Source organism: Panthera onca, chromosome C1 (assembly GCF_046562875.1).
Source record: "Panthera onca isolate mPanOnc1 chromosome C1, mPanOnc1 haplotype 2, whole genome shotgun sequence".
NCBI classification, from domain to species: Eukaryota; Metazoa; Chordata; class Mammalia; order Carnivora; family Felidae; genus Panthera; species Panthera onca.
The window spans coordinates 200787868-200909763 of NC_138346.1; the positions used below are offsets into that span (position 1 = coordinate 200787868).

Genomic DNA, 121896 nt, shown 5'->3' on the forward strand with positions numbered 1-121896 from the left:
TGGAGGCAGGTAAGCATCCTGGCGCCAGGGAGGGCTGGGAGATAAACACACCGAGAGTTTCGGAAGCCCGGCGTAGACTTTCAGGAACCCTGGCTCCGGGACGAGAAGGGCTATGACAGTGGACAGCTCCAGGTCACTGTAGCCAGAGTCCCAGGTTCGACTCCTTACGTATCAATTCCTCCATTCCACCCAAGTGTGCTCAGTGCCAGTTATGTGCCAGGCACGGCGCCTTGGATGAAGTCTCTTCCCTTCGGCGAGGCTCCCCGAAATGGAAGGATGGGGGTGGTGCTGAGCACCAGGCACAGTACAGGGAACCCTGCTCCGCATTCCACTTTGTCCCCTCCCGATAGGCAAAAGAAGACAGGCAAAAGAAGAGCGCTCGGAGGACGGCGGCTCCGGGGTCTGGGGCGCCCTGACCTACATGGCTGTCGGAGGAGGTGGGTCCAGAGGGCGGAAAGCTCCGGAAGGTGGGGGCCCCTGCTGCGGGCGCTCCCTCACCGCCTCCCCTTCCTCCAGGGCTCCTGGCCGCGGGGCTGCCCGTTCTGGGCTTCACGAGCGCGGGCATCGCCGCCAACTCTGTGGCCGCCTGGTTGATGAGCTGCTCCGCGGTGGCGAACGGGGGCGGTGTGCCCGCCGGGGGGCTGGTGGCCGTGCTGCAGAGCCTCGGTGAGTGGGCGACCGGGCCCGCGGGCGGGGATGCCAGGGCCAGGTGACTCCATGAGCCGGGTGTCCTTACAATCTCCGTCATGCAGTGGGGAAACCGAGGCAACGAGGGATTACGTAATTTACTCAAATGCTCCCAGTCAGTTGGCACCAAAGCCAGGATTCGAACCTAGTCGGACTCCTCGCTCTTAGCCACCAAAGCGGGGTGCCTCACTGATGCTTTGGCCAGATCACAACAAGCCTCAGTTTCCTCATCTGTTAACAGGGATGACCATCCTCGATGTAACATTTTACGAATCTGCTCAAACTCAGAGAGCCAGAGTGGCAAAGAGAGGTGGCAGAGAGGGGCGCCTGGCCCGGCGCGGTCGGTGAATATGCATCTCTTGATCCGGGGTTGTGAGTTCCAGCCCCACACTGGGTGTAGAGATTACCTAAAAATAAAATAAATCTCAGGGGCACCTGGGTGGCTCAGTCGGTTAAGTGTGGGGCTTCGGTTCAGGTCACCATCTGACCATTAGTTGGTTCCAGCCGCCCCTGTGGGGCTCTGTCCTGACAGCTCAGAGCCTGGAGCCTGCTTCGGATTCTGTGTCTCCCTGTCTTTCTGCTCCTCTCCTGCTCATGCTCAATTTCTCTCTCTCTTTTAAAAATAAATAAACATTAAAAAAAAAAAGAAAAGAAAAGGAAAGAGGAAAGAAAGGTGGAGTGACCCACTCAATTCAATCTCATACCAGCCCTGGTCTTGAATTGTATTTCCTGAACACCATGAAAGGAAAAGCTAGAGTTCAGAATGACCCTTCTAAAAGAATGTGCATTGGGGTGCCTGGCTGGCTCAGTCAAGGGATCATGAGACTCTTGGTCTCGGGTCGTGAGTTTGAGGCCCACGTTGGGTATAGAGATCATCAAAAAATTTTTTTTAATTAAAAAAAATGTGCATTTACTTCTCTCTTTCTCTCCTCCACTCCTTTCTTTTTCATTGCTTCCTTCCATCTCTCTCTCTCTCTCTGTCTCTCTGAGGGCTCAAAATCTTGGAGAAAAGTTGCCCCTGACAGACTCCCCTCTGCCTTCCTGAACCTTCCATCTGCTCTCAATTCTGGATGACAAAAGCTCAGAGAACCAGCCCGGAAGAATAGAGCCCTTCTCAGAGGGGGAGAAGGGAAGCCACACCCCAACAGTGGGAGGTAGGGTGGGGGCAAGGCTAGGAACAGTCAGGTGCTATAAGACTCTCGCACTCATGCACATCACAGGGTTGTGACCACGATGAAATCTCTTACTTGTGAACCCCCAGCCCCCACAGGGAGGTCTCCACAAAGGCGGCTGTTATTAGCATTATTAATAACACTGTGTGTTCACCACAGACGTGAAAAGATGAGCTGTTATCTGTGTATTTTTCTTTCTTTTTTTTTAATTTTTAGTTTTTAAACGTTTTTGTTTATTTTTGGGATACAGCATGAGCAGGGGAGGGGCGGAGAGAGAGGGAGGCAGAGGATCTGAAGCCGGCTCTGCACTGACAGCAGAGAGCCCAATGAGGGCTCGAACTCACGAACCGTGAGATCGTGGCCTGAGCCAGGAGTGGATGCTTAACCGACTGAGCCACCCAGGCACCCCTGTGTATTCTTCTTCTATGGAACACGTCTCTGATTGGAGACGGCAAGTCAAGGGGGAAATAGGATTCACTTTGCAGAACTCCTGTCCCCTCTCGGGGCCTCTGTTTCTTTAACTGGAAATAAAGAGGTTGGGCTTAACTAATGATTTCCAGACCTTTGGATTCCCAGGCCTCGTGCCTGGGCCCCAAGTGACCTGACTATATTTGCTTTATAGGGGCTAGTGGTGGCAGTGCCCTCATGGGCAAGATTGGTGCCTTTCTGGGCTACACTGTCCACAAACACCTTGAAAACAGCCGGGAGAAGGAGAAGGAAGTGGAGGAGGAGTAGGCGGAGGCTCCCAGAAAACCCTCCCTTCCAATTGTAGTCGAGAGCTTTCTGTCACGCTCATCAATGACCTAAGTGGAAAAAGCAGAATAAAATCCTGTCAGAAAACACTCTGTCGTTCTGTGAGTCTCCCAACAAGATCTGGCTCCAATTTGCCTCATCCGCACACCTCCAAACCCCTTTCTCCCCTCAAGCCAACCGCAGCTCCCGGAACACCACCAGGTGGCTTTGTCTCTGGGCCTCAGCACATGCTGTTCTCTCCGCCTAGAATGTCCTTCTGAAGCTCGTAACCCAGCTCAGACATCCCCTCCTCTGGGATTCCTTCCCAGCAGAGCCTCCTGCCACAGCGTGAACACTCGGGCTCAATTTCACAGGGTGCCTGGGGAGGCAGAGCTCAGTCTGTTCTCAGTGGGAGAAGCTTCCAGCTACTTTTCTGACGAGGCAGAGATGGAGAAGCTGGGTCTCCATTCTCTGAAGAAGCGCTAGGTGGAGAATATAGGCCAGACCTTTGCCTTGGGGAAGTGTGTGACAGCAGCTTTTCGAGGGACCTCGGCAAGGTCTCCTTCCCTCCACGATAAAGTGGGATAAAGTGGACAGTTGGCATACAGAGGCTTTACACCCTCCGGGTGGGAAAGGAAGGCCAGACCAGACCTAGGGGGGAGATCTGAAGTTAGGGAGTCCTGTCCAGGGGAACCTGGGTGCCTGGACCCAGGTAGGGGGAGGCCAAAGAGGCCCTCGAAATCAAGTGGCAGTGAGGACAGAAGGGTCCCAGCCCTGGTTCTGGTTTATGCCAGACTGGCCTCCCTGGGAGGTCCGCATCCCTGGGAAGCGGTCACGTGCGAACCACGACATCTTGTCACAAAAGGGCCACGTAGGCTGTCCTCAGGCCTCCCCCACTTATAACCCAGAAATTCGTCTTCAGTTAGCAATGTGTGTGGGTGGGCGGGGAAGAGGTCCCCTCCTGCCTGCTCCTGCCCCCAGATCTAACGCCATCTGGGCAGATGGCAATTGTCTGCCCCCGCTGGCTTGCCCCAGGCCCCGAGAAGCACTGCTCGTGGAAAAGGCACACAGGTAGTAGAGGCACCAGCTGCTCCACACACACTCTCCGTGGTTTGTGTCCCAGAGCGAAAGCTGGGCTGGGTCCCCTGATACTTACCATAGGACCTCTGCAGAGTCCCGCCTCGGCTGGGGCCATCCACAGACGGGTAGACAGCGGACTTCTGCCTACAGAGGAAGGCGGGGTCTCGAGCATCACACTCTACTGAAGCCTGCACCCCAGTTTGTCTAGAAGGTTGATATCCCAGAGACATGAATGCATGTCCCTCAACACTTTCGGGGAGAGTGCTGTCTCTAATTTGTCTCTTCTCCCCAGTGCCTGGGACAGGCCTCGTATAGGTGCTAATAGATGTGGGTAGAATTGAACCTGAGGTCAGTCCTTCCATCTGCCTGTCTGTCCCATCACCCTCACCAGATCTCATGGGGACCTCTTGTTCTTTCCCTTGGGGACCCTTGATAATACTCACTGTCACTCCCATGTAGGCCTGGGGATGAGGGGCCTGACCCCCTTTTAACACTGTGGTCTGAGTAAACACAGGCCCCTAACCTTTTACTCAGCATTTTCCGGCATAGATGAGGCTGGGGTTTTCACATAAGGCAGTGGAGCATAGTAGCTAGGAATGCCCTCTGGAGTCCTACAGACCTAACACGAGTTCCGTCACATCGTGCGACTCAGTTTCTTCCTTTGCAAGATTAGAGCAGAAAGCAGAGAGGAAATAGCCAAATAACAGCCAGGAACTAGGTCATGTGACTTTGGGGTCAGGGTTTACTTTCTGGAACTCACAGACCCTGTTCTTCCTTTCTCCCAAGGTTGGCGCCCTGCCCCCAGGAGCACACACACACACACACACACACACACACACACAATTATTCCCTTGGCATCTTATTGCCGTGAACAGCGTCAAGGCCAGAGAGAGACAGCTCTGCCCCCAGGATTTCAGATTTGAGGCCTCAGCACTTCTCAGGCTGAATGACACTGAAAATTACCCATCTCTAAGGGGACACTCTTCTTACCACAAGATCCCATGGGTCTGTGCAGGATAACTCCTTGCTTTCATTCTGCGGGCATTTCCTGGGCACTCAGTCTATATCAGGCACTGTGCCAGCTGCTGAGAACACTGTGGTGAAAGAGACCCAGTTCCTACCTCCTTGGAGCCCACAGTGCACAAACTAGGAGCCCCCCCAAAGTATCCATGGACTCCTTCTCCCTCCCTGTCACCACCTCCTTGCCCCTGTCTCCTTTCACCCATCCTGGCCCTTGTTAGCCATCATGGACCACGATCATCCCGTCTACAACGTGTGAGGCAGAATGATGGACACAAACCCGAATTCGTTAATGGCAGCAAGTCAGGAGATGCTAATGCACTTTCAGACCCCTCCTTGGCAATGGCCTTCAGAGAGACAAAAAGCTGAGTCCCGGCCCAGCAACAGGGTGGGGGCGCCTCCGGCAGCTTACTTGCCCTCTCTGAGTCTTAGCTTCCTTGCTTTTAAAATAAGGGGGCTCAGATATTATGATCTCTGAGGTCCTTCCTGGTCTAAAACTGCTGAGTCTGAAGCACATGCTTCGGAATCCTCTCGGTCCTGTCTGATCCAGGCCCTCTGAGAGTGGATTTTATTTTTAGAAGCTGCCAAAAGCCACCTTGTGGTGCCAACTTTGGTGACTAAGGTGGGTGATGGTGTCGAGGATGCCATGTTTGGTCACAAATGAGGGTGACTAGAAACCAGCAGGGCAGATCCTCACTCTGGGACCACACCCTGAGGCAAGTCCAAAAATAGATCCCATCTGCGTGGCTGACTTTATGGAAAACAACATTGAGGTCCTCTGTCCTCATCATTTCTCTCTGGGCCTCAGTGTCATAGTCTGTGAAATGGAGGAGGGGAGCAGTGAGACTCTCATCTGGACCTAGAATGTCTTTCCCAAGCGCTCAAGTTGGAGGTGTCTTTCTCTTTAATAAAATCCGTAGGGATTTCTTTTATTCGTTAAGGGCTTTCCTGGCCCGGTCGGTACCCTGGAAAGTCCCCTCACTCCAAGAGCCGACCTCCTACCATCCCATGGTGCTATGTGCGGCTATGGCCACCAGGTGGCAGTGCAGTCCTACCCTGAATCTCCCTCTGCCTGCATCATCCTTGAGCCGCTCCCCAATTACCAACAGCTCTCCCTGGGGCGGACGGCACCATGGATGCTGAAGACCAAAGCGAGTCAGACGTTGTCCCTGCTTTACAGAAGGAGCTCCTGAAGCTCACGGGAATGGTCAGTCCTGAGGATCCCTGCAGGGCCTGCTTCTCCTCTCCCTTGCAGGCCCTTAGTCCTCCAAGGCTGGGATCTCCAAACTCCCGAGCACAGCATTCAGGACCCTCTACAGTCAGGTCTCACCTCCAGGTCTACAGCCTGTGCTTCCAGACCTGGGCCACAGAGATTGAAAGGAAATGAAAAGAACAGTCCACACAAGGAAATGAAAAGAACAGTCTCCTTGACTGGGTAGCAGAGAACGATGCCAGGTACAGGGCATCTCTGGACTCAGCCTTGAAGGGGGCCTGGGCCAGCAAAGGGCCTGGGTCAGCGGTAGCTGGAGGGAGCTGAAGCAGAGGAGGCCTGTGGCTTCCTGTGAAGAACTAAAGAGCCACTTCCTTTAAGCAGATGGCTGTGGGGGAGGGGCAGAAGATAAGGGAGTGTGGGCTTCCTGGCTCAGGCAGAAAAAAATAGGGGCCCCAGAAAGGGTCCATGAAGAGGCTCAGAGCAGCCTTCTATTTCCCTTCCTTCTGAGGTCTCCGTGGAGCAAACAGTGTAGACAGGTAGGGTCACACCCTTATCATGTGCTATGAAGCCACTGAGAAGAGAGTCAAGTTAGGGGCAGGTTCATTTGTATAAGGCCAGTAAAGAAATGGAGGCTTGATTACTCCAAGAAGCAGGCCCAAGCACTCAGCCCCAAGTCCAAGTACCGAGCCCCAGAGCCCAGTCCCAGACCTCCAGATCCAAGGTTTTACATTTATAACTCATTTAATCCTGACTACAATCCTCTGGGGTGTTATTAGAATCCACATTTTATAAATGAAGAAATCAAGGCAGAGAGAGGTTAAATGACTTCCCTAAAATAAACAGCTAGCAAGTGGCAGGGGCAGGATTTGAATCTCGACAGTCTCTCTAGAACAGTACTTGGCACCCAGAGAAGACTATATAAATAATTGTCCAATGAAGGTACTTAATCTTAATCTTCCTTGGTCCCACCCATCTGCCTGCACTCAATCCAGCAACCAGGCAGCCTGTAGATCCTATCTCCTAATTATTTCTTGAGTCTGTTCACGACTCTCCACCCACATGGCCCCCCTCTCATCATCTAGTTCAGGCCTAGAGGACACCTACAAGGTCTTCCTAATGGGTCTCCCAGTGTCCACTCTTGTCTATTATCCACACAGAGCAAGGAAGATCTTAAAGCAAGACAAAGTGACACCCCCCCACCCCCACCCCACCCCTTCCAGCTTTAAGCCCATCACACTTAAAATACAATTCTACTCCCTTACTCTGGTCTTCAAGGTCTGGAATCATCTGTTCCTCCAAAGCTCCAGAGTCTTATCTCACCTCGCTTTCCCTCCCCCAACTCTTTTCCAGCCATGCCGACCTCTTTTTCCTTTCCAGAACCCTCTAAGTGCCTGCCAACCTCAATGCCTTTCCACAAGCTCTTCCCTCTGCCTGGAACAATTTTGTTGCTTCAGGAGTCAGTTCGAACGTAACTTCTCCAGAGACCCGAGCCCCCAATCTAAATTAAACACTCCGTTATCCCAGCAGCCTGTACCTTATGTTCCTAGAATGGATCACGATTGTAATAAAAGCATGATTGGTATAAGCATTTGTTACTGTCAGACTTCTTCACTAGCCTCCGAGCTCCGTGAACACAAGCACAAGGTTCCTCGTTATTTATCACCAGCACCCAGCTCAGCTCCTGGCACCCAGGAGGTGCCCAGTAGCTATGGTTGAGTGGATGGTCCAGATGGATGGACAGACGGACGGATGGGTGGTTGAAGAGCGATTCAGGGAATAAGCACATTTTAAAATTAGGAAACTGTTTACCCTGACTGTATTTCTCAGGGCAGGTATAATGTGTGCGATTCACATGGCGGTTATTTTCACCCTTCGAGAGCCTACAACCACTGCCCTCTCCCAAGACCTTTCCCAGGTAAGGCCACCGGGCGGGGCTTCCTGGGCGGTTGCGTGACGTCATAGGGGAGGCGTGCCCGGAGTACGCCTCTGCTTCCTGATTGGTTGGCGCGGGGCGGCGGCAGCCACACTCTGCGCCGCTGCCGTCGGGAGTAGCTGCGCTGGGAGCGCAGGAAGGCGGAGGAGTGAGCCGAAGCGTCCCCGTAGACGGCCACAAGGCTGCGTCGCAGCAGCGGCGCCAGCTTCAGCGCGCCGGGGTACCCCGGGGCCCGTTCACGTCGCTCCGAGCGTTTGGCGAGGCTCGCGCCATTATGCGGGGAGAGGGGATCTGTGTCTAGACCGCTCCCCGCAGCGGGCGGGGCAGATAGTGTGGCCAAGCCTAGGGGCGCCCACTGGAGCGCAACTATTTCAGGCCTCAGACCTCAGAGAGGAAAGTCCCAGAAACACAGCCCCGCCGTCCTCTCACTCTCCTGGACACGCCCCCCCTCCCCCCCTCCCCCTTAAACGCAGACCCGAAAGTGCTGCACGACGAGGTTTCCAGCCCTAGCTCTGCATGACCTGGCACAAGAGTCGTGCCATCTGCACCTCAGTCTGCTCATCTGCAAAATGAAGCTGTACTTGCAGTCAGTGATGTGGTGTATGCGGTGCCTAGCACCGGACTGGCACATACTAGGTGCTTTGCAGGTACTAGCTTCCTTATCCCTGACCCTGACCTTGCCATAGATTTGCTCTGTGGTCTGGAGCGATTTCATTGAACCTCCGTCTGGGGGGCCTCACTTCCGCATCTTGTGATGAGAGAATGTCCTGCCAGCCCCTGTGGTCTGAGAGCTAAGATTTACTGAGTCATTGAATCAGTGATGAGCTGAGACCAGACCTCACTCACCTCCAGGTGTCACTTTTCTATGTGGTTCCTCTGACAAATGAACTTCCTCATCCTCCTTGAGATGCCTCTGAGGTTGTGCCTAAGAGAGCTGGACTCCCCAGAGCTTCTGCGGGGTCTTAGGGGGTCTGCAGGGACCTTAAAGGGCATCCCAGACAACCTTCCTCAACGTTTCTACTGACTGGGGTTGGGTCACCACCACTACCCCCCTCCAACCACCATGTAAAACCCTTTGGGGACTGCCGATGGCCTTCAGGCAAGTCAGCAAGACCCACAAGGCCATACCTGGGTCTCTAGTCTCAGTCACACCTCCTCCCCCTCTCCCAGCCTGGCTGTAGTCAGACTGATCTCCTCTCAGCTGTCTTTCCTCTTCTCTGGGTGTTTGCACAGATGATTCCCTCTCTGCCCCATCTTCTTTCACCTGGCTCACTCCTCATTCATGTCCCTCATGGGACAGAGTGGATCCTGACCCCTAGGATGGGTCCCCTTTTAGATGAGGACTTGTGACTTCTGACATCATCCAGCTCAGCCAGTGCCCTTCGCTTCCTACCCTCCTGCTATGCTAAACTTTCAGCTCCCTGAAAATTCAGGGCTTTCGCTTGCCTTCAGGCATTGCACCTGCTGTTCTCTCAGACCTAAACATGCTTCTCTTCCCTACTTTACTCATATTTGTCCTTCAGCTCTCAGAAGTCCTTGGCCAGCCCCTACCATACCAAGTACCCACTTTCTTGCCCCTATCTAATGTCCATTGATGAGTGATTCCTTGCCCAGTGCTTGTCCAGTCTCTGCTTACATACCTCAGAGACAGGGAGCTCATGACGATCGAAGCAGCCTACTCCATCCGCCCAATAGAAGGCCTCCAATTCCTGCCCACCCCCAACCAGTGCTCAAGAGATTCCCTGGAACTGAGGCCCAGAGTGAACAAGTACTTTGAGATACTTGGGGAAGAGCCAGGGACGACCCAGCTGTCCTAAGGGCTCTTGCGGGCTCACCTGGCCCTAATAGGGCACATAGGTATCAGCACTGGCCAGGTCCCACATAGTCTGGATCCATTTGTAGGCCTGGGACTTGAGATGCTGTCACAACTCCTGTTCCCTTTCACCTAGGAGCAGTGGATCAGCCTCTGCTGGGGACAGGGACACCAGCACCCTGGTCTGGGTGGGGGAAGGTCAGGAAGGAAGCACTTTCAGGTAGCATTGGACCCCTATTGCTTCATTCAACTGCATGCCAGCCCTGTAAGGGAGAGATGCTATCCTCAGTTTACAGATGCACAAACTGAGGTTTCTGGACAGATGCAATTTACTTAAAGTCACACAGTGAGATAGTGGCAAGGCCAAGATGTATTTCAAAGCCCAACCTCTTTCCTCCGTCCCTTAGTTTGGTGCCTCTCATCTACCTGCTGCACTCTGGGGCCCATTCTGCTCAAAGCATCATGAAGTCCTGAAGGGCCCCATTCTCCTGTTCCCTACAGCTGGGTCCTACCCCCAGTGGGGCATCAGTAGCTGTGCCTGGGCAGCAGCTCGGGGCTGGCTGAATGCCAGGAGTCACCTCCTCCTCTGCCCTTGGTCACTCCCCAAAACTGCAGAGGAACCCAGACCAAAATTAGGCAGTGGCCAAGGAGGTGTCTTATAGATACCAAGCCCCGGAAACTGGGCTGAGCCACTTATTTGCTGTGTGACCTTGGGTGAATTCCTTTCCTTCTCGAAGCCTCAATTTATCATCTGTGAAGAGGACAAATTATCCCTTCCCAGGGCCTCAGTGTGCTAGAATTAAGGAAAGCTGCTCTCTCTCCCAGGCTACCTCACCCTTGAACCCTCTCACCTTGAGAAAGAGAGCCCCCCTCCAGGGTCCCTGTGGTAGCAAAACTCGAGCATAAACTGCACATAGCCTGTCCTTGATGGGGGTCATAGATCCTGGGCTGGGTGGACACCAGCTTGGGAGGACTAGCTTTCCTGGCTTCTGCCCCCTTCAGCCTCCAACCCTGCTGGGGAGCTGGCTCTGTCATCACATCTGCTCCCTCCACTGTCTGTGGCCTTTGCAGAGCCATTCCCCAGGGGACTCTGCCTCTCCTGCCTCCTCCAATCTATCCTCCCCGCCTTCTTCCTCCCACAAATGTTTACCCATGCCTACTCAGTGCATAGATCACTGAATAAGCTCCGTGCCTGTCCTTGTGAAGCTCAGTTTAGTGGGGGAGACGGACAAGGAAATTGAGTTACAATCCACTCACCCATCCCAAATTCTATTGCCCCCCCCCCCCCACTGCTGCCCTCACCTGTACAGTCTGTTCTCCACACAGCAGCCTGAGCCATCCTGTTAAAAGGGAGGTCAGAACATGTCACTATGCTGCTCAGTCCCCTCCCATAGCTCCCCATCTCAAAGGAAAAGCCAGCGTCCTTGCTGTGACCTGCAAGGCCTCTGCACGATCTACCTCATCGCCTCCCACTCTCCCCTCCGAGCTCCCCATTCCGGGGGCACCGGCTGCCTTGTTGTTTTTCAACATGCCAAGCATGCTCCTGGCTCAGGCCTTTGCGTTTGTCCTTGGTCCTGCTGGGACTGTCTCCCCCCAGGTATCCCTGTGGCCTCCATCCCTTTGCGAAGCTGTATTCACCTCCCCGGGGGAGCCCTCCCTGGCTGCCCATCGAAATACTAGTCCCTACATGCCTCGGTCCTTTTATCTGCTTTGTTGTTTTTCTTGGCACGACCACGTGACATGTAAGAATTGTTTTTTTTTTTTTAACGTTTGTTTGTTTGTTTATTTTTGAGAGAGAGAGAGAGAGTGGGAGGGAGACACAGAATCTGAAGCAGGCTCCAGGCTCCAAGCTGTCAGCACAGAACCCGATGCGGGGCTCGAACCCACGAACTGCCAGATCATGACCTGAGCCGAACTCGGGCACTTAACTGACTGAGTCGCCCGGGCACCCCGACACATGAATACTGTTTATTGTCTGTTCCCCTATAGAGTATAAGTCCTATGAGATCTCCTGAGGTTCCCCACCCACAGGGAAAAAAAAAAAAGGGAAAAGAATACCAAGAAACTTTTCAGGGTGTGGGGGAAGAGGACACCACTAACTTAACTACTATAGGTAATATTTAAAGCGTCAGTAATTAAAACAATTTGATTTGGGTGCAGGAGGAGACAAGCAGACCAAGGGACTGAAATAGACTGTCCAGAAATAGACTCGATGGACAGTTATTTAGTATTTGATAGAAGCGGCATCTCAAAGTGGAGAATGGACGCTAGTAAACAGTGTTAGGACAACTAGGTAGCCAACTGGAAAAAAAAATTAGATCTGTATGTCACATTGAGTACCTCACTGAGGATAACTTCCAAAGGGATCAAAGATTTAAATGTTAAAAAAAAAAAAAAATCAAAACAAAACCATAAAAGCACTAGAGAAAGACACCGGAGAATCTATCATCTCATAGTGGGAAAAGTCTAACCGTGACTCAAACCCAAAAAGTCATAAAAAAGGATTGGTTAAAGTCAAATACATAAAAACCAAAAACTTTCACAAGCTAAAACACAAAAAAGCAACTCATGAGACAAATGACAAGCTAGAGGAAAATATTTGCAACTCAGATCATAGACCAAGGATCAGCTCTCTAATTGATAAAGCATTTTTGGAAATTCATTAAAAGGACAGAGGCACCTGGAGGACTCAGTCGGTTAAGCGTGGGACTTCTGCTCGGGTCATGATCTTGCGGCCTGTGAGTTCGAGCCTCACGTCGGGCTCTGTGCTGACAGCTCGGAGTCTGGAGCCTGCTTCAGATTCTGTCTTCTTCTCTCTGCCCCTCCCCCACTCTAGCTCTGTCTTTCTCTGTCTCGCGAAAATGAATAAATGTTAAAAAATAAATAAATAAATAAATAAATAAATAATAAAAAAATAATAAAAGGAGCAACAACCTAATAGAAACAGGCGTAGGATATGAATTGACAGTTCTCAGAAAAGCAAATAGAAATGGCTTCTCAACATGTGAAAAGAAGCTCAAACTCAGAAGGAATGAAAATCAGGGAAACCACAGTGGGATACCATTCCTTATCAGTCTGGCAAAAAATCTCAAAGTTTAGGGCTGCCTGGGTGGCTCACTCGGTTGAGCCTCTGAGTCTTGATTTCAGTTCAGGTCATGATCCCCAGGTCTTGGGATGGAGCCCAGCATTGGGCTTGGTGCTGAGTGCGGAGCCTGCTTAAGATTTTCCCTCTCCCTCCCTCTGCCCCTCTCTCCTGCTCTCTCTCTCTCTCTCTGTTAAAAAAAAAAAATCCCAAAGTTTAATAATCTAGTCTGTGGCTATTTCTGTAAGGAAACCACACTCTTGTATGTGCTGTCACAGAGTGCTCTCACGCACGTGAATATAAATCGGTACAGGCCCCCAAGAGGGCATTTTGGCAAATTCTATCAAAATTCTAAATGCATCCAGATGTCCTGATTCTGGGAATTTATCCTTCAGATGCGCTTGCACAAGTGAGAAATGAAGTTTGTATAACGTTATTCACTGCAGCACTGTTGACAATAGCAAAAGGCTCAAAATAACCCAATTGTCCATTAGTAAGGTGTTGGGTTAGGTAGAGGACAGCCCACCCGTTAAATGGAACACTATGCAACCATGAAAAAGAATGAGGGAGATCTGTGTGTCCTCATAGGGCAAGCTTGCAGGGGACATTAAGTTTAAAAAGCAAGGTATGTGGCACCTGGCTGGCTCACTGGGTAGAGCATGCAACTCTTGATCTCAGGGCTGTGAGTTCAAGCTCCACACTGGGTGTAGAACTTACTAAAAGAAAAAAAATAGGGGCGCCTGGGTGGCTCAGTCAGTTGGGCGTCCGACTTCGGCTCAGGTCATGATCTCGCGGTCCGTGGGTTCAAGCCCCGCGTCGGGCTCTGTGCTGACAGCTCAGAGCCTGGAGCCTGTTTCAGATTCTGTGTCTCCCTCTTTCTCTGACCGTCCCCTGTTCATGCCCTCTCTCTGTCTCAAAAATAAATAAATGTTAAAAAATTTAAAAAAAAAAGAAAAAAATAATAAAAAGTGAAAAATAAAAAGCAAGGTACAGAGAAACATATGTGATATTCCACTGTCTGTAGAAAAAGAGTTTTAATATTTTCTTATGTCTCTATATTTGTGACCTTACTGAGTGGCAGCATAACCAGTGATTAAGAGCACAGACTCAGAAGCCAGACCGCCTTAGTTCAAATACACATTCCCGTGTTGTAGTGGGTTGAATAGCGTCCCGCCGAAATTCACGTCCGCCTGGAACGTGTGAATGTGACCTCATTTGGAAATAGAGCCTTTGCGGATCAAGTTAAGGTCATACTTGATTAGGGTGGGCCCTGCATCCATCATGACAGGTATCCTTATAAGGAGAGAAATATTTGGACCCAGAGACAGACACGCAGTAGAAAATGCCGTGTGAAGACAGAGGCAGAGGTTGGAGAGACGCATCTACAAACCAAGGATTGGAAGAAAGTACCTGAAGCTGGAGGAGAGGCATGGGACAAATGCTCCTGAGAGCCTCTAAAAACAATGAATCCTGCTGGCACCTCAATTTTGGATTTCTAGCCTCCAGAACTATGAAAGAACAAATTTCTGGGGGCTCCTGGGTGGCTCCTTCAGTTGAGTGTCTGACTTTGGCTCAGGTCACGATCTCCTGGTTTGTGGGTTTGAGCCCCATGTTGGGCTCTGTGCTGACAGCTCAGAGCCTGGAACCTGCTTCAGATTCTGCGTCTCCCTGTCTCCCAGTCCCCCCACCCCCCTGCTTGTGCACTCTCTCTCTTTCTCAAAAATACAATAAATTAATAAATAATATGTATATTTTTTTTTTAAAAGAAAAAGTTTCTGTTGTTTGAAGCCATCCAGTTTGTGGTAATTTGTTATGGTTATAGCAGCCCTAGAGAACTAATATGGTTACTTAAAAGCTGTGCAATTTGGGGCAATAATTTAGCCTCTCTGTGCCCTAGTTTCCTCATCTGTAAAGTAGGGCTAACAGTACTTAGGTCATAGGGTTGAGTCATAAAGATTAAATGAGTTAATCTTTTAAAGATAAGAATGAGGTCAGGGGCACCTGGGTGGCTCAGTCGGTTAAGCGTCCGACTTCGGCTCAGGTCATGAGCTCGCGGTCTGTGAGTTCGAGCCCCACGTTGGGCTCTGTGCTGACAGCTCAGAGCCTGGAGCCTGTTTTGGATTCTGTGTCTCCCCATTTCTCTCTGCCCCTCCCCTGCTCGTGCTCTGTCTCTCTTGCTCTCAAAAATAAACAAAACATTAAAAAAATAAAGTTAAGAATAAGGTCTGACACATAGTAGTGCTATATAAATGTTAATTACATATATGCTTGTGTTTGTGTAAAGAAGTCTTAGAAGGACGATCAAGAAACTAATACGTGGTTGGTGGAAGGAAGGGAATAAAGGCATGAAGGGGAACAATACTTTGCATTTTGGGGGCTTTTTAATTTTTTTAGGGAGAGACAGAGAGTAAGGGGAGAGAGAGAGGGTAGAGGGAGAGAGAGGGAGAATCTCAAGCAGGCTCCACGCTCAGTGCAGAGCCCGATGCGGAGCTCAATCCCACGCCCCCAAGATCATGTCCTGAGCCAAAGAAATCAAGAGTCAGGCGCTCAACCGACTGAGCCACCCAGGCGCCTCATAATATATTTTACTCTTTGAACCATATGAATGTATTAGCTGTTTAAAAAATAAATTAAAGAGCGCCTGGCTGGCTCAGTCAGTAGACCATGTGACTCTTGATTGCGAGTGCAAGCCCCATGTTGGGCCTAGACCTTACTTCAAAAAATTAAGTCAAAAATTATTTTAGGGGCATCTGGTCGGCTCAGTCAGTGGGGTGTGCAACTCTTGATCTTGGGGTTGTGAGTTTGAGCCCCAGGCTGGGTGTAGAGATTTCTTAAAAATAAAATCTTTTAGGGGCGCCTGGGTGGCGCAGTCGGTTAAGCGTCCGACCTCAGCCAGGTCACGATCTCGCGGTCCGTGAGTTTGAGCCCCGCGTCGGGCTCTGGGCTGATGGCTCGGAGCCTGGAGCCTGTTTCCGATTCTGTGTCTCCCTCTCTCTCTGCCCCTCCCCCGTTCATGCTCTGTCTCTCTGTCCCAAAAATAAATAAAAAACGTTGAAAAAATTAAAAAAAAAAAAAATCTTTTAAAAGATTATTTTAGGGACACCTGGGTGGCTCAGTCAGTTTAAACATCTGACTTTGGCTCAGGTCATAATCTTGCGGTTCAAGAGCTCAAGCCCCACGTCCGGCTCTGTGCTGACAGCTCAGAGCCTACAGCCCACTTCAGATTCTGTGTCTCCCTCTCTCTGCCCCTCTCCCACTCTCACTCTGTCTCTCTCTCTGTCTCTCAAAAATAAAGCATTAAAAATTATTTTAAAACACAAATCACATTACTCTCCTGCTTGAAAACCCTCCAATGGTTTCCTATCACATTTATAACAAAGTCACATATCATGCTATGGCTGACCAGTGCACACCAGAGTGCAAGGATCTCTCTCCGTTCAGCTCTGGTTCGTGCCCCTCATTCACTCGGACAGGCGGCCTGCTGTTCCCAGAGCCTGCCGGGCACACTCCCACCTCAGGGCCTTTGCACTGGCTGTTCCCTCACTTCATTCAGATCTCTGCTTCAAGTCGCCTCTGCAGAGGCCTTCTCTCACCTAAAAAAATAAAAAAATAAAATCAAAAATAAAATCTGACTCGCAAATGCCACCATGCGCTATCCCCTTCCCTGCTTTACCTTTCTTCAAAGCATATATCAGCCTCGATATTACATATGCGTTGATTGTCTCCTCCCCCTTCTAAGTTCCAAGACGGGAGAGACTGTGTCTGCCTTGTTCACAGCTCAGCCTGTGGAGCCACCCACGGGGACCACTGTGTCATTTTCTAACTCTAGCAAGGAATCCCAGATCTGCTCCCCCTCTCTGTCGGTAAGTCCCTTCTGCAATCTAGCTGAAATCACTCCTGCTACAATAAAGAATGAATTTCCCCTTAGTTCCCTGGGACCTCTGAGAGAGCAGCTGGGCGACGTTTTCCTATACTCTTTGTTGGTTGTCAGAGATTTGGAGATGGGCCCTCATCATGGAATTTCCAGGTCAGGTTCCCAGGCAGAGGCACACTGGCCAGATGCTTGGCAGGAGAGATTGCTCCTTTATTCGGCTCAGAGGATCTCAGCGGGCCCTGCAGAACTGCCAGCTCCCTAGGACTGTGTCCATCAGGTGATGGGGGACCAGGCACAAGGTGTGGTGGACACAGTTGTGGCAGCTAATAAAGATGGATGAGGGGAGAGATGAACACTTGTGACCTTGACCTCCTTGCTCCCGCCTCCCCCTTCTTAATTCATCCATCCGTCTGTTCAGCCTTTCAGAGCAAAAGTCAAGAGCACCAGCTATGTGCCACACACCCAGCTCTTATCTTCTCTAATGTCATTTTCCCTCTCTGTAAAATGGGTGCCCTCTTTCATGGTCATTGTGAAGATCTAAATGAGCTAACGCACAGAAGGCCCTTAGCATCACCCTTGGCTCATCATAAATACTCAATAAATAAACATGTTGTTTTTCAGTGTAACCAGCACTGAGAGATGCCAGCTCTGGGCCAGGCTCTCAAGGGTCCAGGGGAAAAGGCTGATATATAACATACACTTCAAGTAACCGAGTGCAGTGCTTAAGGGCAAGGCGGGGCTGGGAGCTTGTGGTCCATATGCCTTAATGTCTTCTCCCTTCCCCCGGACCTGGAGAACTTATAAATGGGGTGACTTCTGCCGTTTTGCTTTGTCTCTTCCTTCAAACTCGGGGCTGCACCATGTCTCTTCCGTATGTTTCAAATGTTGGCGTTATCTACCCTTTACTCTGCACGGTAATACAAGACAACAGGCACTTCATTCACATGCATTAATCTCAGTTCATCTCGAACACAGATTTTGTTAATACCCCCATTTTACAGATCAGGAGGCTGAGCCTTCAGGAGGTTAAGCAACTTGGTCAAGGTCATTCAGCCAATAGATGGTGAAAGGAGGATTTGTCTAGCGGCCCACATCAGGGTTATGGAGAGAAGGCAGTGTTAGTTCGGGTAGACCCTGAGCCCAAACCCAGCTTTTTTACTCATTCACTAGCTGTATGACCCTGGGCAAGTCTCTCTTGCCTGGGAGCTCTCTGGCCTCGGTTTCCCTATTCCTGTAAAAGGAAGAGCAACTCTAGGGGCACCCGGGTGGCTCAGTCTGTTACTTGACAGACTCTTGATTTCGGCTCAGGTCCTGATCTCACGGTTCGTGAGTTTGAGCCCCTCGTCTGGCCCTGCACTGACAGTGTAGAGCCTGCTTGGGCTTGTCTCTCTCTTTCTCTCTCTCTCTGCCCCTCCCCCGCTCGTTCTCTCTAAATAAATAAATAAATAAATAAATAACAGCTTGGGGCACCTGGGTGACTCAGTTGGTTGAACCGACTGACTTCGTCTCAGGTCGTGATCTCACGGTTGGTGGGTTTGAGCCCCACGTTGGGCTCGCTGCTGTCCGTGTGGAGCCCACTTCGGGTCTTCTGTCTCCCTCTCTCTCTTCCTGTCCCCCACTCACACTCTTACTCTCAAAAATATTTTTTTGCCACTGCATTTATTGCTAACATAAAAAAAAAAATGTTAAAAAGAAAAAAAAATTTGTTCTCAGTTCCCCAACGGCTCTCATCCTTCCCTTTTGCCCACCCAACCCCTGACCCATTTCCTCAGGGCCAGTTCAAAACTCACTGCCGCTTTCACAGGAAACAACCAGTGCCAGGGATGCAGGGAAGAAGGTTAGACGAAGGCGACAGTGCTGTCCAGGTTCCACCCAAAGGTAGGCCGGGTGGAGATTCACAGAATTCAGACGCAAGGGCTGGTGGCCTCACAATGACATAGTCTAGCTAAAGTGGGCTGGAGAGGAGATAGGGTTGCCCATCAGAAGCTTTAGAGGACATCTCATGGGCTTGTGTCAAACCCAGAGAAACCGACACCAGGATGGGGAGACCAGGGAGGCAGTCTCGCAGAAAGGTTCACAATTCTCCCACCGTGGGGAGGTGTGGAAAGTCTAGAGGGCACCGAGTCTCACTCGTTTGGGCAGAAAAACTTACTCTAGTGTCGGGAAGCCACAAAGATGCCCGCGGACACTGAGAGAGGCTGCGTACGAAGGGATGCACAGTTTCACAAAGCACAGTGATCACAGACCAGAGAGGTGGGGATCGTGCTACTGACGCAGAAACTACAAAATCCAAAAGCAGGGAGAGTGGCCCTTCAGGAAGTAACTCTACACGGGTCATCCATACTTGACCCCAGATCAACCTGGTGAGTTTCACAGAGTAACTGGCAACTTTGGGGGTATGAGTTGTCGCATAAAAAGGACTTAAGCAGCCAGAAGGCAATGGTAGGAGACTGCTCCAGAGCTTTCTGGAATCGAGGGCAGTACGGGGGGCTGGGTGGGCAGGTGCACAAGAAATAGCACCAAAGAGGTTTCCTGTTCAGCAGTCCGCTGGTGAGGGGGAAGAGGATCCAGGAGGCAGTGGAGGGGAGCAAAGATGGGGTCCTGAAGGCGTCACTGGAGGCTGGATCAGAAGAAAGACGACACGCTGAGCCCCAGTGATGAAACACAACTCTGGACCCCAAATGGGGAGGTGGCGGATGGGGGTGGGTGTCACCGACTGAGGGTGGTGGGTGCAACAGCCTCCCGGTAGCCATCCCAGGGCCACAGGGAAATATATGGCCGCTAGGTCACAGAGGGCTCCTTCCAGCCCAGATGGGAAGGCACAGTCTCACAGAGGAGGTCCATTGACGCCTGGGTAGTAGAAGGCACAGAGGTCCTCATATCGACAGTGACCCTTTGCGGCAAAGTGTCAGGGCGGTTGGATTTGTCTTCCATAACTTGGGGGCCATCCTTGGGTGGGCAGGTATTTTTGATAAGAGACCAACTTTTGAGCCTTCGAGGATTTCTCTGCTCTTCGTGAAAGCCTCCCCTGGAAGGACCCCCATGGCCTGGTCCAGGAAAAGGAGGTCCAGTGTTGGCCCCCCACCAACCACGACCATATGGGCCACATCTGGGGCCTAGGCCCCCCCGAATTGGGCATCTGCCCCGGGGAGGAAGTGGGAGACTCAGCAGTGGTGGAATCATTGGTCCCCTTGAGCCTGGAGGACCTCTGTGAAGAGAGTCTTCATTCCTTTCTGTCTGGCTCCTTTCGCTCAACATCGTGTTTGTGAGATTCATCCAAGTTGCCTGTAGCAGGAGTTCGTTCATTTTCATTGCAGTGTGGTATCCCATCGCATGCACACGCAACAACTTATTTATCCATTCTACTGATGGTGGACATGTGGGTGGATCCCAGTGTGGGGCTGACTTGGGGCCACCAGGCTTTCCATTGGCCACGGGGGGAGGGCCCAGAAGGCTGGGTGGTCCTATGGGACTCCCATCCTCCTCGTCTCCAGTCTCTTCCCACGGGGGCTGCTGCGGTGGAGGCGGCTGCTGCTGACTCTGCCTCTTTCCTTTCGGCATCGTGGTTGAGGCAATGGCTACAGCGGGATTTGGAGGGCAGTGAGGAAGGGCAAAACTAAATTTTAAAAAATGAAAAAAAACACACATAAAATTTTTTAAAAAAAGGAACAGAAACTCTATGCATGTAGAATGTCTAGAATAGGACCTGGCATATAGTAGGTGCTCAATAAAAAGTGATCCCTCTTCCCTTTCTTCTCTCCTTCCTCTGGCAGGGACTCCAGGCTTGGGCATATGCCAGGCCAGGCTGACCTAGCTGTCTCAGAGACAGTATTTGCATTCTTTCTTCCCATTCTGATAAGGCCTAGAGGACTGTCGGGAGCCCTCCACCCCCATCCCCAAATTCTCCATTCCCAGGGAGCCTCAGTCTGCTGGGGGGGGTGGGGAGGGGGGAGGTAAGAGGATAGTCTTCAGTTTGATGGAGACACAGGGCATTCAGAGAGGCGAGATACCAGCCCCAGGCCTGACGCTGGGTGAGAAACCACAGCATTGTGCTACCTCATTGTACAGGGTGTGCGGCCGGGGGGTGTGGACACAGAAGGTAGAAATGTGGGTGCTCAGGCAGGGAGGGTGTCTGGGGCTCTGTCCCATGTTAAGTGAGCTGGGGCCAGTCGCCCTTTGGAAGGGGGAAGGTGTCATGTGTAGCAGTTGGAGAAGTTGGTGACAGCCCAGTAGGTAGCTGAAGCTGTACATAGTAGGACAAACAGGAATTGGCCCCTGAGGGCCTGAGGCCACCCAGAGTTGGCACACACTCTTCCACCCACCACCTACTGACACCCTCTCGAGCACTGAGCACTCCTGGCCCCCCGAGGGCCTCAGATCTCACAGGCTGCGGGAGAGTAGGCTCCCCCACCCCAACAGGGTTCCCATACTCAGGAAATAAGTATGCCCTCCCCCATCAGTGCAGAAGGGACTGTGGCTAGACTGCAGAGACCCCTGGAACCAGAGGGGTCTGTGTCCATCAATGCCCCCTACCTCAACTCTTGGGAGAGGGCTGCTGAAAACGGGAAGGAAGTCCTGCCCAGAGGCAGAGGAATGGTCAAGTTGGTCTGACCCTTATCTGGAAGCCCCAGAGCTCGGGCAGGATTCTGCACTGGGACTGGCTTCTCTTTGGTGTCATTGACTTGGAGTCAACAGCGGATGTTGGCTCCCAGGGCCACGGTCACCAGCATAGCCCATACGTCAGGACTGCTGGTGGCTGAAATGGAGGTGATGGCCTGCCGTGGGAGGAGGCAGGAGAGAGCACGAGCCTGGACTCCCAGGGACGCCCCTGGAATCCTTGTACTACAGACTCAGGGCTAAGGGGGCTCTCCGGACAACCTCAGGGTCACACCCCGTCCCCACCACCATACTCGCTCACCTCTGAGACAATCTCGTTGCACCATGTGAAAGAGTCCGGCCCCCTCTGAAGTACCCCTGCTCCCTCAAATAATCGAGCTTCTCCCAGGAGACTTTAGCCTCCTCTGTAATATTCCAGCCTTCCTCTGAGATACTCCAAATCTTCTTCACTCCCCATCATCTTCTCACACCTTGTGAAATAACCCAGCCCTCAGTGAAGTCCTGTAACCCCCACTGTACCAGAGCCCATCATCTCTGAAGTACTCCAGACCCTGCTGTGAGGCTCCAGCTCAACTTTAAAAATTTTCAATGTTTATTTTTTATTTTTGAGAGAGAGAGAGAGAGAGAGAGAGGCACAGCGTAGGAGCAGGGGTGGGGCAGAGAGAGAGGGAGACACAGAATCCGAAGCAGGCTCCAGGCTCTGAGCCGTCAGCACAGAATCCAACGCAGGGCTCGAACCCATGAGCCGTGAGATCATGACCTGAGTTGAAGTCGGGACGCTTAACCGACTGAGTCATCCAGGCACCCCGACTCCAGCTCAACTTTAAAATGTGTGCCCCAACCTTCATATCCCAGTCCCCCTGAAACATACCAACACGCCTAATACTCTGCACCTCACTTTAGTACTCTAGTCCTCCCTCCCATTAGAGCTCTCCACCCCTAGTGAAAATCTTGCTGCCCCTTCAGGAACATTCCAGGCCTACTCTGAAACCCAGCACCTCCATAATGCTCTGTCCTGCCCTCAGGGACAGTGGTAGTACTTGAGTCAGCTCCTGCTGGTTCTCACGTCCTCCGGGGCTTCAGACGGCTCCTGGACATCAGTGAAGTCCAACGTCAACCCCTCTGGTGGGAGGAATCTGTGAGATGGCTCCACTGCCTTCCCCGTGGTGCTCCCAGCCAAGTACTGCCCTCCTCTAGAAACACTCCCCCCGCCCCAGGATAAGAGCCCCACTAACCGGAAACATGGTAGTCCTCACAGAAGTTGGGAGCACCTAGGCCCTGGGGTGGCATACCCCTGACCTCCCACGTCAACTTGTCATGAGCCCCCTGGCTGGGTCAGCCACCCAGAGGCAGTCCCACAGTCTCAGACAGCCCCGTACTGTGCCAGTTTTCCCACTGTCCTGCTCTGGGACACCTGTCCTGTGGCTCCATGGATCTGTTGATAAATGGGCAGCTGAGCCAAGGCCAAGCTGTCTCTCTGTCCAAGGAGCATACTTCTGGGCCACCAAAGAGCAGAGTTGAGCCCCTGGATTGGGGGGGGGGGCATACTTGCCCTGCTCTGTGTTTGTCCAAGGGCCACCCACCAGGTCGCCCTTATGTGACGGTGAGTATAGGCAGAGACTGGCAAGTCCCTGACCACAGATGGCTGCATGGGAGGGGATCTCAATGATGGGTTCTGTAAGCAGAAGGTACTAGGTTCCAAACCCAGCTCTTCTGTGTTACTTTTGCCAAATCGCTTTACTTCTCTGAGCTGCAGTGGCTTTACCCTTGCAACAGAGAGAACCATTATCTTGCCCCTTCCCATTTTGCTTCAGGGCTCAAGCGAGATAGTGGTTATAGAATGAATCTTTCTTTTAACAAACATTTGAGCGCCTACTATGTGCCGGGCCTGCTTTAGACATAGAAAGTATTTATTATTTCTCCCTGCATCAATCACCTTATGAGAATGGAGGGACTAGGGTAAGGAGCGGTGGGAAAGATTCTAAAACTGATCAGACCTCCCTCCCTGGCTCCTGATGGCTCTTTGTACATCTGGTAGAGGTGCTTTCAAAGCCATCATTTCTTTTACTCCACCTCCTGGAAGATAGCTATTACTGTTCTGGTTTTATTGATGTAGAAACTAAAGCCTAGAATTGTTAAATCACTTGCCTAAGACAACACAGTTAGTAACTTGTGGGGCCTGAATGACCCACGCTGCCTTTGACAAGGAAGGAGGTCAGAGGATCACCACACACCCCACAGCCACCCCTGGCTCCTGTGCTGTGCAGAGATGAGTCGGGTCCCTTCCTGGGGGTCCTGGCAGAGGGGCTTCAGCCAGAACCCTCCCTGTCCTCCAGGAGTCCCCAGTTATATACAGGCCAAGAGGACCAGACAGACTTCAAGCAAGACATCTGGAGATTGAACAGCCCTCATTGGACTTCTTGTCCCACCCTATCCTTGTACAGATCAGGAAACAGAAGGCCAAAGACAGGCACTTTCTCAAGGTCATACAGTGGGTCAGAGGTCCTGCCTCTTAACTAGGTGAAGACGTTCCTGCCCATAGAAGGCCAAGCGTGTGAAACGCCCCCTACGGTGCAGACAAGAAATGCTCAAGGTTCAGAGAAGGGAGAAAATACCACCTGCCTAGAAGGCTGAGCCTGGGCAAAAAAAAAAAAAAAAAAAAAAAAAAAAAGAGGAGAGAGGCCATCACATGGGGAGCACCATGGATCAAAGGCTTGGTGGTGGGACTGGTTGTGCATCCCCATGGAGGCCCACCCCCGCCTACATGTGGATTTCCTCCACCTGCTCACTCTGGCGCCTCCTGAGACCAACCATGCTGCTGCTGAGCTGTCCTGACCGTTGTCGTTCTTCCTCTGCTCTTGAGCTGAAACTCTGCCTGCCTGCCTGAGCCTCCACCCACCAGTCAGAGTTCTGCTCGCTGTCTGGGGCCCTCAGAATGGGTGTCATCCCTGCCCCCAGAGCCATTGAGCGGGGGGCTCTATTAGAAGTTTCTCCCGTGGGCAGTCTCCTATTTATCTTTCAGAACCCACTCGGACACTCCCTCCTCTGTGAGGTCATCCCCGTCCCTCAAGCGAAAGTGATTCCTTCTTTCATTCCTGTTTGCCACCAGCGTCTATCAAGCACCTACTAGGTGCCGGGCACTTGCAAGGTGCTGGGCAGACTTAGAGACAAAACTCCTGCCCTAGTGGAGCTGAAAATCTAGGAGAGAAAGAGAAAAACATTATCAACCACTACTGGCTTTTAGCAGGTTTTTCTCCAAAAATATCTAACCAAGGTTCACACACTATATTTGGTAGTGATGTCTCTTTGGTCTCTTTCAGTATAGAACAGTCACCCCCCCCCCATCCTGCCCCCCCTTTTTTTTAATGACAGCAACTTTTTAAAGTGACCAGGCCAGTGTTCTCATAGGATGTTTCACACTGTAGATGGGTTTGAAGTTCCCCTCATAACGCTGTTTACCTTAGTCCTCTAAGCTCTGTGTATCTTGTACCTGGAAGTCAGGTCGAGAGCAGGGATTGGCAAACTTTCTATAAAGCCAAGTAAATATTTTTGGCTTTGTAGATCATACAGCATCTCTTGCAACTATCCAACCCTCATTGTAATGTGAAAGCAGCCACGCACAATACGAAAGCCCCTGGAGCATGGCTGTGCTTCAATACAACTTTATTTATGGACACTGAAATTTGGATTTACCCTAATTATCATATGTCAAGCAGTATTATTCTCCCTTCGATTTTTCGAACCACTTAAAAATGCAAAAGTCATTCTCAGCTCAGGGGATGCACGAAAACAGGCAGAGGTCATATATGACCAATAGTTTGCTGACCCCTTGATTGCTTTTAGGTTAAGCTTCTGTAGCAAGAATTATTCACAGTGATGACGCATCCTTAATAGTCATCACCCAAGGAGTCACATGGTGCCAGCTTACTTTAGTTACGAGGTGTCTACCAGACTTCTCCATTAAAAAGGAGAAATCCCTTTTGCAAATAACAGATCGGCTGTGCCGTGCTCCTTCCCAGCGCCGTGTTAACTGTTCCTTAAAACCTTTCACCTGGCATTTTTGGCATCTACAATGCACTGGATTGTGTCCCCCTTCCCCCCAGTTCACACGTTGCAGCCTTAATCCCTGTATTTGACTGTATTTGAAGATAGGGCCCTTCTGGAAGTAATTAAAAGTTAAATGAGGTAATAAGGGTGGGGCTGGAATCCGAGCAGACACCAAAGAGTTCACCTTCTCTCTGTCCTGTGAGAATGTACCTGGAAGGTGGCTGTCTGCAAGCCAGGAAGAGAGCTCTCACCAGAAGCCAATCCCACTAGACCTTGATCTGGGACCTTCAGCCCACCAAACTGTGAGAGATAGGTTGTTGTTTGAGCCACCCTGCATTTGGTGATGACTGCCCAAGCTGACTCACACATCACTGATGATTCTTTTGCCTAAATTGATTATCTAATTGAGGCTGCAAAATGGGTTTTTTTCTAGTTCTCACATCCCTTCTAGTGTATTAGTTGGCACTTTTTTCTGCAAAGAAAAGCTTTCCCTCATCCGCTAGGAATGAACTGCAGATCTTCCTAAGAAAGCAGGATAAATGCTTAATTCTCTAAGGGAAGATATTTGTTTTGTTTTGTTTTTTTCTTTTTAAATGGGAAATTCTAGAACCTATTTGTATGCTGCAAGGATAATTCTGTGCGGAGGGAGAGATAGATGATGCTTGAGAAGGGGTTACAGAAGGTGGGAGGTATGCAAAAGGTGAGGGCATTTAGAGTACAAGTGAGGAGGGAAGAGGGGGGAAGGTGAAAGACAGAAGAAAGGGCGTGAACTGGTCCTCTGGGCAGATCTATAGGGCCAGCTTATTAGGAAATGCACTGGATGGTTGCTGGGGCTGGCTCATGTCCTTTTGAGGCTGGGAGTTGTGACCCTGCCTGCACAGCAGGTGGTTGTCTCCTCTGTGCCCAGAGAAGGTGGGTGGTTGGATTGCTGCAGGCTTGGGGACTTCTGGGCAAGTACACTGGAAGGGAAGGGAGGCAAAGCAGAGCACGGTCTTTGCCAACAAGGATACTGGGACTGACAACGGACACTATCTAGGCTGCTTGAAGGCAGCAGTGAGAACAGGAGGAGAGTGACGGCTAGATGGGAAATGGATGGCAGGTCTCAGCAGGCTTGCTGGACTTTGATTTTTGGTTTTGCTCGGAGTTTTCAGAAATGTTTTAAGGGAAAATGTGAGGGGGGGGTTAGGAGGATAGTGGGGGGTTTCAAACAGGCCCCTCCTATGGTCTCTGGCCTCTCTGCCCCTGTGCCCACCAGTCTCCTGTGCCACATAGAGGTCAAGGACTGGAGCCTGATTCCTATTTGAGACACCAGTACCCAGCCTGGCATAGGGTAGTCATAGGGAAGATCTGAGGTTTGATCGAATGGATGAGTGAATGATAGCAAACACTTTTATGGCCCTTACTATGTGCCAACAGCTCATTGATTTTTCCCAAGACTCCTGTAAAGTGGGGTCTACTAGTATTCCCATTTTACAGATGGTGAAACCAAAGCACGGAAAGGTAAAATAAGTTGTCCAAGGTCATAGAGCTAGGAAGAGGCAGAGTTGGTCCACAAACCAAGTAGTCTGGGCTACAGTCTGTGTCCCTACCACCAGATTATCCTAAATGGATAAATGAGAGTCCTAGACTCTGTCCATCTGTCCCGAGTGATGCCAGGTATCTCTTGAGATCAGAGCCCTGGTCTGGTCAAGAGAGATTCATAGGCAATAAACAATGAACTGAGAAATAAACCATTTCAGATTGTGACGACTGCCATGAAGGAGACAAACTGGGTCAAGGGCAAGAATAAGGGGGACCCTCCCTGAATGGGGTGGTCAGAGACGGCTTCTCTGAGGAGGGTACTTCAGGTAAAAGATGGAAAGGAGCCAGTACTGTGAAAAGCAAGAAGGGTGTCCTAGGAAGAGGGAACAACATGTGAGAAGGCCCTGAAGCAAAAATTCAATGTATTCTGGCAACCGAGAAGGATCCCAGTGTAGCTGAGGAGGAAGATGGCCCAAGTGGGACTGGAGGGGTGGACAGGGACAAGGCACACAAAGCCTAGGGGGCCATGGCAAAGCATTTGAATTTTGTTATTCTTTGTTATTATGGCATTTTATTTTATTCTTATTACTCCAAGCAAACTGGGAGGGAGGACCCAGGAGAATTTTAAGCAAGGAACTTATGTGGTCCAATTGGTATTAAAAAAATTTTTTTTAATGTTTATTTATTTTTGGAGTGAGAGAGAGACAGAGTTTGTGGGGGGCGGGGAGGGCAGAGAGAGAGGGAGACACGGAATCCAAAGCAGGCTCCAGGCTCTGCCAGGCTCTGAGCTGTCAGCACAGAGCCCTATGAGGGGCTTGAACTCACGGACCGTGAGATCATGACATGAACTGAAGATGGACGACCAACTGACTGAGCCACCCAGGTGCCCCTCCAATTTGTATTTTAAAACATAAACAGGGGACCTGGCTGGCTCAGTCAGTAGAGCACGGGACTCTTGATCTCAGGGTTGTGAGTTCGCGCCCCATGTTGGGTGTAGGGATTACTTAAATAAATAGACATTTATATTTAATTTTTTTAATATTTATTTTTGAGACAATGCGAGAGACAGAGTGCAAGCAGCAGAGGGGCAGACAGAGGGAGACACAGAATCTGAAGTGGGCTCCAGGCTCTGAGCGGTAAGCCCAGAGCCTGATGCGGCGCTCAAACTCACGAACCGTGAGATCATCACCTGAGCCGAAGTCGGACGCTTCACCGACTGAGCCACTCAGGCGCCCCTAAATAAATAGACATTTAAAACACATAAAAGTATAAGCAGTTTTGCTCTTCTATTCATTTGCTTATTCAGTCATTGATTCCTGAATTTTTCATTCATTCTTTAATTCCTACCTTCACTTATTTATTTTTCTATCGGGCTTTCATTTGTTCACCTGTTAATTCCTTTGTTCCTTGATGGATTCATGCATTCCTGTGCCCGGACAACATGTTACCCTGTGCCAGAACTACTCTAGGTGCTGGGAGCATTGATAAGAGTCAGACTCTTGCCCTTGAGGAAAACCCAGGAACCAGTGGTCATCAAGTAGCAGGTGCTGCCAATGGGGGTGGCAGTCAGAGAAGGCCTCCTGAGGAGCCAGAACTGGACGGATGACAGAGGGAGCCTGATAGATTGGGAATCCCTTAGGGACAGGGACCAGTCTCATTAATCTCTGCGTTCCCTAAGCCTGGTACCTGACAGGCAGTAACTAATATTTGTTTGTTTGTTTGTTAAGCGAATATGTGGACCAGTAGCCAGTTAGGTAGCGTTTGCTGTTGGCTGTGAAGCTGCCCAGCCAACGTGAGACCACCGTTCCCAAGTCCCTGTGTCTCTGCCTCCTCCCGTTTCTTCCTTCCCATCGCTGCTTTCCCTTTGCTAAGAGAAAAGCGTTCTTACCTACATCCCACAATCACCATGGGACGTACCCGAGCGTGTGTGCACAAGCACACTCTCACACACATACACCCACGTCATTCACACACATCCCCGCTCGTACATAGAAACACATGTGCCTGCAAAACGTGTCCCAGTTGTTGATTCCAACATTGCAGTCATTGATTTCATTGCCTATAATCACTCACCCAAGCGCGCACACACACACACACACACACACACACACACACACACACCTGGGCTCACACACCCTCCCTGCCTTCCCACCATATCCTGAACACACCTACTTCACCAAATGGCCCTCCCACACACATCTCCTCCCCAGAGGAGGAGGGGTTTTCCTGGTCCTTGGTTTAAGGCTGAAGAAGTTAACAGTGGAGGGAGGAAGGATTGAACCTCTCTGCCCGCCCCCCCCTCCGTGTGTGTGTGTGTGTGTGTGTGTGTGTGTGTGTGTGTGTGTAGGGGTCAGGGATCCCTCCTAGTCAGAAAGGCTGGAACTGAGGGTGACTCTCAAGTTTCTCTAAATCTTGGGTGTTTGGGGGAAGCTGACACTCTTCCCTCCCTCGGTGTGGCCTGAGGGCTGATTCCTCTGAAAAGCAGCTTCCCACAAGGGTCCCCACCCTCCCCACCGCCCTACATCCCTGTGCCCCCACGTCTCCGGCTCCTGAGATAGGCAAGTCAAGGCGATTGGATCCGCAGTGGCTCCGGTGACAGCAATCTGAAGTCAGCGGGCTGTGGAGAGCTTGAGTAAAGCCTGCCTGCATTTGGTCCTCAGTTTTCCCAGCTGCAAAAGGGGGTGGGGGGGGGGGGTGGGCTTCAGTGATAGAGAACAGCTGCTTCTTCACCTGAACTCCAATCAGTCTAAAAGAGCAGGTGCTTCTGGGGGGCTGGTGAGGAACCTGCCCCTTTGGAGGGACCCCTCGGGGAGGCTGTGCTAAGGGGTCCGGGTCTGGGGGAGGAGCTGGGGAGCAGGGCGAGGGCTGGGAGAGCCGAACCCCGGTAACCCGGGGGGAGGCGGGAAGTGGGAGCAGGCGGGCCCGGGATTTGAGGGCCCCTCCCCCCCGGGCAGCCGGCTCGGGGCTGGGGCGGGCCTGTGAGTTCTCCCCGCCGCCGCCGCCGCCGCAGGGCTGCAATAAGAGAAGTCCGAGGCGGCTTCCTCCTCCGGGCCCAGAGCGGGCGGCGGTCTGAGGCCGGCAGCTCCCCAGCTCCCCGCCCCCGCCCCCCCACGGCGTCGGCACTCGCGGCTGCTGGGAGCCCGGCTGGCTCTCCCGGGGTCTGTCCGAGGCGGCCTCCCCTGGGACCAGGTAGGCGGCCGTCAGGTGGGGCCGGACGGGCAGCGCGGCGCCCCGCCTCCGACCCGCCCGCGCCCTGGACGGAGGGCTGCGGGAGGCAGGCTGAACTTGAGCAGAGCTGAGCGAGCCGAGGGCCAAAGGGACCTCACCCCCTCCCAGCCCCCGGGAGAAGGACTTGAGGAGGAAAACTGAGGAGACCTGGAGAAAGAGAGTGATAAAATCTGGAGGGGGGGGGGGGGCTGAAGGAATATTGGGGAAAGCAGACCGAAGGGACCCTCTCCCCCCCCCCCCCCCAAATGGTAGGGAAAACGGAGGGAACCTGTAGAGTGAAAGTAATAGAATTTGGAAAGGGGGCTGAGTCAGGGCAGAGGGACTAAGGGGACTCTCCCAACAGGGGCTGGGGGATAAACTGAGGGGACCTTGAAAGTGAGGAACTGGGAAGAAGCTGGAGGGTCTGGAAGAGGGGAACTGGGGGTGGGGGAGGGTGCTGGGAGGACCAGGTGAGAGAGTTTGCTGGAGGAGGTCAAGGAGAACCGTTTCTGGAGAATGCACAATGTGGGGCACAATTCTGGGGGTCCAGGAAGTCCCCCTATCCCAAATCAGCAGAAGTCGAGGGTGAGGCCTGCAGCCCAGAGGGCGGGGAGGCAGCCGAAATCGCAGCCCCCTAAACTTTCCCGCCCCTGGCACTGGTGGGAGGGTCCCGGACGACTAGGGGACTCCTCCGAGGCGCTAGAGGCGTGGGTCCCGGCTTCCTGGGGAAGTCCCCGCCCTCAGCAGGGATGGGCCCCTCTGGGTGCCCCCTGCTCAACCCCCCCCCCCCCCAGTGGCGGTCTCGGTCCGCGTTCCCCTCGGGATCCGGGAATTGCTGGCAGCCCCGACGGAAATCCTGCTTTTGACCGCGATTGCCCGGAGGGGCTGTCTCCGTAGCAACCAGAGGGTGGAGAGGGAGAGACCAGCGCTTGGCTGCTGTTGGGCGCGTTGCCCACGCAGTCCCCTTTGGTACCCCCTCCGCCCCCATTTTGGGTCCTCAGTCAGGGGCAGGCTTCTGGACAGAGGAGTAAGGCAATGATGCTAAGTGTTCAGACATTCTGGGGTGAGGATCTGCAGTCGGGGGGAACTGAGCCAGACTGGGCTCTTGATTGCTGTCTGACTTTGGGCCAGTTACAGGGCTTCACTGGGCCTCGTTTTCCTCATTTGAATTATGGGGGGGCGGGGAATTACCTCTGCCCCCACTCAGCCCCCATCCCCCCATCCATCCCAAATCCCCAGAATCAGGTGCAGAAAGCAGTTTTTGCACAGTGTCCTTAGAGGGGTTATGAATTATTACTGACCTAGGGGGATGCTTTCCTTCACCTTCTCAAAAGCATGGAGGGGGTACAGAAAGCCTGACAGGGTCTCCGGGAGCAGCACACAAGTGACATCTAGTAAATAAATGTTTATGGATCTGTTGAAGCCCCATACTGGGAAAGTCAGCAGGTTTGAGGTTCCGTCCCCCAACCCCTCTGAGGCCACACCCAGTGACCCCTGAGCCTTTAGGCATCCTTCCATCTGTGGGACCGTGGAAAAGCAGGGCTTTCCGTTCTCACTTTACAGACAGGAAGATGGAGCTTCAGCAGTGAAGGACTGACAGGGCCAGCAGTAGGGATTTGAATCCAGGGCCTCTTGTCCCTGACGTGGTGAAGGAAGTAGCCAGAGCTGAGGCCTCGGTTCCCCCCCTCACTCCTGCTAAATCCCCTGCAGCCCTGTGGAGAGGGGAGTGGGTGACTGGGGAATGGGGGAAGATGGTGCGGTGTTCCTGGGCTGCATGGCTGGTTCCTGCTCCCCAGTGGGCCCGAAGCTGTGAGCGAGGTGTCAGGATGTTTGTGAGTATGGTTTGGACTTTGAATGAGCATGAGCCTGTGAGCATATGTGTGGGTGTTAGACTGTTCTCTACAGCCACCTGGGGCTAATGTGGCAAAGGAAGTGGCCAGACCTTGGGAGGCTGGGTAGGGGGGACCCCAGAGCTGGGGAAAGAGAAGCCAGGACCCCTTGTGCACCAAGCAGACCAGCAGGCCAGCAGACCCCCTAGTTTAAGGGTGTGGGCTGGTTTAAGGTGCAACCAGGAAGGAGGCTTCCTGTCTGGAAGACTCCTATTCCCTCAGCAACCCCTGAACCACCCATGGCTCCCATCTCCCCAAAACCTTGAATCCCTAAAGACCCTTATTTTAGAAGCTGGTGGGTGACTTTTCAGCAATAGATGAGAAACTACCATTACCCACACACATGGAGAAAATTCAGCTGACACATTTAGGATCATGTGGACTAAGAGCAGTGTGACAAAGATAGGCCCCCTCCTCCACATCCACCCCCCCCCCCGCCCCCTCCACCTGGCTCTACCAGGTGGTAGAGTCTGACCGAGGTATGTCTTCTTAGACCCCGGGTGTTCAGAGGTAGGGGGTTGTTAAGGCCTCAAGAAAGGATGGTGTGGGATGGTTAGAGGTTCAATGAGAGCCAAAGGCCTCAGTGAAAAAGATGGGGGTTAGTAAGGACCCTGGAGTTCAGTGAGGGGGGGCAGGGCCCTGGCAGGTGAGAGACAGAAGCCTTCAGGAGGGTCAGGTCTTGGTGAGGGGATGGGGTTCAGTGGGGCCAAGACTTGTGTCCTGCCCCTGGCTGGCCCAGAGCCCCGAAGAGTAGCCGGAACTCTTGCAGGATGGTGGTTTCCGGCTGCTGCCCAAAGTCCCAGTTCCCTCTTTCTGAAATCCCACCCCCCATTTGACTGAACCAGCCCAGCCCTCCCACCTCACCCTGGGAACTTCTCTTTCTTCTCCACCCTTGCCTGCTCCACCTCCCTGGGCCCTGGAGGGGCTTCCTCATGGGAAAGGAGCGGAAGTGAAAGTTCACTGAGCACCAGCTGTGCACCTGGTGCTTTCACAGTTGAGCCTCAGAAGCAACCCCACGAGGTAGAGATTTATATTCCTATTTTCTAGGCAAAGAAACTACAGCTCAGAGAGGTGAACCAACTTCCCCAATGTCTCGAGCTAGCTGTCAGGCTGTGTAGAATTCAGCTTAAATCTGTTTCCAGGTCCCACTTGGATACTTGGCAGGGGTTGGGGGTGGGTGTGGAGGGGGGGGAACAGGACATCCTGTGTCTACATCAAAGCCCTGACATGGCTTGGAGAAGTGTGGACCTCAAGAGAGGGTGGGTGGGCCCGGGGCTCCTATGTCCCGGAGTAGGGCTAGGCTGGAGGCAGGCTCCCTGCTGCGTGGCCAGCTGCCATATGGCAGGGGTGGTATGTTCAGTTGGCCAGGGGCTAGAAATATGACGTATACGAGTCAGGGACAGTGTGACCTCCTGCGCAGGCTCTGAAGAATGCAGCCACGGTGTGAACTCAACTCTGGACCTGAATTAATGGTCCTGGCTTTGAATCCCCTGTGTGGCTGTTTGACCTTGAGCGAGTCACTTCCCCCCCCTACACGCTAGAGGGGGATGAACTGATAAATGGTCTCTGGGGGGCCTTCTAGCTTTGCTGCTTGTGGTTTTCAGCCTCACTTGACCACTGCACATTGGTCAAGGGCCACATCTCTTCAAGCCTTCCGAATAACTGCACGGATGCAAATGCTGAGGCTCAGAGGGGCTTATATCATTCATCCAAGGTCCCAGAGCTACTAACATAAAGAACAGGGACGCCTGGCTTGCTCAGTCGATACAGCATGTGACTCTTGATCTGGGGGTTGTGGGTTCAAGCACCATGTTGGGCATAGAGCTTACATTGAAAAAAAAAAAAAAGCAAAAGAACAGAGTCGGGTAAGGCCACACAGAGGGAAGTGTTGAAGGCAGGAACACCTTGGTCTAGGAATAGACCTCAGCTCTGGTACCCACAACCTGATTTTGACACAGATGTGGCTATAGACACTGACTCCTGTCGACCAGCTGTTTAAGGGGCATACTCATAAACCGACCCGAGTTCCTGGGGTGGCCAGAATGCTTGTGGCCCCTCTCTGAGCTGCTGGCTCCCTTTCTGGTGTTAGCAGGCAGCCAGTTCAGCTCTGAGAAGAGAAGAGCCTGGGTTCAGATTCTACGGCTGTGAAAATGACGACCGTCCGAGAGAACCTGGGCTTCGCCTCTCAGGGCTGTAGCGAGGATTTAGAACGTGTAGCACAGGGCCCAGCACCTTGTAGGTGCTCGTTAAGGGACACACATTATTGCTTCTACCAGGGCTACGAAATAGAACGGTGCCTACGGTGGAATTAGAGCCAAACTGATTGGGGTTGCATTTTAGTCTCCCTCTACTTACTGTGTAATCTTGAGGAAGTTACTAAACATCTCTGTGACTCAGTTTGCTTATCTGTAAAATGGGGGTAGTAATAAAACCTACTTCCTCAGGTAACCAAATGAGATCATGCATGGGAATTGCTTGGCACAATGCCAGGCGCTGAGTAAGTGTTTAATCAATTGGACATTTTAAAGCATAATCGTTATTAGCCAGACTTCGAGGAAGTCAAATACCCTTGGCTTTGCACCAGTTAGGATCTGCGGGAGAGTCCTAGGGGCTGTCCGTATGCAGATACCCAAGCACAGAGGACCCAACCTGCTTCCTCTGCCTCTTTCCCTCTGCTTTGGAATCTCTCGTTCTCGGTCTTTCTCTTCATTCCTACCTTTCGCTTTTTCTGTCTCTGGCTCTCTGTTATCTATTTCTCATTTCTATCTCTCTTTGTCTCTTCCTTTTTCTTTCTTTCTGTCAGCCGGCTGCTGGAGCCAGCTAGGATTGGCTCTGGGGAGCTGACTGTGTGAGTCTCTTCCCAGCCCAGTGTTCGGGAAGTCACCTCGGCTACTCGAAATCAGCCATGGTGGGAATATTTATACCATGGAAATCAGCAAATGCTACAAATCAGGACCTTTTTTTTTTTCTTTTCTTTTGAGAGTCAGTGTACCAGCACACTGCACTGTTTCTCTCTGTGCCTGTCTTTCTCCTTGTCTCTCTGTATCTCTCAGTCTCTGCCTTCTCTTTCTTGGTTTCCCCCATTTCTTCCTTTCCTCTGACAAAGCTTCCTGAGTGAGGGCACATCCAGTGTGGCCCCCTCAATGCCTTGGGCCATGCAGATGCCAAACCCTTGCCCCACCCCCTCACCTCACTTCCCTCAAACCCCTTGGCAAACTGGTGCCCAGAGAGCCATGCCTGGCCCTGGGCTTCAGTCCCCATCGGGGAGTTCCAAGTCCTGAGAGCTGTTCCCCATTGCCTGTGCCCTTCACTGTCACGTCTTCCTCAGCCCACACAGCCCTCTGCCTCTTTCTAGAGGCTGACGGTTCCTAAACCACCCCTCCCACCCCATTCCAGTCATGCAGAATTTGGGGCTCCCATTAGGCTGATTTTAAAATGTTGTGGTAGGGGGTACCTGGGTGGCTCAGTCGGTGAAGCATCCAACTTCGGCTCAGGTCATGATCTCAATGTTCGCGAGTTCGAGCCCCATGTTGGGCTCTGTGCTGACAGCTCAGAGCCTGGAGCCTGCTTCAGATTCTGTGTCTCCCTCTCTCTCTGCCCCTACCCTGCTCATGCTCTGTCTCTCTCTCTCTCTGTCTCAAAAATAAATAAACATTAAAAATCTTCTTTAATTTTTCAAAAATGAAATAAAATAAAATAAAAATGTTGCGGTAGGGCGCCTGGCTGCCTCAGTCAGTGGAGCATGTGACTCTTGATTCCGGGGCTGTAAGTTCGAGCCCCCCATTGGGTGTAGAGCCTCCTTAAAAAAAAAAAAAGAATTAAACAAAATAAAAATAAAAATGTTGTGGTAATATTTATCTGGGCATTGTCGGAAGTGGCAACCTTGTATCTATGTGGGGACCCAAGAGGTTGTGCGAATTTGTGTCTCTTACAGAGAGGCGCTCTGTGTGGGTCTGTGACCGGGGAGAGGGGTCTGCAGATCTGTGTCCCTCTGGGGGCTCCGTGCATCTGTGCGTGCTTGCACGGTTGGCTGTAATTATCCGTGTCTGTGACCGGGCAACGGAGAGAGGTGGTTCAGATGCTGGAGCCCAATGTCAGGATTCATCCTGTTGTGTGACCTGGGGCCCAAACTCTCTGTGCGTCGGTTGCCTTACCGATATTAGCAGTACCTCGTGGTGGTGTTATGAGAATAAAACGTGGGGATATACGTAAAGTGTTTAACGCGGTGGCTGGCGCGTAGTGAGGGCTGTAAACTCTGGGTACGCCGTTCTTGTGGAGAGGCTGTGTGTATGGCTGTGTGTGTGTGTGTGCGTGCGTAGATGGGTGAGGGCCGGAGGTGTGTGTACGTGGGGAGGTGGGTATCCTTGAAGAGGTATGTGTGGAGAAGAGCTCAGAGTCTCTGTGAGGTGCTGTGTGTAGGCAAGGTAATGTGCGCGTCCAAGAATGTGTCAGGAGGGCTGTGTGAATCTGGGCATGGGCCCCGTGTGCCACTTGAGACGTGTGTGTGTCTTCCTGTGAGAAGACCTCCATTCTCACCCTGCAACCCTTGTTTTCATCTTGTCCCCATCTGTCCCCTCGGTGCCTGAAATCCTTTCCCTCCCTGGGCCCTGGGTGGCCTCACCCTCTACCTGTATACTCTCCCCGGCCCTGACCAGCCTTCAGTGTCCTGGGGCCTTTCAGACACACTGGTTGCGCCCCAGGGGAGGGGTCCCGAGGTGAAGATCCGCAGCGATGGCTTAGTGAGCACGGGCTATTTTAGGGCTCTTACCACAGCCCGCCTTTGCAGTTCACCAGATGGGTGTCCCTCCCCTACACACACAGGAGAACAGTTACGGTGAAGAGTGAGAGGTGCTGGTAGGTCTAGAGTGGGGGTCGGGGCACTGATGTGACAGAGCCATCGGCTAGGCAGCTGGATCTGGTGGAGCCAGGAAGCCTTCCTGGAAGAGGTGAGTGTGCTCAGTAGGAGGGGCAGGATCCAGAGAGAAGAGGAGGAGGCTATCCGTAAGGGAACTGGACTTAGGGGTCAAGAAAGGCAAGACGAGGGCACCCGTCACAAAGGTCCTCAGCCCCTCTGGGAGAAATCAGGGTTCACTGGGTTGGCCCCACCCTACAACTCACCATTCCTCTCACATCTTAGGAAACCGAGCCCTCTCCCCAGCAGTTCCTCTCTAAGTGTTGCAATGGCAGAGTTTCTGGCGGGGCGTGGGGAGCCCTTGCTCAATGATCTGCCTGCCCTGTTGCTCAGAGGACATAGCTACCGGGAAAGCCTTGGCTTCTTTAGGGGCTCCCCAAGGAATCCTGGTGGCCCTGGCTTCTGACCTGGGCCTTTTTTGACGTGGGGGTAGGAACCAGCTCTGGAGGTAGGTGTCCCCCTTCAGTCTGCCACCAGACGTAACCCTGGGGCTGCTGGGGGTTTACGGAGCCCGGGGTGGGCGCGGGGGCATCGTGCAGAGGAAGGGCCAGGGACTGGGGGCCTATGAGTGAGAGAGCACCGCTCGGTAGAAATCCAATGAGAGGGGCCAGTCTAACGCAAAAATATGAGCATCTGACTCCGAGTCTGTCAACCCGAGAGGCAGCCTGTGTGCCTTTGCGCGTGTGCGCGCGCGTGTGTGCGCGCGTGTGTGTGTCCACGCGCGAGAGCTTGGGCTCGTGTGAGAGTTGGTTCGTGTGAGTGTGTTGGTGTCGGCGGGCACGCCCATGCAAGTGTGTGTGGTGGGTGTTGGTGTGTGACTCTGTGCCGGGGCGTGTTACTGTCCGTGTTGGTGAGCCGGTGTGTCAGGTGGATGTGAGTGTGAGAGAGTTGGTGTGGGTGATGTGTCCTGCGTGAGGGTGGATGTGTCAGCTTGCCAGGGGCGGCAGGAAGGAAAATGAAGGCAGAAGTCATGCCGGGACAGAGCCCAGGACTGGCTTCCCGAAGAGGGCAAATCTGGCAGCTGGCTCACAGGAACCTTGGCCCAGCCTCCGTCTTCCACGTCCTTCTCTCTCGCCCTCAGGTCTCTGGCCCCTCCCGAGGACCATGCCGCAGCCCCACTGACCCAGGAGTAGGGGCCTGAGGGGTGAGTGGGGAGAGCGGGGACTGAGGGCTTTCAGGGTCAGGAAAAGGGGTGGGGTGGCCTTCCCGAGCCCCACAACCCATCACAGCCCCCTCCTCCTACGTGGGCCCTGTTGCTAGGTAACAGATGGGGGAACCATAAAGAGGCAGCCTGAGAGGCCAGAGGCTGGACCCACAACAGGAAATGGCCTTGATCCCCCTCCGCAGGGAATCTCCAGGTGCAGACACACAGAGCCCTCACACACGCTCACGTGCCAATACGCCTCGATACATAGACATGCACATACGCAGAGGGAGACACACATATACACCCAGAGACATCCAGACGTACTTACACACACACACGGACACCCACACACACAGACAGGCATATATGCTCCCGCACAGGGCTCTACACCTGGTCATGACGCACAGACATGGAGGCACCTACTCACACAGACCACCTGCATGCACGGAGAGATACACACACACGCACACGCACACACTTGCACAGAAGCACGTACATACGTGTGCAACTGATGAGACATGAACACCCCCGGAGCCATCACGTGCGCAGACACGCACCCACACTCATACCCGCACAGACACACAAACACTCACAAGAGGCTGCACAAACACATATAGACACACACCCACAAATGTGTGTAGTCACAAATACTTAGAGACGCACAAAAGACGCACATGCACCAGCACTCTGAAGAGTGTCACAAAACCACAACACGTTGATGGAACAGGAGGCAAAAATATATGAATCAACCCAGCAGCGTCCCAAAGCAGCGCATTGAGGGTGTACATTCTCTCTCCGAACAAAGCAGCGGGGAGATAGACCCAAAGGTAGCCCTGCCCCGCCTTCACCCCTCACTAGGGGGGGACCCGGAGAGGGGAAACCGCATGCCTGCGTGAGTGTGCGTGTGCACGGGTGCACGCGTGTGTGCATAGGGCAGCACGTCCGGCAGGGGCCCCAGAGTGAGGCATGCCCCATTCTGTAGCAGGGCACCTGGAATGGGCTGTGTGTTCTGCAAGAAGTTGGAGCCGGGGACCAAGGAGGATGTTGGCCTGCAAGGGGACTTCAGGGGCAGTGGGGCTGTGGACCACTATGGCCCTGACCCTACTCAGGCCCGGCCTGTGTCCTCCTTTGTCCATATCCCCAACTACAACAACTTCCCCACTCAGTCCACCAGCACCCCCTTCCTCGATGGGGGCGTCATCAGGGGCATCTCAGGTGAGTCCGGTGGGTGGGAGGCAGGCACTGCCTGGATCCTGGGAAAACCTGGGGGAAAGGGAGACGTCTTTAGGAGCCTCCAGTGTGACGTGGGAAACACGGCCCGGCTTTCAGAGCACAGTCTGAGAGGGAGAGTGTACAGGCCTACCTTCAGAAACCCAGTTTCAAGGGTAGACATAGCTCTGTTCCCATCTGAGAGAGGGACCCTGATGACGGACCCAAGTGGGAAGTCTTGGCGGGGAAGAGGAGTGGGTGACTTGGGAACTCCCCAGGGCGAGTGGGATGGGCTTGAGGGCTTGTGTCCTGAATCCACGTGGAGCCAAGCTGTGAGGCCCAAATCAGAAATCCACTGGACTCCAAAGGCCTTTGGGAACCAGTCACTGCAGCAGTGGGGAGGCATAGAGCCTGTGTGAGGAGCAGGATTCTGGGGGTGCAGTCACCTTGGAGTCCCCTGTCCCATGCCCTACCCTGCTGAGTAGCCCTGACTCTGCAGGGGCTGGGGTGACCCTGTTCACCGCTCTGTATGACTATGAGGCCCGGACAGAGGATGACCTCACCTTCACCAAGGGTGAGAAGTTCCACATCCTGAATAACACGTAAGTAACCAGGTCCCCCAGCTCAGGACATGGCCTGGGGTGGGAACACGACCCAGATAAGAATCCTACCTGGTCCCTCAGAAAGCTCCAGCCTAGTTGGGGACACAGATACGTGACAATAACAACTCTGAGTAATTGCTGCCATGTAGGGGGAGCATGGGAACATAGGGGCACAGAAAGAACACTATATGCGGTCTCCAGGATAGTAGTGATCAGGGCAGTCTTCCTGGAGGAGGTGATTGCTAAGGTGAGACTAGAAAAAACGAATAGATGTTGAGGGAAGAGGTGAGAAAAGAGGAAGAGAGAGTGAGAGAGAATGAGAATCAGTGATGACTTCTGGAAACCACCCGGTGGTTCAGTCTAGGTGGATTATAAAGTACGAGGTGTAGAATGGAGAGAGCAGAAGCTAGAGAAGTGGGTGGAAACAGATTCTGCAGTGCTTTTTAAGCCATGTTGAAGAATCTGGATTTTATCCAGAAGGAAATATGCAGTCATTGGGGGTGGCTGAGGATTTTTCAGTGGGTAAGTGACCGAATTAGCTGTCCACTGCCTACCCAAACCCCAGCCCAGCTGAGGAGCCAGAGGAGAATGCCAGGAGTCCTACGTGTCCCCAGACATGTTGCTTCTGTAGGAAGAAGTCTCTGGGGCAGCTGCAGTGGCTGAGGGCAGAGCAGACAAAAACCCTGGGGTGTGTGTGTGTCCACAGTGAGGGGCTGGCAGGGCTAGTCTCCACCTGACCTTTTGCACGGCCCTGCCTGGCCCCAGGGCTCTCCAGGGGGCCGGGTTGCCACTGACAGCCTGTGTCCTGTGCCTGCAGTGAGGGTGACTGGTGGGAAGCTCGGTCTCTCAGCTCTGGACAAACTGGCTACATTCCCAGCAACTACGTGGCCCCTGTGGACTCTATCCAGGCTGAAGAGTGAGTAGGGTGTGGGGGGGGGGGGTGGCTATCCCTATGGACAGGACAGGACCCTGGAGTCCAAGGCCACCTCTGAGTCACAGCCCCACTCTGAGCCTATCTTCTTATTTACAATTCTGTGAGGTCATTTTGTGAATAAGAGAACAGTGATGATAATGACAGTAAACAATATTTGTGTAGCACGTACCATGTTCCGGGCCCTCGTCAAAGTGCTTTCTGTCTATTAACAGAGTTAGGAACTAATCTTATCCTGTTTTATGAATGAGGCAACTGAGGCACAGAGAAATCAAATATCCTGCCCAAGTTCACATGGCTAGTAAGTAGGTGGAGTTGGTATTTGAACCCAGATAGTCTGACTGCATTTGCTAAGCATTCTCCATATTGACTTTCCGTGATAACAACAGGACATGCGTTTTAAAAAATTGTAAAACGCTGAACAATTGCAAGGGGACACTACTTAGAATTAATTCTGTTAAGGAGGCAGGGGAGTATCATTCATGGTGTACCATTATAACCCGAGATGTGCTGACAGGTGCTTTACCGACGTTGAGGCATTTAATTCTCACAAGTACACATTTGATATTATTATTGTCCCCATTTTACAGATGAGAAAACTGAGGCTCGTAAAAACTTTTTATCTATGTGCACCTATATATACATATATGGGAAAAGAAAAGATTGGAGAGACCAGGACTTGGTGACTAATTTGACATTGGGTGATGGGGAGTGGGAAGAATCAAGGATGGCCCAAAGTCTTCTTGAGAAACCGAGTGGGTGAGGGTGCCATTTGCTAAAGTGGGGAACATGGGAGCGGGTATAGGTACCTGGGTTCTGGGGGTGGGGGACTCGTTGGGGTGAGATTCGTAGAGAGGAACAGCCAGGTGGAGGACCCTGCCAGGAATTGGATTAGGCTGTGCTTTGTAGGAGAGGGCCCCCGCCCAGGCTAAGCCAGGCTGCTGAATTAGCCCAGAGGAAGGGGTATCTCTTCCTAGTTGGCATTAAGGCTCTTCGTTTGCTGCGGCCCTTGCAGAGGCACAGCTGGGCCGGGGTGGAAATCTGGGGCTCTTCAGGATGGAGGTGACAATTAAAGCTGCATAGGAGGGTGAAGGAAGAGACGGAGAGTGGGAAAGAGGTTGGCCCTGGGACCCAACTTTGGAGAAAGCTGCCTTAAAGGAGAAGTTGCTGTTGGAAAACCAGGCCAAGCCAAGTCAGAACAGCCAAGAGGGTGGAGGAAAGATTGCAGGAAACAAGAAAGGGAGTGTCAGAGGCTGCCACTGGGTTTGGCAATGGGGGTGACCTTGGTGAGGGATCTCTCTGTGTGAAGAGGGGGGCGAAGGCCAGACAGCAGGGCCTGGTAGGGAGTAGGAGGTGAGGAAGCAGAGACCCAAGTGTGAAGTGCTTTATCAAGTGAAGGGGAGGTGAGAGATATAACAGAATGTTGATGGCAAGTTAGGGCTTAGAACAGTTTTGGGGGGAAGGAAGAAACATGGGCATATGTAGAGGTTGGTGGGATGGAGAGGCTTCATGTGGGGGCTGGCTGGTAGGGGAGAGATGTCTCTGAGCAGAGGGGAGTAGATGGGGCCCAGAGCTCGGGGAGCAGTGAGGCCTTCATCTGGGCGAAGTGGTAGGAGTCATGGAGGACAGAACGGGTGATGATGCAGAAGGTAGGAGGTTTGGGGGGTTCATGCTTGTGTCCACACCCTCAAAGCAGTGTCACGAAGCTCTGAGCTCACTCACTACAGTGTCATGGTTAAGAGCAGGGCTGTGGTTAAGAGTGCAGGCTCTTGAGCAGACAGCTTGGGTTCCTATTCTGGCAACACAGCTGAAGAGCGTGTGGCCTTGGGTGAGTTGCTTAACCACTAGGTATCTCAATTTCCTCATCTGTCTAATGGGGGGTGTGTGTGTAACAAAAGTACCTACCTCATAATGTTATAAGAATTAAACGGGGGGGGGCCTGGGTGGCTCAGTCAGTTAAGCGTCCAGCTCTTGGTTTCGGCTCAGGTCATGATCTCACAGTTCGTGGGTTCAAGTCCCACGTCAGGCCCTGTGCTGACAGCTGAGAGCCTGGAGCCTGCTTCGGATTCAGTGTCTCCCTCTCTCTCTGCCCCTCCCCTGCTCGCACTCTGTCTCTCTCACTCTCTCTCAAAAATAAACATTTTTTAAAAACTGCAATTTGGGGTGCATCTGGGTGGCTCAGTCGGTTAAGCTTCCAGCTCTTGACTTCATGATCTCAAGGTTCATGGGCTCAAGTCCTATGTCAGGTTCTGCACTGACAGCGCAGAACCTGCTTGGGATTCTGTCTCCTCTCTCTGCCCCTCCCCCACTTGTGTGCTCTGTTTATTTTTTTCTCTCTCAAAATAAATAAAGTTTAAAATTTTCTTTTAAATTATTTATTTTTGACACAGAGAGACGGGGAGAGAGAGAGGAGGGGGAAGGGGGGCGCGGACAGAAGATCCAAAGCAGGCTCTAAACTGACAGGAGCAAGCCCAATGTAGGGCTTGAACTCATGAACTGTGAGATCATGACTTGAGCTGAAGTCAGACACTCAACTGACTGAGCCACCCAGGTGCCCCCGCCAATTTTTTTTTTTTTTTTTTTAAGCTATCATTTGGTCCCAGGAAGAATATCCAAGAGAGAGCAGGAATGCTTGGGCCTGAGGTTGAAGTTGAGACTTAGAAGAACATCCAAATTTAAAATTTTTTATTTTTTTTTTACATTTTTATTTATTTTTGATAGGCAGAGAGAGACAGAGCACAAGTGGGGGAGGGGCAGAGAGAGAGAGGGAGACAGAATCCGAAGCAGGCTCCAGGCTCCAAGCTGTCAGCACAGAGCCCGACGCGGGGCTCGAACTCACAAACCATGAGATCATGACCTGAGCCGAAGTCGACGCTTAACCAACTGAGCCACCCAGGTGCCCCAAGAGTATCCAAATTTAAGAACGTGGAGGAAAAGCGGCAGTCAGAGCCAGACAGGAACAGTCAGAAAGAGGGGAAGAAAAGCAGGAGTGGCTGTCGTGTGGAAGTCACAGGAGGAAAGGGTTTGGGGGTAGGGAGGAGTGTGGGAAGGATCTGAGAGATTGCCGGGGTAGTGAGAAAAGAACTAGGCTGGGCAGGTAGACTTCATCAGCCAGTCCTATGGGCAGGTCACTTCCTCTCTCTGAGCCTCAAGTTCCTCATCTGCAAAATGAGCCCCTAGAGGATCAGTAGTGAGATGCATTACGGGACTGGTGGCACCCTGATGAGGTCACGGACGACGGGGGTCCTCGCGATTTTAATTGAAGAGAAACCCAGAGAATGAGGAGAAGCCTAACCTTTATTGGGCACTCCTGTGAGCCAAGAATTCTACCTTCCTGTCTCCATGCTCCTCATGACCAGGCTGCAAAGCAGGTGTATGAGCCCCGTTTCATGGGTGAGGAGCTGGAATCTTGGCTCCTGAGGTGGCTTTTCCCCACAGGAGGCCGAGTTGGGGGTTGAACTGGGTGGATCTGCCTCTTTCTGGCCCTTCCCAACAGGTGGTACTTTGGAAAGATCGGGAGGAAGGATGCGGAGAGGCAGCTGCTCTCCCCGGGGAACGCCCGGGGGGCCTTCCTCGTTCGTGAGAGTGAGACTACCAAAGGTAGGGTCCTGGGAAGGGGCAACTGGGAAGCCGGGCTATTATGGTGGGGCTAGGAGAAGTGGCGAGGGGTTTGGGTCAAGGCCCAGGGCCCAGACTGGGACAGGGATGGGAGGGCAGAGATAAGACTGGGACCGGGTTCAAGGGATTTGGCCATCCACATTCCCAGTCCTCAGGCATTTGAGCCTCTCGGGCTCCCAGATCAGGAGTGGGGAGGAGAGCAGGCTTGAAGGTGACCCTTTCCCACAGGTGCCTACTCCCTGTCCATCCGAGATTGGGACGAGGCCAGAGGCGACCATGTGAAGCATTACAAAATCCGCAAGCTGGACACGGGTGGCTATTACATCACCACACGGGCCCAGTTCAACTCCGTGCAGGAGCTGGTGCAGCACTACGTTGGTGAGGCTGGCCCTCAGGGCTGGTGTGTGCTTCGGATCCCTGAACCAACCCGCTGAGAATTAGGCCCAGGGAAGGAAAGGGGCTCCCAAAGCAGTAGTGCCTGGGGCAGAACTGGAACCCCAGTTTCTGGGTTTCCAGCCCAGGATCCTGCTCTGTAGGATTCCAGAGGAAACAGGGGTGAGGCTGTCCACGTCCAAAGGGTGCCCCCTAATGTCCGAGCTGGGTAGGAGGCTGAACAGGCCTGACTTGCAGGATGGGCTGATGGGTTGAGAGGAAGCTGGGAATCAATGCTCAGGTTTCTGCTTTGGTTGATTAGGCCAAAGATGAGGTCCATGGAAGGGGGAAGGCCTCAGGTCCACATCTTTGTCTGGAATCCCTGACTCCATTTCTACCTGTTGGAATCCCACCTTAACCTTGGAGGCCCAGCTGGAGGCCACCTCCTATGGGAAGGACACCCCCACCCCCACCCCGTCCCTGCAGGGATCATCTCTCCCTCTTGGTGCCACCTCCTTCCTTGGACAGGAACATGTTCACCTACTCAGTGGGTCAGGTTGTCTTCTGCCCCAGCCTGTGACCTCACCTGTGGCCTAGTTCCTTTCCACTGATCTCAGAGGGGGTTGGGGGGAGCCTGGGATGGGATGAGGAATGTGTGGGGCATCCTGGCCTGCCTGTGACCTTCAACACCCCCCACCCCACTCCTCAGAGGTGAACGATGGGCTATGCCACCTGCTCACAGCGGCCTGCACCACCATGAAGCCGCAGACAATGGGCCTGGCCAAGGACGCCTGGGAGATCAGCCGCAGCTCCATCACGCTCCAGCGCCGGCTAGGCACCGGCTGCTTCGGAGACGTGTGGCTGGGTACGCAGGTCCCGAGGTCCCGGGGGCTGGGCGAGGGCTTGGGATGTCGGCGAGCCGGTGCTGACGAACCGCGGCCACCTGGCAGGCATGTGGAATGGCAGCACGAAGGTGGCGGTGAAGACGCTGAAACCGGGAACCATGTCCCCGAAGGCCTTCCTGGAGGAGGCGCAGATCATGAAGCTGCTGCGGCACGACAAGCTGGTGCAGCTGTATGCCGTGGTGTCGGAGGAGCCCATCTACATCGTGACAGAGTTCATGTGCCACGGTGAGGGGCAGGGTCAGGAGGCGGAGTCTGGGAGGGCGGGATTTGGGAGGAAGTTCAGATGGGGATCTCTAGGGGAGGGTTCTGAGTGGCGATCTGTGACGCGACGGGACAGGGGACTCGGTGGAGTCAGAGAGCGAGGCCGGGATGGGTGAAACCGCCGTGAGTGCTGGTAGTGGGGCGGGGCCAAGGTAGACTGGCCGGGGCTGAGGCTAGGTCTGGCGGGGTGGAGCCTCCGCCGCGGCAGGGCGGGAGGGGCGGGGAGTGTCAGCTGGTGGGTGGGGCTTGGGCGAGTAAAGACCGAATCTGTGAAGAGGCGGGATCTGGGGCGGAGTCTGAGTGGGACGTGTCTAGGGGTTCGGAGGAGGACGAGAAATGAGCTGTAGGCAGAGTCCGGGTGTCTGTGGGACCTGGGCCTGGGTGAGACCTATGAGGGATTGAGGCACCTGGCAGGATCCTGGGTGGGGACGGATCTAAGTGAGAGGGCTGGGAACGGGGCGGGGCCAAGCGCCGTGAGAAGGGCTCTGGACAGGGGCGGGGCCAAGCGAGAGAAGGCTGGCCTGGAACCCGCGGTAGTCTTGCAGCTGGTTTTCTGAGTTCCTTTCCTCAGGTAGCTTGCTGGAGTTCCTCAAGGACCAGGAGGGCCAGGATTTGACACTGCCCCAGTTGGTGGACATGGCAGCCCAGGTAAAAGGCAGCAGCCTTTATCTCAGACTCCACCTCTATTAATTCTCCACAAATCCTTGTGCCCTCGAGCACCTACCCTATCCCTGGAAGTACAGCCCCATCCGCGGGATCATCTGTGCGACCTGACGCAGAGCACTGCCCATCTCTGAGCCTCAGTGTCCTCATCTGGAAAGTGGGTTTTTCAAATGATCTCTCACACAAGCCACCCACAAATGTTCCCTTCTATCCATACCTTGGCCCCCCTAGGTAGCTGAGGGCATGGCCTACATGGAGCGCATGAACTATATCCACCGCGACCTGAGGGCAGCCAACATCCTTGTTGGGGAACGGCTGGTGTGCAAGATCGCTGACTTCGGGCTGGCCCGTCTCATTGAGGATAATGAGTACAACCCCCGGCAAGGTGGCCTGTCTCTCCTTACCTTCCAAGAACTCCCTATTATACCGAGGGGCTGCCGCAAGGCCCCCATACACAGGGATTCCCCCCGCTCCCAGACTATCCCGGGCACTCCCATCCCGATGTAGTGTAAGAGGCAACTCTTGAGTTCAAATCCCAGCTCCTTTACTTACCAGACGAGTGGCCTTGGGCAAGTCACCTAACCTCTGTGAGCTGTTTTTTCTCATCTATAAAATGAAAACGTCCAGACAACAGGAAGCCAGCAGATATACACCAGGCACTGCCGTAATTCTCAAGTGAAAGGCAACAGAGTGGAACGATAGGAACTCTGTAACTAGAATGCCCAGGAACGAATCCTGGCCACTTGTAAGCTATGCGATCTGGGCAGGTTACTTAACTACTCAGTGCCTCCTTTTCCAAATCTGTACAATGTGGATAATAATAGTATCTACGTCACAGGTTTTTTGGTGAGGGTTCAGTGAGTTAATGCATGTAAATCACTTTAAAACAGTGCCTGGCAGGGGGGCCTGGCTGGTTCAGATGGAAGAACATGCGACTGTTAATTTCGGGGTCATGAGTTTGAGCCCCATGTTGGATGTAGAGGTTACTTAAATAAATAAAAACTTTAAAACAAAACAAAACAAAACAAACAAAACAGCGCGGGCATGTAGTAAAGGCCATACAAATGTTGGCTGTTAGTATTAAGAGAATTATTACAATGTTTGTGAAGTACCCAATACTATACTAGATACATAGTAAGTGCTGGCTGCATACCAGGTCCTTTCTGTAATGCTCAGAGACCTCTCTATTTAGGGCCCCCAATCCTAAGCACAACATTCTCTCTCGCTCTCTCTCTTTTTAAAGTTTATTTAAACAATCTCTTCAACCAACGTGGGGCTCAAACTCATGACCCCGAGATCAAAAGTCACCTGTTCTCCCAACTGAGCCAGCCAGGCACCCCTGCACGCCATTCTCTTAATTCAGCTGTTCCCAGGGACCCCCTCAATGACTTTCCCTTCTCTCCCAATCTCTCCAGGGGCCAAGTTCCCTATCAAGTGGACAGCCCCAGAGGCTGCTCTCTTTGGCAGATTCACCATCAAGTCAGATGTGTGGTCCTTTGGGATCCTGCTCACTGAACTCATCAGCAAGGGCCGAGTTCCCTACCCAGGTTTGCTGGGGTGGGGAGGTGGAAGGGTGGGGGGTCATGGGAAGGGCTTCCTCCCGGTTGCCTCTTCCGGAGGGGCTAGATCCCTCGACTGACAGAGCCCCACCCTGCAGGCATGAATAACCGGGAAGTGTTGGAACAGGTGGAGCATGGGTACCACATGCCATGCCCTCCGGGCTGCCCAGCATCCCTGTACGAGGCCATGGAGCAGACCTGGCGTCTGGACCCAGAGGAGAGGCCTACCTTCGAGTACCTGCAGTCCTTCCTTGAGGACTACTTCACCTCCACAGAACCCCAGTACCAGCCTGGGGATCAGACATAACCTGTTTGAGCATCAGTCACCTTTCTAGGGTACCCACCAATCCCTTCCAACCCCCAGGGCTCCGGTCCCAAAGCCCCAGGCTTAGAACCCTACAGGGTCCTAGCAGGTCAGAGCAACCTGCTTGCTCTGACACCATCGAGGCCAATCCACTCATTTTAAAGGTGGGGTAAATCGAGGCTTGGAGATCATCCCTCACTCTGGCCCCAAGCACTGTTTCTTCCCTTCCTACTTAGACCCCTACCTCTCAACTCTCTTCCCACCTCTCCTCTAACAGAAATGCTTAGACTTAGTCTAGTTATTTATAAAACTGTATATCCTTTCCCTCATTTTCCTCCTATCCCTGTTTTTTTACCCTGTCATCCCGCCCTGAATTCACCTCCAACTCAATTCTCTTGTGTCTGTATTTTGCAAAGACAGGGAAAGTCTTTCCTGCTGGGTGGACACCGTAGTCCGGGACCGGGGTCCAAGCCCAGGGTGAGGGAGAGGCTCGCTGAGGGCTCACCACCTCTCTGAATCATGTGTGTGTTTATTGATTTTGTAAATAAGAAAAGTGATAATATGAATCCTTGAGCCATGAAAATCCCTTCTGTTAGGGCAAATGGTGGCCAGAGGAAGGTGAGTGTGACTGCTTTGGCTGCTGGGAGGAGGGGAAGGTGAGAGAGTGCCCTAACGCTAGGCACGACCCCAGGAAAACCAACATGAACAAGACCTGTCTCTGTTCCGGCGGAGATCACAGCCAGACTTGGGAGAAATCAGTACTAATAATAACTCACTTATTAAGTGTCTGCTGCATGCCAGATGTGTTTACATCCATCTTTTCATTTAATCCGGTTCTGAGTCTGATGCTATGATTAGCCCCCATTTACAGATGAGGAAACTGAGGCTCAGGGGTTACATGATGTACCAAGTTCACACAGGTGCACGTGACAGGGCTGGGACTTGAACTCGGGTCTCATACCAAGGCCCATGATCTTTCTAGACTCTGGGCTTTGGAAAGTGATCTTATCTGCCCCAGGTAGGTATTTGGAGGATCCTCCTCCCTCTAGATATCGGTAGAAAGATTCCCTGGAAATGCCCCCAGGTTGAGTGTCCTAAGAAAAGGGGACAAGGTGGCCAATGCAGATTGAGAATTCCTCGTGCTCAGCCCTGTGCTAGGGACTGCTGAATGGGATCAGTAAGATGGAGAGAGGCCAAGTGGTTGCTGAGAGGTGGTCACAGGGGCAGGACACTTAGCTCTGCACACTCAAACTCGGGCCATGGCTTCCTGAGAGCCAGTCTCTGGCTGACTAAACTCACAAGGGCCTGACACACAAGCTGGAGGCCCAGTGATTCTGCCTGTCCTGGAGTAAGCAGATAAGAGCACAGCTTTGGAACTTCAGTGCCTGGTGTGAATCTTGCCTCCACCACTCACTAGCTTTGTGACTTGGGCCAAGTTACTAATCTCTCCGAGCCTCAATCTCCTCACCTGTGAAATGGCAATAAAATGCCCAACTCACGTTAGTTCTCTTTGTCGCTACCATTTACGAATTATTTATTCTACACCAGGCGTCCTGCTAAGTGCGTGCTGTCATCTGATCCTCACGGCACCCCATGAGGAGGAGGCTATTGATCTTCTTCATTTTACTGATAAGGAAACTGAGGCACGGTGGAGTAAATAGTTTTAAGTAGTTGAGTGGGGGCTTGAACCAGATCCTCTGACCCCAAAATTAGTGTTCTTAGCCTCAATAGTCTTCTCCTAGGACCAGATTACTCTTGTCTATCCAATGGGGCTATGCCTGGTACCTGGATACCCATTTAGTTTCAGTGAAGGCCCAGCAGGGTAGTGAACCTCCTGGAGTTTACCAGGCCCTCACTGCTCCTCAGCAGAGACCAGAGCTACCTGAGCCTGGAATCCCTGTATCTGCTGGTTCCCTGTGCCTCCCTCTGCTTCAGCCGAATGAATTCTCCTTTGCACCCCCTTTTCTGTGCATCCTTCTGTTCCCTTCAGATAGAGCACAATGCAATTGATTAGGCCTCTGTTTTCTCAATTTCAATCACATCCTCGCCCTGCCTCCCTGAGATTACAGGCGGGTCACCTTGATTGCGGGTTTCCACCGTTCACAAAACTCTTCAGTCGTTTACAAAACCATCTCTCGCCTCATTCACTCCCCCACCTGGCTCCTCTCCTCCGTGATGCTGTGTGGATTTTACTGGCTTAAGACTCAGAGGGCAATTTTATTTCCAAGTTCATGGTGGGGGAGGAGGACACCTAATTGACTAATGCCGGGTGTTTCACATGCATCATCTAATTTGATCCTCACCACGAGGTCGAGTGTGTTTATTCCCATTTTACAAAAGAGGAAATGAAGACTCCGAGTGGCTACAGCACTCGCCCAAGGTCATACAGCTGGATGGTAGAGTCAGGATTTGAGCCTTTTGACTTAAAATCTCATGCATCCTACTGTGTCATTCCCTTATTTCATGGGGCAGCATGGAAACATATAATACTAACCCACAGTCAACTTCAGGGAGGGCATGGTGCAGCTAGGAGTCTGGAGTAACCCCACATATGCTGAGGATTATGTTCATAACAGAACTAAGTCATTTATTAATTTTGCAGACATTTACTGATGTCTCCTGTAGGCTGGTCTTGTCCAGGAGGCAGAACAGTAAATAATTACAACACTTAGGGGCAAGGTCAGTCTGGAGGCCAAGGGAGACTTCTTTGAGGATGTGAACGAGAAATCTGCTTGATGAAGCAGCCAGAGGGTGAGATCATCTCCCATGGAGGGAACAGCATATGCAAAGGTTCAGAGGTATGGTAGAGCAAGGCCAAGTCAGGCAAGTGCAAGTAATTATGTATGGGAGGATTGAGGGTGCAGATGAGGCAGGCAGAAGAAGGTTGGAAGAGCAGAGGCAAAAGGTAGGAGGGTCAGAAATCCAGAGATATGGCCCCTGAGTTGTGAAGAGAAGCCAGAGCAGAAATCTGGGGGGGTGGCCAGGACTTACTGGGGGTGAGTGTATCCTCGATCCTATTGTTCCAGGACTGAGCTGAGTGGACTATCTACTCCAGTAGTTCTCTCCCACGCCCTATTTTACACACACACACACACACACACACACACACACACACACCCCACAGCGCCAGGTTTGTCCTGCAGTGATGTCCATACTCCCTCTCGTGTCCACTCTGGGTACTACACCTAGAGCTCCAGGAAACTTTCCCCTGGGATGGGGAGACTAGGTGGTCCCTTCAGGACCTTCCCACCACAGGATGGGAAATCAATCACAGTTCTTGCTCTCAGAGAGCTCACAGTTTAATGATAGATGAATGGGACACACCCAGGCTGAAAATGGCAATAAAGAATGTATGGGAGAATAGTTAGGACTCAGTTGGACAGGGAGAAGTCTGGAAGGCTTCTCAGTGGAGGTGTTGCTTCGCCAGACACTTGAAAAAAGGAGCGAAAGTTTGCTTGGCAAAGAAGAAAGAGAAGGGCATTCTAGACTCGACAGAATTAAGTGAGCTCAGAGGCAGGAAATGGGACCGTGCAGGGAGTTACAATTAGGGAGGTGTGACTAGAGTGTAAATTTTCAGGGGCATTAGTAGCTAAAGATGAAGATAGCCAGGTAGGCAGTGGTCATGTCTGCCAGGTGCTCAGGCTAGGATTCTAAGCCTTGGGCAATGGAACACCACAGGATTTTGAGCGGGGCAGTAACAAAGATTCGCTGTTCAGAATGAACCCTTTGGCGACCAATGCAGAGGAAGGAATGGGGGGGGGGGGTGCGGCAGGGGAAGAGTCAGAAGAGGGATATCCCTTCGGACACAAAGAACTACACCAGGTCACACTAATAGGAGACGACATAGCTTTGAGCAGGTTTGTGAACTGTACGTATCAATACATGTGATGTCACTTACAGACATGTCAGTGGGATCCCAGGCTGAGCACCCACGAACAATTCCATAGTGATGTACACTCAGACGCATAACTCAGGTACACAAGCCCAAGGGAAACCAAGGACACACATTAACCTCCAGACATAGGCTGACAGTGACACACACACACACACACACACACACACGCACGTGCACGCAGTGTGGCTGTCAAGGACCCTACCCTGCCCCCTTCTGTGTCCCCCTCCTCCCCCCAGCGTCCTTCATCACCTCCAGCAGGAACAAAGCTGACCTTTGCCCTCTGGCCTCTGGCCTCTCCTCCCACACCCCCTGCCCAGAGGGAGGAGCTGTTTGAAGTCTGGACTGCAGCTGGGGTTTCCTGTTGCCTGGAGGAATGTGGGAGGACTTGCAGGGGGTGGGGCTAGCCTAGGAGGAGGGATAATGGGGGCCTGGGGGCCTTAGTTCCCACTGTACCATGATAGGCGGGGCTTCCTGCTTCCATGGTCTCTTGGGCCCCAGCTCTGAGCTGTTCCCATCCTGGGGAGGGGAAGACCAAGGCCATAATGGGCCTCTTGATCCTGGATCTCTGGCTCAGAGACTTAGAACAGTCCCTCAACCTCTCTTGGACTCAGTTTCTCCTTCTGTGGACTGGGCTGAACCACCCTCTAACAAGCCACACCTCCCCTGAGGTGAGCTCCAAGTGTGAGGCTAGGCCCAGAACTTCTGTCATCAGGGAAGGCAGTGCCCATCCCTACCCAAGGCTCATTTCACACTGCCCTTCCCATGAGCCCCAACAACAAAGGGCCCGGCTCCAGACTGCTGTGACCTCTCATTTATTGTCGTTATTATTATCATGACTCAATCCCTCAGCATGCCCTTGTGAGTTTTCAAAGTGAATTCTTGTGCCCAGTAAATCTCCCTGGCTGTGCCGGTAAGACAGGGAAGGAATTACTCTTCCATTTTACACATGTGGTAACTGAGACTCAGAGAGGTTAAGGACACACAAGTAGAAGCAGAAGCAGAACCAGATCTGTCTGGTTCCTACTCCCACATGGCCTCCAAACTGTCTGGCCACACGGTTTTAGCCCTAGACTCTCCCCTCTACTTCCTAGGGTCTAGGTATACCACCTACTGCGTACATTAAAACAGAAGTGGTTGTAGTGAGCTGAGCCCAGAAAGGGATGATGCAGACTCTTCCAGAACCTGGGTCCTCTTCTTCACATCTGCCTTCTTGGGGGGCGGGGGCGGGCGGGGGGAGCTTACAGCTCCCCTGCCCAGCCAGTAGTGACCATGACACTATTTCAGAGGACTGGGTAGCCCTTTTAGACTGCCGCTACTGGAGCAGGCATGGAGATTAGACACTAGGTGGCAGCAGCAGCCCACGGGAAGAATCAGTTTGAGTTTGTCTGAGTAGACCCCCCCACCCCCACCCCCACCCCCACCCCCCACACCGCACGCGATTTAGAGAAGCTCCAAGAGAAACACCAGCCTCCAAATGACTGGAAAACCTGGTAATGCTCGGTTTCCAGTGATGTTCAATACCTTAGGTGCTAAAGTACCCACCCTCTCTGGGGAGGGGACAGCCTGAAGCAGCCTGGGGTGGAAGGTGCAAGCTTGGAGACACAAAGTAACTTCAATTCCTCTCTGCTATGGCCTGCCCAGCTGATCTTCCCCTCTGCACCTCGTCATTAAACCTCTCATGTCTTTCGCGAATTCCTCTTCATCTCAATCTATCTGGGGTTTCTCATCTCCCCTAAACCATCTGGTACTACCCCACCCAACTTCCTCCCAACACTTGATTCAGACAGGGTGGGATCTTCAGCTCTGTGGCAAAGCCTAGTGAGTAAGGATGGTGGGGGGGGGGGGGGCGGCAGGTGTAAAAGAAAGGGAAACCTGAGCCTCTTCCACCCTCCCAATGCTAAAGTCGCTCCCATGGGGGACCAGTTAGAGCAAGATGCAAAAAAGCCTCATCTACTTGTGATAACTTTAGAATCAGGCTTTGGACCTGCAAAGGGCCCCTAACAACTTAAACCACTGCTTTCATTAATATCTGACCTTATAATACTTCCCATTCAATGAATAAATCTTTGAACCCAAGGCTTGCCTGCAAAGAGGAGCTGCTCCCAAATGGGGGCCTCTCCAGCTGGCCATGCCAGCCCCATGATGCCAGATCAATAGGTGCACTGTTTAGAGTCCTAGGTCTGTCTCATTGCCGTTGCCCTCCCTGCCCTCCCCCATCAAAGGGCCAATAGAGAGTGGCCCCCAGAACCCCCTTCTTTTGCCCTCTGGGGGTTTCAGACTGTCCTAAAGAGGTGTAGGGAAGGTGGTGACAGGGAGCTACAGTTGGTGAAATGTCACCACCTGCCTTTGTCACACGCTGGCCATCACACGGCAGGGCCAAAGGAGGAGTCAGAAACAGGTGGGCCAAGGACAAAGGCACTGCTGGAGGAACTTCAGACATGGAGCAAGACAGACAAAGCCAGCAGACACAGGGCAAAGGAATGTCAGACACACAGATGAAATGGGACTAGCGGAGTACCAGTCGGGGCTGATGTTGGTAGATACTGAGGACAGGACAGTGATCCTGCATTATTCATTTTGGTGTCCCCTGTGAGCCCTGCATATCTCAGTTAACATGTGTTGAATTAAAGTACCGAGGGAGGATATACAGATGCTGGGAATGAAGGTCAGACAGAGACCTGGGAGTCACAACTCCCTGTCATGGCCCAGAGATTAAGAAGTGGGCTTTGGGATCAGACAACTCCTGCCTGGTCTGCCTGGGCTCTACCAGTTCCAAAGGAGGGGACCCGAGCCTCACTGCCCTCATCCCTAAAGTGGAAATGGTAACAGCACCCTTTCACCAGGTCCTTTTGGGACTGAAGGGTCCTGCTGTGTCCAGTAAATGGCAGCAGCAGCAGCAGCAGTTTTCCTTCCTGGGCTGTCCAGCTACTTCCCCTCGGTAACCAGGCCCAGGCAGGGCACATTCCCATCTGTGGGGATAGGCCAGGCAGGGGGCCCAGAGCTAGGGGCTGGATAACAGATGTGACCTGAAGAGGAGGTAGGTGAAAGTGCTGAATCCAGCCCCCTGGCCGCAGCAGGAGTTCTGAACTGTTGAATGCGAATCTTGCTTCCTGAAAAAACCAAAATGCTCAGTAGAATTCAGGAAGGGGGGAGGGGTGCCATTTGTTGATTATCCAGGACTTTGGTGCCCTGGCCGCCCTTGGACTTCTAGGAAAACTAGGAGGTGGAGGGGCTAAACCCAGAGCTCAGAGTTTGGGACGGGGGTCCCTGAATGAGGAGGAAGCAGTGGTGGGCTTTGAGGTTTCTGGAGCAGCCCTCCCGTCAAAAACCGTTGTGCTTTACTCAATAGGAAGCCTTTTCAGAGACGAAGAACGTCCCCAGACTCAGAAAGCGAGTCCTCCCCTCTCTCTTTTCCGTCTATCATTTAATTGGGGCGCCCCAGAAAGTCGCAGGCCCTTTGGCTAATCCCTTGATTCCCTATTCGACTCATTCCATTCTCAGACCCCGCCCCTTCGCTCCCACCCGCAACCTTCGCTCGAGCCAGAGCCTCCCGCGGAGAACAAGGAATGTGGGAAACATCCCTAATCCTTGGGGAGAACCAGCACCCTTGGTAAACGAGGACGCACCCCCGCCAGAAGGGCCCGCGCGCTGTCCCCGCGGGCCCAGGGCCGCGCCGTCGGAGCAGCCGGCGCGGCCCCGCCCGCCCCGCTCGCCGAGCGGCCGGGGTGGGGACTACAAGTCCCGGCGTGCCGCGCGCGCGCTCCCCCCTGGGGTTCCGGATGGTGAGCGGCGAAGGTAAGGCGAGCTCGCAGAGGCAGCGGCGGCGGCGGCGGAGACGGAGAGAGGCAGGCAGGCAGGGCGAGGGCGAGAGACGGAGGGAGGGAGCGAGCGAGGCAGACCAGACAGACAGACAGGCGGGCGGGCGGGCGGGCGGGCAGAGCGAGCCACCCGCCAGGCTGCGCTCAGCCCCGCTCGCAGCGGAGAGAGCAGAAGGCAGGAGGAGGGAGGGGAGGAGGAGGAGGAGGGAGGGAGAGAGGGAATCCAGCTACCACCACCCAAAGCCAGCGTCTGCTTTCTGTCCTCATTTCCTTTTCCCACCCAGCTCGGAAAGCAGAGAAAGGCAGAGAGAGCGAGAGATAGAGACAGTCAGAGAGACAGACAGACAGCCAGAGAGCGGGAGGGAGGAGGGCGGAGGAGGAGGAGCAGGAGGAGGACTACGCGGGGCGCGTTCCCTCCCAGGTTTGCAATGGGGGGGTGGGGGCGGGGGTGTCCAGGGCTGTGAGAGTGTGTGCGCGGCGGGGGGAGCGAGGGGGGCACAGAGAGCGAAGGAGTGATCGAGGTGGGGGGGGCGCCGCGGGAGCGGGGGGCCGTGTCCAGCGGAGTTAGCGGCGGAGAATGTGAGCCGAGACGCGAGCCATGCTGTCAGCAACGGCGGGCGGCTCAGGGCTCCTCCACGACTCCTCTCCCCAGCAGCCGGGCTCCCGCGTCGCTGCCGCCGCCGGAAGACAGACGCCCCCCAAAGCCCCTCGCCTGGCTCGGACCCACGGAGCCGGCAGCCCAGCACTCCGGTGAGTGGCGCCTCCTCCCCAGCCCTAGACCCCGCTGGGGACCGGCCGGCCGGGCTCTTTTGTGCAGCGCACCGGGGGGGGGGGGGCCCGCGCCCCCTCCGCGCGCCCCGGTCCGGTCCGCGGGACCCGGTGGCTGCGGTGCCCGCGGTGCGATCGGTCTTTGTTTCCACCGGGGCCCGCGGCTCGGCTGGGCTCGGCTCGAAGCCTGGCAGGCAGCGCCGGGAAGGGGGAGGGGGAGGTGGACGAGAAGGGGGGGTGGGGAGGGGGGGTTCTCGGGTTTCCTGGCCGCCCCGCAGCTCCCCCGGCTCGGGGGCGAGGTGCGCGCCCAGCGCTGCCGCGCGCCCCCTCCTCCTTCCTCCTCCCTCGGTCTTTGGATTTAAAACTGCAATTTGCTCTCCAGCTTGCTGAGAATGTGGGGGGGGGGGGGGGAATGAAGGGGGGACCGTGGGAGCGGAGAACAAGGCTGGATTTTAGGAACGGCGCTGGGAAAGGGGGAGACTGCGGAGGGAGGAGCCCCTCCCCTCCAACCCCCAAATCCCAAGGTTCCGCTGGTGCTCTGGGAGTTGAGGGGCGGGGACCTAATGACCCGGAGGGGGTGTGGGGCGGAGGAGGGATTTGGGGGTGGCCAGGGCCGGAGGGGTTGGGCCGCATGCCCGGTTACCTGGCGAACAAAGTCGGCTCACTTTTGCATAAATAAATAAATAATCGCCTATCAATGCGTTTCCTCTGGGGCTCTGATTGAATCGGGCCCCCTCTTCCCCAGGGGGTGGGGTGCTGAGTGACAGCTGTCAGCCCCCTGGGCCCGAAGCTGGGGGTGAATTGCTGAATCCCTGTGCCTTTTGGCTGAGTGCGCCTTCTCCTGCTGGGTCCTGGTCCCCGGGCAGAGCCAGAGGGGCAGGGGGCTGGCTCTGAGTCTAGGAAATAACCTTGTTTCCTGTTCTACAGGAAAAGGGACAGCAACCCAGAGTTTGGGGGCTGGGGATGAGGACTGATGGGAGCTGGAGGGGTTCCCTAGCAGCCTGACCCCCCCAGCCTCCTGCCAGGCAAAGGGGCCAGCTGAGGGAGGAAGGATGTGGGCCTTGCTGGCCGGAGGCGGGAGCTGGGGCTGTCCCTGAGGCGGGCAGCGGGCACAGAGCGGGAGGAGGGAGAGAGAAAGAGAGAGAGAGAGAAGCGGGGGCGGGAATTCTCTACCGCAGACCCTGGGGGCCAGGGCCAGATGTGGAGGGGTGGGGAGTCCCCCCTCCCTCCTAGCTTGGGGGCCCTGGGGCTGGGCTGGGAGGGGCTGAGCCTGGTGCCCTCGGTTCTGCACCAGTGCCTGACTGGCAGGGCCAGCTGAATTTGGGCCCAGGCGTCACCCTGGGAGGCAGGGCCAGGCTGCACCAGCCTGGTCCCTGAGCACAAGGAGGGACCCTTGGGGGGCCTGTGCCTGTCTGGCTGGGCAGGCGTTTCCCGCCGGACCAGTTGGTGTCAGGCGGGACTTGGCCCCAGCTCCCTGGGCAGAGCTCAGGGTGTGAGGACAAGCTTTGCCTCCGGGTCAGGGTGGCCACATTTTGTCCGCTGCTGCTGCTGCTGCTGCTGGCGGGGCGGGGGCATGTGCCCGGGCCTGGGCAGAGTCCTGCCAGGAGTATTTGGGGTGTTTCTATTGTTGGCTTGTTCCTGTTCCTTGTGGCCCCGTGTGTGTGTGTGTGTGTGTGTGTGTGTGTGTGTGTGTAACTGTGTGAGCTGGGGCTTTTAAGTGAAAGATTACCAGTCTGTCCATCCCCCCCACCCTTGGCTTGGAGGCTGGTTTGTGGTGGTGAGCTGTGGGGGGACCCCCCAGGTGGCATGTGCACGCTGCTTGCCATCTCCTTCCTTTGAGCAGATGTATATTTATTTTTATAGCAATGGAAAATCAAACTGGATAGTAAGTTGAATTCATTTTTTTTCTCCTGCTGTGTCAATAGTTGGAATAACCCCCAGAGACTGGTGAACTTCTTGCCCCAGAGCTCTTACCCTTCAGAGGTTACAGAGATCCGTGAGGGTATGAGCTTAGGGGGACCAGTGGGCCCCAGTCCAAACCAGTGACTCTTGTTTCTCTTGGTCTGGCACTGGGGCGGGTGTGGGGTGGGCAGGTGTCGCCCCCTCCCCAAACATCCCCTCTATTCCCCAGGGTGTTGTCTGGCCTCACAGTCACCTCCTTGGTCAGTGCCTAAGCTGTGCCCAAGCCCTCGGGGACATTCTCCTGGTGGGCTCCCTCCTCCTGCCTGGGCTCCGGGCCCACGTGCTGATATTTATTTTCTGTAGTAAAATCCATTTTTAATGCCGTTACTTTTGAAATAATATAGAGAGAAACAAATGTGATGTGTTTAAGTTGCCCTCTGTGAGTTTTTAATGTGATCTATGGCTGAGGTAGTGATGGAAGGAGCTGTTGGGCTTGGAGAAATTTGGTGTCATAAAGAAAAAGAGCTTGCTGTTTATTACGGTTGCTGGGCTGGGGGGTCTGGAACAGGGTCGGGGGGCAGGGAGCCCCACACCCCCAGGTGCTGTGGATGGACAGTGCTGCTTCTCAGTTTGGCAGTATGTGTGGTCCATGATTATTTTGCATTGCTTCCCAGCCCTTGACTGGGACTTGGATGAGGGGGCTTGGGAGTTGGGGGGCTGTTTCCCCCATTCCACCTGCTTAGATCTTGGCAGGGAGGCTTCTGGACGCCCTGCCGAGCTAAGTGGAGGTGTACTGTTGGGAGGTTGGCCTTGGACCCTACAGGAGATTAAGGGATGGGATCTCCACCTGAGGTTGTGGCTATTCTGCAGGCTGGAGGGGCCAAGTGTCCCTGGCTGGCAACTTGTGGGAAAGGGGGGGGGGGGGGGTTGCTGCTGCTGTGGATTCGCAGAGCCCTAGAGGGACATTGCTGGTTCTCAGATCAGTCTAGAGCATTGACTTTGAGCCACTCCCTCCACTTGCTTCTGTTCCCAGTTGGATAGGGGCTTTCTCCAGGCAAACCTGATCTCCCTCATTTCCCTCCAAACCCCCCGATGTCCCACCCCCAGGCCAACTTTTTTGTTTGTTTGTGGAATACAGAGCTCTGCGTCTCATGCCAGTCACCCTAGACCAGGGGGTGCCATGCCATGCCTTCATACCAGATGACCAGACTCTTCTGGTCTGGTTGAGAGAGGTCAAGCAGACTCACTATTATGGGATGGAGCCCAGCTCTGTCTCTGGGTCCCCTGGGTCTCTTGGGACAGCTCTGGAGAGGGCGAAGCCAGGATGGGGACCGCAGGAGGGAGGAAGGATAACATTGTTGCTAATGCCAGCATATGCCCCCCCCCCACCCCGCCCCAGGGAGAGAGCTGGGGGAGGGGAGTGGGGGGAGAAGAGAGACCCGGACAGCCACATGCCAGGTGGAGAGAGGGAAAGATGGTGGCAGAAGCCAGCGATGAGGGGGTGAGAGAGCAAACAGGCAAGGAGAAGAGCCAGTATCACAGCCCCTGGAGGTGGGGCCCAGGGGACCAAGAAGGCCTAGGCACGTGCTGTTCCCGACCCTACAGCCTGAAATGATGAGGCGTTGTTTTTGGAGGAGAGACAAGCAAATGTCTCTGGGAAGAGGGAGGAGGACAGGTGGAATAGGGAGAGAGGGAAAGACTCTCACAGGAGGAGGGAGAATAGGGAGACAGGGGGATTCCAGGGGTCACTTGACTAATGGTCGTGCCCAGGGCAGCGGCTCTTCTCTGCCTTTTCCAAATGTCTGGGAACAGAGCAGAGCTATTCTTTAGACCTGGGGGCGGGGCCTGAGGCAGGTACAATGCCCCACAGGTTGTGCACACACTCTAGGCCAGGAGGCACGTGGGGTTTTAAAGGCAGGGACCATTAGGGTTCTAGAGACGTCAGGGGCATCATCCAGTTGGACCCCCTCCCCCAACCTTGTTTGACAGGAGAAAACCAAGTCTAGAGAAGGGAGCCATTTGCCCAGGGTCACAAATACTCAGCAGTGCCAGGCCTGGGACCTAGGCTCTTTGCACTCTACCACTCTGTAGTTAGAGAATAGGAACAGCTGCAGGGGGCCTCCTGGGTGCAGTGGGGGACTAGAGCCCGGAGAGAGGAGCAGGCGGGCACCCTTGTGGCCAGAGCCCCCCCAGGGGAGGGGGAGGCGCCGCTGCCGGGAGAGAGAGGGAGGGAGGGGAGAGAGGAGGGGAAACAGTGAGTCAGGCTTCCAAGAGCTGAGGATGAGAGAGCCAGAGCTGGGAGGGAGAGGGCAGGGAGGACTGCTCAGAAGCTCAGAGAGGGAGGGGGCCCAGCCGGGGGCAAGGAGAGCTCTAGAGGGAGGGAGCCAGCCTCTGGCCCTGACCCAGCGGTAGGGCTATGCGGAGGGAGCAGCCAATACGGACTTTGCTTGTGGTAGGTCAGCGTCCCTTTCTTTCCCTAGGATTCCACGCCAAGGTCTCAGGAGGAATAACTGTGTTCTCCCCTCCCTTCCTCAGTTTCCCCATCCCCTGTGAGCCTGTGGGATTTGGACTATTCTTGGAGAGGGAGTAGGGGGCACAGAGCCAACTAGGAGGGTCCTGAGGGATGGATGTCACTTCTAGCTCCTGACCGTGAGCTGGAGGTACTCTGGGAGCCTGTCACTGTCCCTCTTAAGTCCTCTGAGTTACCAAGTGGAGGTGTGGGGGTGCAGGCCAGGAATGCTGGGGTGTACTGTGTGTGTGTGTGAGAGAGAGAGAGAGAGAGAGAGCGAGAGAGAGAGAAAGGATGAGGTGCTGGTCTGGCAATGGTAGGTGAGCTTCCCGGGGCCTCTCAGGATGGCCAGTGCCTAGACAGGATCACAGTGTCCACATGTCTAGAACCAACCTCCACTTGAGGAGGGGGAGATACTGCTATATTCCCCCTATATCCCTATGGGTCAAGGCTCTAGAGAAGCTGGGAGGTGGGAATAACCCCTGTGGGAGCCAGTGAGAATTGCCTGTGCAGCCCTGCATGCCTAGAGCTGAGACCAGAACTAGAACCATCCCCAGGGACTGCCTGGAAGAGAGGAGGGAAGGACCCCCCTCCCACCCAGCTGACAAGAAGCTGTGGCCCTCCTTCTCCCAAGACCTAGCACCCCCCCAACCCCTCCTTCCTGGATCCCAGCATCTCTGCCATTGGCTAGAGGACAAGAAAGGTGGGCCCTGAGGATCCCTCTCCTGCCTGGCCCCGATTTGGTAGAGGGGTTGGTGAAGTGAGGGTAAAGTGAGGCCCTCTGCCTCCCCCCTTACATACACATACATACACTCAGCTGCAGTGAGGCCCCGCTTTCTCTCCCCTTTCTGCTCTGGGGTCCTTGGCCTGGGAGCCCAGAGGAGGGGCTGCTTCTGCAGCTGGCTAGCCCCGAACTCCCAGCTCAGCCCAGCTGCTACTGAAGCTTCCAGAAGCTGCAGCTCTGCATCCCCTCCCCACCCCTGAGCCAGGAGAGGCCTTTGCTGACCTGGGGGAGGGTACCTTGGGAAGCGAGTGGGCACCCTTAGAAGGACTAACACAGACAACCAGACAGATGGGTGGTGGAACAGATGGACAGAGACACCCACGCACAGGCAGACGGAGAGAGACGGACAGATGGACCAGGACAGGGAGAGACGGACAGACAGAGGTGCTGGCAGAGAGAGGAGGAGTCTGAAAAATGGAAGGGCCTGGGGAGAGACAAACAGAGAGACTGAGATGTGGAGACACAGAGATACCAGAAGGGAGATGAGGTGACTGAGATAGGAGGAGGAGAGACATGGGGAGAGAATGAGAGACAGGAAGAGATAAAGAAAGGGGGAAACCCAGACGGAGAGAGAGAGGGGAGAGGCGGAGAGGCTTGAGGCTACAGACCACAAACAGGGATTTGATGAGAATCTGGAAGGTGTTTTCTCCTGCTTCCCTCCCCAAACCCTTGGGCCAGCCAAGTCTCCATTCCTTCCACCCCCGGCTCAGTTTCCAGCTGCTAAAGAGGTCAGAGAGAAAGAGAGAGAACAAGAAAGAGAGAAGCGCGCAGAGACCCCCTCCTCCCTGCTGTTTTTGTGGGGGAAGGAGTTGCTGGAGCAGTTTCCCCAGCTCTGACCCCTATTCCAGGGTGGACACCCCTCTTGTGTCAGAAAACGTCACACTCACCACTCACTGGGTGTGCATCTCCTTGTGTAAATGCACCCCCATACTCATATCTGTACACACACACACACACACACACACACACACACTTTGTGACATATGAATCTCACCCTTGCACTCACCCCACGTCTCAGAAACGTAACTGGGGAATTCATGCCTGTGCTTCCTTACCCATATAGGCAGTGACACACATGCCTCGTCACGGGATGTCAGGATATTGACACGCACACACACGCAGTCACGCTCTCACCCATACACAGTGGCACTCATGCCGGAGCAGAGGGAGGGCTCTTTCTGGAGGTGAAGATCAGTGTTCGCAGGTGTCGGGGTGGGGGGGTGGTATGCCCTCCCCGTCCTTCCCAGCTGGCAGGGTGGGGAGGCTGGCGGCCCTCTCAGCCACTGGGAGTCTTCCTAGGGAGTTGGCTGGTGGGTTGGGTGGTGTCAAAGAGCTGTCTGAAAGTTGGTCAGGGTGAGCGTGTGCACGTACACACACATGGGCACATGTGTATAGGTACAAGATGGCAAGTATCTGCTGTGTGTGTGAGAGAGGAGCGCGTGTGAGGTGGGAGATGTGGGTGCGACGGGGAGATCCAAGGTGCGTGGACTCTGTGGGTGTATGTGTGATAGCTACTTGGCAGGTATGTACATGCGCATGTATGTATATGTGACAGGTGCGAAACCTGGCTTCGCAGAGTGGGAGTGTACCTAGTGGGTGTAGGGACTTGTAGCACTTGTGCGTGAGGGTACAGGGCCCTGGGGGTGAGCTACATGTATGTGAGGGTGCAGTGTTATGCAGATGTGAAGGTGCGGGGGTGTAGGGGGGTGTAGGCAGTGTGCACAGGGGTAGCTGCCTGTGTGAGGCTGTGAGCTTGCAGCCAGGGCTGGAGGGCTGTTTTCCAAGGCCAGGATGCCGCTTGAACAGAGGCCATCAGCATGAACACATGCAAAGGGGCTCCAAGGCTCACAGTTGGGCACTGACCCACACAGACGCACAAGGACAGACATACCCGCCCCTGTCCTCCCTCTTCCTCTCTCCTGGCGTCAGTGGTTTTCAAAGGAGCCTCCATGAGGACTGTTTGCTGTGCAGTTCCCCCCACCCCCCAGCCTGTGCCTCTTCAAACACAGTGATGCCCTCCAGGCAGCTTTGTGGAGGCTCCTGCCTCAACCATCTGAAGGCAGATGGGTGGGTTGAGATCCGCTGCTGCCCCCCAGGGAGCGAGGAGGCGGCTCTGCTCCTCTGGCCTGGGCACAGGCTGAGACAGATGGACAACCCCCCCCCCGTACCCCCACTCTGTTCTCCACACCCCCGCACAGGGTCTGGGGGTGGGCAGGCATCCCCGCCCCCAGAAGAGGGGTTCTCGCAGGCAGTTCTGAGCAGAGGTTAGGACTCTGCCCATCATCTCCCCGGAGGGACACCTGTCCTCCCGCAGCCCCATCACGTGTCTGAGCACAGGGACCCAACTATAGCCCCCAGCACCCGAATATACAGTGCCCCTCCCTTACTCACAGCTCCAACACCCCTGAATACACAACTGCCCCACCTATAACACAGCCCCAACACTTCCACAAACATACCACCTCTCCACATAATCTACTTTTCTGACATCCAGCTGCCCCATATACACACACAGCCCCGTCACGCCCCCAAACACACAACTGCCACACACCTCCCCACAGAGACACATAGATACAGCCCTAGTAGTGAACCCAAACCCAGGTTGTTATGATCCCCAGTGTACTCCCAAACACCCAAGACCCAACACCCACACACTTAGCAAGTCCCTCTTTAAACCGGCACCTGCCCGGATCCCCCCAGAACCCTGCTGCAGCCCTAATACCTTCCACTTCCTCAAACTCTCAGAGCAGCAACACCTCACCGGACACATACACAGACTCCTTGCAGCCCTAATGTTTCCCCCACCTGCAGCCCAGCACCTCCCCAAACACACCAATCCAATCCCTACACCTTTCCAAACACACAACTTCCCCCCACCCACATCACACATACGCACACTGCCCACTCAACACCCACTCACACAAGGACGCTACCTGCAGCCACACCGTTTACCTCAGACACGCAGACATGGCTTGAGTTCTAGTATACTTTTAAACAGATGATGTCCCCCCAGCTTCTCGTACCTTCGCAGGCATGCACATACACGCATACTCCCCATAGACCCAGCACCCCAACAGGCAGTCCTCTGTATATCCCCAGTAAGCCCCAGCCCTTTCCTCAGCCATCCAGGGGCCCAGGGACAGCCCTACACCTCTCCAGGCACACATAGCAGCAGCTTGGTGACAGCCCATTCACCCCCCCAGAGCCCACAAGCGGCTCTTCCCTGCCCTGTCGCATACCCCACCTCAGTTGCTCTGCAGCCCTCACTCCCAGCCCCAAACATGCCCTGCCCCCAGCACTCTCCATCACGGCTCCCCCCCCACCTCTGCTCTGGGGGGCCCCCTCCCCCAGACACCCTCCCAGACAGCTTCAGTCATCCCTGCACACACACCCTTGCTCACTCTTGTGTACTCTCTCTCCTCTGCTGTCCAGCACCCCCCCCGATCCGACTTCCCGGGGCCTCCTCTGCCTGGGGAGGCACCTCTGCCTCCCTCACTGCCCCAGGCCTTTCATTCCTGGACAGTGAGCCTGTACATCTGGTTCAAAGCTGCCCCACCCGAGACCCTGGGCTCTGGACACCTTGGCCTGGGCTTTGGGGGCTTGGAGCCTCTTTGGGGGCTCTTGGCACCTGGTCACCCTGGTCTCACAGCCAAGAACTCTGAGTACACAGCTTTGCCCTGGATCCGGCATATATGTTGTGGGGGGGGGGAGTGGTGCAGGGGGATTTACCCCCAGCCTGCACAATCTCAGGTGCTTGCCAACCCCCCCACCTTGGCTTACCTGAGAGGGACATTGGGCCTGGGGCTTCAGGGAGAGAGATGGGTGAGGTGTTGGCTTGACATACTCCCTGCCCCCCCACCTTCATTGCCCCCCCCCCCCCCCAGATCTGGCTTCGGGGCTTGGTCTCCCTGGGAGTCAGTTCCGACAGTGAAGGTTACTTTACTAGATGCATGATTTTAAACGGAATCTCCACCATCTGTTCCACCCCCTAATTACAGATGCACAGAATCCGCCTCAGAGGGCAGCATGAGGGGAGTGATTTAGAGGCTGAGCTGCTTCTGCCTGCATTAGGGCTGGGGAGATTTGGGGGGGGGGGTGCTCTGGGTATTGCTCACAGCCCCCCCCCCCGCCAACATCCCATGTCTTTCCCAGGGGCCCCTCATGCCTCTTCTCTTGCTGGGGAAAGGCTCATAGAAAGTTTCCCCCGACCCCCAAGACCTGAAAGAGGAAGCAACTGCAATACTGAGGGAGGGGTCCCCAAGACATTGCCTGCGTCCCAGGCCCCAAGTCCTGGGATGCAGGCTCCATTAGAGCCTTAAAAAATTCAGTGGATCGATCTCCTGCCTGCCTCTTTGCCCTGGGGAGCCACAGACTCTGGCCTGGCCCAGCTGTCTGCCCACCCCAGGGGTAGCAGGGGATTGGTGAGGTAGAAGGGGGGTCAGAGCAGAGGTGGGGGCAACTAGGTTCTGGCAGCAGAGGACGTGGGCAGACATGCCAAGACCCATCAGGTGTGTTTGCACGCATGTGCCCATCCGCCTTGGTGCAACTAGAAAGCCTGATTCCCAGCTTGAGCCATGCTCTGCGGGGCTGGACCAGCACTGGGGGTCGGAGGGGATGGGCCAGGGCCTGGGCCTCAGGGTTCTGAGAGACGCTGGACTATATACACTCTGAGGACCGGACCACCTCTGCCCATAGGTGCCAGGGACCTGGCCCCCAGCCTGCTTGGTGGTGGCAGTGGCGGGCACACTGCGGTAGACGCCGGAGCATTCACTGCGGGGAGAAAGGGAGCGAGGTTGGGCTGGAGGAATTTTAAAGATTGCTGCAGGCAGGAGGGTCTCTGGAACCCCGTGGAGCGGGCAGTCATGCAGAAGTAATCCTATCGCTGCCTGCCTGGAGGAGTGGAGGGGAGAGGGGGCAGGGAGGGAAAGGATGGAGCTGCTGCCCCTTTCCCACCTCAGCCTCTGCCCCAGCCAGCTGTGGAGGGCGCCAGGGACCCCAGGGGTCTTCCCTGAGGAGGCACCTGGTCTTCTCCATTCCACTGTGGCATGTGCCCCCTGGAGGGGCAGCGCCCCAGCTGTTGCTCAGCTCCAAGCTCCGGGTATTATAAATAATGCAGCTCAGAGGTGGGGGCCGGCTCAGCCCCCGGTCACCTTGGGTCACCCACTGTGGCGTCTCCAGCTGGCAGTCTTGTGGCAGAGCCCCTCTCCCTTCCAGCCTGCTCCTCCTCTTTTGCTGTGTGAGCTTGGGCCAGAGGCCCAGCCTCTCTGGGCTGGGCCGTGGAAGAACCCAGAAAGCCCTGTCCTTTTGTCCCACCCCCTAGCCCTCACAGGTTAACTAGCAGCTGGCTCAGCCAATCCAGGCTGGAGATGGCTGTCCTGCTCTACAGGGGCCTTACCCATTCTGGCTCCTCCATTTTGCAGATGGAGTAACCGAGTCCAGAGAGGGAAGGATGGCCGAGGCCAGCCAGCTGATGAACCCCTCCTTCCTGCCCCATTCTGCTGTCACTCAGGCTCTTCTCAGCTTCAGCTCAGCTAAGAGCAGGGCCTGGGGGGTGGGGTGGGCGGGGGATGTTTGGGAAAGTGGTTGCGGCTGAGAGGTTGCCATGGCGATGCTGCAGGATGCCGAGCTGAAGTGGGGGTCCTACAGGGTCTCTGGGGCCCCCAGCTCCACACCCCTGTGGTCTTCTCCCCATCTTCTGTCCCCCACCCAGATGCCTGTCAGGCAGCTTCGGTGACAGGCTTGGGTGGGTGACAGGTGGTGCAGGTGATGGGCTGGGTGGGTGACGAGCTGGGTGGGTGACAGGTGGTGCGGGTGCGAGGCAGGCAGGTGACAAGCTGGGTGGTGACGGGCCCTGCTGATGACAGGCAGGGGGTGTGGTTGGCGAGGATGCTGTCTCCTGGCTGGTGGCCTGTTGCAGCCCCCCACCCTCATGCGTGTGCACACACATAGACTCTGGGCGCAGAGCTTGGGGCTAAGATACTAATGAGGCTTATTACGTGTGGAGGGGCAGGTGCCCAGGCTCACTAATGAGAGGCCTTTAACAAATAGGGGAGGCAGCTGGGGGCTGCGAGGAATTTGGCTGGCCCTCCAGAGCTGAGGCCCTCGGGGTCCCAAACTGGCTGGAGGACGAGCCATCCTCCAGCCAGATTGGGACCCCTCCTCCCCTACCCTCTGACTGCTTGGGTTTATGCTAGTATTACCGCAATCGTGATAGTTACCATTGTTCAAGCTTTTGCTACGCTGCACCAAACCCTGAGGTGCATCTTCTCATTTCCACTCAACAGTTCAAGGAGGGAGGCACCGTTACGCACTTTGCAGATGAGGAAACTGAGGCTGCAAGAAGGCAAGGGACTTAACACGGTTTCTGGCGCAGCTGGAATTTTAATTCAGGTCTTCCTGTCCCGACACCATGCCCTTAACCACCCCATCAGTGACACTTCAGTAGAACTCTTGGTCCAGACTCAGACCCTTTTTCAAGGCCTCAGTTTCACTCTTCTGGAAAACGGATGCCTGGTGGAGGGGTGATCACCATAAGCTTCTCAGCTCTGACTTGAACGGCTTTCAGGGACTCCTCCAGGTAGCTGCCCCATACTCACCCCATGTGGCCCAGATTTTGGACTGGAGAGAGGGCAGGGCTAAGTGTTGAGGGAACTGAGCTGAAGAGGGGACACCTGGGATATGTGAGCCACTTCCTGCATTGTGCGGTGTGGAGGCTGAGGCCTGGAGAGCAGCAACCGCCCAAGGTCACACACCCAGTGAGCTGTAGGGCCCCAAGGGATCCCAGGTCTCCTGGCCTGTTGAAAGGGCGGGGCTGGGTGTGGTGCCTTGGCTGGGAGGCTACCTCCTCCTGGGCCCCACCCACCAGCCTTTGCTTCTTCCCTGGAGTCCTTGAGCCCCCAGCAACTGGGAGGGTGTAGGGGGCTGTTGGCTGCCGCTTTAGGGCCATGCCCCCTCCCAATCAATCTGGGTCCCTAGTGTCAGTTGAGCCCCTCCCTTTAGAACCCGTTGGGGTGGAAACTCCCTAGCAACAGCTGATCGATGGGTTAGGGCCCTGACATTGGCCTGGGGCCACAGCATGACCCTGGAGGGACCAGGCTGGGGCTGGGGGCTTGGAGGGGAATTTAAGGGAGAAGAATTAGGCTCATAAATCTTGGAGCAACTCACTTCTCCTCCTCCTCGACCTTAATCTCTTACCAAACCTGCTCTCCAGCTGCGCATCCAAGGCTGGGGGGTTAGGGAATCCACCTTCTCATTCCCCTTACCCTCCAACTGATGCTCAGCCCCTCCTGACATTGTACCCCCTATAGGGAAGAGAGTGGCAGCCACTGCTGTTGGACAAAATTAGGATCTTGTGTCTCCAGACTACTGCATTTGGCCTCTGATTCATAGGGGTAGGTAGGGCAGAGAGCTTCAGTGCCTCAGTTTCCCCAGCCTTGAGTTTGAAATCCTCTCTTGATGCCTGTCCGCTCAATCAGGAAGGAGCATTAAGTCCAAGAGGGATCTCACAGCTGCAGGACACATGGCCCTGTCCTCAGAAGCCCCAGTCTGAGATGAGAAGCACAGCCCTGGCCTTGGGAGCCCTCAAACCCAGAGGTGAGGTCTAGAACCCAGGCTGGGCCTGTGCCAAGGTTCAGGTGGGGAGTGGGTGGTGCTGAACGGCTTTCTGAAGCAAAGGCTGAGGCTAGGGGGAGGCCAGAGGAAGGGTGATGGTTCGCCTAGAGGCCTGGAGAGCCGTCTTTGGTTGGGGGTTGCGGGGGGCGGGGGCCGGGGGGGAGCCTGGAAGTGTCTGGCTTTCCCACAGGCCTGGGCAGCAGTAAGCTGAAGTTCTGGGGCCCTCCTGGCTCCCCAGGGAACCCACTGCTGCCTGGCCCTGGGGACCCAGGCGTCCTGGCGGGTGAGGGCGGGTCTCCAGCAGGCGCCCTGCCAAACCCCGCAGCCTGCTCACCAGGAATCTTGTTGCTGAGAGATGGAAAATCCCGGCCCGGCCTGCAGCTCATCCCTCCCCTCCGGGAGGAGGAGGGGCCCAAAGATTCCTTCCTGCATTCCCCCTCCCATTTGGGGCAGGGCTCTCCTTGGTAGTGGGTGGGGCTGGGGGGCCCAGGACAGGCCTCTAAGGCTCTGGGTCACATGTCCTGGAGCCCAGCCCAGCCCGCAGTGGGCACCAGGGCACTCTGGAGGCAGAATGGGCCTGGTGCGGATGAGGAGGGGTGGGGGTGGGGTACTGAAGCCAGAGGGGGCCTGGATGGGGGCTGAGCCCGGCCCTGGCCCCACTGGCTCCCCCAGGGCGGAGGGTGAAGAGTTGGTTCCCTCCTTGGACAGGAAGACGAATGATCCCATTATGGGAGCGTGATTTTATTCCACGTGTCACGGAGTCTGAGATTAACTTGCTCACCAGTCTGTGACAAACCCCTCACACCCTCACACCCAACACACACACACACATACACGCACAGAGACACACATATCCTTGGTCTTACAACGCACATCACACAGGCACAGATAAACGTTTCCACAATACAACACACAGCACAGTCCCACGGAGGTACAAGGAAACACTCACATCTAGACACACAGCCTCAAAAGCACAACATTCCCTCACTCACACCAAGGCCACATAGACCCACAGCTCCAAACAGGCAGTCCGGGAGGACGCCGGCAGCCCTACTTGGACAGGCACAGATCAAGGACACACAGTGCCCCGTAGACACAGATACACTTAGACACACACAAACCCGGACACAGTCATGCGGACAGGCATAGACCAACAGGCACACACACTGAGACAAAGGCCCAGATACATACAGAGACAAAGACAGGCACAGACACACAGCCGGCAGTGCGCACACAAGCACAGGCGTGCATACCCGGACACAGACAAAGACAAATAAATGCCCAGAGGTTTTGCTGTGGACAGATGTAAGGAGCACGCACATCTGGGCCTCCTCGGCCTCCCTGCCTGGGGACATAGTAATCTGGCGCCTGTGGCTCCAGGGAGAACTCTGAGGAATCTCTCAGAGCCCCCCACCCTGGGCCCAGGGCCAGCCCCCACCTCTGGCACAGGGCCCATGGCCGAGGCTATGGAAGCCACACCCTCAGTAGAGCTGCGACATCTCTTACCTTACCCTGCCTGTTGGACACACACAGGCACACCGTCTCCCCCTGCGCATGCTTACAGCACCCCGCCCCCCCCCCCCCCCGCCATGCCCACACAGAGTTTCTCACTCACCCCCCCCCTTAGATGGCCCCTTCTTGCTCCTTGTCTTTCTCCGTCACCTTCCCCACCCCCCCGCCACCCCAAGCACACATGCACGACCTCGAGCACCTACACCCACAGCCCTGTGACACACACCCTCACCTTTTCTCGCACAGACCCACACGAACCCAGCACACAGGCTCTCTTTCACGGGCACCCTCCCCTTCCCACACAGACCCCCCCCCCCCCCCCCCCCGCCCAGGCCCATATACGTGCGCTCCTTGACATCCCCCACCCTCTCTCTCACAGACTCATTCACAAATGCAGCACACACACCCGCTCCCCGACATGCATCCTCGCCACTTTCTCACATGCGTGCGCGCGCGCGCACACACTTTCAGAGCCTCCCTCACACCATCGCTTTCCTTCCTCTGTCTCTCACAAACATTCCCTCTGCCAAGAGTGTAGCTCTGCCGCAGAGCAGCCCCTGACAGTATTTGTCACTGTTCTCCACCGCGTCCTTGGCCTGCCTGGCCTCAGTCCCTTCCCCTCCACCTCCAGCCCTGTACGCTGTGGCCTGGTACTCTTCTGTCATTTCTCTGTTGAGCCAACACTTATATACGGAGCGTCCGTTCAACAAATGTTGATTGAGCATGGATTATTGGCTAAGCACTAGGGACACTGGGGACACAGGCCCTTCCCTCATAGAGCTCTCAGTTTTGTGACCAGTTTGTTGCTTATCTCACCTGATGAGATTTTAAGGTAACCCCGGGTCCTGTATGTTGAGGGATGTGTAGGAATTCACAAGAGGAAACATATGGGGAAGGTGTTCCACACAGAGGGAACAGCATATGCAAAACCTGGAAATAAATCAAGGTATGGTATGGTGTGGTAGGCAAATGGGGTGATGTTGAGAAGAGACGCTGCATAGAAGGCAGAAGCCAGATGTCACAGAGTTTAGCTGCTGTGATCACAGATTTGGATTTTGTCTAGTGAGCCACAAGGAGTCATGGGAAGTCTTTAGCGACAAAGTAAGGTGGGAAGAGACTGGAGGCAGGGAGGCTAGTCGAGAGGCTTACGTGGTACAGATGGGAGGTGATGGTGGTCTGATCTAGAAGAGGCAAGTGGAATGGAAGAGGAGGCTCATTTAGGAGCAAGGACCTGTGGCATTCCCCATTCTTTCCTGTGTGACCTCAGGAAAGTCACACAACCTCTAAGTTGGGTCCACCATGCGAGAGTGGGACAGTACAGGAGCTGGGCTTGTAGTAAATGCTCAATCAGTGATAGCCATTGTTGTCATTAACAGTAGGGCACGGGGACATCGGATGAAGAGCACTGAGCCCCTCCTGAGTGCTGGGTACTCTGCCAGGGCTGGGGCCCCGAGGTGAGGTAGTCTGCAGCTCTGGGTAGCCCAAGCACCTGGTAACCACGGCTCACGCAGACAAGATAGGGCTGAACGTGGGGATGCAGCCTAAGCACCCTGGAAGATTAAAGGAGGATGAGGCAGCACCCGTCAGGGCTCCGGGAGGCTCACGAAGGAGCTGGCATTGAGCCAGACCCTAAAGAGGCTGGTTGAACTTGGGCAGGCAGAGGTGGAGGGAGGGGCTTCAGATAAAGGGAACCATGTGGACAACAGCCGCATGTTGGCCTTGGGCAGGCCAAGGAGTCTAATCTGGCTGTTGTGTGGGACACAGACTGGGGAGTCTTGGGATGGGATTATGGAGGAGGGGCCAGGTGACCAGCGGCCCGGCAAAGGGGTGGTCAGCATGGGGTTGAGCCGCACTCTGGAAACCTGATTTGTTGGTGGTGACACGGAATGTGGTCATTAGAGACTGTGCTCCAGGTTCTGCTGCTAAGCCATTGGGTGACCTCAAACAAATACCGTGCCCTCCTTGGTGTCAATTTCCCCATCTGTGTGATGAGGTGATTAGTCTTGAGTAGGAGGGAATTCTGGTATCATGTGCTAGGGTTTGGTCTAGCCAACTTTGCAGGGCATCATCTGGCCTAGAATTCTGGGCCTCAGCAGTGCTTTCTTCCTGAGCATTCTGAGCAAAAGAAAGGAACAAAATGAGGGGTTCCCCAGAGACAGATTTGGGGCCTTCTGAGTGAGGGGCCAGGAGCTCAACATGGAAAAGAGGCATCTTTGCCAGGATCAGACTCCAAGTCCCAGAGGTAACCCAGGAGAGAAGGCCAAGGTCCCTCTTCCCTCCTGCTCTGACCCTTGTAGTGGTAGATGTGGGCCATGTGCCCAGGAGGGCACAGTGCCCAAGCCCTGGCCCAAGGGGTGTCAGGACCCTTCCTGCCCACTCAGGGAGGAGCAGGGCTGGAATTACAGAATGTGGCTCCGGGCTTGGAGTCCCCTGGGGGCAAGGAGCCAGGAGGCCCATCTGGGGGGGGAGGGGGGGCAGGTAAATGCCTGTGGGCTCTACCATTGATATTTGGGGTTGCCAGGAGTTGTGGTATAAGGCAGGTTCTGGTGACCCCCCAGCTGCCCTGGATCCTAGCTGCAAAGGGCCCTTTAAGCATCTCACCTGTGAGGTGGGGCTGGTAGAGAATTAATTTCCTGTACTATTTTAATTTTGCTGTATTTAATTTGCTGTTTATTTTAATTAATTAACGGCGGTAATCGTCTATCATAACTTGCTGCTGCTGGCTCCTCTTCTTTTCGGAGGGGTGGAAGGCCAGGCCAGGTGATTGCTGAGTCAGCTATGGGGGAGAGGGAGAGCCCTGGGGGTATGTTCCTTTTTGTCTTTGCCCTTCTCAACCCAGGGGTCTTCTCTACTCTCCCTGGCTCTCCTCCAAAAGCCCCCCCCCCCAACCCCCACACTCCTCACTTGTGATGCCTCCTACTCCTCTCTCCCCAGGTTGGCCTCAGGGCTTCATGTGAAGTAAAGAGAGGCCAAGGCCCCTGCCTATGCCCCAGTAAATATATTTTAATGTCAGAGGGTGGTGGTTTAGAGGGTAGGGAGCTTGGCATGCAACCCAAGCAGTACTTAGAGACTGGTTGAGGAAACTTTCAAAGTGGAGGTCTGCTTTTTGAATGGCAGCCCCCTTCCCCACTCCAGTGCCCAAAGAGCACACACATTTGTGTGGTCAGGCCTGTAGGACCGTAGCGTGTCCACCCACCTGCAAACACATCCACAGCATGTTTTCAGTTATTAGTTAATCTCTAGGATGGACCTCCCTTGTAGGGATGAGGAAATGAAGCCCAGAAAGGCTAAGTGACTTGCCCAAGGTCACACAGCAACTAAGAGAATCAGGGCCCGGATTCTGGCTGTCATCCCTCTGGCTGCGTAGAAAGAGTTAACAGTGGGAGGGAGGGGAAGGGAAGTGGCTTGGGGATTAGGGTAGGGGGGATTAGGTCAGAAGACTGATGGAGCCAGGAAATGGGGTCCTCTGGCTTTGGAGGATGTGGGGAGAGCAGTGGGTTCTTGCCACAGGGGGCTTCCCGAGGTATGAGGTCTCTGCCACCTGTTTCCATTTCCCTGTGTGTCTTCAGTTGTCTGTTTGGAACTGGGGTTTGCTTTGTCACTTGCACTGTACCATACCAGGGGGGCCCTTCCATGGCTAGGTGGAGCCCTACTTTTATTTAGCAAACACTTACATAGCATTTCCCATATTCCAGGTACTCTTCTAGCTTTATAAATGGATATTCATTTCATCATTAAAGCAGCCCTATTATGATCATCCTTGTTTTATATATCAGAAAACAGGCTTCGAGGGGCACCTGGGTGGCTCAGTCGGTTAAGCATCCAACTCTTGATCTCGGCTCAAGTCATGATCTCGTGGTTCCTAAGTTCGAGCCCTGCATCAGGCTCTGTGCTGATGATGCAGAGCCTACTTGGGATTCTGTCTCTCCTTCTCTCTGCCCACCCCCCACTTGTACACATGTGCGCTCGCTTTCTCTCTCTCTCTCTCCCTCTCTCTCTCTCTCTCAAAATAAATAAATATAAGAAAATTTTTTAAAAAAGAAAACAGGCTTTGAAAGGTTAAGTAACTTGCCCGAGGTCCCATAGCTAGTACCTGGTGGACAGCTTTTGCATTTGGAACTCTGGGATCCAGAGTCCTTTTCTGAACTACCATACTCCCCTCCCCTCTTAATGCTGTAGGTGGGAGATGGGAGCCCTGAATTCCCTGGAGATGTGGCATCTTTGGGGAGTCTCTAGTCTAAGTTGAAAGGGAGATCTGGCCCCACCCTCGCCAACCCCAAGTCTGCTAAGGCAGACAGATCCCACAAATCAAGACCTGTTTTGGGGGGGAAGCAGTCAGAGCATCAGGTGGGCCTGGCTGGAAGGCACAGGTCAACAATTAGGAAGCCTTGGGTGGAGCCTGGATTGGGCTGCAGTGCTGGCCATGGCCGGGGGGGGGGGGGGGGGAGGATTGGGGGGACAATTAAGGTGGGCCTCAGACTGTGCCCTCAGAGAGCTTGCTGTCTGGGAAAACCAGGCAGATGTGTCTGAACAGTTACCGATAGTTGTATAAGACAACAGGAGAAAAACATCACAAAGCATGATGCAGACAAAAAGAGTTTGAGCTTTGGACCCATGTAACTAACCTTAGTTACTTGACTCCTTTCTAAGCCTCAGTGTCCTCGCTTGTCAAGGGGAAATAAAAATGGCACTGACTCTATAGGGTCTTATGAGGTTCAAAGGAGATAGAGTGTGAAGGGTGCTCTGGAGCAGGGGCTCAGTGAACATCCATCTATAGATGCTGAGAGCCAATCTCTGGAGAAGGAAAGGGTCCCACCCCTGGGGCTGGTATTGGAGCAGATCAGATGGGAACGGTGAGGATGAGGAGGGTAATGAGAATCTCACTTTTGGAGTCAGGCTGCTTGAGTTTAAATCCCAAACATGACGAGTTGCTTACCCTCTCTGGGCCTTGATTTTCCTATCTGTAAAATGGTATTATAATAGTGTTTCCCACCCCCCACAGGGTATTATGAGGATTAAACTAGTTAGTTCACTTATTCAGGAAGCAATATTGAGTACCTGCTAGGTACCAAATATATTGCTACTCACTGCAGATAATAAGTGGTCAATACATGTTAGCAATCTTATTATCATTATTCATATTGGGGGTGGCTATTCAGGGAGGAGGCAGAGGCTGAGGCTTTTAGAATGGAGTTGAGTGACACAATAAAATGTTGTAGAAGTAACAGCAGGCTGATATTTATTGAGTGCTTACTATGTGCCAGGCACATTAGCTCAGGTACTTGCATTATCTCCATTTTGCAGATAGGAAACAAGTTCAAAGAGGTGTAGTGACATGCCCAGAGAAACACAGCTTGTAAGGGGTAGAGCTGGAGATTGAGAGACTCAAAAGCCAGGCTGTGAAATCACAAAGCTATAAACCTGCTTAAGAGATGTTGTAGGGTGGGGGCAGTGATCCAGCAGAGGAAGGAGGGGGAGACCTTGCCAGGAGAGGGACAGAAGTGGGCAAGGCCTCCAGATTCAGGAAACAATGAGGGAATGGACCAAGTCAGTATATGCTCCCCCAGTGGTTTTCCCCGGCAGTAAACAAGGTATGAGCAAGTGAAGACTGGAAGAGGTCACCTTGAGAAATGGGCACAATTGAAAACGATGGGGAGCCAGCTCATTCCAGGCATAGCCCACAGTATCAGCGAAGGCCCAGAGGTGAGAATGAGAAGAATGGTTTAGGGCTGAGAAGTGGAGGAAATGGCTAAGAGAGGTCAGAATGAGGGTTGGGAGGACTGGTGGCCTCAGGGGCCTAGGGAGAGTGACAGCCCCAGGGAAATAGGGAGGGTGACAGATTCAAGAGGCTTAGCTAATATAGAAATAGAAATAACCCCCCGTCTGGACAGGAAATAGAGCATAGTGATCAAGAGGGCAGGCTCTGGAGGCAAATCCTAGCCAGGCTGCTTCCTACCCTGCGATCAGAGCAAGTTGCTTGAGGCCTCATTTTCAAAGTGAGGAGTAATGCCGGTATCCACCTAAGGTGGGACAATCTGAGAAGGGATTAGCACAGGGCCTGGCACACTGTAAGCACTCCATTCATTCATTCATTCCCCAATTATCAGGTGCACATTTAGTGTCAGGTACTTTTCTAGGACACACAGCAGAGAACAAAGTAGAGAAAAACCCCTGCCCTCAAGGAGCTTACATTTAGAGGGTGAAACAGTTAACACCAAAATAAAGTAAAATACATGCTGTGTTAGATGTTGATGAGTGTCAAGGAGAAAAATGAAACAGGGAAAGGGCTTGGGGAAGGCCAGGCAGGGTTAAGTAAACTTATAAATGGAGATTATTATTAGTATTATTTGTATAGCAGGTTTTAGTAGAAAAAGCACCTTCCAGTTTATAAGGTGTTTTTCCTTCATGAGAATCACTCAAGGTGTAGGTATTGCTGTCCCCCTTTTGTAGATGAGGACACTGAGGCTCAAAGAGAAGAATCTGACCCAGGAGTCACAATTGTGAGGATAGTGCTGGCTCCCTAGGACTCCGGGTGACAAGAGAGCGTTATTCCCAAAAGTCTAGAGGACAGAAGGAGGGGTTAATGGGGGAGGATATGGACAGTGGCCAGTGACCAGGGATGGAGCTGAACTGGAGAGCAGGGGCAGAGGCCTGCTTCCTGGAGCCAGAGATGCAGTCAGCATACCCCAGCATGGCCTGATCAGGGTAAGTTCAGAGAGTGGCTGGACCCAGGGGCAGCCCTGAGGGCAGAGCGGGGGCAGCAGGCTGGGCCTGAGACACTGTGTGATTGAGCAAAGGGGCAGAATCTGTCCAGAACTGAGTGAGTGTGTGGGTGGTATGGAGACTGTGGGGAGGGGGAAAGAGGAGAGGAAGAAGTTAGCTCCACTGACCAGACAAGAGGCCACAACAAGGAAGGAGGTTGGCGGGGGCCAGAGCTGGCTGTGAAGGCTCTTGAATGTCAGGCTAAAGACCTCAGCAGCAGTAGGGAGCCATTACAGGTTTTGGAGCAGGGACATTGTGTCACGAGAATGACACTGAAGAAGACAAATGTGGCACTAGGCAGAGGAGGTTCAGTGGAGGCATTTTGGAGGTGGGGAGCCCACTGGGGGACTGTCATAGCTGAGCCAGAAAGAAATGGCGAGGTCAGGTTGGAGAAACAGCTTGGACTAGTGGAAAGAGGGACCTGGGAGATGAATTCCTGACCGCTAGCTTTGGGTCTGCCTCACATTTTCTTTCTTACTATTATTATTATTATTATTATTATTATTATTATTATTATTTGCCTCACATTTTCTGAGGGGCCCTGGGCTAGTCCTTTCCCATCTATTTCCCCATTTGGATTGAACTAAAGACTCCCCCACCCCCTCTCTTTTTTTCTTTTTCCCTAAACATTTTTTTTTTTAATTTTTTTTTTTCAACGTTTTTTATTTATTTTTTTGGGGACAGAGAGAGACAGAGCATGAACGGGGGAGGGGCAGAGAGAGAGGGAGACACAGAATCGGAAACAGGCTCCAGGCTCCGAGCCATCAGCTCAGAGCCTGACGCGGGGCTCGAACTCACGGACCGCGAGATCGTGACCTGGCTGAAGTCAGACGCTTAACCGACTGCGCCACCCAGGCGCCCCTTTCCCTAAACATTTGAGCAAAGGATCCATTTTGAGAAGATGATGGAACTTCTCTTCAGAAAAATACAAAAAAAGTTTTTTGGTTACAATGTTGGGAGGTTTACAGATCTGCCAAAGTCCATCCATGGAACCAAATTAGGTGATCAATAGTAATAAAAATAGCAGGTAGCATTACATGCTTATTACAGGCCAGGGGCTTGGCAGAGTGGTATACATCATGATCTTGTGAAGTCTGTTCAACAACCCTGTGAGGTAGGTACCATCATTATCATTCTGCTTTACAGATGGGGAAACTGAGGAAGCCTAGAGAGGTGGAGTGATTTGCCCAAAGTCAAACCTGGAATTGGAGCCTGCCATTTGAAGCTCCCTGGTCTAGCTTCGGGGGGGGGGGGGGGGGGGGGGCGGGGCTGGGGGAGGGTACCTGTCCCACATGACTCCCAGGTAAGTGACTTGCTCTGGAGACTGCTGGGAAGAAGTAGGGTATGGGGCTGCTCTGTCTTCTAGGTCAGATTATGCTCTGCCCCCTTGGCGAGAGAGGACTTACTCCTGACTCTTTGACTCAGTCTCCAGTGCTATCTCTGGTATCTACCCTCCCTTCCCATTCCCAAGGCCATTAGGAAGGGCCAGTGGGCTTCGATCCCTCTAGGGGAGCTCAGAAGTGGAGACACCCTTTCCATCCCAGAAAAGAGTATTGGGGCCCATCTCCTGAGATGAGAGTGGAATCTGGACCCAAACAGCATGTGGTCCATGTTAGGCTCTGGTTTAGACCCTGGTCAGCAGTACCATCTGGAAGGAGGTAATCTAGATTAGACTAGGGCATAGCCTTAGGCTGGAATCTAGATTTATGGTGGGTTGGACTTGGTCATCTAGAACAGAGGTTGGCAAAGAGTTCGATAATACAAATTTTAGGCTATAGACCATTGGGTGTTGGTCATGACTACTCAACTCTGCCATTGTACCTTGAAAGCAGTCATAGACAATGCGTAAATGAATGAGCATGGCTGTGTTCCCATCAAACTTGAGTTATAAAAACAGCGAGTTGGATTTGGCTCTTGGCCGTAGTTTGCCAACTCTTGATCTAGAACCTCATTCTTCCTAAGGATGTCTAGATCCTAAATGTTACTAGACAGTGATCTAAGCAAATAAGGTTGTGGCCTCAGGCTATCAGGCCGGTTAACATGGAAAACAGTCCATACCACACTCTTGCTGGGATCCAGATATTGAGAATTGGTGAACAAGACATGTAATAGACAGTGGTTTAAAGCAGACTAAGCCGTAATCTCTGGCTGAGCCTAGATTCACAGAAAGCTGGGGTGGGGTGGTGTGGGGTGGTGAGATTTAGACCAACACGTAAGGTTGTGGTCTGAATATAGGGAAGTGGGTGAGCTAAAGCCACACAGATATTGATCTAGAGCAGGCAAAGTCTTGGCCCTAAGCCAGAGTACCATATGATCTAGAACAACACTGTCCAATAGAAATGTAATGGGAGCCATACACGTAATCTAAATTTTCTAGTAGTCACATTAAACAAAGTTAAAAGCAATAAATGAATTGATGTTAATAATGTATTTCATGTAACCCAATATACCCAAAACATTACCGTTTTAACATATAATCATTATAAAATAGTTTCCTTTTTTTCTTCTTCTTCGTATTTAGGCTTCCAAACCTGATGCATATTCTGTGCTTACGACATATCTTAATTCCAACTAGCCACATTCCCAGTGCTCAAGTTAGTTTCTACCATATTGGGCAGCACAGGTTTAGAAATGGGCTTTTCTTTGGGACCAGGATCCAGAGGAGTCATGAGCCAGAATGATCTGGAGTGAATAGAGTTGGACACGCCAGGGGTTATACTCTTAGTGGACTTGAAGTGGATGTAGACTGGCTCACCCTAGGGGAGCATTTAGGCTCTGGGTTGGGAGTTGGGAGGAGGTCCCTCCTTTGCAGTCCTGACCAAGTGGCCTCCAGCTCTTCCCTCCCTCATCCCAGAGTCACCTCCGAGTCAGGAGTCTGGTCTGGCCTGGCAGGTGGGGGTGGGGCAGGGTAGCAGCTGGACCCTTGAGGGAGCAGGAGCTCCACCCCTCCAAGCCAGCTGCTGCCAGCCTTCCTGGACTGACTGTGTGGAAACAGGGGGCCCAGAGACAGAAATAAACTGCCAGGTTTCCGGGGCGGAGTGGGGGGCCTGCCAGCCTTTGTGCTTCCTTGCTGGAGGGAGGGGGGGCAGGAAGCAACTCCATGCCCTGTCCCAGGCTGTTACCCCTCTGTGCCATCTCCCCTCACCCCCAGGTGCCTTCACTCCCATGGCTCTGAGGCTAGGCTAAGTCTAGAATTTGGTGGGTTAGTGAACCCTGTGGGCCCAGGAGCCTGGGTCAGACCCTTGGGAACAAAGGGTGATCCCCAGGGCCCTAGACAAAGCTTTGTGGCCATGGGGATAGTGCCTGTGTGCTCATTTCTAGGACTCCATCCCAGGGAAACCTGCTAGCTACCCCAGGGCAGAAGCTGAACAGATTCAGAGGGTTGCCGTGGGGTATTAGACTAGGAATTGGAAGATCTGCATTGGATGCTCACCTCTGCCACTAACTGGCCAAAGGCAACTTTGGCAAATCACACGTTGAGCCTGTTTCCTTCCCTCTAAGAAGGGTGTTTGTCCTGCTGATCTCAGGGCACTGTACTTCAATAGTTAACTCAGACTCTGGAGCCAAAGTTTATCTGACTCTGGCCTCTGCCATTGTGTGAACTTTAGCAGGTCACTTAACCTTCCTGAGCCTCAGTTTCTTCATCAGCAAAAAGGGGATATTACCTACTTTATGGGAACCTTATAATGAAGTGAGTTAATACATGCAGGGCAAGTACTCAGTGTTGGCTATTACCATTGGGTAGTTGATAAGTTCAGTTGAGTTGTAAGTGAAAATACATTATTCACATGCAAGGGATTCTTCCCCTGGAAAGAGTTCTCTCGGACCCCCTCATTTTATAAATGGAAAAACTGAGGCCCTCAAAAGGGAAGGTGTTTTGCCCAGAGAGGCACACAGCAAGTAAAACCTTTATTTGGTACCCACCATATAAAGCCAGGTAGCACATCCCCAATTTACAGGTAAGGAAATCGAGGCCGATGATTGGCCACTGGTGCACAGTGGCGCTATCCAGTGAGGCCTGAGTCCGCCGCTGGGGAGGGAGTGCCCAGGCCATCCGTGCTCACCCGAGGAGGGGCGTACAGGTAGCGGGCGCCCTGGAGCCGCCGCCCGAGCCAGGCGCGCTATTAATAATCCCGCCGCTCCGCCCGCCCGAGAGCGCAGGTCCGGACCGCCGCCGGGCGCCTCCCGGGCCTGGGCCGGGGCCTGAGCCCGAGCCGGATCGCGGCGGCCCTCCCCTTCCCCCCGCCACGTGACAACCCCCCCCACCCCGACTCCGCGGGCAGCCGAGGGCCCGGGCTGGCGGAGGGCGGGCCGGGGGCCAGGAAAAAGCCGAAAACACCGAGGTTGGGCCGCTCCCCTCCCGCTCAAAATAGCCCCCGGCCGGGGCTGCCACGCATTCCGCCGGGCCCGGGGCGCGGGAAGGGGCGGCCGGCCCGGCCCCCGCCCGGCCCGACGTGGCTGCCTCGCCGGGTTGGAGAGGGGGGGGCGAGGGCGGGCCGCGCGGCCGGCCGGCATGTGGCTCTCCTTCGGGGAGCCTTGGCAGCCCGGACTGCGCGCTGCGCCGGGATGATGGAGAGCTTCTGGAATTTCCTGCAGCTGGAGAGCGCGGCCGGCCGGGGGAGCGGGCTGAGCGCGCGGCTCGGGAAGGGGCGCCTCGAAGCCCGACCCTAGGGGGCGCCTCCAAGGCGAGGGCCGTGGGGGGACATCTCTTTACCCGCCCCCAGGCCGCTGGAGTGGAGGGCGGCACACCTCCCCTCCCCCCGCCGCTCTTCGCGGGTCTGGCGGGGGTCCAGTCCCGCCCCTCCCGGCCTGGGCGGCGGAGAGGGGCCAGGTGCAGGCAACGCCCCTCCCCCAGCCGCCTGGTTTCCCTCTCGGCCCGTCACCTCCTCCAGGAGTCAGAAGCTCCACGGCCTCATCTGGGAGGGGGGGTGGGTGGCAGGGATCAGGGGGCAGCGCCGGCCTGCCAGGTAGCCGGAGAGGCGGCGGCTGCGGCGGCGGCGGCGGGAAAACTCGGAGGCGGACTGTTCCGGCCCGAGAGCTGCTGGGCCTACGGACCAGAGCCTCCTGCTAGAGCAAGAGGAGCCCCAGGGCTTCTAGGAGGGAGGCGAGGCCGTCTTCTCCCAACACCCCCCCCCGCCACTCCCCTCACCCCCCCGCAACTGCCGAGCGGGTGGGGGGCGGACGTGCCGGAAAAATCCTGGACAGTTTTCTGGACGTTGGCGGCAGCTTTCTTTGGGGGCAGCTCTGCACCTTGCAAGGTCCTGAAGTCCAGAAAAGGGCTCCGGGAGGGAGGGGGTTCCTTTTACAGGAGCCCTGAGATCCAGGGGAGTAGGTAAGTGACCTCTCAGGGCTCACTTTTGGAAGGGGGAGGGAAAGAGGTCTACCTTGCCCTTTGTGGGGGAGGGGAAGGGATGCTTTCCCACACTTTGCTAGTTCCAATACCATTTGGCGCTCTGCAAACTGTTGAACCGTTTGGCAACTCAGGCGCCTCCCTCGCCTGGGGTGGACTACCTCTCCCCTTGCCAAGGGTCCCTGTTCAACTTCCATTTCCTGCCCCAGCCCAGCACACCCTCACCACGTTAAACAAAAGCAGTGGAGGTGGGTACAGTTGGAATCCCTCCTCTGCTACCCACTGGTTGTGTGACCTTGAGCTAGTCCCTTCACTCCTTAGTCCCTTTGCTCATCTGAAAAACTAGATAATAGTAGGTAGGCCATGGCCTTGTGGAGCTTCAAGTTGCACAATGTTTAAAGCAATTACCACAGTGTCTGCACGTAGTAAGGACAGGAAATAAAGGGCACCTGTGTAACATACAGTCTCATTCAGAGCGCTTAAAGTATTTGAATCCCCTTCCCCTCCAACAACCCTGTGAACTTTGGCTTCCCCAGGTAAGTAGTGCCTCTCAAGCTGGGGAGGGTGGAAAGATGTTGGTTTTACTGGGTGTTCATTTATTCGTTGAACACATAGTTAACGTTCTCAGCTAGCTCCAGACTAGGGAAGAGACATTGAATTTGTGCTGGGGACTGGCCACCAAACTTTGTTAAAGCTGAAAGGGCTGTTAGAAGTCCTTCCTGCTAAGCTAGCTCTTAGTACAGATGGAGGAACTGAGGCCCACAGAGGGGGCCAGGTCTCTTTATAATACTCCTTCTAATGTTCTTTGGGAGTGGGAGTGGGGGCTGGCAGGGAGCTCTGGGCCAGGGGAAGCTGGGCAGCCCCTGGCCTGGCTCCCTGGGGTATGGCCTAGGCAGTCTGAGAGTCTGGTGGAATCCTGCTTTCCTTTCCCTCCCATCACGGCGCTGACCTTTCACTCCACCTCTGCTAGAGTGGGTGGGGGTGGAACCCAGATACCCAGATTCAAATTAAGATCCCTGTTGGCTCCCCCTCAGCCCAGGATGTTGGGCCTGGGCCTGTGTCAATTCCCACCCTTCCCTCCCCCCATGACCCCCCCCCCCCCTCCAGCTCTCCCTGTTTCCTGTTGGATTGGCCTTCCTTATGTACTGGAAGGAACTCAAGGCTCCATTTGTTGTCTGTGTGAACTTGAGCAAACTATGTGCCTCTGTGAGCCTCAGTTTGCTTTTCTGCAAAATGGAGTGGACATAAAAGCTACCTAGCAGAACACCTCTTTCAGGAGCATCCCAGAGGCTTTCTGGCAGAGGTTCATTTAAATAATAAAAGCCAGAGATTCCCTAGAATGTACTTTCAAGGCCAGCAATGGGGAACAGAGCCTTCCTTTACCTGTGGTTTGGGGAAGCAGCTTGGGGGGTGGGGGTGCCAGGGGCCCTGGGATGAGAAGTGGGGTGGGGATGAATGTCCACCAGACCATTTTGGCATAGTCCAGATTCGAGCAAATTTATGTGGCCCAGATTCCAGGGCTGCCAGGTGTCCGTGTCTTTGAACCCACTGCTGGGCAGTTCTCATAAGCTCCTCTCTAGGACTGTAGCCGCCCTCTCCCGACTACTCCAGCCCCACCTCCTTCCGCCTCAGGGAAGCCCTCCTGGGCTTCCTGTACCCCCTCAATTTCTCTCCAACCCATAGAGAGCTCTCCGTGAGAGACTGAAGAGAGAGGGACCAACAGCCACAGTTGGGCTCTGTGACTTCGGGCAGGCCACTTCCCCTCTCTGGGCCTTCATTTCCTCCTGCATAGCAGAGGAGGCTGGATTAGTGACTCCCTAAGGCACCTTCCAGCTCTGACAGGCTCCGAGACTGTGTTGACTGATGTATCCTAGGAGATAGGAGCACACAGAACCGAGTCAGATGGGAGATTCCTGTGGAGGTATCCCCACCTCCAGAAGACTGGAGTGCCTCCCTTCCCTACACACATTGCTCAGGGACACTGGCAGAGATTGTGGTGGGCGGAGGGGGCATGGCACCCAAGCGAGTGGTACTGCTGATTCCCAGGGTGTCTCTTGTCAGTAGAGAGGCCTGTGCCTAAGAACAAGAGCTTGTGTCAGTCGGGGCTGTGAGACCTCTTGCTTCTAGGGGAAGGGAATGTGTGTGTCAGTGACCAGTCAGCCTCTAGGGAATGGGGGGGTGCGGTGCACGAGGCAGCTAGCTTGTGGGATGGTGTGTCCGGAAGAGCGATCGAAGGGGCCGTATATTGGGGTGTGTGCAAGACAAGAAAGCTGGCGGTGGCAAAGAAAGAAACGTAGAGGAACCAGAGAGCGAAGCTCTGGGTTCGGGCAGACAGCGCGGGGAGCCTCCAGCCCTACTGGGAAGTGATGGAAGATTCAGCACAGTCTGACACAGTACGGTCTTGCCTGTGCCTAGGTTAGTCGGCTTGTTTACAGGTGTTGAGCTGAACCGCACTGTTCGGGATTGCAGTTGTCATGTTCTATTGTAGGGGTTTCGTCAAGGTTTCCTGAACAGTGAGTGTCTGGCTGTTTTGAGGGGTGTGTGTACGGGACTGTGTTTATTGTAAGGCAGCGAGCAGCGCCTGTCCATTTGGGGTGCTTATCAGATTGTACGAGAGGCATCGGTTCTGGCTGTTAGAAAGCCTTAGGCTACATTAGGGAGATTGCCTGGCTGTAAAGGAAGGTGTTTTCAAGCTGTGAGCGAATCCTGGCCGCGTTTTGGGTGCCTCTTTCCCCTCCATCTCTTCGGGGAGGGAGGTCTCCTGTCTTAATCAGTGCCTCCGCAGGTAGGCAAGCAGGCGGTTGCTAGCCTGCTCACACTTGCAGTAATTTTACCACGGTGCCTAAGTCAGGAACAGGCGTGAATTGACCTTTTAACCCCTTCCCCGCCACAGGATTAGACTCTGTTTCCTGTTCAATCTCCTCCAGAACCAGTTCCATCCCGCCTGGGGGGCCCCCCCAAGGAGCGGATAAGCAACCCCCCATCTCTCCTCTCCTCCCTCCCCTGTGGAGCCTTGGGGGGGGGGGGGGAACCTGAGGGCCAGGCTGGTGCAGGGTCTGGCAGGAGCTGAGGGCCCAGGCGGGAGTGATAAATATTGAAGAGGAGGGATTTCGGTGTGGGCTGGAGCAGCTGCAGTGGTTCGAGTGTCACACTATCTCTCCCCAGGTTTACTGACCCATTTCCATTCACGCGGCTGCCGGTTTCCTAGCAACGGCAACAGTCCCCCCAGAACAGGCGGAGTGTGTGTCTGCCATTAGCGACTGCCGCAACTGTGTCAAGGTTACCCCGCTCCCTGCAAACCCACCCCGGCGGGTTTGTTTTCTGCCAGCGCCTGGCACACACAGTGCCAGCCAGGGAGGGGGAGGGGAGGGGGCTGGGGGCCAGCCCAAGGGCTTGGGTGGGGGTGGGGGGCCCCCCCAAGGAGGAGCTGCAGTTCCCGGTCCAGTGGGAGCCAACTTGGACTGAGGCCGAAGCAGCTGCCCCCCCCCCCTCCTTGGCTGGTGGAATTCCTGAGCCCGAGGGGAGCAGGGGGCGGGGCTGTCCCTCAGCCCTGACCCCCGAGATTCCAGAGCCTGGGGGGAGGGGTGTGGGCCAAGGGGCCTCCGGGAAGCCTGCCTGATCTGACCCCACCTGGCTTGTTCTGCTCCTGCCCTGGCTTCCTCCCACTCCTGCGCAGCAACATGCTCTTCTCTGCTCACAGCTCTTTGTCCCAACCTCTGTGCCTGCTCTCTCCCCCCTCAGACTCCCCAGGGCAGGGTTGTATTTCTCCCATCAGACTAGGGGCTCCTGAGGTTGGGGTTCATGATTTGTTCTTTCCTTCTCCTCAGTACCAGCTCCTGACTGTTTTTCCAAATGTCATGGGAGATGAGATTAAACAGTTGGGGTGGCAAAGGATAATTTTTCTTAACAGGGACTAGCAGGGCAAATGCCCTCATTCCACCTCCTCAGGGAAGTCAATTCTGCTTGCAATCCCCAGGCCCCCCCGGCACCCCCATCCCCCAGGTGCAGAACTCCAAGTTCTGCACCACTTAAATGGGAGTGGCCATAGGAAATAAAGTTACCTCTCTTTTTCACCCTAAAAGCCTGGCTGCAAAGGGTTAAAGCAGCTGCACCCCCCCCCCCACCTTGCCTTGGTATGTGAGCTCCCCCAGGCTGGGGGGATGGGAGGATGGGGGGGGGGGTCTGTCGCCTTATAGCCACTCATGTGGTCAGCTCAGACCTGACCAGTCACATTCCTGCCCAGGAGGACTGGGGCTTGAGGTGGAGGGGCAGGGGCCTGGAGGGGGCTGGGTTGGTAGGAATGGAGAGGGGGTACCAAGAAGCTGGAGCAAGGGGCTGCTGGGAACATGGAAGCATTATGCCACATAAACCCCAGAAAGCCTGAATCAATCTACCCTCCATTCCTCTGGGCCTCGGTCTCCCTGTCTTTCTTCCCAGTTTGCACCTGCCAAAACATTCCCGTGATCCACATAGCTGTGATACAGGTACAGACCTGGTCCCACTTCTAAACAAAGAGAAGAGTGTGGCAGAAGCAGTTTCTGACATGCAGAGAGGCACAGAGACTTGTGGGTAGCCTCCAGTGTGACTTTCCGGTGCTTGGAGGAGGTCGGCTGGGTTTTTGGCTGGGTCAGAGGCTCTGAGATCTAGGGTACAGAGCAGGCTGTGCTAGACAGTAGAAAGAGACCTGGGCGGAGCCCCAGAAAGCCTGGTTCTTTGCCCGGCCCTGTGCTTGACTCCTCATGGCCTCAGTCTCCCCATCTGAGGGGCTTAGGCCTGTGGTCTCTAAAAGTCCTCCTGTCCTATAAGTCAGCGGCTCTGGGTTAGGGATGAGGAGTGGGGGGCAATGGTCTGGAGGGATGTGGGAAGCTGCCAGCTCAAGGGGGAGTTTGCAACGCGATCCCAGAGCGAAAATAGCCCAGGTCATTTTCAGCTGCTTAGGCTGAGGGAGGTATCTGATCCTGGCAGGGCAGGGCAGCTTGGGCAGGGGGCAGGGAGGAGCATTCTGTAAAGCTCTCTGGGAAACCGGACCCCAGGATGGGAGGGTGGGGAAAGGTTGGCAAGCCCAGCCGGGCTTCCTGAGACCCTCTGGGTCCTGGTAGCACCCCCACCGCCAACCCCACCCCCACAATGAAAAGACTAGGAATGCAGAGGGTTAACCGGAGGTGAGGGTTGCACTCCGGGCCCCCTTTGGGTCCTGGCCTGGATGAGGTGAAAGGTCAGCCCCAAGGAGTCCAGGCACAGCTGGGGAAAGAGTAACCCGATCCTTCTCCCTAGCTGGCTCAGGGGATCACAGAGCCGCCTCCCCCAGGAAAGGTGCTTTGACATCCCCAGGAAGGAGTTTGTTTCTACTTGTTCTCAGCAGGGGTTGGGGGCTAAGGGAGGATCTTGGCCCAAGGGGTCTGGGAGAGCTGCAGGCCTGGTGCCCCAGCCAGTATGGCAGTGCTTTGTCATCCCGGGGTCAGGGGAGGTGGAGGTGAGCCTGCTGGAAAGGTTAGAGGTAGCCTGTTCTGGCCCTGCTCTCACTCTCTGCCCCATTTATAATGACTGACGGCCAACCTTGGAGATGCAAAGCTTAGAGGCTCTTCCCCCTCAGCACACGTACACTGTCTGATGAGTGAGAGAAACCGCCTGATACTAGACTGTGACATTGACATGTGTTTGGGGTGGAGAATTACACCTTGACTCAGATTGTTTTGCCGTCCGCGGTTGTGTGTGTGGTGGGGTGTTAGAATGTAAGGTGCTATGATTGGTAGAGACAATACACAGAAGAACATGGGCTCTAAAGTCAAGTTTGACTTGGGTTCAAATCCTTGCTTTTGCCTTACGTGAGCTAGTAAACCTAAACCTCAGTTTCCCCACCCACAAAATGAGACTAATACCACTCCCCACAAAAGGTCATTGTAAGGATGGGCAAAGAATAAGGGCTCAGTAAAAAGTAACCTTAATGGGCTTGATCGTCTGCTAAGGTGACCCTGTTGAAGCTCCTGGTCTGACTCTAGAGCCGGAAAGAGTTGGTGAGCTACAGATGGTCTGAGAGAGAGGGGAATTATGAGAATGTGACTGCATCAGTGTCCCCAGAGCTGTGTGTGTGGCTGTGGGAGTATCCAGGTCACTTGGGGTGGGATGGTGTGAAACGAATGGTGTTGAGCCTGTGGCAAAAGGCGGTCGGGGCAAGGTTCTTAAAGGTGACCTCTTGGGTCGGCGACAGCCCCCCTACTCCCCACCCTGGCAGGCTTTGTGCAGCAATGTGTGGGTGTAGCTGTCCCTGGAGTGTGGCTGTAGGTATGTTTGAGAAGGCGCAGGCATCCCAAGAAAGAACAAGTCGCCTTTTGTACGCATCCAGCCCCAGGCTGGGCTGGGCCCTCTCTGGGGGATCCCCTGTTTCCGCGCCCAGCTCCCCGCCCACGGACAGCGCCCCAGCCCCGCCCGCCACCTGATGAGGGGTGGCCAGGTGGCCTGAGCGCCCCCTCCCGGGGACCGCACTTCTGGCCTTGGGCAGGGGTCTGGGGCTTTCGGGCTGGGGGAGTGCCCGAAACCCTGACCCCGCCTCTCGTGACATCACTCCAGGTGCTACCAATCTCCAGGAGCCCTGCCCACGCCCTCCGCCCCCACTCCAGGCACCAATCTCTTGCTCTCCGGAGGCTCGGTGGGTGGAGAAGGAGGCAGGGCCTGGCGTGTGGGGCTGGGAGACCACAGAGGGCCTCCTCCTTCCTGCTCTGGGAGGGGCTGAACATGCGACCCTGAGACCTTGGAGCTCAGCTCCCTTTGAAGGAGCTCACAAGACCTCTCACAGGGAGCACTCTACCTTGCTCACCTATCCAAATCTTACCAGCTACCACCTTCTGCAGGAAGCCTTCCAGAAACCGGCCTCGCCCTCCCCCGTCTTTTTTCTGATTACCTCCCCCCTTTTAGCGACTCTCTGTAATAACGGGATACCAGTATACCACTAACTAGCTGTAGTCCACTGATCAGTTTACTGTGTACCAAACTGCTCTGTGTTTTTCATGGAGTATCTTACCTGATGGATCTCAGATTGTTTTCTACTTTGTATTATGAGCCTTTCCCACCCACTGGATTGGGAGTTCCTCTGGGCAGGGGCTCCAGACACAGCCTGGCTCTACTGAATGTTCAGGATGGATGATAGATGAAGCAGGCTGCAGGGGGAGAGGACCCTGTCAAAAGTCACGCAGAAAGTAGGTAGAACAACCAAAGCTAGAAATGGGGTTTCCTGGCCCCGCTCAGGTTTTTTGGTTCTGGTGTGTGACTGAGTCAGGAGTTGCACAGAAAGATGCCATAGACCTTCCTTTTTGCTATAGGAGGGCCTTTGTCTACCCTCCAAAGATCAGAAGAGCCCAAAGTCTGATCTCTGCAATCTATACACCTTGTACCAGGATCCCTGACTTCTGGGAGGCTGAGGTGGAGATGCTGGGGGAGCAGGGAGGGGTTTTGCAGGCCAAATGGGCAGTTCAGGGCTGTATTGTGGGCCCAGTAGTTGGGGGGGGGGGTACTGGTTCTGGGGACATAAAGATTTAGCTTGCAGGTGGGAGGTTCCAAGTTGGGAGGAGTGTTGGGAGCCAAAGTATGTGGGGGTTCAGTGCAAGAGAGGCAGAGATTATGCTGGGCCAGCAATCCCAGCACCAAGCTGGCCCAGTGGAATGCTGGGAGGCCCGGGGGATGGGGCCAGGCAGCCAAGGTGTCTCCGGTGGCACAGAAGCAGTTAAGAGCTGCCTCAGCCCGTTCCTTCAGACAATTAGTGACATCTCGCTTGACAACACCACACTGAGCCGATGCAGACCTCAGCCCCCCTCCCAGCCCCCCCACGGCCGCTTCAGCTGTTTATTCTTGGGCTTTAACAATTGGGATTCTGACTTGGAGGAGCGGGCGCCCCGCGCTGCCCTCTGACCCTCCGTCGCCTTGGCAACTGGAGCCCGGTAGGCCTGGGCTCTGCGTTAGGATTACAGATCCTGAATTCACAATCTTGCTGCTCCCCTGCAAGCAAAAACAGCAGCAGCAGCATGCGGGATCTTCAGCTAGACTGGAGGGGATGGAGCCAGAGGGTCCCCAGGGGCTAGCCTGAGGCCCGGGTGGGAACCTGGGATGCCCACAGGCGACCTGTAGAGCTGTGCCCCACTGGCAGCCTCCGTGGGGTGGAGCAGGGCCCAGAGCCCTCCTCAGCCCCAACCTCTCCCATCCTCTGTCTGGAAACTTTCTTCCTTGGTAGAGCCCCGAGGGCAGGGGCAAGGCTTCTTCATCGCCCCCCCCTTCTTTTCCCCTCAGTCAGCCCCCTACCATGCCCAGAACTCCAAGTGCCAGCCGACTGTGCCCCTGCAGTGCCTGCAGCCATGGCAACAGGCCCCCCCCCCCTCACCAGCTCTGCTCCTTCCTTCCCCCCCACCGCCCCCCCATCAGCCAACTGCCCCAGCTGAAACCGGAGCCGATGCATCTGTGAGCCTCATGCCCAGACCCACATTCCATTTCTGTCCTCTGTCCCCCCCAGCTCTGGCGACGACATCTCCCCCCTCCTCATGCCCCCTCCCTCCTCACTCTGTGCTGTCCCCCCTCACACACATACACTCTATCACTTAGGGTCTCCCCCCTTCTTCCCGCCCCATTCTCTGTGTCTCACCCTCTCCGACTGTCTCTCTTGGTCTCTGGGTGTGTCAATCCCTGTCTGTCTCCAGCTCCCTGTGGTGTCCTTAGTTCTCTGTGCCTTGCCCTGTCTGTGGCAGGCTCCTTCTCCATCTCTTCCCCTCTTTGTGGATCTTGCGCTCCCTTTCTCTCTCTCTCTCTCTCTCTCTCTCTCTCTCTCTCTCTCCCTCCCTCCCTCTCTCTCTCTCTCTCTCTCTCTCTCTGTCTTTGTCTCTGCCTCATCCTGCCTGTCTCTCTGTGTCTTTGTCTTTTTCTTCCTCCTCTGTCCCTCTCTTCTGAGTTCTCTTTTGCTGTGTTCCTTCCTCCAGCATCCTGTCCTCCGTCTCTCTCATCCCCTCCCTGCCCCATCTCCTTCTCTTTAAGCATCATTCTGCCCTGTGTCTTTTGCCCCCGTGTTCTTCCTCTTTCTCTTTCTTCCTGAATCTGATTCCTTACTTCGTTTTGCCTTCCCTCTTCTCTTCTTCTGACTCTCTCCTCTAATTACATAGATTTCTTTCTATGAAAGAATAGAGGAAGTTGTCTTCCTCTATTTTCCATTTGGTCATTTCCCTCATGGCCCCTGGGTTGGAACAGGGATGGGCCCCCCCCCCAAGAGTCACCCCAAAGGAGTCCCCTTTCAAATAGGGGCCAGATGCGCTGGTACCTTGTTGGGCATCTATAGTTGAATCTGAGGTGGGGAAGGGAGGTTCTAAGGTCAGAGAGCCTATAGGAGATGGGGTGCCAGATGCCAAGCGTGCCAGCCTTTCCAGGCTTTAAGAGCACAGACTTCATCCATCTAGTCTACCTTCTACCAGGCCACGCCAGGGCAGAGAGTAGTTCCAGGGGCTGAGCTGGCCCAAGAATCCCCCTGGCTGTAAGAACTCAAAGAAGAGCATGTCTGGGCCTCACCAATTCCTGGGATTGGTTTCCTCCCCTGCTATAATGATGGCTGTCTCCGACTGTGCCTCAGTTTCCCCCAGTGGCACAAGGGTACTACCCTAGCTCTATTTCTGACTTCTTTAAAGTACTTTGAGTTCCTGGAACAAAGTTAAAGTTATGCAGAACAGGGAAGGGTTAGAGTAACTTCTGCCCCCTTGCTTACCGACACCACGGGGACTCCAGCACAGAGGAATCTGTCTCAGGGTAGGGGTAGAATAAGGGTCTGGTCATCTTAAGTATGAGTAGAGGACCGTGCCCCACCCCACCACCCCACCCCCAGGACTACCAGCCCCTGCTGTCAAGCCCTCTCTCCCAGTCTGGGCAGTGGCCTCTAGCCCTCTTTCCCACTCACTGTCCCTCTTCAAGGAATGAGCTTGGAATCATGGGAAACCGGCCCTGGGTTGGGGGTGCCAGGCCTCCAGGGCCTAGCCCTTGCCTCTGGGTGTGATGGGACCTGGTCAGGCAGACAGTTCTAGGACCCTGAGGTCTGGGCACTACTCACAAGGGGCCAGGCGGGGGAGTAGGGGTGCCTGGGGGAGGCGGGTTGCACGCAAGGCATGCTGGGCCCCCTCGGTGGGTGGGTGGGGGGGAACAAAGCTGGCATCGAGGCCTCAGCTAAAATTAGCCGCTTCCCTGCGCGGGAGCGAGCATGCCTGCCAGCCGCCCAGATCGCCGCTGCCTCGGCAGGCCATCTGTCGCCACGTTTTGCTCAGTCCCCCAGGGCTCCCCCAGCTCCAGCCATCCCCAGGGGCTAGAGGGACTCTGCTCTGAGACTGTCCCTGGCCAGGGCTCTGGGCTCTGCTGCTGTCATGCTGTGTGACCTCAGGCTAGGCCTGTCCCTCTCTGGGCTCCTGGACAACAAGCAGACTCTGCACACTGACATCCCAGATACCCCAGTCCTTCTAAGCACCAGATCCAGGCGCTGGTCATAGGCTGGTTTGTGGGCTGCCTCCTCCCTTAGATCTGGCCCTCTGGTCCAGTGTTTGAAGATGAGCCGAGTGGGGTTTAGGGTAAAGGTCGGGATGTATAGCAGACTCCTGTCAGTTTCCTTGGTCTTGACGCTAGGGCAGCTCTGTGGCCAACAGCACCCCAACAGCCTCCCCTTCCTCCCACCCAACTCATTATTGACCTCCAAGCAGTCTTAACAGAAACAGCTCCAGGTGGGAAACTAGGGCTGGAGACTGAGTTCAGCTGCTACGAACTTGCTCCATGGCTTGGACAAGTCTCTTACCCTCTCTCTTAGTCTATTTTCCCCCCTCAGTAAGAAGCTCCCATTTTTTGAGCACCTGCCCGCTTCATATCACATTGTCTTGTGAGGCTGACATTACCATCCCCGCTTTACAGCTGAAGAAACTGAGGTACAGAAAGCTGAGGTTCCTTGTGAGGAAGCAGTGGAGTCAGGGACCGGACTGCTGTGTCCTCCTTCCCATGGCCCCCAATGCTCTGCTAGCTGGTCTCCAGCCTCAGCTTCTTTCTGGCCCTTCCCTCGCTGCTGCCCCTTCCCCCTCCCCAAAAGCCATAGAGACTGAGCTGCTGCTCCAAGGTCACTCAGCTTGGCCTGGGAGGAGCTCAGACTTGAACCCAGGCCCCTTGGCTCCTGGCCTCCCTCACTCTCTGGCCAGCGGGCTGGGCCTGTTCCCCGGGTGAGTCATGCCCCTGGACTTTGGCCTCCTTGTCGGGCTCTGTGGCCTGAATTTGGAGAGGGGGCCTTCATAAGGACTAGGGGCTCCGTGCAGGTCTGAAGCTGTCATCACACTCCCTCCTCAGTCCCGGGCCCTAAGGACATGGTAATAGCAGCCTCTAATCCACCTCCCCACCACCCATCTCTGAGAAGTCTTAACAGGAACAGCTAACTCCTCAGGCCTCAGCAATAGCTGTCCCTCCACCACTCGTGCTGCCCCCTTCCTAGATCACTACATTCAATTAGAAATGGGGCAGGGGTGGCAGCTTGGGGAGGTGGCATTTCCAGGTCGTCCGTGTGGCCAGGCAGCTTCCTTCCCAGCACTCATCTACCGCAGCGCCAGGCAGACAGGTTACCCAGGAGGGAGGCCACAGCGCCTCCCCTCCTGGTGTCCAGGGACCAAGGTCACGCCCAGAGCCCTGTGCGCCTCCACCTCCTCCTGGGGCCAGTGGTGTTTATCACTGGGGCAACATGCGGCTGTGCCCGGCTCTGGCAGTGCTGGGGTGACATTCATGCCCTGTGAGCTGTGACGCCTCTGCAGGCAGAGGACAGCACCACCCAGGCTGGCGACAGTGATGGGGGAGCAGTGGGGGTGGGTTGTCACCTGTTCTGAAGCAGTAAGGGGGTGATATGTTGTGTGCCCCTCCAGCAGTCTGAAGGGAGGACTCATGGGGAAAGGGTGAGGTTGTGGGCAGGGGTCCTCTATACCTTCCTCACACCTGGGAGGTAAGGCTTATGTGTGTGTGTGTGTGTGTGTGTGTGTGTGTGTGTGTGTGTGTGTGAGAGAGAGAGGGGGGGGGGTTCTCTGCATTTCATATCCCATCGTGGGTGTAGGAGTGCCTGGCTGCATGTTAGTTACACCATTGTGAGGGTGACAACCTGTGTCCCTATCTCCTGTTGTCTGGGGGTATCAGATGTGCCCATCTCACACTTTGGGCGAAGTGACAGGTTATGTACTTCGCTCATCCTGTTAGGCGGGTAGTTACCAACCCATACGCCTGTCTCTGACTGTTGGGTATGTGTGAGATGTCACCATGTGCCCATCTCATGCTGTTGTGGGGAGTGACATGTGTGATTATCTCATGCTGTTGGGAGGTTGTCAGTAACTTGGGAGCTTGTCTCTCACCCTAAAGAGACAACATGTTGCCCAGTGGTATGGGGCCCACAGTTGGCGGGGCCTTCCCGTGTAGACCACAGGACCCCAAAGGGCTGGCCAGGGGAAGCATTCAGAGCCGTGAGCACAGGGACAAGTGTGAGGGCGGGGGGGGGGGGGTGTCTGAGTCCCACATGACCTGCCTTCTGACCCATGTGCCAACCCTTGGGACTATTTCCCAGAAGGAAGGACCCAGTGTTTTTCACACGATGTGGCAAGCGGCCTCTGGGGCTGGGACAGAGGTGACTGGGGAGGTGGGGCACCAGGCAGGGTTGGCGTGGGGGTCTGTGTCCCTGCAGGCGTGGGGGGACCCCAGTCCCTGCCTCTTCTGCCCCTGAAACTGTTAAACTAATTAAGGCTGTGGAGCCGCAGGATTAATCGGGGCAGCTCAGCGCGGGCCGGGAGCTCAGGTAGTCGATTAGTGCGCCGCGGAGGATATTGGATTTCTGAACCGCAAGTCAGCACTATTCGGCCTGTTATCTCGCCGAGGCTCGAGGGTCAGGAGGCGGGAGGCTCCGGGCGTGCTGGCTGCCCCCACCCAGCAGCTCTCAGCGTCCACTCCCCCTGCCCACACGCCACCGGGGCCATCTCCGTGCCCTCACCCAGTCCCTCTCCGGGTGTGCCCTGCATCTCGCCCCCCTGCCACCCTCCCAGTCCCTTGACCAGTGCTGATCTCCCTTCTCTGTCCCTCCTAGTCTCACTCACACTCTGTGCCTGGGGACACCCACTCCCGGGCCTCTGACCTGTGTCTCCACCTTCCCGTCCACTGTGGCTGTCCCCCACCCTCTGAGCCCCTCCCCATCACCAGTCTCTGCCTCTCTGGCTTTTGTGTTCTTGTGTGCCTGTCACGCAGTTTCTGTCTGTCACTGCCTGTCTGTCTCTCATGTCTCTCTGTCTCAGTTTCTCTCCCTCCGTGTGTCTGTGTATCATTCTCTGTCCCTCTCTGTCTTTTCCTTTCCCTCTGGGGTTCAGTCTCCCTCTCTTTCTCTCTCCCACTCCTTCTCCCTCTCTCTCTCTCTCTTCCTCTCTCTCTCTCTCTTGTGTGGTCTCGGCTGGTGTCTGCAACCAGAACAAATCTCCCCCAGCCAACACCCCCTGAACAAGGAGGCCAGAGCAGCTAATGGGAAACATGTGATTCTGCCTTGCGCCTGGAGCACCGTGAAGGGAGCCTTAGTCCCAGCTCAGCCCCCCTGCCCCCTCTCCTGCATTCCCCCCACCACACTGCCCCCCTCCCAGCATCTCCCCCAGCCTGTGCGGGCACAGTTGCAAGATCCCCAGTTATTCCCATTTCAGGGGGTGTGGGGGGAGCTGGCATTTATCAGTTGGGGAGTATCAGGTTGTGGAGGGGCTGGGAGCTCCTTAGGTCCCTCTAGCCCGCAGGGCCAGGCAGACCCCATGCAGACTTCTTACCACCCCCCCCCCCCCCAACCACCACCACCATATGTAGAAGAACAGGGCCAAGATGAGCTGAGCTGTGGGGGCCTGGATGGGGGACAGCCAGTCCACCCCCACTGGAGGGCTCTGGGGCCACCCAGATTTCCATCTTTTCCGCCCTCCTGGGCCTCTGGAGAGCTGCAGAGGTGGGGGCTCCCAGAGGGCTTGGGAGCTGCCGGGCTGCATTTCTGTGCCCACCCAACCACGGGGAAAGGGGGGATGGACCAGAGGAGGGAGGCTCTGGCAGGTTGGAATTCTCCTTCTCTGCCTGTGGATAAATTGTCCCTAATCCAGGCTTGGGGAGTTGTCTGGCTCCTACAGAGAGAGAGAGAGAGAGAGAGAGAGAGAGAGAGAAGGCAGGAGATAGGAGGGAGGAGGGAACCAGGCACACAAACACAGTGACACAGACACACACTGTTTCACAAAGGGTCTCACATGCAATGCACATGCACACAGACACGCACCGAGGAGTTACACAAAGGTACTGCACAAACACTGAGGCACTATTGTGCTGACAGGCACACCATGGCACACAGACCTTCACACACATGTTGACACTGACACATAGCTATTTTGGCACACACATACAGTGATATGGCACAAGGACCCACTGACACACACAGAGGCACCCAATGACGAGGTTACACAACGCACGAGTGGACACACGCAGCAGCGCATCCTGACCCACAGTAAAACAGACCCACGGGGACACCGTGACCAGACACACTGTCACACCATGACCCTGAAAGCCCAGAAAAAGGCAGAGGTAGGAGGGAGGTAACACTGATCCACAGTGACACCAGTGCCCGCAGTCACAGGCCTCGAGATTGGAAACCTGCAGGGACAGCAGAAGATCAGCCAAGCGCACCCCCCCCCCCCACACACACACACATCCAGAGAGCTCTGAGACACCCCCCGCCCCACACACACACATCCAGAGAGCTCTGAGACAGGCAGAAGCCGGTTCAGCTCCTGACACAGCGCGATGCAGAGAGCCAGGCAGAGCATGTGCACACACACAGGCACACTCAAACCCAACCACAGCTGGGGTCAGGGTGCTCGCACAAAGGCGGACACACATTTCTATGTCCTCATAGGCGTGCAAACAGGCTCAGCTGGACACACAAACAAAGCTGAATAGAGCCGGATCAACACAGCCACACATATAACTGAAGATACTGAACCCAGGTACACATCAGCCTTTCACACGTGCGCACATACGCACGCACGCACACACACACACACACACACACACACACGGCTGACCACACAGACTATAACTGAGCAAACCTAGGATCCTATGCGTGTACACTTTTAAACACATATGTATACACACAGACATTTAGAAACACACAGAGGCCAAAAAGACCCAGGAGCCCACATACAGGTGTATTTACCCAGACAGCTGAACATTCACAAAGGTTCATTTACACAGGCACGATCTCTACCACACATACAAATTCCCAGGCAACCAGAACCTGTAAGCAGTCCATGAGGCCTGGTTCCCAGACCCCCTCTGGGCTCCAGTACAGACCTCGGGGAGGCAGACAAATGGGCAGGAAGCAGGAGGGTGGTGAGAAGGGCCATGGTTATTAAAGAAAACAAGAGACCTAACCAAGTTGCTGATGGAGAAGAGTACACGCCAGCTGCATATACACCCCGCGTGGAAATCTGCATTCACCATCGCTTTGAACAGCAATTCTCACACCTGCATTATAAGTAAGCTGTTAGCATATACAGTCTCCCCAAAGCATTCCTCCCCGTTCATAAGATCTCCCCATTTTGTAGATGAGAAAACCAAGAGCCAGAGAGGGTAATTGACTTGTCCGTGATCATATGGTGAGGGTTGAGCCAAGGGACTGTGACTCCCCATGGTCAGGTTCTTTCCACCGTAGCATGTGTGTTCATGTTCATGCATGTGGGTACCTACATATACAATGATACTGTTTCCCAGTAGGAACCTGGGGTTTCAAGAGACAGGCTTGCCGTTCCCCAGTGAAATGAGATTGTACCTGATTTCACTTTTTGCAAGAGTGGATCCCATCCAGGTCAGCCTCCTGGTCCCTCTAGCTGGCTCATCCTGTGACTGTGCTCATGCCTGGGGTGTTGTGTTTGCGTCCACAGATGGGAGCTTGCCTACCTGTCTACCCATTGGCCTGGACCCCAGAGCCTGCCCAGCTAAGTGCGTGCAGAGGGCCCCGGTTTCGGGGCAACTCTCAGGCTGCCGCAGGGACTACCCTGGAATCACTGGTGAAGACAGGCCTTTCCTGCTGAGTCGGACCTTGTCTGCATAGCCTGCTCAGGTAACAGTGTACAGGGAAGCCAGGTCTTTGCCTGGGCCACCACCAGGAAGTGGGGATCAGGGGGGACTTATTTCCCAGTTTTAGCAGGAATTCCACCCCCCACCCCCCAGCTTAGGCCAAAAAGAGGCCCTGGATAGAATCAAAATATATTAATTAACCCAACTTACTCAAAACTCCCCCACCATCCAGAAAGGGCAACTGAGGCCCGTGGACATACAGCAAGTCCCCACGAGTCCTGCCTCCTAGTCCGGGGACTCTTCCCGACACTTTGTTGACGGGAGACAACTGGGAAGAGAAAGGGGTTGTGACAATGACCAGAACGCAGGGCAGAGATGGAAACCAGAGGGCCTGATGTATGCAGCTGAACTCCCCCCACCCCCCAACCCTACTGGAGTTTGTGGAAGCAGAGAGCTGGGAGGCCAAGGTGAGGTGCTGGGAGGACCGGGTCGTTCAAGTATGCTAGGTTACCCTCATAAGATGAGGTGGGGTGGGGGTACTGCCTGACTCCCTGCTTCTGGCCCAGTTTAGCCCACCCAGGCTCTAGAGCCACAGAGGCCAGGTGGGGCTGCCCTGCCCTGCAGAGGCAACTCCCTGAACTGACACATGAAGCCTCCGGGGTTCCAGGAAGCTCCCTAGAGCCCAGCCTGCCTGGGGACTCCACCCAACTTCCAAAAGAGCATTCCTGGGGCCTGAGGTCTGGGGGTGGGGCCTCCTGGGATGGTAAGGGTGGGAGGTGTGGCTAGGGGAGGATGCAGGGCTGTGTGTACCCAACTGTAAATGCACAGGGCGTCTTGTGTGCCAGCACTCAGGCTGTGTGCAAACAGGTGTGTGTAGGGCTCTGTCCTTAGGTACACAGGGTTCTGTATACAGGAGTTAAAGAAGTGGACGGGGCTAAGGGACGTTCGAGGGCTCGGTATGTACTACATTGGAGAGGTGAGTGTGCAGAATCCAGAGTGTATACTGGGTAGCTGCGGGGATGCTGCAGTGTTGTGTGGACCACACTGGATGGTGTATGTGTGCCGGGTGCTGGACGGGTGTCTCGACAAGAATCTGACACACTGGGGTGATAATGTGGGCACGCTGGGACGGTGTGGAATGTGCACACAGGATCTCTCCGCATGTCCCTGGGGAAGCTTGTGTTCAGGGTTCTGGGTGTACACTTGAGGGTGGTGTGTGCATGTGGCTCCATTTGTGCTTTGGAGGTGGGCTGGGCAGGCCTTCAGCTGAGCCGGGCTCAGCAGTGCCCAGCCTTGTGGCCAAATCGCTGAAGTCACTTCCTTTCCAGCAGCAACTTTCCAGGAGGAGGAGTTCTTCAGACCTGGGCGGGGAGGGGGGGGGGGGTGGAACAAGGAGCTCTCAGGGGAAGGAGGTGGGCGGGGGTGAGAGGCTGTGGGGAGGGCCTGGTGGGGCTGGAGGAGGGGTGTCCTCCGGGAGACCGAAGGAAAGACTAGGACAGGAGTCTGGAAGGGCCAAGGGCAGGAGGGGATGGGGGTGGAGCAGGGCGGGAAGCACAGTCCCTGGGTGACCTCGGAGGGAGGAAGGGAGGGCCGCCCGGCAGGGTGACCCTCAGGTTCAGCCAGAGCTGGCGGTGGTGCCCGCAACACCTGGCACCCAGGGCAGGGGGCTGGCAGGGGGCGGAGTCTAGGGAAGACCTGCTTGCCAGGTGCCCTGCTCTGGGCAGGAAGGGGGTGGGCGAGGGCTGCACAAAGGAGCTCTGTGTGGCTGGGGGTAGGGTGGGGTGGGGTGTGCTATACCGTGGGGGGGCCCTGATGACTCCAGGAGGCCAGGCGGGACTTGCTTCCCCTTGGGGGCATCAGTGGCTCTAAGGGGACACCTAGTGGCAAGGGAGGGTAGTGCATTTGGATGACTGAGGTGGGAGGGGGTAGAGTAGAAGGCAAAAATTAGAACTGGTGATGAGGATTGGGACTGTTGGAGTAGGCTGCAGGGGAGGGGGCTCACTCTCTGGACAGTGTAGAAGTTTGTATCAGAGGAGCTCAACAAACCTAAATTCAGACTCCAGCCCTTCCATGTCCTGGCTGTTTATCCTCAAGGGCATTACTTAACCTCTCTGTGCCTTTATTTAAATGCCAAATAAGTGATGGCTGCCATTATTATTTTCATCATTATTCTTCTTAGTAGGATTTTGGGCTGGAGTCTGGTAGGAAGAGAATCTTTAGGCACCGTTGGGTGGGTGGGAGGGGGCTAAAGGAGATTGAGAGGGGGGCTGCATATCCTGGGGGATAAAGGCCCCAAGGGAGGTGATGGGGAAGGGCCCACAGCAGTAGTAATAGCCCCTTTGATACAATGTTTTCCCTCCGAGGACATCCCTGGGCCTTCAATCCAGGCTGGGAGGGAAATGGTGTTGGGGGGGTGGGGGAGGAGTGTGCCGGCTGGAGAGAGGGTCATGAGGCCGGAAGTGAGAGCTGGGGCTGGCAGCCTGGCTCCCCTGGGGAGGCTGTGGGTGGGGGAGGGGGAGGCGGGCTGGGGAAGGGGTGGGGTGGTCACAGCCGCAGCGGGGGAGGGTGGGGCTGGGGACTCAAGGATGTGGGCTGGCGCTTCCCGGCACTGTGCACAGCAGGTTGGGGCCCCCAGCCCCCCTCCCAGCCTGTTGGTGTCCCCACGGGCAGGCTCAGACACACTGACCCAGAAGCAGACTGTCAGACAGAAGGACCCTTTTGACTTTGTTCACAGACATGGGATAGGTGGTGCCCTTGGGAGGGGTCCAAGAAAATGGCTGCCTGGGTGTGGTGAGGAGGGGAGCCAGCTGCTTCCCTCAGATCCTGGAGGCTGCAAGAGAGAGCAGTGGACAGAGTCAGGAGGTCTGGCAGGAGGACATGCCCAAAGGTCCTCACGGGTGGGTGGAACAGAAGCAACCACTGGAGAGGAGGTTTTCTCTTTTGCCAAGATCACACCCTTGGGCCCCAAGTGGGAGGTCTCCAGAGCAGGGAGGTTTGGTGAGCCCCACCCTCAGGAAGGGAGACATCTCAAAGACTCTCAGGGAGCCATGGGTCAACCATACTGTTGGAAATAGGACTTGGAGATTCCACAGTCTGAGCCCCTTCCCTCCTTTGTGAGGTTCTTACCCACAATCCTGCCTTCAAGACCAACAGTTGAGAGAGCCTGGCCCGGGAGGGGCCAGTCCACAGTCTACCACCAGTCATGGGAGAGAGTAGGACCCTGAGTGATGGAGTAGGCAGGGCAGGGAGGCGCAGCTGTGGCCTGGGAATTGCAAAGAGAAAAGGGACGGTGGACAGAGGGATGTTTTCTGTCTGGCTGGATAGGCAACAGAAGGGCTCTCTCCGTGCTCTTTTGTGGCCTTGGGCAAAGTCCCTTTCCCTCTTTGGATCTCAGTTTCCTCATCTGTAAAATGGGAAGAGCACAAGGTGGCACTAGAACAGTGTACCCATGGGGGAGCTGATTAAAAATACAGATTCCCAGATGTCCCTTCAGATCCGTGAGTCAGACTCCCCTGGACCAGGGCCTGGGTATCTGGAATGTTACACAGCTCCCCAGGCCCAGGGTTTGGAAGCCAAATGGCTTGGCGATTTTAAGGTTCCTCCCAGCCTTAAATTAGACCACAGCTCTAGAAGAAGGAGTGGCTGGAGGAAAGTTGCAGGAGCTTGGAGGGGAAGGAGACTTCGGACTTCGGGCAGAATTAGGAATCCTGCCACTTAAGCAGCTATGTGACATCAGGCAAGTTCTGCAACCACCACTCTGAGCCTGTTTCCTCTGTAACACAGGGATCGTAAACCATGGCTCCTGGGTTGCTGGGAAGATTCCATGGGTCATATGTGTGGAAGTGCTTTGTAGATTGCAAATCGCTGCCCACCGCAGGGGAGCGAAAGAATGTTCCTTTCCACACCATCCTGTCCCTGAGTTGGCTCTGCAGTGTTCCCGTGGGATGATAGCACTGGGCAGCAGCTGGTAGGAGTCTACGTGTGTCTGTGGGGGATCGACCCACGGGATCAGGTCAGAGCCAAACACCAAGGAGTGATCGGGGTCCAACTTTTAAGACCCTTCCCGTGGTCAGGGCCCTGAGTCTTCAGGCTCCCTTGGGAGTCAGACATGCCTGGATTTAAATCCCAGCTCTGCCCTGACCAGCTCAGGGAGTCAGTCAGTAAATATTTACGTAGCATCCAAAGCCCAGGCCCTGAGGTCAGGGGATACCGTGGTAAACAAGACGGATACAGTCCCTGCCCGTAAAGGGCCCATGCTCTGGGGGGAGACAACACCAAAAAGCCAGTCATACAAGTAATTGTTTGCAGTTGTGATAAATACTATGAAGGGGATGTGGAGACAACTCTGAGAGTAGGTAGCAGGGGCCAGACTGTGGCCAGAGGTGCGTGGGGCCGGTGGAGGATCAGAGAGTGTCTGTCTGATAAAGGTGAGAGAGGGGTCAGACAATGGCCCTTTCCACATTCTTGTCTCTCACCCTCACTCCGCACCCTTCCTGGGTTCCACTTTTGGTCTGGAGAGGGGCGAGAGAGAACTACATGGAAAAAGGCCGGGCTCATTGCTCTGTGTACCTCGTTCATTCATTCATAAGAAATAGTAAATATTTTCTGAAGCATGCCTGTGGGCCACGTGCTGATCCGGGTGTTGGATTGGAAGTGCCTTCGTGGTTCTCACCACCTTCCAGTAGATGGTTTCCTCACCTGTAAAAGAGGGGATGATAATCACACTGATCTCAGGTTTGCAGGGGGCTTAGATGAGATCACCCACAAAAAGTGCTTGTTAGCCCATCGTCTGGCAGCAGAGAAAGTATCCCCAGAGTGTGAGCTTTTATTGTTGTTGACTCCCTGGTATGATTGTTAAACCTCTGACCTGAGGCACTCTTCGCTTTTTCTTTGCAGCTCTTATCCCAGTAATAATTAAATCAGTTATGATTATGTGATCACTGTTTGTCTACCCGGTCTTTGTGCAAAGTAGGCACTCCATAAATAATGAGTATATGAATGAATGATGTGACTTCATCTCTGAGCCTCCATTTCTTCATCTGCAAAATGGGGTTATTAATAGCCCCTACCTCACAGGATTTGTATGAAGAATTAAATGAAACGATGCCTGGACAGCTTCCAGCCCAGCGCCTGGCGCGCAGTAGGTGCTCACTAAACCTGAGCTGCGGTGGTCCTTTCCAGGCGCTGTCCACGCCCCGAGGCCTGGGCTCAGGCCGAAGCTGCTCCCCAGCACCCCCAGCTGACAGCCAGCAACCGGCAGAGCCCCCAGGCACGGGGGCCCTCTCTCTCCCAGGTCAGCCGGGTGTGTGCACTGGAGGGAGCACCGAGGGAGCCGGGGGTGGTGTGCGGAGAAGACTGGGCCAGCGGGCAGCGGTTGGGCTGTGGCCACCAGACCATTCCGATCCTCTGTTGCCTGTCTTGTTGTCCACAGAGATCTCCAGTGTGACAGCCCAGGCGGCAGAGCCGAGGGTGAGTGGCCAGGCTTCTCCTGGAGTCCTGAGGATGGGGGCAAGAGGGAAGAGGTCATGCCCTTGATAGGATTTCCTGGCCCTCTGCGTAAGTTTGATCTGGAGTGGCCGCCCCAGTCTGCCGATGGGCTTCCCTCTCAAAGGCAGGCATCCTCTTCTCCCTGAGCCCATAGCCGGCGTCTGGAAGTGGGTGAGCTGTCACTCGGTAGAACCGGGACCCCTGAGGGGTTCACGGTGCATGGGGGTAGTTTGGGAAGGGCTGGGAGTCAACGGGACGTTGGGCTTGAAGGGACTCATGGGAGAGGTGCAGGGGTTCACTGAGGACGTGGGAAGCTGAGAAGGTCTTGGGCATCGAGTGAGGGCTCTCTTGCCTGTCCTGCCCGGCAGGTCTTGGTCCCGGCTTCTCGCACCCTCATGTCAGCCCCGGCCCCGCCCGGCGGCCCGCGGAGGACAAGGTCAGGATGCGTGTGAAGCCCCAGGGCCTGGTGGTGACTTCCAGTGCCGTGTGCAGCTCTCCTGACTACCTCCGGGAGCCCAAGTACTACCCCGGCGGCCCCCCTACCCCACGGCCCTTGCTTCCTACCCGGCCCCCTGCCAGCCCACCCGACAAGGCCTTCGCCCACACCTTCTCCGAGAACCCACGCCCACCCCCACGCCGGGACCCCAGCACCCGGCGCCCACCAGTCCTTGCCAAGGGGGACGACCCGCTGCCCCCAAGGGCGGCCCGTCCCGTCTCACAGGCCCGCTGCCCCACACCCGCGGGAGACGGCAACAGCTCCCGACGTCGCTGGGACAACGGGCGGGTGAACCTGCGTCCAGTGGTGCAGCTGATTGACATCATGAAGGACCTGACGCGACTCTCCCAAGACCTGCAGCATAGCGGTGTGCACCTGGACTGCGGTGGCCTCCGACTCAGCCGCCCGCCTGCCCCGCCCCCTGGTGACCTTCAGTACAGCTTCTTCTCCTCACCCAGCCTGGCCAACAGCATCCGCAGCCCTGAGGAGCGGGCCACCCCCCATGCTAAGTCCGAGAGGCCCAGCCACCCACTCTATGAGCCTGAGCCCGAGCCTAGGGACAGCCCCCAGCCTGGTCAAGGCCATAGTCCCGGAGCCACGGCCGCGGCCACCGGTCTGCCCCCAGAGCCTGAGCCAGACGGCCCTGATTACTCAGAACTTGCTGACGCCGACATCCTTAGCGAGCTGGCCTCCCTAACTTGCCCCGAGGCCCAGCTGCTGGAGGCCCAGGCCCTCGAGCCACCATCTCCTGAGCCAGAGCCTCAGCTCCTGGACCCCCAGCCCCGCTTCCTGGACCCACAGGCTCTAGAGCCGCTCGGGGAAGCTTTGGAGCTGCCACCCCTGCAACCTCTTGCTGATCCTCTGGGGCTGCCAGGCCTGGCTCTCCAGGCCCTGGATACCCTGCCCGACTCCCTGGAGTCGCAGCTGCTTGACCCTCAGGCACTTGACCCCCTGCCCAAGTTGCTTGATGTCCCTGGCCGCCGTCTGGAGCCTCAGCAGCCCCTGGGGCCCTGCCCACTGGCTGAGCCCTTGCGCCTGGACTTGTGCTCACCCCACGGCCCCCATGGGCCCGAGGGTCACCCCAAGTACGCCTTGCGGCGCACTGATAGGCCAAAGATCCTGTGTCGCCGGCGGAAAGCTGGACGGGGACGCAAGGCAGACGCTGGACCAGAGGGCCGCCTGCTGCCCCTGCCTATGCCCACAGGGCTGGCAGCTGCCCTGGCCGAGCCCCCGCCGCCGCCGCCTCCACCACCTCCTGCCCTGCCGGGCCCAGGCCCAGTCCCAGAGCTGGAGCCAGAATCTTCCCAGACTCCAGTAGCCCCTACCCGCAAAGGCAAGTGCCGGGGTGTGCGGCGCATGGTGGTGAAGATGGCCAAAATCCCTGTATCACTGGGGCGGCGGAACAAGACCACATACAAGGTGTCATCCTTGAGCAGCAGCCTCAGTGTGGAGGGCAAGGAGCTGGGCCTGCGCGTGTCAGCCGAGCCCACCCCGCTGCTGAAGATGAAGAACAATGGACGGAACGTGGTGGTGGTCTTCCCGCCCGGGGAGATGCCCATTATTCTTAAGCGTAAACGCGGCCGCCCTCCTAAGAACCTGCTTCTGGGTCCCGGCAAGCCCAAGGAGCCAGCGGTGGTAGCGGCTGAAGCGGCCACCGTGGCAGCGGCCACCATGGCCATGCCAGAGGTGAAGAAACGGCGGCGGCGGAAGCAGAAGCTGGCATCTCCCCAGCCATCCTACGCAGCAGACGCCAATGACAGTAAGGCCGAGTACTCTGACGTCCTCGCCAAGCTGGCCTTCCTGAACCGCCAGAGCCAGTGCGCTGGGCGGTGCTCACCCCCCCGCTGCTGGACACCCAGCGAGCCCGAGTCGGTACACCAGGCACCCGACACCCAGAGCATCTCCCACTTCCTGCACCGTGTGCAGGGCTTCCGACGGCGTGGTGGTAAAGCAGGCGGTTTTGGTGGCCGGGGTGGGGGCCATGCAGCCAAGGCAGCCCGATGCTCCTTCAGTGACTTCTTCGAGGGCATCGGCAAGAAAAAGAAAGTGGTGGCAGTGACAGCTGCTGGCGTTGGGGGCCCCAGCCTCACCGAATTGGGGCACCCACGCAAACGGGGCCGGGGGGAGGTGGACGCCATGACCGGGAAGCCCAAGCGCAAGAGGCGGTCCCGGAAGAACGGGACTCTGTTCCCAGAACAGGTGCCTAGTGGCCCAGGCTTTGGGGAGGCAGGCGCCGAGTGGGCCGGGGACAAGGGTGGCGGCTGGGCCCCTCACCATGGGCACCCAGGCGGGCAAGCCGGCCGAAACTGTGGGTTCCAGGGGACCGAGGCCCAGGCCTTTGCCTCCACTGGACTAGAGAGCGGGGCTTCAGGCCGCGGCAGCTACTACAGCACAGGTGCACCTGCGGGTCAGACCGAGCTCAGCCAGGAGCGCCAAAACCTCTTCACCGGCTATTTTCGCTCACTGCTCGATTCGGATGACTCCTCCGACCTCTTAGACTTTGCCCTCTCAGCCTCTCGCCCCGAGTCCCGGAAGGCATCAGGCACCTACGCAGGGCCCCCCACCAGCACCCTGCCCTCCCAGCGGGGCCTGGCCACCTTCCCCAGCCGGGGAGCCAAGGCCAGCCCAGTGGCTGTGGGCAGCAGCGGGGCTGGTGCGGACCCCTCCTTCCAGCCCGTCTTGCCCTCTCGCCAGACCTTCCCACCAGGCCGGGCAGCGAGCTATGGGATAACTCCGGCCACTTCAGACTGCCGGGCAGCCGAGACCTTCCCGAAACTGGCTCCCCCACCTTCAGCTGTGGCCCGCTCACCTACCACCCACCCACCCACCAACACCTACCCACCCCAATATGGCGGCTACGGGGCCGGACAAAGCGTTTTCGCCCCGGCTAAGCCCTTTACGGGCCAGGACTGTGCTAACAGCAAGGACTGCAGCTTCGCCTACGGCAGCGGCAACAGCCTGCCTGCCTCTCCCAGCAGCGCCCACAGCGCCGGCTACGCCCCACCGCCTACTGGTGGCCCCTGCCTGCCACCCAGCAAGGCCTCCTTCTTCAACAGCTCTGAGGGGGCCCCCTTCTCTGGCTCAGCCCCCACACCCCTGCGCTGTGACAGCCGGGCCAGCACCGTCTCACCCGGCGGCTACATGGTACCCAAGGGCACCACCGCCTCTGCCACCTCTGCTGCCTCTGCCGCCTCCTCCTCCTCCTCCTCCTTCCAGCCCTCGCCTGAAAACTGTCGGCAGTTTGCGGGGGCTTCTCAGTGGCCTTTCCGGCAGGGCTATGGAGGCCTGGACTGGGCCTCGGAGGCCTTCAGTCAGCTCTACAATCCCGGTTTCGACTGCCACGTCAGCGAGCCCAACGTGATCCTGGACATCTCCAACTACACGCCGCAGAAGGTGAAGCAGCAGACGGCCGTGTCCGAGACCTTCTCCGAGTCATCCTCCGACAGCACCCAGTTCAATCAACCGGTCGGCGGCGGTTTTCGGCGTGCCAACAGCGAGGCCTCGAGCAGCGAGGGCCAGTCGAGCCTGTCCAGCCTGGAGAAACTAATGATGGACTGGAATGAGGCGTCCTCTGCCCCCGGCTACAACTGGAACCAGAGCGTCCTCTTCCAGAGCAGCTCCAAGCCGGGCCGTGGACGGCGGAAGAAGGTGGACCTGTTCGAGGCCTCACATCTGGGCTTTCCATCGTCCGCCTCGGCCACTGCCTCAGGCTACCCGTCCAAACGGAGCACCGGGCCCCGGCAACCACGAGGTGGACGGGGTGGTGGGGCCTGCTCAGCCAAGAAGGAGCGAGGCGGTGCAGCAGCCAAAGCCAAGTTCATCCCCAAGCCGCAGCCAGTCAACCCCCTGTTCCAGGACAGCCCGGACCTCGGCCTGGACTACTACAGTGGAGACAGCAGCATGTCGCCACTGCCGTCCCAGTCAAGGGCCTTTGGTGTGGGTGAGCGAGACCCTTGTGACTTCATGGGACCCTACTCCATGAACCCGTCCACCCCTTCTGACGGCACCTTCGGCCAAGGCTTCCACTGCGACTCGCCCAGCCTGGGTGCTCCTGAGTTAGACGGCAAGCATTTCCCGCCTCTGGCCCACCCACCCACGGTGTTTGATGCTGGCCTGCAGAAGGCGTACTCACCCACCTGCTCACCCACACTGGGCTTCAAGGAGGAGCTGCGGCCGCCACCCACAAAGCTGGCTGCCTGCGAGCCCCTCAAGCATGGGCTCCAGGGGGCCAGCCTGGGCCACGCAGCTGCAGCCCAGGCCCATCTTAGCTGTCGGGACCTGCCACTGGGCCAGCCCCACTATGACTCCCCCAGCTGCAAGGGCACAGCTTACTGGTACCCGCCAGGCTCAGCTGCCCGCAGCCCGCCCTATGAAGGGAAGGTGGGTACGGGGCTGCTGGCTGACTTCCTGGGCAGGACGGAGGCCGCGTGCCTCAGTGCCCCACACCTGGCTAGCCCGCCGGCCACGCCCAAGGCCGACAAGGAGCCACTGGAGATGGCCCGGCCGCCTGGCCCACCCCGTGGCCCCGCTGCTGCCGCTGCTAGCTATGGCTGCCCACTCCTTAGTGACTTGACCCTGTCCCCTGTGCCGAGGGACTCGCTGCTGCCCCTGCAGGATACCGCCTACAGGTATCCAGGCTTTATGCCGCAGGCGCATCCCGGCCTGGGTGGGGGCCCCAAGAGCGGCTTCCTGGGGCCCATGGCGGAACCTCACCCTGAGGACACATTCACCGTCACCTCCCTGTAGTGCCAACTGAAGTGCCGACTGGACCTCGAGGTTTTGTTCCTGGGTGAGTCTGGGGATGCGGGTGGAGTGGGCGGAGGCCTGGGGGGTGGGAAGGATGAGGACGTTAGAGCTTGGACAAGGGGAAGAGGTGCAGTGATGAGCAGGAAGGATTTAAGGACAAGCTCAGGGACCCGACAATAGGAAGCTGGGATTCAGGAAGGAGTCTGGGATTAGGTGTTGGGGACGGTCTTCAGGAAGAGATGGGGTGCTTGGGTGGGGAACCCAGCATGAGGCTTGGACGTTGAGTTACTGAAATGGTTGGAGAACCCTGGACTGGATGCGGCCATCTGGTTTGGTTCATCAAATGTTTATCTTCCTTGTCCAGGCCAGCTCCTAGGCGGGCACTGCCTGAGTCCCAGGAAATACCTACCACTTGACCTCTCGCAAGGGAGGGCATGTGCAGGGCCCTGTGGGAGATGAGCGAAAGGTGAAGCAGGGTGATAATTAACTGCCAGGGCCCATCCAAGGTACGGCCCCTGCCAGCCTCCCACACTTCTCTAGGAGCTCATTTAGTCCGAGCTGCAGTCTGGCAGGGGTCAGGCCGAGGGTGTGGTCACTATGTCTTGGTCACACTCTGCGAGGGCTTTTTACAGAATGGCCTGAAGTGTCTTTCCTGGTCCCTCGGGGTGCACCCAGAGATTATTTGTCAATATCTTCGACCTGAGGTGGGCTCAGAGTGGTCAGAGGCAGGCGGGATAGGGATCCAGAAGTGGAGAAAGGTTGCTGGGATCCTGCTGTGCCTGACAACCCGCACCCAGTGGGTCTATCCCCAGGCAGGATATTTCCTCCCTAGAAGAAACCAGTCCCTTTCCGGAAGCCGAATGCTTTTCCAAGAGTTCTGCTAAATTTCGCTAGATGTTTAGGCACCGTGTCCTCATTAGGTGGAGTCAAAAATTTTAGTATTCTTAAGATTTTGTTTAAGAAAAGGAAAATAAATGAGGGGGAAATGCCTCCCAAATGGTAAAAAGAGACAGGGTTGGAAGAGTCATTTTCTCGAAGCACAACCAGCTCCAGAAAGACAGCCACAGCTGGTCCATCAGATCTTCACTGTTTGGACAACAGACCCGTCACCAAAGTGGCTCAGATGTGGTAGGTGGTGGGGAAGGGGACTGGGGGCCTGTCTCAGCCCTTCACCCTCCACCTCTGCTGCCACCGCAGCCTCCTGGGAGTGTCTCTTCCTGGAGGAGGAATAGCAGGGCTCCTGGAAAGTCCCATCCCTGCTCTGGGGAGGCCATTCGAGGCCAGGGTGACTCAGGGTCCTGAAGTTGTGTCAGTGGAAACTTATCATCCCCTTTCTGCCTGACCCCACGTCCCTTGGTGCCCAGAGGTGGCAAAGGGCAGCACGCGGGAGTCAGGCAGCCTGGAGAAGGACCGTTCCCCAGTTGGCCATGAACTTGCTGTATGCCCTTGACCACGCTTTTACTCCCTCCAGCTCTGGGCCTCTGTTTCCCCATCTGTTCAAGAAATTTGACTTTGATCATCTTTTAGGTGTTCCAACTCTGCATGGCATAGACAGTGGACCAACTTTTTTTTTTTTTTTTTTTTTTTTTTTTTTTTGGCAGCATAGTTTCCTCCTAATGAAGCCAGGCCAAGATTAAAATGGCCTTCCATTCCCCATGCGTCTCACTGCAAGCAGCAGTGCTGCAGATCTGAAGCAGGCCAGGGAGAAGCTGCTTAGGGTTTAAAATGTCAAACTCTTGATCCTTCTCACTGGAGGGGAGATGTCTCATGGATAATCCAGAAATGTGAAATAATCCAAAAACCGTTCCTCCTGGGCTCTGGGTGGGAAAATAAATGAATGTGGGGGCTGGGTGTTTGAGCAGGTCACAGCTCAGTGAGATACATAATGGAGCCATCCAGTGAGGCCTGAACACAGGAGGAACTGGGATGCCATCCAGCCCCACATTCTGGCCACGCTCCCTACTCAGGGCTGGGAGTTGACAGCACTGTCCTCAGACTGATGCATTCAGTTGCTCCAGAGACATCTGTCCAGCACCCACTGTGACCCAGGCATTGGGGGGGGGGGGGGGCACCACAGTGAACACCACAGAGGAGGTCCTGGTCCTCAGGGGGCTTCCAGTTTAGAAAGAAGGACATTTGATAATCATTTGGTAACGATTGCTGTACAAAGGACTGCAAAAGAGGAAAAGGTAGGAGGCCGTGGGAGCCTGCACCAGGCTGACCAGATCCTGAAGCTGATGCCTGAAGGGGCATCAGCTAGACAGGGAGTGGGAAGAACGTTCTGGGCAGAGGGAACAGCGATGGGTAAAGCCCTGGGGTAGGAGGGAGCTCAGATTTGAAAAACTGATAGGAGGACAGTAACACTGACCGAGCAGGCAGGGCAGGCAGGGCATTGGAAGGAGTTTGAACTATATTCCAAGACCAGTGGAAACCATTGAGGAGTTCTCCGCTAGAAGGCGCCCTCCCCAGCCCCCCCCCCCCCCCCCCCCCCACCGAGCAAGTATCAGGAGTAGTGGTTCAGCTCAGCCTCACATCTTGAGCCCCTCAATGCCCGTCCCAGTACCAGGCATAGGGGAAGCAAAGCAGACACGGCTCCTGTCCTCAGAGCTCAGCATCCACCCCAGGAAGCTAAAACCAGTACCTGGTGGAAAGTGGCAGGTGCCCAGACGTAGGGAGAAACAAAGCTTATGTACCAGGAAGGTGGGTGGTAGGGTCAGAAGTCATCTTTCAGAACTTCTGGTGAAAAAAGGGGCACATTATCTGTGCTGGGGCCTTCATGCAATGCTGCCTCGCTGACCCTTCACAGCAGGCCAGGAAATGGTTGCGCCCTCCCCCTGGCACCCCATCAGATTATCGAGGAAGCAGGTGCAGCTCTGAACCTTGCCAGGGTATCCACAGTTAGTGAATGGTGTAGTCAGGATTTGAACTCAGTATTGCTTCCCCAGAACCTGGGTACCCTGCCATACCACTCCCCCTCCAGCCCATGCCACTGAGTCACCATCCACCAAATGACAGATTGGACACTCCCTACAAATGTTTCTGGGTCTGACATTTTAAATGGATTTTGAGGTTCTGTGGAAGCATTTGAACTTGACCTTGAAAAATAGGCAGGATTTGGACAGCCAGAGACTTGGGGCGGGGGGGAGGGCATTCCAGGCAGAGGGAACTGTGGGCAAGGGGAGGTCACACCCCACTGTGAGTTAGAAGAGGAAAGCTCAGGGGAGCCAGAGTTGGAAATGTGGGACCCCCTTGGTCAGAGAACTGAGCTGGTGGGACAGAGGGAAGGGGTAGGGGGTGGGGAGCGCTTGGGCCCCATCTCCAGTCCCTTAGATGGAAAGCAGAGCCAGGGAGACTGACTCCACACTGGGCCCTCATGACTGAAGATCAGCCCTACCTAGACCCTGGGGATGGGGATGGGATCAGGAAGGGCCCTCCAAGGTGCTCAGGAATGTCAAGTCCCCCTGTCCTCCCTATTCCCTCTCAGGCCTGGACCTGAGGCCAAGAGAAATGTCACAGGTCTTCCAAGGTTACACCAGCCTGGGGCCTGACCAGAGCAGGAAGCAGTTTCCAACCAAGGCCACTAAGCCAGCCAGGGTCAGGAGGCATGCCCGGACCTGGGCCAGGCCCCGGCTGCTCTGTGCTTTGTCTCTCTGTGTCTTGAAACCTCAAGAGGTCGCTTGATCTTGCCTCTGGCTCTGAGCAAGAAGCCCTCACGTCTGGGGTCAGCCGTCTCTCCCCGGCCTCTTGCGGGCTCTTTTTCACACTGTCCTCCCTCCCATCCTATTTCTTGCCTCTCGCACAGCCATTTTCAGGCCAGGCCTTCTCATTCTGAGCCCTCATTTCCTGGAAATATAATCTCTCTGTGAACATGCTCTCTCATGCTCCTCCTCCCCCATTTCCCCACATCCCTGTGGACCCGGAAGAACCTGAGGGGGTGAGGCCCTGAAACGGGAGGATCGTGGCAAGGACCATGCGTGTAGGTGCAGACCAGCCTCCGTGCAGGGCCTGGTTCCATCCCTTACCAGTTGTGTGACCTGGTGAGTCACATCACCTTGCTGCGTATCTTGTAGAATTAATGAGATTACCCCTGAAGCCCTTAGCCCGGTCCCTGGCACACAATAGGCACGTAGCCAGTGGTTGGTAAATGAGTGGATAAATGCCTCCCACCAGCTGAATTCTGTCACCCAGTCTATGTGACACACACACACCTCTGACCCTTTCTTCCTTGCTCCGGACTTTGTAGCCAGGCTTCCTTCACCTGCTGTCCCTGCTGTCTCCTAGGAAGGATTTTGTATCTAGTGTGGGTTTGGGGCCTTTGGTGGGAGGCTGTGAAACAAACACCACCTAGTTTTTGGTCGATTCGTCCCTGGAGAGGGGAGTGGTGCAGAGACAAGGTAAGTCACAGGCTCCACCCCAAGGCCTCTGAAGCCTGATGGGCAACGGGACCCAGACTTCTAAATGACCCAGGTCAGCTAGACACGCTTCCCATGCGGTTCTTCGCACCAGTCCCCTCTCTCAGTGCAGATCATCTGAAAAAGATAGCCTTGTGACTTTGTAATACATCGTGGTTTTTTTTTCTCCCAGCAGATTTTCCATCTTTGTCATCATGACTTTTGCTGCCATAGTGCCCTCTATGCTAGAGGGCAAGGGGACGTAGGTTAATTCTGTGTTCAACACACACGAGCCAGCCACACCTGCCCTGGGCCAGGTATTGCATCTGGTGCTGAGGATACCACTGAACGAGACAAGCAATGTCCTGCCCTCATGGCGTTTACAGCCTATAAACAGGTGTTCATTGAAAGCCTCCATGTGGGCATCACTCTCCAGGGCAAGGACTGAAATAGTCCCACCGGATATACCAGGGGCCGCCCTCCTGAACCATGAGCAGGGCGAGCAGCAAGAGCTTCCTGGAGGCAGAAAATGGGTCTTGAACAAATTTGAGGCTCCAGAAGCTGTAGCCTTGGGTCAGTGCAGCCGGTGCCTGCCACAGCTCTGCCCTGAGTCCTGCCCCCAGCCCGAGTGCATTCTCCCCTTTGTGGCCACCAAAGTGCTTGTTCAGCATTTCTGGATGCATGGTGTCTGGAGCCCCTTCCCCACCCCCCAAATATTTACTGGATGAATTAATTCAAGTCCATTTGCTCCTGTGACTCTGTTGCTTAACATCTTTTGATTGCATCCTCTCTCCAGTCTCACAAAATAAAGGCCCAGCTACCTAGCCTGGTATTCCAGGTAGTCAGGTCTTTTTCGTCTCTGACCTCCTCACACACTCTCCCTTTCCAGCCCTAGAATGTGGAATTAGGAGGGAGCTTTCCGGGGCAGCCTTTCCCCAGGGTACCCTGTGCCTTTCCTCTGGCTGTCCCTGGCCTGGGCTGCCCTCTCCTGCCTACCATCCATCTCCCACCTGTCAGTTCCTATCTTTCATTCAGACATCACCTCCTCCAAGAAGTGTTCCAGGATCCTTCCCAGGCGCACTTAATCTCCAGCCTTTTATGCATCCATGACAGCCCTTCCTGGGAATGTCCTCCTTATCACGTCCTCATCGGCTCCTTTAGACTGGCTGCTCGTCTCTGTGCATGTTCCCTGCCTTCCCTGATGTCTCACCGTGCCTGGGACGTTGTTTTTTGCCTTGAGTCAAAGAGGAGCATGTACAAAACAAAACAAAACAAAAAACAAAGAGGAGCATGTAGACCATAGAGAATTGAGAGAGGGAAAGGTGAGCACTGGGAGTCGGTAGGAGACCATCTCTCTCCCCCTTGCTGTCCTCACATAGGTTCCTAAGATGGGGCAGGGGAGGGGTGTATGAATAAACCAGTCTGAACTCTGCAGGCTAACTAGGTTTTTGGAGTTCTCCAAGTACAACCCCGCCCAGTTTACAGACAGGGAGGGGGACTCGCCCAAAGACACAACAGCCACCCTAGCAGGAAGCATGGAATGACAGAGCCAGGAGGGGCCCTTGGGGATCACTCGGTCACGTGCCCAACATATACGCATCGCTAGTGCCCGCCTGCGGAGTCACCTCTGATCAGGAAGGCAGAGAGTACGGGTGTTGGGTGTAGAGCCTCCTAGGACTGGTAAGCAGTGTGCAGCAGCAAGGTGGGAGATACACAGAAGCTTGGTGGGTGACCATGGATACGAACCCTATTTGGTCCCCATAGCCTCCCCCTCTATGCCCAGCAGTAGAGGAAGTGGGGAAAGATCCCTAAGGAGAGAATGGCTGGCAGAGCCAGAATTTAAGGAGTGCCTATGGCCACACCATGGATGGAGTGCCTATGGTCACTAGATTTTGAAAAAAATGTTCTGGAGTGGGGAGGAGAGCCACACCCACACCCTACAGCCGGTCCGTCCCGCCAGACTGCCTCCCATCTGTCAAGTGTGGTCTGAGCCCCCAGGGAAGCAGTATCCTCTCTACATTTGAGGGACTCACAGGCCTGACTTTGCCTGAAGATGTCAGAGGGGTTGCCTTTGGGCAACTGTGGTTTGCCTCTGACCCCTTTTCTTTGGGGCCTGAAGATCTCTTCCATTACCTATTCAACCCCCAATTTTACATAGAAACTGAAGCCCAGAGAGGGAAAGGGCTTGCCCTGGGTCACACAGCAAATCAGTCTCTCCAACTTCCATGCATTCTCTGTGCCTTCCGCTCCACTGCCTTGTTTGGTGTTGAGACCCCCTCCTGGAGGGCAGAGACCAGAAGGTGGAGGTTAGACCAGGGCTCCCAGCCCGGCAGTTAGCGGGTGTGAATACATGTCTGCTGGTTGCTTAAACGAAAACACAAAACATGTGCTCCTTTGCGGGGAAGAGCAGCCTGGACAGCCTGATATCTACATGATCTGCAGCACTGTGAATCCATGCTCCGCTATCCCTCCATGCTCCCGGTGCCAGCCCCTACTGACCGGCAGAGACCATTTCATGCCTTGGCACCTCAGACGGTAAAACTGCTAGAGCGCGAGGACTCAGTGGAACGTGGTTCTGCAGTTGTTCAGTATGGAGGCACTAAAAGGTTAAGTCTCATGAACAATGGCTGGTGTCCTGGGGCGCCAGGTGCATGCTGGCACTGGGGATGTAGAGGTACCACACACAGGTCTCTGCCCTGGAGGAGCGTGGAAGGGAATGACAAGTGCACCAGTAGCTATGGTAACGGGGTGGTCTAAGGAGGCGTCCTGGAGATGTGCAAGACCTGAGCTGGACCTTGACATGCTGATTGGACTTACACTGGTCGTCGCTCTGGCATTGGGTCGGCACATATTCTTGACGCCGGCATGTGCTGGGCGCTGCGCTCAGCAGTGAGTTGAAGAGCCATAGTCCCTCCTGCCAAAGCTGGGTTGGGTGCCCCGTCTGTGCTCCCTGAACCCCACCCCCACCCCCACCAACGGCTGCCTTTAGCACAGCCCCCATCTCCTGACATTTGTAAATTGCCTGCTTTGGCGGTCGGCTTTGCTTCTGTCTCTGCTCTGTGAGCCCCGCAAGGGCAGGGGCCAGATCCGTCTCCTCTGCTTTGTCCCCAGTGCCCAGCACAGGGCCGCCTGGCATGGCAGCATTAGTTTTGTTTTGTAGAAGTCAGGGTTCTACATGGCTACAGCATCCTCCCTTCTCCCCGCTCAGGAACCTCTGGTTTTGATTCTCTCCCCATCCCCCAGATTCTGGCCCAGTCCCGAAAGCTGGGGAGGGCAGAGGGAGGAGGAAGGTGAGACAGCGAGGGCTGAGCCGAGGGGTGAGAAAGCCTCCCTGCTGCCTGGCCGCCGGCACCACGGGAATGGTTCTGGCAGGAGCTGCCTGCTGGGCTGAGATCACCATGGAGACCTGGCTTGGAGAGGGTCACTGGCAGTGGCTAAGGGCCGGAGGGGGCGGGGGTGACAGGGATTTGTGCAGAGGCTCCCAGCCTGCCCCGGGGCCCTTAGGGGGAGCAGAGAAGACTGGGGTTTGGTATGGTCCACTTGCTGAGTGGTTTGGAGCAGCTGGTCCTGAATCTCCCCCTCACTTGTCACCCCAGCACACTATACGCGTCTCCCCAACGGCGGTTCCTCAGCTTGCCAGCTGTTCCTCAACTGCAGTAAGGCTGCCCTACAGATAGGTACCCCCAGGCCCCAGCTGAACCCACCCGTTCCCCCAGATACAGTAGTCCTGTGCCCTCGTGGATGCCCTGCTTATCCCTACAGCTGTTCCTGTTTGTCACCCTAACTGGAGAACTGACATCCATTCCCAGCAGCACCCCCTGCCCCAAGAGCTGCTCTCCCACCGTTCACCCTAGTTCTAACACAGCTGGCCCCTGACAGGCGCACCCCGTCCCCCTGCGGCTGATCCACCACCCTCCCTCACTGCAGGGGACCTGACGGGCTTCGAGGGCTGCAGCTCCTGCCCTTCCCCTCCCACCTTTGCTTGCTGCCTGCCTGGGTGATACACCGGGATGGGGGCTGCCCCAGCCTTGTGAGAGCCCACCTGGCTCCCCTGGCCCTGGGGGGAGTCCTGGCAAGTCCAGCCTCAGGACAAAAGTCTTCCCCAGGGCCGACTGCCCAGCAGACAGCAGCCGAGGCTGAGCAGAATTTAAATGTGGCCCTGTTGCGAAGGGAAGCCAAGAAAGGACAAGGGAGGAAAGGCTTTCTGTGGCCGCCTGTTTCCTGCAGGGGTGGGGGAGGGAGGACGGCCCGCTGAGGGGTCTTAGAAGGCAGTTTTAGAACCCCCCCATCCCTTCTGGTGGGATGGGTCACTCACCAAGTGTGGGATGGGAATTTCAGGGCTCTGCGAGGAGGCCCCCAGAACTCAGAAAGTGCCAGGCTAACGACTGCCGGTCTTGAGAATAACCCAGCCCATCCGTGTCCCTCTGGGCATCTTCCCACTTAGCCCCAGCAAAACCTTGGGTTCTGAATGGGGAAGTCTGGAGAAGGGGTACTTCAGGCCTCCAATGTCTAGTGATCGTAGAGACTGGGAACTTGGGAGTTTCTGAGCCTCAGGAGGGCGAGGGGTACAGCCAAACACTGATGGTATTGTGCTGGGCAATGTCTTTCTTCCTTTATTCAGACAGACTTCCTCCTCACCTCGAGCCTCTGTAAGGAACAGAACAGCATTGGTGGGGGGGGGGGGGGGGCTGAGAAAGGGTTGGAATTAGAAGAAACGAAAGTGCACGGGTGTGCAGTTCACACCTGTGCCGTGCTCAAGCCCTGTCTTCCCCACCGTGTCCTTCCTCAGAACAGAATTCCTAAACTCATCGTTGGACGAGGAAACTGAGGCTTGGGGCACCTAGCTGGCCCAGATCCCAGGAAAATAATAACGACTTGTAATTAGGATCCTTTATTATGTTTTATGTACCAGGGTTAATCTACCTTAAACCACTGAATCCTCCCAGCAAACACATGGGCTGGTTTCATTATCCCCTTTTTTACAGATGAGCAAACTGAGGCTCCTAGAGATTCACCGACTTGCGCAACGTTATAGAGCTATCCGGTAGTAGTGCTAGCATTTGAACTTGGTTGTGTCTGACTCAGGAGCCCAAGTTCTTAACCAACGGCACTGCCTGGAGCCCTGACTCCTCTCCTTTACCTCTCAGTGGTACGGGCCTTAGATACGAACCTACTTTACAGATGGGGAAACTGAGTTCAGAGAAGGCCAGAAGCAGTCCATTGTCGCGGGGGCTGGGGGGGGGGGGTTACTCTTTGGAGTTTTCTGGGAGAAGGAACGATGTCATTAGCTTCTCCCAGGATGCTGGTAGGAAGTGGGTGGGGGGTCCCACTCTTAACATCCCTGTTCTCAGAATTCCATGTCTGTGCCTACAGCTGACTTCTGCCTCTTTTGTGTTTCTTTGCAGCTTTCAGAAAACCAACGCCAAGACCCCTCCCAGCGTCCACATTGTCCTCTGGCAGGAGCGCCTGCCCCTCTGCCTCCCGCCCCACCCCCCCGGTACCCCTTGCACTCCCACCTCCCCCCACCTCTCCCTGCCCATCTCCTCCACGCAGAAGCCGAAGGTGAGCCCTTTCTGCACAAAACCAGCAATTGTAAATACTTTTTAAAAATGTACAAAACTTAAAAACAAAACACAGTTTTAGAAAAAGACAAAAAAAAAAAGAGAGAGAGAGAGAGAGCGAGCGTGTGCAAGAGGTTGCGAGCGGGGCCCCGAGGTGTCCAGAGCCCCTGCAAGTATGCACTGAGAAATTTATCTACAGGTCGTTTGACAAAAATGAACAATATCCTATTTATTGTATATACTGTTTTATTATAAATCGTGGATTGTATATTGCATTCTGTAAACCTGCTGTGGTCCCGTGGTGTGCAAATTCGCATGGTAGGGGGGAGGGAGAAGAACCTCTTGCGGGAGCTTTTTTTTTTTTTTCTTTCTTTCTTATTTTTCACTCTTTTGGGTTTTCTCTTCTGTTGTTGTTGTTGTTTTCTGTTTTGGCAGGACACACCCAAAGATCCAAGTTTGTATTAAAAAGAAATGAAAAAAAGCAAAAAAAAAAAAAAAAAAAAAAGCCACCTTGTGTCTTGTGAAAGGGGGTGAGTGAGGGTGGATGGAATTGGAAGAGGCATGGCCGCGTTTTGTCAGGCACTGGTTCCCCAAAGTTGAAATACCTTCATGTGTCCCCTCCCTCTGAGTTCTCCCTTCTGCCTGGGATCAGAGTCAGCTTTGCATCTGGGAACCGCCCCCAGACCCCACTCCCAGATTACCGCCCAGGCCCTGGGTCTCCCTTGCCCCTGGGGTTCCCCGGCCAGCTCCATAGGCCTTTGTGGTCCCTGGTCCATGCATTATGTCCCAGATCCAGGCATTCTGCCTGGTCTTGGTCCTGGGTCTCCCCTGATCCTGAGACCTGTATTCTGTCCCACGCATCAGGACCCCAGAGTACAGGGATGCTTGCCTCTAGGATCCCCTGTTCTCCCCCCAAGTCCTAGGTTTCCTCTCCCTGAGGGATCCCCGTTATGAATCAGGTCTTGGGTCTCTCTGCTTCTGGACCCTTTCATTCCATCCTAGATCTCAGGTCTCCTGACTCTAGTCCCTTCATTTGTACTATGTCACCCCAGCCTTTGGTCCCTACAGTTCTACCCTGGTTCAGGGAACCTGTCTTTGAGATACGCGTTCCATCCTAAACCCAAGAACCCTTGTGGGATACACCCCTTCCCCACAAGGACTGGAGTACTCTTGCTTGCGTATCTCTCATTCACCCCAGGTCTTGGGTCTCCTTGGTCTCCGGGCCCCCCATTTTGCCCCAACACACCTGCATTTGCACACCTGTGCAAATTCCAAAGTTTGACTAAGCCAGTAACCCTGATACTTTTTTTTTTTTAAGTTTATTTATTTTGAGAGATACAGAGACATTGTGAGCAGGGGAGGGGCAGAGAGGGAGGGAGAGAGAGAGAGAGTGAGAATCCCAAGCAGGCTCCATGCTGCCAGTGCAAAGCCAGATGCAGGGCTTGAACTCAGGAAACTGTGAGATCACGACCTGAGCCAAAACCAAGAGTTGGACACTCAACCAACTGAGCCCCCCAGGCACCCCAACCCTGATATTTCTGCCTTTCTTTCTCCACCCTGAACCCCAAATCCCAGCTCTGTTTCCTCCCAGCTTTTATAAATTTTGTATAAAGAAAACCCATTTCTGGCCTATTTCTGGTGGGCCTGGAAAAGCTAAATTGTTCCCCACTCCCTGACTTTGGGGAGCACTTGGCTGTCCTTGACCACTTTGGGCTGCCTGGTCTTTAGCAGACAGCTTTTCCCATGGATCCACTTCATGCTGAAGTTCTGTGAAACGTGGCTCTCTGTGTGTCTCCCGCTGAAGATCAAGGAGATCCCAGGGGATGGGCTCCAAATGGC

At 55.0% G+C, this 121896-nt stretch overlaps 3 protein-coding genes and 1 pseudogene across 18 annotated transcripts in view; 3 read left to right on the forward strand and 1 right to left on the reverse strand.

Annotated features, from left to right (window-relative positions):
* Window positions 1–2701, forward strand: part of IFI6 (interferon alpha inducible protein 6) — a 4059-nt gene extending 1358 nt beyond the window's left edge. For both annotated transcript variants that reach the window (XM_060621919.2, XM_060621918.2), the window contains exons 2-5: window positions 1–9; window positions 351–437; window positions 517–666; window positions 2482–2701. The exon at window positions 1–9 is cut by the window's left edge and continues 87 nt beyond it. In XM_060621919.2, the coding sequence (XP_060477902.1) occupies window positions 1–9; window positions 351–437; window positions 517–666; window positions 2482–2594 (359 nt within the window). In that variant the 3' untranslated portion in view covers window positions 2595–2701. The remainder of the gene's footprint in view (window positions 10–350; window positions 438–516; window positions 667–2481) is intronic.
* A 15635-nt stretch (window positions 2702–18336) lies between these two features.
* On the reverse strand, window positions 18337–20167 carry LOC132672935 (proline-rich protein 3-like; annotated as a pseudogene).
* Window positions 20168–29805: 9638 nt separating this feature from the next.
* Window positions 29806–48936, forward strand: FGR (FGR proto-oncogene, Src family tyrosine kinase). 6 transcript variants are annotated; one of them, XM_060624691.3, is made up of 13 exons: window positions 29806–29980; window positions 37881–37943; window positions 38929–39161; window positions 39655–39757; window positions 40575–40673; window positions 44185–44288; window positions 44535–44684; window positions 45388–45543; window positions 45629–45808; window positions 46416–46492; window positions 46739–46892; window positions 47923–48054; window positions 48165–48936. In XM_060624691.3, exons 3-13 carry the CDS (start codon window positions 38942–38944, stop codon window positions 48371–48373), a joined length of 1584 nt encoding a protein of 527 aa, XP_060480674.1. In that variant the 5' UTR covers window positions 29806–29980; window positions 37881–37943; window positions 38929–38941; the 3' UTR covers window positions 48374–48936. The 6 variants fall into 6 exon arrangements, with proteins under 6 accessions (XP_060480674.1, XP_060480677.1, XP_060480679.1 ...); XM_060624694.3 differs by having other exon boundaries at window positions 38932–39161; XM_060624696.2 differs by lacking the exon at window positions 29806–29980 and adding an exon at window positions 35625–36833 and having other exon boundaries at window positions 38932–39161.
* Window positions 48937–56037: 7101 nt separating this feature from the next.
* Window positions 56038–120179, forward strand: AHDC1 (AT-hook DNA binding motif containing 1). 10 transcript variants are annotated; one of them, XM_060623449.3, is made up of 8 exons: window positions 56038–56060; window positions 56736–56833; window positions 69522–69639; window positions 99241–99419; window positions 104558–104669; window positions 104808–104845; window positions 105232–110148; window positions 119902–120179. In XM_060623449.3, exon 7 carries the CDS (start codon window positions 105306–105308, stop codon window positions 110103–110105), a length of 4800 nt encoding a protein of 1599 aa, XP_060479432.3. In that variant the 5' UTR covers window positions 56038–56060; window positions 56736–56833; window positions 69522–69639; window positions 99241–99419; window positions 104558–104669; window positions 104808–104845; window positions 105232–105305; the 3' UTR covers window positions 110106–110148; window positions 119902–120179. The 10 variants fall into 10 exon arrangements, with proteins under 10 accessions (XP_060479432.3, XP_060479426.3, XP_060479430.3 ...); XM_060623447.3 differs by lacking the exon at window positions 56038–56060 and adding an exon at window positions 56095–56504; XM_060623445.3 differs by lacking the exons at window positions 56038–56060; window positions 69522–69639 and adding exons at window positions 56095–56504; window positions 99609–99843.
* The last annotated feature ends 1717 nt before the right edge of the window (window positions 120180–121896 follow it).

Excerpts from the sequence above, each read along its gene's own strand:
- FGR (XM_060624691.3), top strand. The coding sequence starts at position 38,942 with ATGGGCTGTGTGTTCTGCAAGAAGTTGGAGCCGGGGACCAAGGAGGAT. Across the intron at positions 44,289-44,534 it reads TGAGAGTGAGACTACCAAAG|GTGCCTACTCCCTGTCCATC; the intron begins GTAGGGTCCTGG and ends CCTTTCCCACAG. Across the intron at positions 44,685-45,387 it reads GCTGGTGCAGCACTACGTTG|AGGTGAACGATGGGCTATGC; the intron begins GTGAGGCTGGCC and ends CCCACTCCTCAG.
- AHDC1 (XM_060623449.3), top strand. The coding sequence starts at position 105,306 with ATGCGTGTGAAGCCCCAGGGCCTGGTGGTGACTTCCAGTGCCGTGTGC.